We start from the raw sequence: 113,757 nt of genomic DNA on the forward strand, positions 1-113,757 counted from the left end.
AATGTTGAAAACAGATTCTATTGCTTAATGTTTTTGTGGAAAATTTGATAAAAAAAAAATCAGGATTCTTTGATGAATAGAAAGTTCAACAGAACAACATTTGTTTGAAATACAAATCTTTCATAATAAGACATTATAAAAATGTCTTTACTGTCAGTTTTTCCAATTTAAATTAAAGTATTTTTTTTATCTCGCTTACTCCAAAACTTTTGAATGGTAGTGTATCACGGTTTCCACAAAAATAGTAGGCAGCAAAAAACAAAACAAAAAAAAACATTGATAATATCAACATTGATAGTAAAAATAAATATTTCTTGCTGTGACACTGAAGACTGGAGTAATGGCCAAAAAATCCAAAAAATCAACTTTGCCATCACAGGAATAAAACACATTTTAAAATATATTCAAATAGAAAACAATTATTAATTATTTCACAATATTACTGCTTTTACTGTATTTTTAAACAATAAATGCACCATTGGTGAGCATAAGATACTTATTTTAAAAACATGGGGGGGGACCTAACAACTACAGTTTTCCATTCTTAGCACCTGTCTAGATTAGCAAAGTTAGTTTCAGAGGCTTCAAATAGAGATCACAAGAAAATAACATGTCACCTGACACTTTCATCTGTAAACATTATGCTTCCCTTCTGCAAATGAGTCTGTTGACTCATAAGGGTGGAGGAGTCAGATCATGACACATTTATGATAATGAAGGCATCTTCACAGAGGTTAAGAAAGTCTGAGGGATTCATTTTAGTATCATAGAGCAGCTGTCTCGTAATCCTCATTTAAGCTGATCCTCAATTTTCCTGAGAGGATCAATAAAGCATACGTGTCTAATTGTCTATATGGGAGTAGAGTGTGCTCCAGCCTAATCAAAAGGATTTGATAGCTAAAAATGTTTGTGTCAAACATCTCTGGTGGCCATACCCCTGTGCTGTCATTACAACCACATACATGCACAGACATCAGTGACAGCTGCATTTGGACCTCCTCACCTGTTCGATTAAGGGGGAAACGTTTATTTAAACAATGGTGCAACCCAACACGACCGCAATATGTTCCCAACACTCAATCAGCTGCTTTTATCAGTGAGACCACAGATGCGACACCAACAGCACCAAAATCCCATTTGTTATCTGCATTAGCCAATGAAGCAAAAGAGCCACTTATCAACAGCCCCAGCAACTGCCACATTCTTCCAGAGACTACACATATGTGCGAAAACCGCTTTGAAGTTTACAGATGCATGACTTTTGGAGCCTACAAGTTCTGAGGTAAACATTTGATTGATTGTGGAGTTTCGAATCAATCTCTTCAGCGACTCTATTAATAAATGAAACACGGGTCTGTTGCGAGACATCATATGAACTTTAGAGCTTTATACTTTTTGATTGCAATGAGTTGCTTCACAAAGCTTAAAGGGATAGTTGCTCCAAAAATGAAAATCCTGTCATTATTTACTCACTGTCATAATGTCTGCATGATTTTCTTTTTTCTGTAGATTCACACTGTTTTTCCTATTAAGAAAGCAATCTAGAGGCTGTCAAGCTTCAAAATGCCAAAACAGCACCATAAAAGTATCTTAACAATTTGAGCTCTGTCTTTTATGTTTTCTAACGTCAAATGATAGCTTTGTGTCAGGAATGACTTTTAGTTGTAAAAAGTCATCTCACCATTCACATTCACTGAACAGAAAAGAGTAGCGTGAACATTCTGCTAAACTTTTAATTTCATTCAAAGAAGATATGAGTGTATGTGATGTGAATATACAGTATGTGCATGTATGTACAGTATGTATATAGATAGATAGATAGATAGAACTTTTTTTCTTTTTTATTAATGATGAGCCTTTAACACAGGGAGTCCAATACTGGGCCCTCGTTTTGTGATGACTTGTGTCTCATCTTACTGTCATCACTGCATCTGTTGATTTCACAAGGGAACTCATCAGTTGAAGGTCTTCTCTATTTTAGTCTTATGAGAATTACGTAAAATATCTTATGTAGAACCAGGTCTTCTTAATGATAACACAGATATTATTGTATAGTATGTTTGACAAAGTATTATAAAAAAAACAAAAAAAACATAGTAAGCTACTGAAAAGGCAAGAGGTTGACCTGTAATTGTTCCAAGAGCATGCTTCACGCAGCCAAATGTAACTGGATAGTCTTGACTTACACAATGTACAAATCCAAACACAAGTTCAGCTTGAACAGATTTTAGATTAGTCAAAGAAATGTGTAACACATGGTATGGCGCTACAATGTAAGATCTGATTTATCACACACCGTATCACACATGAATCACTCATCATTCATTTAAAACAAACCCATTTCCCCTTGAACACTTTCCCAAATAATGGATGAAGGATGATAAACATAAGCTGTCTAAGCATTTCTATAATAACACACACTCAAAACAATTGTGCAGTGCAAAAAGAACAGGTACTAAATAATAATTGAAGCCATGCACAAGGAAAAAGGAAGGCAAATGGAAATGGATCACAACTAACACCAGAGATGAAATACTGACAAAATAATGCAGCTGATTGTAAACTGATGGTTTCAATTTGTGTTCCAAATATTCAGAACATAATGTGTGGAACTATTGTTTTTATTTCTTTAAATTCTTATATCATTTATGATTTGCCTGTTTATATCTTTGAATAGGATTTTATAATAAATAAATGTAACTGTGATGCAAACTGTTTACGTTTACAAAAATTTACCATGATAATCTTTTAAATTTTACAAATGATTTTTACAACAATAAAACTGTGGTAACTTGGCATCACTGTTATCAATCATGAATTAAACAATATGACAGACACTGCCTGAAAGGTCTTACATGTTGAAGAAGCTACCAGGGTCAATTTTGTCGCCCACGTTTCTTTTCTATTCTAAAGTTTCTTTAAAAACACTTACCTAGATAATTCGATTTAGTCCAGGATGGGAAGATTCAGCTAATGTCAAATGTTACAGGTCAGTGAAACGGTTTCCTTTCGTTTTGAGAAAAAAAAAATCGTTATGCGCAAAGTAACTATTTAAATCATCCTCACATCAAAGACGGCAATATCCAGTTCGCGTCATCTGAAGTATCCGCATTCAAAACGGTGTTACTCGTATGTTACAAACAAACGTTATGATTATATTTAATTCCAAATGACAAACTTGTCATTTTAAGTCGTAACCAAACTCGTCACACGTGAATACGGTATACTATTCAAGTCAAATGATGTAAAGCAGCTTTATGTGCTCAGTCACAGTCTGGGGGGTGTGTGCGATGCAGCGTGGATACTACAGGCTGCGCGAGTCAAATTTCTCATGCATTCTCCTGTCAATCAATTTAGGACTGACAGCTAGCCACGCCCCTAGATGAGTTAAAGGAACAGGCTCGCTTTTTCAGATGTACACAAGATCTTTTTGTTATTGTTAGCATTATTTAAAAAAAAGAAGCAGCTTCATAATTAACTTTTGAATATATTATTAACTGAATATGAACAAAATATGAAAGTCTCTTCAAGTTATCTCTGAGGAGGCAAGGGAGACAGTGCCTCCTCAAATAATTTAATCTGAAAATAATCCATATTACAAAAATATAAAAACACAAATATTACAAAATGTGACACTAAAAAGTGTAGGCTACACATTTTTCTAAAGTAACACGGTCCAACAGCCATACCAGCAAGTGGTTACAGCGGGAGTGCGTCTCTCATACCTACCCCAGAAAGCAATGTATTCGCAGTATTGGTTATGATTACTTCGTGCAATAAATCCCGCCTCTTGTTTCGCGAATCGACCAATGAACAAAATTATAGCGTTAATGGGAAGACTCGTTTAAAAGTAAGTAAACTATTTAGCCATTTAGATATCACTTCAAAATCAAACTTTAAATTGCATGAATTTTTTTGTGTTTTTTTGTGAGCAATCAGCTTGGTGAAATTAAAGGTAGCCTACGCTACATTTTCACGTCTGTGTTTAGAGATTGATGACATCTGAACATCAGTTCACAAATAAAATATATTGTTTAAATTATTACTGCCTTTAGATATTATTTTGAAATAAATGTACAAATAGCCTACTTAAAAAAATACTAACTTGAAATGTAGAAAATTAGACAATATATAAATGCAGTGTAGCCTATAAAATGAACAGAAAAAATGCTTGTTTAAATTGAATTACCTAAATTAAATGTTTAACAATTAGGCTACATTATTGTATGTAAATTGATTACTTTAGGTCACATTTTAGGTCACATTTTACTAGGGTGCTTGAAATGCCATGCAAAAACAAAATCTGTAACAAGATAAAATTATATTATATTTTAAATTATTATAACACAATATTACTCCAATTACTTACCGTTTATACAGTCCCTATAGGAGAGAAATCAAGATGAATTGATGTCATGACTGAACAGCTGAAAAAACAATGACTAACAGTACCAGCCATGAAGTGCATTATTTACTCTTATTAATAACATTACTTTTCTTCTCATTAGAATTCTTTGTGTCATTCATCTTGACACTAGACCTGTAAATTCAGGAAATAAACATTATGTGAAGCCCAAGGGTTGTGCCAAACCCTCTTACTCCTACGTTTACTTTTGCAAAGGAAATATTTAGCCATGTGTGTTTGGAGGAGTAAATCCAACCAAACCATGATGTGTGGTCCTTAATTTTCAACAGATGATCACATTCAATCAAAAGAGAAAACTACAACAAAAAAAGTCTTATTTGTTTGTTCATGATGAAAAGTCATAGCCTGACTTCGTCATACTCATATTCTAGTCAGAATGTGAGTCTGATACTGCTCCATAGGGCTTTGATTATGAGGCGTGTCTTAACCGAACCAGGAAGAAAAAAACCTCTGCACTCAATTGGATAGACCTACAACCAATCAGAGCAACACAGTAAGTGTTTTTTTTATGAGCTACGCAAAGTTTATTTTTATACGCAACAGAACTCAACTACACGCACGCTGGAAGAAGTAGTAAAATAATGAGTGTTGCTTCTTTTACTTGGTCCTCCATGAGTGCGACCAAAGGAGAAAACACAACGACCACAGGGTTTTCATCGCGTCCCATCTTCTTAGCGACCATCGGAGCCAGCTGATAAATTAAACTTTTGCCGAATCCCGTAGGAAGGACGGCAAACACATCTTTCCGATCGACAAATGCCTTGATTGCAGTTCTCTGTTCGTCTTTTAAAATGAATGCGCTGTCGATTTCTTTTACAACAGACGTGATAGCGAAATCTATACATCTCAATTCTCCAGCTGCAGTCAACTTTGAGGGAAACCAGTTCAACCCAAGCGCTCTTTGATAACGTGATGATTACGTAACTGCAGATCATCTGTCCATCATCGTAGAAAGACGATGGCAATTTAATTGTCCCGACTAATTCTGAACCGATCATAATTACTCCTCAATGGATCGAGTCCAGACCGAACTTCCCGACCAAAAAATGTTGTGGGCGGGGTTCGGGCTGCGGCATCCAGGCTAGAAAAATCAATGATGAACGTACTATATTTGACTATACTGAATTGACTATAAAGCAAATATGGATGCACAAATTGTGAGATATTTGTTAACAGCAGCATTATGACAATGTGTTCAATGGTTATTGAAATGTGAATATTATTAGGATCAATTGTGTCTGTCTTATCCTGAACATAAAGAATATAATGGATTCAAGACTTTCTCAGCCTTAAAGGTTGTATCAGTGATTTCAGGCCCAAAAATAAAGGATCACATTCATCTAATTTTTCCTAACCATCCGCTAGCTGCCCGCCCCATAAGCAGGCTGTCAAAATAACGCGTCTCTTTAGGCAGCCTAATCTGCACACAAAAACAAATGGGTACAACCACCACTCAAAACCAAAATAAACAGTGTTCCAACCAATCACCGACAGGGGCGGGTGTTGTGAGGTTTTGCGCTAGTGCGGTTGGGTTGGCACGGCTGGACGCGAAGTCGGAGCAAAACCCGCCCCTGTCGGTGATTGGTTGGAACACTGTTTATTTTGGTTTTGAGTGGTTGTACCCCAATGTTTTTGTGTGCAGATCTCAGAGCCTATAGGCTGCCTACAGAGACGCGTTTTTTTGACAGCCTGCTTATGGGGCGGGCAGCTAGCGGATTGTTAGGAAAAATTAGATGAATGTGATCATTTATTTTTGGGCCTGAAATCACTGATACAACCTTTAACAAAAGCAGCAAATTTGTTCTTGCAAATTCTCTTTATTTTCAAATGGAAAGTCTGCCAAACCCATACAGCTGACATATATCAACAGCCAGACCAAAGTTCAAACAGTATGTGCAGCTTTCAAGATAATAAACGTTTGCCTTCTCTGAATACATATGCTGAAAGTGTAAAAAAAAAACACATAATTATTTAAATGGGCTGAATTTCCCAGTTTTGGTTGATAAATTGAATCATTTTACAATGTCTTTTAAATCTTAATATTCATTTGACTTGTGCTTAAATTAAATTAAGTTTAGGCCAGTTTTCTCATTTTCAACCTAGCCTCTCACATTTTAAGGGAATCTGCTGGGTGTGAACTGGACATATGAAGCACATTAGCTCTCCTTATTTAAGATGGGATAGATAATGCTCTCTCACTGACACCTACTTTATATATATAGATGACCACACATTATCACATTAGGCAATGCTTCTTATTACGCAAACAGATAGTGTTTGATTAAGTTCATGCTGCCCATGTAGTTTTGACAGTTGTGGTGACAGCCCAAAAATATATTGAGTCTGATCTAGTGCTAAAAATATTAGTGGGTGCACACAAAATTTACAAATGGAGACTTACTTTGAGCTGTCGATTTCACAGATTTACTGAATCTTTGAGCCAAAGGAACAAAGGTATTGGTTTAACTAATATATTATAAAACCTGAATGGGTTTGCCTGTGACTTAGCAGAGATAAAACCAATTGATTTCACATCCTTTTGACCACTCAGAATGTATTTCGGCTGTCTGATACATATGATAACTATTAAATCTGTGTGCTTCAATACTGTCCTTAACAATGACCAGCAGTATTTTACAACACCTCAATGGACAGAGCATTTAGGGCGGAAGAGAGCTTTTGCGCCAGCGTTGTTTTCCCAGCACATTTTGATTTGTTACAGTCTTCCTTTGCCAGTGTTTTCATGATTGTGGCTTTTATAGCATTTCTGACCATCTGTTAACTGTTACATCAGGTTGGTGTGATAGCCAACACAGAAATACACTAGGTCCCATTGTTTTTTGTTATGCGTCTTCAGTCACAAATGCACAAAATGGGTCTGTGTCTGTGAAAGTGTCAGTTTCAGTCCACATGAACTGTTGATTGGCTTGTGGTTTGGATGGATAATTAAATGTTTGCTCGTCTGCATTTACATCCGAGAACTAGCTTGAGAGAAACAGTTTTATAATCATGATAGTCTTAAGATGCATGCTATAGGGACAAACTGGAACAGTTTTTCATGCATCTGACAAGATTTACTGTTATTCACTGTCTTAGAGGTGTATTTTGTTTTGTTTTTTTGGAAAGAGGACACTGGCATAATCCAAAATTGTATAATCTCAGCTACTATTATGCAACACCACAAGAAGTGAACTGGGCTTAACGTATGGGGAGGGGAGGGCATTTCGCACAGTATAGAGATGTAGAGAGAAATATTACCACATTAAAATGGTGGATGTCAAGCAGTTATGCAACACAGAATATTATGGCAATCGATATAATGCCAACAGGGAGTTCTGGAACCGGATAATAGGCCTCTTCTGTTCCTCTGGTTTGAGTCCAACCAGATGAAACTGTGAAGAGAGATTTCTTGGAGGCACATTTTGCTTTACCCATGGAAAATATGGGCTTTCATGGCTTGCTTAATGAAAATCATATCATTTGAACGCTGTTTTGTACAGTTCACTGTTTGTTAGATCAGCTAAATCGCAACTTCCAACTATTTTGCTTGTTGTTTTCCATGCAATTACAATGAGCAGGGACTGAAACTGTAAGGTTTAAAAAAGAAGCAAAAGCACCATAAAAGTATCAAGTAATGGTCCACATGAATATATGCGCTATATTCACCATGTGCTATGAACCCAGGGAGGTGTTTATGGTTAATGTTGAAGGTGACCATACGGAATCCATATAATAATAATAATAATAATAATAAACACTCAAAGCATATTTTACTTGTCTTGTTGTACTTTTATCGGTTCCATTGAATTTACAGGAGTGTCCTTGTGACACATGACATATCAAAACACAAGACAATCATGGGAACAATTAAAGGGTTAAGTAAAAGTTAGTAAAGACATAGTTAAAATAGTCCAAGTGACTACAGTGGCTCAACCTTGAGTTTATCAAGTGACGAGAATACTTTTTGAGGGCAAAACCCCCCCAAAATAACGACTTTATTCAACTATTAATTTTCTTCCGTGTGGGCCTCTAACGTGAGTTCATGAGAGCGCCACGACGCATGCGCGAGAACTGAGAAGATGACGCTCACGTTCATTTGATGGGAAAGTGTGAAAGGTAAGCCATTCATTTTGCGCCATTGGTAAGGCACGTTTTCTCATTGGTTTCTCACGATTCGGACATCCAGGAAATGCACACTTTAGAACCATTTTAAACACTACATTGAGACCCACCTGCGTCATCTGCTCAGTTCTCGCGCATGCGTCGTGGCGCTCTCGTGAACTCACGTTAGAGGCCCACACGGAAGAAAATGATTTTTTCGTTTAAAGTCGTTATTTTTTTTTTTTTTTTGCGAACAAAGTATTCTCGTCGCTTGATTAACTTAAGGTTGAGCCACTGTAGTCACTTGGACTATTTTAACGATGTCTTTAACTAACTTTTCTGGCCCGGCGGATGCAATTACCAAGCAGCCTATGAAGGAGTGAGCCAGCTCTCAGATTTCATCAAAAATATCTTAATTTGTGTTCCGAAGATAAACGAAAGTCTTACGGGGTTGGAACAACATGAGGGTGAGTAATTACTGACAGAATTTTCATTTTTGGGTGAACTAACCCTTTAAGTCTTCTCTCTTGCCCAGTAACATGCTGCCTATTGTGTTCAGCCTCTGTGGCACCTGTTAGCAAAAGTAATGATACTCGGTAACAGGCTTGTGCATGCAAGCTTCCAACACCTCCAAGATAGAGGAGGTCAACTTCAAAGTGTTGGCTTTGGAATTTTAAAGGAACTATATGGATTAGCCCAAGGGGATCATAAAAGGACAAGCATTTGATTAAACAACTGAAGGGGATTTCTTAATCATGCATTAGCTTATCCATTAAACTGTTTTATAACTTTTACAATCATCTCTTTTTATGCAACCACATTTTTCCATACCCATTATACTTTAGTTTTTGCTAGTATGAAAGCTGAAAGATTGCTCAATCTCATTTCAGTAATCTTGTTTCTGATCCATGGCAATTGTCACGAAAAAAGAAAAAAACAAAAAGACTGTGGAACAACCATTTGCACCTGACATCAGAGGAGGTGACAGCTATTTTCAATCTATTACCACGTTCTAGTCTCTTCCACAGGGTACGAACCATGTCAGTCCACACCGGTCTTGTCAGCACTGATGGAAGTAATCTGAGAGCGTGGCACAATTTTAAGGTTTTTATCATTGTGTAATTGGAGTCATCAGGCTAGAGTGATGATGGGACAGAGCAAACTAATACACATTAGTCATTACATTTTTTTATTTGTTTTTTGATGAAAATATGAGTGCACGTTTAGATTCTGAGTGTTAGATACATTTCTCATCATCAGTCTGTGCTAGACACCATATGTTTTTGAAATCAAGATTTGTGAAAGTTCACAGCTCATTGCTGAAATTCGGCATGTCGTGTAAGACTGCAAAGTGTGCCAAGACAAGCAAAACTCAAATTTTGGTTCACCTGGAAATACACTGTTACCAACAAACCTTCATCAAACAGGTCTGTATCATTGCATATAATTGCAAATACTGTATTTTGCTGCTTTATTTAATATTCAAACCCAATAAGCAAATAAACAAACATCTCTCACATAAATGCTTGGTATTGAGGCTGGGAAAATTTTTTTGGGATACTGTCCTAGCTTTCAAAACAACATTAAATTAGTAAAAGTTCTGGTCAAAGTGTGGATGGTTTTAAAACATGTCTGACATGGAATTATTTAAACCCAAACGTTGTGCTATTTAAAAACAGGCAAGCTACGACAGTGTCCAGGACTTTTCTATGTTTTTATTGTTTCTGCGGAAAGTCTGGAACTCTTCCATATCTCAAAACTCAAAGCAGTATTTAAAATGTTGTTGGTTACTCCATGTCTCTGGGTGTAGTTCATATTTGAAGTACATCTCTCCATTTGCTTGTTCAGTTCTGTTTGAATACCTGTAACTGCAGCACAGCATCTTTATATTGGAGTCTTGAGAGAAACCAAAACAAATATTTGGACCACTGTTTGCTTTACCTTGCCTTACCTGATTGGAAGCTTCACCTGTTAGTTCTATTAGAGAGATTGACTGCCAAGCGCCTTGTATTTCAACACTGCTTGTCCAGGAACTGGAAAGTATACATGAATCTAGACAGTTGACATTCCTCAACCATTTACAGTCTTTCCTGTCATTTAAGTGCATGTCAGCTTTACTTTCCAAAGCGCTTCGTGTGCAAATACTGAAACGAACAGGAATGATTGCGCGTCAGTAAGTCAAGGTGAGAAGGGAGTGGATGTCCGCCCGAAGCAGAGTATTCAATTGTTTCAGATGCCAGAAACTAAATGGTCAAATTGTCAGAAAGTTAAAAGACATATTCACATTGTTAGTAGGGCAACTGTTTGAACATTGTAAAGCATCTGTTTAAAAAAAGTTTTCCAAAGTTCAAAGACAGTGACATCAAAAAGCCACAGACATTACATCATTTTAGTACTATTGTGTAAATGTCCTGAAAACCAAAAATAAAAAGCCAGAATTTGACAACTATCTTACAGCAGTCTTTAGCATTTTACAAAACATGAATTTTTACTGATTTCTGTTAACATCACAGGACAGCAGCATTTGAAAAGAAAATGGCTTTGTGTCAGCCAGCACCTTTTCACTGAGGCAAACAGCCTTGTTTTGTCAACCTATAAACGAAGCTGAATGAAAGAGAGTGAGCTCTCCCTAGACAGACTTCTATCCCTGTATGGGTCTTAAGCCTCCAGTTGCAGCTCCCTGCCAAACATGCAGACCTAAATAGACTCCTAATATAATGCAATGCGGCCCACTCATAAAAGAAGAGCCCTCGCAGAGACAAACATAACAGGTGGGTCAGTTGGAGTTACTGATAAAGTGCAAAATTTGCGTCAAGAATAGACTATACGGGGGAGGGGGCTTTGCAAGTGGATTTTTGATGAATCAGTATCCAAGGGATTACAGGGGAAGCCTTGAGCTAAAACAGGGTCTGTGAATATTTGACCCCACTGACCAACAGTCATTAAGACTCAGTTTAGAGGGACGGCTGCAGTCAGATAAAATTCCTTCAGTAACATGATTGGATTTATGAGTTGTAATTCATTGAAACAGGCAGCTGGTGAAGCTGTTGCTGAAAACAAATACAAATCATGCATGGCAAGCATAAATGAAGTGAATTTGCATGACAAGCGGAGAAAAAAAGTCAACAGTCAAATGGAAAAAGTCAACTGGAACAGTCTTGAAAGTTGTCAATTCTTTTTAAGTATTTAAGAGTTCACTGCCAAACTACGTTTAGATAATAGTGCACACGTGTGCATTTTGCAAATACAGCAGCTGATGCATCATATTTTGTACTGATGTTCTTTGTTTTCTCAAAAATGATGACTATCCTCAGCAAATAATCCAATAAAAACAGCTGATCCTGGTTAAAATCAGGTACTGTTGATTGATCGAAGATGTGGCGTATTACTTCAATTGACAGAATTCTCCACGTGTGCTTTTTCCCCTAAAATACCACATCTAATGATCTGGCGCTTCCCACAATGAGCAATACAAAATGACACAGCAAATACCTCAACGTTATCTGGGAAGAGCACCAGGAATGCACATTTATCTTGCGTTTGTGAAGCTGTTCACCACACTAACTCCACCATGCTGTTGTTATTCCTTTTGACGTAGAGAGTATTTGACTGATAAATGTGTGCCCACAGGCACACGGTGTTGAAAAACATGGCCAAGCCAGCTGCCACCCTCTCTGAAGAGCACTCCCAGAGCGAGATGGTGAATGCTTTTGAGAGGAGACGGCAGCTGAGGCAAAAAACTGCCTCCAAATCCCCAGACGCAGGTTAATCCACCTGGCTGCCGATGTAGCCTACGGCCATAATGCACGCTGGGAGTTTGTGATCTGTTATTTCAATAAAGAAAGTTACAAGGAAGACCTCTCGAGCCACTGCAGTAAAGAGGGCTCTTCACAAGTGAGGCAAAACAACTCGTTGAAAGCAAGCAGGCAAATTTCAGATCTTCACAAACGTCCTTCTCAACCCCAACCCCCTCAACACGAAGGGGTAAATATAGCACCTGTGCTAATCTGTCCCTACCATATGCCATTTTCCTAGCACCGTCAGTCAATATTTTCAGCTTGTTAACAGTCTCGCTTACGGATACATTTCCAGCATAGCAGTGATGATTCAAGAGGGTGATTGGTGCTGATTTGGTTCACATGATTAGTCAATCGTGGCATCCTGCAGTCAAATATTTTGTGTAATGGCCTATAAAATTAGTTCCTTCACAGCTGTGCTATAGTTTCATGCAAGTTTCTATTGTTTCTCACATAACACAATAATTTCATCTCGATATTAAATGGCCATTTATTTGCTTATTTAATGAGCAGCCAGGTAATTAGCGTGTTATAATTAGTTAGTCGGTCATAATCACAAAATAAACCCCTTCAGGGTGATATAAGACTTATATTGGGTGACTCTCAGAAAGGTTTTAGTTTCACATTTAAGAAAATTTGCATTACTGATGCAAATAAATGATTCTGCTAAAAAAGTAACTTTTTAATCTACAATTTTTAAAGATACATAATGTAACATATTTGTTCAAAATTAACTTAATTTAAATAAGTCAGCACATCATCAATCCTTCTTCCAAAACGTGATTCACTGTGGTATTAAGTCTATTATAAGTGACCTGATGGGATGGTTTTCACTGGAAATTACGTACATACGTCACTCGCTTGTACATGTCTCCTCATATACACTCACCGGCCACTTTATTAGGTACCCCATGCTAGTAACGGGTTGGACCCCCTTTTGCCTTCAGAACTGCCTCAATTCTTCGTGGCATAGATTCAACAAGGTGCTGGAAGCATTCCTCAGGGAGTTTGGTCCATATTGACATGATGGCATCACACAGTTGCCGCAGATTTGTCGGCTGCACATCCATGATGCGAATCTCCCGTTCCACCACATCCCAAAGATGCTCTATTGGGTTGAGATCTGGTGACTGTGGAGGCCATTTTAGTACAGTGAACTCATTGTCATGTTCAAGAAACCAATTTGAAATGATTAGAGCTTTGTGACATGGTGGAAGTAGCCATCAGAGGATGGGTACATGGTGGCCATAAAGGGATGGACATGGTCAGAAACAATGCTCAGGTAGGCCGTGGCATTTAAACGATGCCCAATTGGCACTAAGGGGCCTAAAGTGTGCCAGGAAAACATCCCCCACACCATTACACCACCACCACCAGCCTGCACAGTGGTAACAAGGCATGATGGTTCCATGTTCTCATTCTGTTTACGCCAAATTCTGACTCTACCATCTGAATGTCTCAACAGAAATCGAGACTCATCAGACCAGGCAACATTTTTCCAGTCTTCAACTGTTCAATTTTGGTGAGCTCTTGCAAATTGTAGCCTCTTTTTCCTATTTGTAGTGGAGATGAGTGGTACCCGGTGGAGTCTTCTGCTGTTGTAGCCCATCCGCCTCAAGGTTGTGCGTGTTGTGGCTTCACAAATGCTTTGCTGCATACCTCGGTTGTAACGAGTGGTTATTTCAGTCACTGTTGCCCTTCTATCAGCTCGAACCAGTCTGGCCATTCTCCTCTGACCTCTGGCATCAACAAGGCATTTCCGCCCACAGAACTGCCGCTCACTGGATGTTTTTTCTTTTTCGGACCATTCTCTGTAAACCCTAGAGATGGTTGTGCGTGAAAATCCCAGTAGATTAGCAGTTTCTGAAATACTCAGACCAGCCCTTCTGGCACCAACAATCATGCCACGTTCAAAGTCACTCAAATCAACTTTCTTCCCCATACTGATGCTCGGTTTGAACTGCAGGAGATTGTCTTGACCATGTCTACATGCCTAAATGCACTGAGTTGCCGCCATGTGATTGGCTGCTTAGAAATTAAGTGTTAACGAGCAGTTGGACAGGTGTACCTAATAAAGTGGCCGGTGAGTGTATGTAAATAGGGAAAAGTTGCTCTGGGTACTTTGACGCATGTATGGTGTTGGATTGGCATAGGTTAGCTGTCACAACGAGCAAGAAAGGTTGACATGGAGCACACTAAATCTCGGACCTCCGGAGAATCACCTGTTTTAAAAAAAAAACAGAACAGATGAGAGTCTGCTATCAAAAGGAGAACGTGACAGAGCTCGTAATAAAACGAGAATCAACATTGGCTTGGCTTTTCAGAGATGGCGTGAACAGAGATTTGAAATGTTGTAAAGGTGAGTAAGGTATTTTATTAAACAGAGAAATTGTCTCATGTCTCTCTCTAACAGAGTTCATTGTAAAGCATTATCTATTGTGAAGGGTCATATTTATCCACAGTCACGCGGGGCCGAAGCACAACCAAAACAAACCAAAAAAATGCATGCAGTTTTGTTTTTTTAACCGCTAGAGGGCCAAAAGTTACATTGTGAACTTTTAACTATCAAATATTTTATTGGTTTTTTTTTTTTGCATTTAAAAACCCCACTGTTCCAAAGGTAATCTCCTTAGCCCATAACTTGATATCAGCAATCAAAGAATGCTATTTATATGTGTGTCATGAACTCTAGACATTGGCTTCATAAATCCACTTTCAGTCCCACTGCAGGGACCATTTACAGCTCATGTTACTGAGGGTGTTAAAGAGAGTGTCAAACCCCGCACTGCAAAGATTAGCTGTGACTCTTATAAACTCTGACGCTTAGAGTCTATTATAAAAACAATTCTGTACAAAACACAAACCACAGTTTTATCAACCATCAGATTTACAAAACAAGCCTTAAAACACTTGTCTTGACCCCACACCATTGGTTATATTTGTGGAGTATTTAAATTTTTGATGAGCTACATGAATTACAGTAGCTCATCAACCCACTGTTACTCAAAAGGTAAGGCCAGAAACATTCTTTACGCAAATATGCAGACATGAGTGGTTGATCAATGCACTGACAGAGCATGTTTTAGGCTAAAGATGTTCTCGTATGCGTGCCAGATTTAAATGGGTGGAGTGTCACCATGAATGTTGTTGCCATAAAAGCACAGATTTGATGTGCTTTTCACTATCATCTCATCACAGATGGGGGGAAAAAATACAGGTTAGGCATGAGCCATCCCTTTAATATTGCTCCGACAAAGAAGTATGAGGTTATTTATTTATTTATTTTTAGATATTTTAAATGGTCTCTAATTAAAATTTATTTTTGCCATGCAGAAACTTTACACAAAATGACAAAAAATGATTGCCATACTGACAAAAATTTTACATTGAGTTAAATTTGTCTATTAAAGCTCCAGTCCGTAACTTTTTTTGGTTAAAAATTATCCAAAATAATTTTTTGAGCAAGTACATTACCAGCCAGTGTTCAAAACTCTCTGCTTGCCTTAGCTCGATTCAAAACGGTAAGCTTGTAATAATGTTTTTAATTCCAGTGGTACTGGTGGATTTCCGCTGGAAATTCAATCATGTCTTTGGGTCATTACATCACATCTGTACACATAAAGAAGGAGTCTCGGCTAGTATAAGCTATATTGCGAGGATGCTGGAGGTGGAGATTTATAGCCTTTTCTCACAGCACTTGATATAATTAAACTTATTAATTTGATGGCGGATCCAGAAAGGTTCAAACGACAATCACCAGTGACAACTGGAGAGTCACCCGCTGTAAAATGCGAAAGACTTTGGACTGAAAGTTTTGAAAAAGAGACTGCAACCGGACCCATGCGAAAACAAGGATAAATATCTGAAGGGCTTTAAATGTAGTCACGCAATGCTGATGTTGTTAACAATTTGAGAACAAAGTATAATTTACACGGTTTGACGTGATATGATAAGCGATAGTTAGATTTAATCAGCGCGATTTACTGCAATGCTTTTTTTCAGTTAGTTGGTCAGAAGAGAACAAAAGTGGATGTTTCTTACTTGTTCAGATGACATTTTCCGGTGAAAATTCTTGTTGGTCATACTTCCAAAAAGTAGAATCTGTGATTCCGAATGACAGTATCCACACCGGCGCGGCGACTGACAGCCGCACATTCTGCTCAAAACATTGGATTCATCCTGTGCCGTGCCGAGGTACAACTCACGTAAAGTTGACCATTCCGCGAATGACTGCAATTCGCCTTTGGCTAGGCCCCGCCCCCCTTAGTTACTGTTGCTACGTCCGACAAACAAACTTCATCTGGGCTCTGGTATCAACATGGCTTATGCTGTGACAGCTCTTCCTGCTGAAATTTTATCAAACTTTTATAAAGCAGCAAATAAAGTGTCTGATAGAAGTAGTCAAAAGGGGCTGCGATATACGTTTGAAGGCATACGTTCATGACATACAGGTGAAACGCAAGGAACAACAAGGCATCCAAAATAGAGGCAAAGCATACCGGTCACAGTCAAAAAATGAACCACCGCATATCGTACTAATCGAGACGGAGGCTGGGACTAACAATATCAAGGAGCAACACTGTTCATGCAAAGCTGGGTAGGTCTCTATTCACTTCTATAATCGTTATTACAAAGCAAACGGACTACGCGAGTATAACGTTGTATTTATTAGCAGCGTGTGCTAGACGACACTTTTAGTTGTCAGGATTTGACTTCGGTTTTGGGAAGGGAAAAAAACGCACACCCCCCTCCAACCTCTCTGGGAAACGCGTATCTGTGTTACAAATGCCCCAGGCACAACGTTTAACCATATTTTTGATAAAACTACGACGGTAATAGCCTGCCGAGACCAAAAATATGAGACGGCTGTGTTAAAGTCAATGGAGCGCTGTGAAAAAGTGTCGGACCTCTGTGGGAGCTCGTTCTTGGCTGCGCTGTGATTGGTCAATCTACATTCTAGGGTGTGGCTTAGCCAAAGGCGAATTGCAGATTTCGAAACAGAGATCGCGACAAAGAGGAAAAACTGCGGACTGCAGCTTTAAAGTCCCTGTAAAGTCAAAATTAAGTATGTGTTCTGCATTTGTCACACCACAGAAAAATGTGTTATTAGTCACCCAGCCAAATTTGAATGATAAAAAAAGCCGGCAAGTAGGCCTACATAAAATAAGCTATCAAAATCTTGAAAAAATGAGCAGTATTCTCTGCTCTCAAACGCTGGGGGCGTGTCCGCTGGCTGCGCTGAAGCCACGCCCACTCGCGGGAAAGCTGCCGACGGTGATATTAGCTGATACTGCTTTCGGGACGGGGAGATGAAGGCCGAGGAGGGAGATAGTCGGTTCAGCCCCATTCACCAGTAACAGCGGATTATCAGTGAATCCCAGTTGTCTCCGACGAAAGTTTATTAAACTATCCCGTGTAAAATGATCGCTACAGAGGCGGGTGTTGGCAGTGATCCTCAGCTCTCCATCAAGGTTGGCTCTTCACAAAATTAATCCACCTCTTCTTGATGTGATCGTTTTTAGGAAATTTAAATAAAGACACCGATCTGTTTTGTACATGATCGGATCCAGGTAGTAGCCTACGCATTTCCGTGTCGAAGGCATAGCTAGCTAGAAAACTGTAGGCTGTAGTAACTAATAATACTGACAGTAACTCGCGATTGAGCAGTGAACTGATGCGAATGTGCTCTATTGTTAGGGGAGGGGCCAACCTCAGTGGCCTCAGTGCGTCATCAAGTAGGGGCGTGTCCAGGAGCTCAGGGGCTCCAGTGCGTCATCGAGCCCCGTTTTAGCCCCGCCCAAACAATCCGGAAAATAGCAATGGTGAGAAACTGTTTAACGGTCTAACTCCACAATTCAGTATTTCACAGTTCACAGTCTTTGTAATATGTTTTAGCAATACATTTCTAACATTTATAATGGGTTTAGAATTTTTTTTTAGAATTGCCTTTACAGGGACTTTAAGTTTTTATTATAAAAGTGTAAATCATAATTCAACAAAAATAATGAACACTTATTTGATGCTTAAACAAAATAAAATTATTTTTTATATGTTGTTCAAAAAGTGGTACAAAGTAGGAAAAAAAACCCTCAGAACTACTAACAGGATTTAAGGTTGAAAGGCAAGAATGATTAACTTAATACTCCTGTTTAAAAATTCTGAAATTAAACAAATATCTTTTGTTTAGTGATCATTAACAAGATTCAGATGAAAATAACTGGATAATGTCCAAATGTCAAGCTCTCCCAGCAGGTCCCCCACCATTAATTAAATCAACAAATGCTTCAAACATTTAAACAACAACATCAAAAACAATAAGAGAGTGCAGATGCCCCGAACAACTGCTGGCAGATACAGAGCCGTAACGGAGATAAATTAAGTCATGACATCAATTGGAAATTTGGAATAACTATCTCCTTCTTCATGAGTCAGAGATCTTGAAGAGCTTATGTTCAGGAGACGTTCAGGAGCAGGATGGAATGCAGTTTGCAACCCAACCACAATGACTCACTCATGATTGGTTCTCTAACCCAAACTCCTGCTTTTGGTGCAAAAATACATCTGGAGCTGGAGAGATGGAGAAAATTGTGGGAACAACAGGAAAATAAAACAACAGTTCTGTAGTGTAGCACAACAATAATGCCTTTAAAAGGCCGGATGAGAGAAAGACGATCATTTTAATTACTATGCAAAGAAATGAGGTTGTGGTTGGTGGCCGTCATCACTTTTGGGTTGTGACACTGATGTCCAACTGATGCTTTAGGCAACTGACATAGTTGTGGTGCAGCATGGGTAGGTTAAAGGAAAGAGCTGTTCTTGACACTCGTTCGTTGGGATGGAGTTTCGGGGGAGGAACTGGGCCCAGTCTACTTCCTGTGTAGACAGACTCTGCTGTGATGGGCCTTTAGAGCCAGAGAGACCCAATCATTGACTCTGCCGCCATAGAGCAAGTCTGGAAACACTGAACCAGCACTAAATTTGGCAAAGCCGAGATGGTTAGACTGAAAGCTCCAAGAAGGGGCAGAGGCATTCAATGCCTGCCGACACATGCCTGTCTTGTGTTTCCCAGTCATCTCTTAATAGTCATACAGTATTTGGGGCTGGGAAAGAGTAACTTGTCTATCCCAATCATGTCTTTGTTTAGAAATGCTAGAACATTAAGCATTGACAGCTTAAGCAGAGTTTCTGTGAACTCATGCAGATGTTGAACCTTTTTACGATTGCTCATCACTTTTTAATGGAGATCAAGTGCAAGGTGTCTGACAATAAATAGAATATATCTCCCATAAAGAAAATCAATAGAATATATATATGTAAATATACATGGTTTAATACATTGGAGATATTGGACTCCAATGACTGGATTAGTATATACATATAATAAATTATAAGTCACTCCAATATGTGCAATGTATTACGTATAAGGAATAATTGACGACGGGCAATTGATTTATTCAAAAATAATGCACACCCAAGGTAGTAATGCAGTAATTGCAGTAACGCAAACGGGTGTGCATTATTTTCTAATAGCTAACTCAACAGACCGGGTTCAGTTATTCTGCTTATGCTACGTTTATCACACCCAGTCAAGACATTGTTCAGATGTTGTATTTCAAGACATTCGCTATTAGAGCAGCATCTCTAATAGCGAAACTGTAAGTTTATCTGTTTCAAGAACAGTGCCGTTATTACCTCGCTAGTGTGTCAAGTAGCTTTTAAGTTGCTATTAAGTAACTATTTTACAGTAAAAAAAAGCACCGCTGACAACACGTTTATGTGCGTTAGAGTTGAAGAGAGAGAGTATATGGAAATAATCAACGCATTCTCATCCTTTGGCGTCATATAGGTGACGCCATATGACATTTCGTCGAAATCTTACGCACATGGCATCCTTTAGCGTCAATATAACACGCACTGTTATGGGTAGGTTTAGGTCTGGGGTAGGGTACGGTTATGACGCCTTGGGATCTGCGTCTCATATTCACGCTAAACGATGCCATGTGCGTTGGATTTAGACGCGCGTCACCTGTATGACGCCTTGGGTTCTGCGTCTCATATTCACGCTAAACGATGCCATGTGCGTAAGATTTCAACGAAATGTACAAAGCGTCACATGTATGACGCCAAAGGATGAGAACGGGCTGAAATAATTGTATCCTATTGTTTACTATATTTATTTGCTTGGTCAGTGTCATAGTGGGTTTTGGTTCTTTTGCGGTTTTAGTCTCTAAAATGACTGAAATCATTTGGTAAAGTGATATGGAACTGTAATGCAGTCAAGACCTGCTTGGAACTACTTTAGCCGTGCGTTCAAAATAATTGCACAACTTAGAACGTCCGTCAACCAATCAGATTCAAGCATTTAACAGCCATATAGTATAAAGCATGTTAATGATTACTGTATACTGCAGAATATCATAACATGCTCACATTACAAGCAAACTACAAGCCTTCATACGTGCAAAACATTTCAAGTTATTACACACAAAATCCAGAGCACTCAATGTTCTTCAAGCAGTAGTGCTATATGTAAAACAAAACTTTCATTTTCACCACCAGCTTGCAAATATAAACAACTGTACTTCTCCAACATAAATACAACTGAAAATACCCACAGCGCTACTCCTGTTCAGCTAGACACTTCACACAGAATATTGCAGAATTCGGAACAATTTAGTGTTCAGAGTTGGCTGAAACACACAAGTTGTTATACCACTGTTTTGAACTCTGGACAAGTTCTCCATGTGGATGTAAACATTCAAAGGGCCACCTTTTCCAGTCAAATATTGATGTTTCTTGAACACATTTTAATTGGCAGGCTATACCATTGGGATAAGTAAACCCAGATGCTTAACATTAATAACAAGTGGCTGCTCAACTCATCACAACGACTCTCAGCCATTAAAAAACAATTAGAAGAAAGACAAGACGCGGTTCAAGGATTTAAGTAATGATATAAAGCATAATTAATTATCATAAAATGATTACAGCAGATTATTAATTAGCTTGTATTATTAATTATCTAGTCAATAGTAATAATTAATAGGTGGGTACAGTGTGTTTTGTTCAGCATACGCTAGAATAATCTTGTATTACTCACTTGCACGCTACGCTGCACAATTTGTGTGTCAACAGGCGAATATTTATAGATACCTGTTTAAATTAATTACTTGGTCTCTAGAGAAACATGTTCTCAGAATCTCATCAACTGTGACTTCACATGGGCACAATATTTGCTCTGAGGTTGTACAGCTGCTCTGTATGGACTGGGTTTGTGCTTGTTGTCTGACTGACTTCTTGGCGATATATTTAAAGTTCACACTCAATAATTGTTAAGGAATATATGAGCACATGCTGTAAAGCTGCAGACATATTATTCGGTTTATTGTGGTTTACAGCTGACATAAAATTAAAATTCGAATTTGGTAAAATAAGCTTCGGCTGAGAAGCACAAAGTCTAACCACTTCAATCCAGGGACGCACAATATATATTATGATATATATACAACATATTACCTGTCCCTGTCCCATGATGTTCACTTAAAGTTAATTAAAGTAATAACACTGTTAAATGTCATCTTTACCAAATCTCAAAATGAATACCCATTTTTCATACTGTACATTACAATGTTGTGACATACATTTTAATAATGAATTAATAATTTAATATCTTCTAATTTATTTAGATAAAACAGTAGAGAATTTTAATATTGGCTATTTATCAATCAGCAGCCATAACATGAAAATACTTTTTGGCATATCGGTATCGGTTAGTATTATAATACCAGTACATATAATGTCACATGATGACTGTTATGAAACAGCAGGAAGCAGGATCCAAGTGCAGCAGTGTTTTTATGAAATAAAGACTAAAACTTTTACATAAACTCAGACTAAGACTCTGGAACAGAACTCGTAAACAGAACAATCGACATGCAACATAACAACATCAAGAACTCACAAAGACTATAGACACAGGGGTTAAACACATACAGGACTAACGACGAGACAAGGGACACCTGTGAACATTTAAACAATCAACCAATGACAACATGACACAACAGACAAGGGAACACAAGGCAAGATCACATGACTAGAACAGGCAGGGGATCACATGACACAAGAACAAGAAACAAAACCCAAACCGTGACAATGACTCAGTATTTTACCATATCATAAACATTACATTACCCTCTCTGTAATTGATATTAAGGTACAGTCAGCTGTTCACTATTGCAAAATTAATTGGGTGAACAGGAGGTGTCTTGTATCACTGTTTGCTGATCGCAATACAGATCAGCTAACTGAACAGTATTCCACTTAATTCAACTTTCCAAAACAATCTAAACCAACAGACATGACATATTGATTTAAGCTTGAGTGATATGAGAGAAATGAAACCAGTACAGTGAGTGATATGCGAGAAATTAAACTAGTACAGTGTAGGAGACTGGTTGCCACTGGTTTAGATTTCATTATACAAAATATTTTGCCCGCAGAAAGTCACAACTGACCAATCAGAATAATGTATTGTAGAAGAGCATGGTAATCATCTAAGATTGCAACAATCTACTATACGCTCTGCAAGTAATCAGTTATAAGTGCAGCTATCCACACACTGAAAACATAAAAAGACAATGAAACTTATTGTAAAAAAAAAATTCCTTTTGGATCATAGAGTACATCACTCTGATGGTAATACAACACCCCATGGGTTTACTATAAGAGAATGAAATGTAAAAGCAGTTTTACATGAGCTTCTAGAACTTAATGTTTTATGTGGAGATTCCATCTATTACATGTGTTGCATGCCAACTTTATGCAAGAAAAGTAATAAGCCAATAAACCACATATTAAGGGTACCAGTAACTTGAATGAAGAGGTAAATCACTCTTATAATAATCAGAATGATATGCTCATAAGCTATGCTCACACTTATATTAGGGTTAACTTTCACGGGCACATCTTCAGACAGATCAGTTATGTAACAGCAGAGATTAAACTACAAATTTTCTCCTTTCTCGCACACTCCCTCTCTGCTGTCACCGATAGCCAAAACCCAACTATGGAAACAAAGTCCAAGTAGCACATCTGGATTTTATTCCTGTTCACATTTGGTTACTTAACCAAAAATAATGGTTTTCCTCTCACTAGAACAGGCAAAAACTCAAAGATCTCATACGGTATTTATCAGATTATGTGCCATTATCGTCATGCTGCTGACAAAAGATAGATTACGTTAACATCGTTTGGCTGTTATTCAGACTATGTAGGCTCCATTCTGCTATTAGGTTTACATTCAGTACATACACTCTTACATAAAGCTACTGTACAGTAGCTTCATTATGTTTTACCACTGACAAAGTGCTCTTAAAAGTGTGAAACCGCATGGTTTATATTTTTAATCTGCTGCAAGAAGTTTAAATCGACCAGTCAAATGGCAGTTGGCTCAAAATATGTTTCTGGATCTGACTGTTAGTATGCATTGTGATTGGTTACGAGAGACATAAAAGTATAGTGCCAGTTTCAATTACACCAGCAGTCCCATATACAGTGATGCAATGGCGACAGCGAATATTAGGAAATATCAGAACGCTGTTGCAACTGACTAATCAGAATCAAGTATTCCATATTGAGTGTAGTGCTGCCGCGATTAGTCGACTTAGTCGACGTAATCGACCATGCAAATTAGTCGACGGCAATTTTTTTAGTCGACGTGTCGTTTTACTATTGACCGCTATTTATTTTTGGTCGTCACAAACGGCTCACTGTAATTCACCTCCACACACCAGTCTGTGCGCTTGCGCGCCCTGCTGGTTTATCTGCTATCATTTTCCTTCACGTTCCCGCCCGCCTTCACTGCTTTGATATGAAAAATTGCGGAGGCAGGTGACGGAGCTTTCACAGTGGGCTCGTTTGCTGCGGTGCGAGCGCGAGCGCGATTGTTCCCGGCGCCCCCCGCAGCGTTGGTCTGGATTCACACTCAATTCTATCGAACCCTGTTGAGTTTGCGTGCATCTTATGCCATCGCAAACGTGCACGGCGCATGATAGAAAACAGAACGCGGGTCAATATATTGTGCTTTTCAAACGGACTCTTTTGAGGAGACAGTGGATTTCCAAATGTGTTGCCCTGATTGCACGCGCAATGCGCGAATACACTGCAGACTCAACTCTCGCGTATCCAAGGTAAATCATCAACACTATCATCCCTTACATGTGTTTTATTTAACTAAATGCATCATAATCAGCTAAAACGCATGGGCAGGTTACTTAACTTCCTGAACAAGCGCTCCCGAGTCCGTGTTGCTTTCACATTCACGCGAACCGCGGCACGGGCCCGCCATGCACGCAAGTGTAAACGCGAGCTACATAACTGCGTGCCTGCCTGCCTACTTTCAGCGCAACTCATAGTGGGCTAGTCCAGACTCTTTCAATTCAATTCCAATTTATTTGTATAGCGCTTTTCACAGAAAATGCATTGCATCTACTTTACTATTCAGAGTGATGTTATGCTTTTCAGAAATGTACATAAATTAATCATTATTAGCTTACTGTACATTTTTTAAGGCAGAACAAAGAGCTAATTTAAGTAATACATACATGTTTGTTATTAGAGGATTAGATTAGGACTCTGACTAATATGGTATAGCCTAATGGAAATGCAGATACTTAATGCTTAGATTGTTAATACATAATGTTTTTGAAAAGGCGACATTTTGTGTTTTGGCCCTTCAGTTGAGTTCAAAATAAAATGGACACAACGAAATAAACACTTGATTTTTTTTTTAATTAGTCGTTTAGATTAGTCGACTAATCGAAAAATTAGTCGAAAGATTAGTCGTTAGAAAATTAGTCGTTAGTGGCAGCACTAATTGAGTGCCGTGCGATAATTCAAATTAATATCAGAATATCGTTTTGCTTGTTAAAGGTCCCCTGACATGGAGTTATTTTATTATTGTATAATGTTTCCTGGGTTGCCTTTATAATGTTAGTATGTTTTTTAGATCAAAAATAGTCTAAATTATTTCTAAAAAAATAGTATTTAGAAATAAAAGGCATTTTTCCTAGCCTGATTTTAGCCTCTGATTTGAACGCTCTGTTTGAAGGGGCGTGTCTGCTGTGGGATTCAGTGGAACCGCACACTGCTATGATTGGCTGACATGCTTGCATATGAAATAGCTACATATTACATGTGAAACTCTCTCGAATACTTTTACTACAGCTATTATACGTTTTTACTATTACAGCTATCGAGATTAACGAATCGTGAGAAGTTTTTAAAGTATTTAGATCTATTCCCATCACATAAAATGTTGCCGTGATGAGCATTGAGCAAGCAGATGACAGTCTGTTGATCGCGAGAATGAAGATCTTATCATTGCAACGCAGTTTCTGCACTCTCTCTAATGCTTTCACCAATGCAAACACGATGATGTACATACAATAAGAGCTTCGTTGTGCAGTGTAACGTGCGTCATTGACTACGTTTACATGCAGCCAAATTTCGGGTTATGGTCGGGTTAAGGTCACTATTCGGGTTTCTGAAACATTAGGGATAACCCGTTTACATGCGTGAGCAGAGAGAGTTACTCCTGTATACATGGAATTGCAATATCCCGATGTAAACGCGACGCGCAGTTAGCGTCTGGACGTACGGACGACCTTAAGACGCAATATGCGTCATTTCCGATTCTTCTTCCTGTATCCAAAGACAACAACAACAGCAGCACGCGGATAATGAATAGTTCTTGGCAGATAGCGATCGCCTTTGTTTGCGCTTTGGTGCTGGTAACGTTACTGACCTCGCTCCAAAAGTATGCTGTGCTGCGTCTCGCCATGTTTACTTCCGGTATACTGCACGCGGGGTTTTGTATGCGCCGAGAAGTTTCTCTACTCAAAAGACCAAGATTCCTTGCGAATAGAACATGCGCAGAACACACATCACTATGGGGATATGCCGATGCGCGTTTACATGACCAAAAATTCGGGTTAGAAAAGGGGTACCCCAGGCATAGGTGTCATTTACACTGGGGACGCTGGGGACATGTCCCCACCACTTTTTGAAATGGCTGATTTTGTCCCCACCACTTTTTGAAAGCATTTGGTTAAAATGTTCTGAAAAATCAAGCGAACCAAGAAATGTTAAAGGTTTATTTGCACAAAATAAAACATGCAATGCAGTTTAGATACAGAAAGAAACAATGTACATTGTCCAAAAAAATAACTTAAACAAAATAAACTATTACTGATTCTAAAATGACCCAAAAACATGCATGCGCCGATCAGTAAAGCCTGGTTCACACGGCAGGATAATTAGGCCGATTTTAGCCCCGATTTACCTCTTCCGACAATCTGCTCCGAGTATCGTAAAATAATCTGATCAGATATTCCTGCCGTGTGTGGTGTGTTAAGACTCCTCTCGTCTGCTCGGAAGGACGCCGGGACCGCTCAGATCTCTAATCGGGGAAATCCAACATGTTGGATTTTTTTGGCCCCATTTCTCCTCGTGTGTGGTGTCCCCCGGGGACAAACGAGCACGCAGCCTGTGGAGGCTACTTGTCCGATTGGGCAAGTAAAATTCTCTTTTACTTGTCCCTTCAAAAAATCCACTTGTCCCGGACAAGCGTTAATGTCGAGCCCTGTAGTATGGTGCTTTGGCACTGTTCGGTTGAGCTGGTGTTGCAGGGACTGTTACATGTGCAGTCAACATTGTTGAGGGTTTTATGCTGAGTATTTTCGTGTTGTTGACTGGCTTACGCTATGCCCATTTTTGATGCGCCGTTATTCAATATTTTTGTTTATGTTTTTTTCATCTGATCTTTTGTCCCCACCACTTTTCAACACAAACTGACGCCCCTGACCCCAGGTATAATATCCCGGTTTTTAAAATCCGGGATATGAGCATATTCGGGTTTTTGCCGGTGTTTACATGGCCGTTCGCGACCGGGTTATTGCTAATATCCCGGTTTTGAACGGGTTATTGGCTGCATGTAAACGTAGTGAGTTGTTACGGGTGTGGTGCAGGCAGAGGAAGAGGCAGCAGTCAACAGGTCCAATTCAAATATAATTTACTCAAACAAAACAAGGATCACGGGAAACAGCAACACACCATACACAAACGTTACATAAACGAGAACCGACAAGGAGTGAGGGAGAACACAGGGTTTACATAGACAGAGAACAGATTAGGGAAACAAGGCACAGCTGGGGCAAATGAACTAGACACAGGTGAATAAACTAAACACTATCGAGGAGCGGGAAACTGGAAACAGGACTGAACCAAATACACAAAGAACGGGGGAAACACAGGACACACATGTAACATAACGCCCCCTCCAAAAAGGCGCGTCCTCGCGCCGTATAACTTCAAAAGGGGTGGGGGGGCGGGCGCCCTGGAGGCTGACGAGGGCGTGGCCTACCCTGAGCAGGAAGCCTCCAGGGCGGAGCAGGACGTGCAGGAGGCCAGGGCGGAGCAGGATGTGCAGGAGGCCAGGGCGGAGCAGGATGTGCAGGAGGCCAGGGCGGAGACTTTCCCTCGGGCGGCCAGGGCGGAGACTTTCCCTCGGGCGGCCAGGGCGGAGACTTTCCCTCGGGCGGCCAGGGTGGAGACTTTCCCTCGGGCGGCCAGGGTGGAGACTTTCCCTCGGGCGGCCAGGGTGGAGACTTTCCCTCGGGCGGCCAGGGTGGAGACTTTCCCTCGGGCGGCCAGGGTGGAGAGGCCACATCAGGTGGCCAGGGTGGAGAGGCCACTTCAGGTGGCCAGGGTGGAGAGGCCACTTCAGGTGGCCAGGGTGGAGAGGCCACTTCAGGTGGCCAGGGTGGAGAGGCCACTTCAGGTGGCCAGGGTGGAGAGGCCACTTCAGGTGGCCAGGGTGGAGAGGCCACTTCAGGTGGCCAGGGTGGAGAGGCCACTTCAGGTGGCCAGGGTGGAGAGGCCACTTCAGGTGGCCAGGGTGGAGAGGCCACTTCAGGTGGCCAGGGTGGAGAGGCCACTTCAGGTGGCCATGGTGGAGACGCACCTTCAGGTGGCCTATATCCCCCCCCCAAAACTTTCTTGGGGGGAATCACAGGCTCTGGGACAGGCTCTGGGACGTGGACAGTCTCTGGGTGGGCAGACGGGACGTGGATCAGGTCAGGCTTGGGAGGGCTGGATGGGACCAGTAGAGAAGGCTCTGTAGGGCTGGCTTGAAGCTCAGGCTCTGGCGGGCAGGCGACGGGCTCAGGCTCTGGCGGGCAGGCGACGGGCTCAGGCTCTGGCGGGCAGGCGACGGGCTCAGGCTCTGGCGGGCAGGCGACGGGCTCAGGCTCTGGCGGGCAGGCGACGGGCTCAGGCTCTGGCGGGCAGGCGACGGGCTCAGGCTCTGGCGGGCAGGCGACGGGCTCAGGCTCTGCAGGGCTGCAGGGAAGCTCTGGGCTGGGTTCATGGGCTGTAGTTGATGTGTGTGCTGCCCACACACACAAAACAGCCACGGACACCACAATGAGCGCCGTGTCTTCCAGAGCAGACTCAAGTGCAGCATGAATGGGCTCCAGCGCAGGATCAGCGGGCTCCGGCGCAGGATCAGCGGGCTCTGGCTCGGATTGGCTGGACAGAACCAGCGGTGCAGGCTTGGCTGGGCTGGACGGAACCAGCTGCGAGGGATTGGCTGGGCTGGACGGAACCAGCGGCGAGGGCTTGGCTGGACTGGACGGAACCAGTGGCGAGGGTTTGGCTGGACTGGACGGAACCAGTGGTGAAAGGTCGGCTGGACTGGACGGAACCAGCGGTGTAGAGGGCCTGGTGCTGGATGGAACCAGCGGCGAAGGCTGCTCTGGGCTGGACGGGATCAGTGGTGGAAGCTCTGGATCTATGCTGGACGGGACCAGCGGTGAACAAGTCTCAGCAGGATGAGACTCACGATTATGCTTCAACACCCACTGCACATACTTCACAAAGTTCCCCCGAGGCCCATCTCCGGGCAGGCGTGCCTTGGTCTCAGCATTGAGACCTGCCCGGAAGAACACACTGAGGCTGGTGTCATCATAATGAACATATGGTACTAAGTTCAAATACCTCAGTGTGTGGGCCTCGAGGGACAGATCCTCCTGGGAGAGAAGCAGAATCTCTACTGCTGCAAAATCCATTCTCTTTTCTTTTTCTTGGTCGGTTCTTCTGTTACGGGTGTGGTGCAGGCAGAGGAAGAGGCAGCAGTCAACAGGTCCAATTCAAATATAATTTACTCAAACAAAACAAGGATCACGGGAAACAGCAACACACCATACACAAACGTTACATAAACGAGAACCGACAAGGAGTGAGGGAGAACACAGGGTTTACATAGACAGAGAACAGATTAGGGAAACAAGGCACAGCTGGGGCAAATGAACTAGACACAGGTGAATAAACTAAACACTAACGAGGAGCGGGAAACTGGAAACAGGACTGAACCAAATACACAAAGAACGGGGGAAACACAGGACACACATGTAACATGAGTGATTTCATAACGAATTATCCAGATAAACTCGCGCTGTGTGGAAAGATTGTTCTTTGATCGCTTTCTGTATAATTTGTTCACAATTTAAATAAGATTATTTTCATCCTACTAAAAGAAACGATGTGAAGTTGATATTTTAGTCACTGGCTTGACTTGTGCATAAACAGTATTGAACGATTTTGAGAGAAAGATTACCTGTCTGAACTTGAACAATTAGGCTACACATCAGAAATTGTTGCTTGGTAGCTCGATCGATTTATTTTCAGACGTTCATCAAGTTGGGGAAAGTCGGTGAAATGTCTGGACCATACAAAACTTTGGGAAGTTGTGTCGGCGCATTTCCAGAGAAAATAAAATTAACCCACTGTTTCTTCAGAGGCTCGGATGAAGGAACTAAAAAATACTTTTGTGTTCATTTGTACATCTGAACACTGATCAACTGCCATGCTTCGCTTGTTTGCAAGCCATGATATCTCTCGAGGAAAAACTAAAATCGCGTTCGCGCGTTCGTACTTCCTTGCTCATTTTCTCATGGGCAAGCCAAATTCTCTGGGCGGGCAAAGCAGAGAAAGGGGAGGTTACCTTTCCTCCGTATGACGTCATACAGAGGAGATTCAAGATCAGCCCGTCTGAGCTTTCATTTTCTCAAAGGCACTAAGGCAGAGAAAGATAGCCAAAGCTCGGTTTACACCGATTGAAATTTCTAGCCACTGGGGGACCATATACAGGCTAGAGGAACTCATTAATGTTAAAAAACCTCAGAAAGTGAAAATTTCATGTCAGGGGACCTTTAAAACAATTAATGTTTTTAAAGCCATAGGCCTAAACCTAATGCTAAAATCGGATTGTTGATAGAGGGACATGTTGATAGAGGGACATGCTACAAAAAATAAGTATACTTCAAGTTAAAAATCAATCAAAAGAGTAAAGACAACTACATGCCAAGTATACTTAGAAGAACACTTAATTATACTTTTAAGTATATCAATCAAAAGATTTAGTTCAAGTAGGCTATATGTTAGGGTTGGGTTAAGGATGAGGCAAGTACTCAAGATGCAGAACAATGGGCTTTTATTTGTTATAAAAAATACAAATAAACAGGACAGGTCAGCTTGACAAGACTTGGTATTAGGACACAAGGAATGTAAGACAACGAACTGGCACAGGACTGCAAACACAAGAATAAATAGGGAGCAAACAAGGCAGGTAACGAGGGAGAGCAGGTGGGAGAACTGAACCAATATAACAAGAAGGGCCAGGTTAAACAATACATGTGAGCTGAGCACATGCCACAAAGAAACAGACATGACAAGCCATGTGCTCCCACTAAACAAAACAAAAACAAGAGCACATGTCAGCTAACAGGATCAAACAAGCCATGTGCTCAAACTAAATGATGTTTTATTAACAAAGTTCGGGAGGAGCACGTTCAGATAATTCAGAGCACTCAACAATCAATGTTCAATGATAAGAGGTGTATATATAGACTCAGCAGTCTCACCTCAATCCATTGACAGTTTAGCAGCAGACATGAACACGCAGCTAATGAGAACACTCATTAGCCTTACATTAAAACACACGGCCAATGAAACACCCCACGCGGACAGAAGAGCATGCGGCCCGAGCAAACTCGAAACCACACGCTTACACAACAAGACAGCACAAAGAGAATGAGCGAATGCTCATCCCGTGCACTCAGTATTTAACACAAACACAGAGCATAAATGTCAGAATCACCAAACCAAGATTAAACAGACCGAAGTGACAGAACCCTGACAGTATAGGCCAAATATACATAAGACTCAGGCTTAGAAGTGTAATTTTAAGTATATTTCTGAGAAGTAGACTAAAAGTATACGTTATTATTTTTAGTTTAAAAGAAGTAAACTTTTTTTTGTAAGGGAAATCATAGGTCTTCTAAACTAGACCTACCCTTATGAAGCTCAAAGGCTGGTCAGGCAATATACAGGCACCTTTCTCCAATATGCATAATACTGTAGTACTTTCTGGTAGGCCTACATTTTTTTAGTCCTGGACCAAAAGCTAAAGTTTAAAGGCTAGAACTCAGCTTTTTCCACACTGTTGCTTTTGGCTTCACCAGGCCAAAGGTGCATGGAACAAGGCAGGGTTCAGAGCACAAGGTTTTTCTTCAAATTCCCCATTCCTCTGGTTAAAAAAAAACATGGCACGGCTCTTTAATTTCCCTACAGCAACAACTGCAAGACAGAAAGGCTTCCCATAGATTATATTGGCTAAATCTCTATTATGAGTAAAAACATTTCAGCTAAAATTTAATTAAAGTGCCCCTATTATGCTTTTTAGAATATTCCCTTTCATGCAGTGTGTAATATAGCTGTTTGTGAATGTAAACGTTCTGCAAAGTTGTAAAGTTGAAAGTGCACGATAAATAAAAGTTATTGTCTCCCAAAAGAAATAATCGACTCTGAACCGCCTTTACGAGTCGTTTTTCACTCGAATAGTACTACTTTACGGTTCTACGTCACTAGAAGATACATTTGCATAATGCCCGCCTATATGTTGTACATTGTTGTACGACTGCTTCTCAAATCTCAGAGTTCAATGCGGGACTCTTGAAATATGGGTCAGTATTTTATTTGGACCAACTTGCTCCTCAGAATCACAACCTGTAAGTATGAATAATCATTTATGTATATTGAAGACCTCCGATGCAAAAGCCTCTAAAAGCCACCTATGTCAAAAATTAGATAATAATATTGATTACTCTCCGCACATAGTCAACGTTCATCAAATACTTTCACAAGAAAAGACGATATAAACCATTTTTACCCGCGATTATCATGGGAAATGTCCGGTCGCTTGGGAATAAAATGGAGGAGCTCACGGCACTAACAAGGATGCAACGGGAGTATCGCGAATGCAGTTTTATGTGTCTAACTGAGACTTGGTTGAGCGAGAGAACGCCGGACTCGGTTGCAAAATTGGATTGTTTTCATCTTGTGCGAGCGGACAGGTGTGCTGCGGAGACGGGTAAGAGGAAAGGAGGTGGGCTGGCACTGTTTGTAAATGAACGCTGGTGCAATCCGGGTCATGTCACGATTAAAGAAAAACTATGCAATAAGGATATTGAACTACTTGCGGTGGGGCTGAGACCGTACTATTTGCCAAGAGAATTTTCTTATGTGATTGCGATAACGGTGTATATCCCTCCTTCGGCCAATGTGACAAATGCCTGTGAATATATTAATACTGCTACAGCTAGGATACAGTCAAAATATCCCCAATCACTGATTACTATCTCTGGTGATTTTAACCAAGCATCTTTACATCATACTCTCCCCACGTTTACTCAGTATGTGGACTGTGAAACGAGAGACAATAAAATCTTGGACTTGTTTTACGCAAATGTGAAAGAAGCCTACAGATCTTCACCACTTTCACCATTGGGACGATCGGATCACAACCTTGTTTATATTAGGCCCGTTTATGTTCCGGTTGTGAGGAAGCAACCGCCAGCAATAAGAACAGTTAAGATATGGTCTGATTCAGCCTATGAAGCATTAATGGATTGTTTCGAAACAACTGATTGGGACGTTCTGTGTAAATCACATGATGAGGACATTGATAGCTTAACAGAATGTATTACAGATTATATAAATTTTTGCGTTGATAACACAGTACCTACTAAAAAGATCAAATGTTATTCAAACAACAAACCTTGGGTCACCTCTGAGTTAAAATTATTATTAAATGAGAAAAAGAGGGCCTTTCTAGCGGGTGATAAGGATGAGCAAAAGAGAGTACAGAGGTTACTAAAAGTAAAAATTAGAGAGGGGAAAGAGAGTTATAAGTTAAAAACGGAAAGAAAATTACAAAATAAGAATGTGAGAGAGGTTTGGAAAGATTTAAATATGATGTCCGGACATGAGAATAAAGTAAGGAGATACATTGCCTCTAGTGGCCAGACATGGGCAGATGAATTAAATGTATTTTTTAACAGATTTGATGTTGGGTCAAATGATTTTGAACATTCCCCATTAAGTAGTTTACCACGTAGTTCTTCATCATATTCACCTCCAGCTCTAAGCTCATCCTTTTCTCCCATCTGTGAGTATGTTCCTGGTTTTTCGATATCAGTTGAACAAGTAAGGAGTGGGCTAAGGAGAGTTAAGATGAAGAAATCTCCGGGTCCAGATGGTATTAATCCTAGAGTTCTAAAAGCCTGTGCTGATCAGATCTGCAGGGTTGTTCATTATATTTTTAACTTGAGTTTGCGTCTAGAAAAATTACCTGTTTTATGGAAGACATCATGTATAGTCCCTGTACCTAAATTTACAAATCCCACTGAGTTCTCGCATTATAGGCCTATTGCATTAACAGCACAGTTAATGAAGGTTTTTGAGAGATTGGTATTAAACCATTTAAAGTCAGTATTGCGTGGTGCTGAGGATAAATTACAGTTCGCTTATAAAACTGGTGTTGGAGTGGATGATGCACTTATTTACCTTTTGCATAAATCCTTATGTCACTTAGAGACCCCGGACAGCACAGTTAGAATTACATTCTTTGATTTCTCTAGTGCATTTAATACTATTCAGCCTTCACTACTACGAAGTAAGATGGAAAATGTTGGAGTACATCAGGGTATGGTCAACTGGATAACTGATTATCTCTCTAATAGACCACAGTATGTGAGGATGCAGGACTGTGTGTCTCAAGTAGTGAAGTGCAGCACTGGAGTTCCTCAAGGAACGGTTTTAGCACCATTTTTGTTCACTTTTTATACATCAGACTTTCAGTATAATTCTAAATCTTGTCATCTTCAGAAATTTTCTGATGATTCTGTAATAGTTGGCTGTATAAAGCACCACGATGAGAGTGAATATAGGGAGCTAATAAAGAGCTTTGTGGACTGGTGTGATAAAAACGGTCTCAGGCTAAATGCTAGTAAGACAAAGGAAATAGTGGTTGATTTTAGTAGACTTCCTCAGAAAGCGGTACCAGTAAATTTAAGAGAGTCAGAAGTTGAGATTGTAACAACGTACAAGTATTTGGGTGTATATCTGAACAACAAGCTCAACTGGTCTGATAATACAATGCATGTTTATAAGAAGGGTCAGAGTCGTATTCATTTGTTAAGACGTCTGAGATCCTTTGGGGTACGTCAGGTACTACTTAAGACATTCTATGACTCTGTAGTCTCATCTGTGATTCTGTATTCTATCACTTGTTGGGGAGGGGGACTGATGGAAAAGGAGAAGAATAAGTTAAATAAACTCATAAAGAAGGCAGGCTCTGTTGTGGGGAGTGTATTACCCACTTTAGAGGAGATAGTGCAGGATAGAATGATTGGGAAACTTTCTCTTATGATTAATCATGACTGTCATCCTCTTAATGAAATATCTCGAGCTTTTGTGAGTACCTACAGCTCAAGATTAATTCATCCACGCTGCTACAAAGAGCGTTTTAGAAAGTCTTTTTTCCCAACCGCAATTAGATTTTATAATCAGTGTCATGTGAGATGATATATATATATTTATGTATTTATTCTGGTCGTATATAATCATGGTGCTTTGAAAAATTGATACTTGAGAACAAGACTTGTTGCTGTTGTGTATGTTGTTTGTTGTTGTTTATTTATTCATTGAATTTCTATGCTGTTGTGACACATAAATTTCCCCCTGGGGGATTAATAAAGTAAATCAAATCAAATCAAATCAAATCAAACTTCAAACTCACTAGATCCCAGCCTCAGCCCATTCAGAAATGTTGGTACTTAGGTAGAAACCTATAGGAGCCTGATAAAAATGTTAATATTAAAGAAAAAACGTTAGACGGACTTAAGAGGCATTTGCATCTATTTCTACCGGGTGTTCAAAATACGTAGTTTTGCGTTTTTTATTTTGTGAGTTTCCGGCAAACCGGCTAATTCACGTTATTACTGTCTTACTGAAAAACTTCAGCTAAGCAGCTGTGGGCCACTATTACCTAAAACTGTGTCTATTGATGCAGATTGTTTGTCGTTCTTACTACTTTGAGTATGTAGTAAGATGCACGGATAACGTATGCGCTGTTGTTGATACAGTTCCCGCATGTGCACCACAATAAATTTGAAATATACACATCGGTTTGTTGATGAACATACACTTGTTAATGCTGATGATGAGGAATGACCAACGCATTCTCATCCCAAAGCGTAATATATTGACTCTTTTGACAAAGCGTCTATATCCAGCGCACATGGCACCCTTTAGCGTCAATATAACACGCTTCGGTTTTGGGTAGGTTTAGGTCTGGGGTAGTGTTAGGGTTAGACCACTAGGAGGCGCCATATATCTGCGTCTCATATGACGCTAAAGGGTGCCATGTGCGTTGGATATAGACGCTTTGTCAAAAGAGTCAATATATTACGCTTTGGGATGAGAACGGGCTGACAGCTGGAACATCTCATAATGTACCTCAAAATGAGTAGTGTGCTCAAGTCGTCCTTGCGATGGAGGTTCGGGTTGAATAACTAGTTCTACCAATGTTTCATCTTCGGAGTCGCACTCACATTGATATGGTAAAATCGACGTCTTTGTTCCTATCTTTAATTTACAGCGTGTAACGTTACAATTGCTGAGCTGTAGGAAGCCTCCGGATGGACCTTAAATTCAGTTATGGTAATGGGAGTGTTGTGTAGCTTCTGAAACAGACTGGGCTGGGCCATCTGGCCAATCAGAGCAGAGTAACTTGCGGAAAGGAGTGATTTAGAGAGACTGATTCATCCATCGAGTCGCTTGAGAATCATTGAAAAAGGTGGTGATGTGCAATGTATATTATGAGAAAATTAAACTGTGTTTTGACCTTTGATGCATGTAAACCTGTTGTAGGAGACCCCCAAAACAAAATTAGGAGACTTTAAAATAGCAGAATAGGGGCACTTTAAAACTGACCTATCACCTCAGAATAAAATCTTTCCTGTTTTTTAAATATTTTGTTCATCTTTGCTCATCAGAACCAAAACTTAATGATCTCATTCCCTTTACAAATGGTGCCAGGACAAATTATTAGTTTGAATGGGTGCACTGTTCTGCTTTAGTCTCTGTTTCACCCGTATTTACTCTTCTGGCTATTTGTTGCCTTCCAAAGTTAAACAAATGGAGTGCTACCATTCTGTCTCCTGCACATCTCGTCTTACTTACATACACGTATCACAACAATTCACACTGGACAACCCCCTGCAAACACATGCACACAGCATACACAAACATGCAACATATTTGCCGGCTCTGATTTCAAATGCATTCACCTAATTTCCATTTTACTCTTGGCACCCGCTTACAGTGGGCAAGCGGAGAGAGGATGGTGGCTGTCCCAAAAATATGGAGCGCAAAGCTTCCAGCTTTCCAAAGCAGCTGGGCAGACAAGTGAAACCATTGTCAAATCATAAGGCTCTTTCCCATAAAACGTTGTTAAACCCTGTATGAAGGTTTGACACTGGGTTCGGTTAAGTAATGTTCCCCATTGCGTACATTACACCCATTTTCTCACTTTCCTTTCTTAATCCTATAACCTTTGAATTGAGCAGCTTCATATGACAAGCATATATATTTTGTCAATCCACGATGTAAACTATAAATATCATTGTCTTCTGGTCAACTGCAAAAGAACCTACAAAGGAAGTTTAAAGCAAAGAAAAATTCCCTTTTGGAAACATGGCATGGTTGCCAAAGTCAAGTTGATGAGAATCAATAAACCATATTACTTGCTTGTGAAAGGAACCTCATAGGCAGCAGAAAAGTCCCAACTGAACTCTCTGTCATAAATTATATTTGAAGCTGATCGTATCAATCATGCACAGACAATGCATACAATGGTTTGTATTAGCCTGCTGAGTCACAATCTTGCCTCGCATTCATGTGGATCTGGTGCATCTATATATTTTAGATGGTTTGGTATGGTAAGCAAATTTAGTTTTGTTTGTGGATGAAGAGTCCTATGAACAAAAATGTGTGTAAATATTTGCAGCAGTGACCCTCTGACGTCGAGAACTGATGGCTACATCACTTCATTTGAACAGACTGATCCAGTTTCAGACCTCCTCAGAGATGTCAGAATCATTCTGGATATGGGACAGGCTCACTCCTGGATTGAATAAAGCATAAACTGCAGAAAAACCCTTTTGCAAAACATTATACACACGTCAACTATTACTTTTACTGTATTCTGTGCCAGCTATATAATGTATTAGAGTATTTTTGAGGACTTGAGTAGGTTCATTTGACAATGTTAAATATATTTAACAAGGATGCATTAAATTGTTATACATTTTGTTTTTACTGTACTTTATTTTTTATTCTAAACTGTTTTAATTATTCTTATTTGTTTTGATTATTTAATTTCTTTATTCTAACCTGTTTTAATTATTGTTATTTCTTTTGATTTTTAAAAAAAAATCTTCTATGTAAAGCACTTTGAATTACCATTGTGTATGAAATGTGCTATATAAATAAACTTGCCTTGTCTTGCCTTGCCTTGCCTACATTTGTCTGAATCACAATCTTGTATTGCATTGATGTGGATCTGGTCTTAAATTGTGTGGTTATATGTTAGGATAATATATCCTATATTATCAATTTTAATTCAAAAACATAAATATCTCATAGTGATTTTATATATTTATATGTTTCTCATAAAGGAGCCTGCAAATAAAGCTGTAATAATTCTAACTCTAAACCCTGCCAGGGGCAAGAAGCCATCATGAATACAGGCAACACAATGTTGGGAAGGGATATGAGAACCAAGGACACTGCAGATGTTAAGTAGTAGATCTGGAATAGTTGGCATCTCATTTATAAACGAAGGTTTCTCTCATCGTGCTGAAGGCTATGCGGTTAGGTCATCATAGCAGTCCTTGAAAGAAATCTGACTCGTTGCTAAAGACCTTGTTGCCATGGTGGGTGTCCAGATGCAAGTTTATTTTAATAAGATGTGGCATGCCAGTGCAATGAGAAGGGAAGAACAGAAAAGTGCTCTGGGCTATGGAGAAGATAGAGATATAATATCCAGAAATATATAGACAAAGCCATCTGCTATTTCTCTATATCAAGCACACAATAATGATGTTCTGCACGCCTCAATGACAAATAGGCAAAGTTTCTTTTTTTCTATTTGTTTGTTGTAAATAAAATGTCAACCTTTTCATCTTATAATGTTTAATAAAGTTAGACTTTTCTGGCAGCTCAACATTTCCATGACAAAGAGCTTACAATAAGCTTTCTGTGATCCAGATCCATCATGCCTACAGCTTTGACCACAATAAACGTCACTCTGTAAAACCTCTGAATTATAGGTAAGATCATTTTGAAAAAGGATGCATTTATATTACACATTTGTTCCGAAAATTACAGAATTGTTTGGACCTGAGTAGCCTATGTCATTCAACCATCAGAAAAACAAGAAGAAGAAAAAAGAACCATAAAAGGCACAGAAGCTTAAAATGTGCGTGGCAGAGACCAGTGTGGTGACACCTGACCTGTGTGACTAAAAATCGTTTCACTAACTCAACGACTCATTGAACAGTAATTCGCTTCTGTCACATCATAAGAATTTTAAATAATTACCTGCCAGCCATTCACTACTAGGCTACTGTTGTCCTCTTCTCTCCCATGTTTAATGGGTCGAGCGCGGATACAAACGGTAGGCTTCCCACTATGGAGCCAGATCAGACTCATTAATAATTCACGCAAAACATATGATTCACACATGCGTAGACAATTTCACATGCGTGAAACCTAATTCACGTACACACAAAAACAATTCACGTGCGTGAAAAAAAAACATATTCACAAAAAGCAATTCACATGCGCAAAATAAAATTATATATTCATAAAATACATTTCACAAATGCAAAACACAATTCGTAGATATACAACTGTGCACAAAAACCTTTGAATCTTTAAAATGTACGAGTGTGTCCTTGAATTTGAATGTGCAAATCGTCATTCACGTACGAATCGCCTTGGATGTGTGTGTGTGTATTTTTGAGACTTTCCTGGCAGCGCTTACTCGTAAAACAGAGCAGTCATACTCTTCAGCCAATCAGATTTAAGCTCATCAATCGACCAATCAGTATCACGTGAGGGCGGGCCTATCCGCATGTTACGTCGTCAGCTTTCGACTAGTAACTAGTTCATGGCTGAGCAGAGGTAAGTGCAGTTACTCGTTCATTTCTGTGTTAACTGAAGTTAAAGAAGCTTGAGATCAGTTGATGCAATAGTTTATTAACTGCTGTTTAGTCCACATGTGAACATAAACATTTATTTTTAGTATTGATGGATTTTCATGTCCTGTCCACCACACATTCAACTGATGATAATGTATGTAATGACGTGCATATATAGGAGACATGTTTTGTTTTAAGCATCATATATTATGTAGTTTTATTGTTTCAGATTTCCGAGACAGATGATGTATGAAGTTGCAGACAACCAGTACTGTGATCTTACCATTCCTACTGTAAATCTTTGAAAACAGTCCTGTTGCAAGCCAACCATTTTGACAGTTGTTTCAACAAGAGGTTGAAAGTGATGCATTGTTACAAATGATTCATTTGTCTCCTGCAGACTATATGTACACGCTCTAGGAATACAGCCCTGCTATGCATGCATTATTAAATGTTCTTGTCAGAATTAAAAGATTCAAAGACATAGTTCAATTTGATGTACACGTTTTATTAATTTTAACGTTTTCCGAAATCCTTTGGGAATAAAATATATATAAAATGACTTGATCATGATTAATGTTCCTGTTACATATGAAGATCATGAACATTCAGTACAGAGAAATATACATCTCTTCCAGAGTTGTGAGATCCAGTCAGAGTCTACTTTGCTTTTAAAGTATATAAATATAAGTGCAATACATCAAGTGAAAAGTGAACAAATGAATTGTGTTCAATCCAGTCATCAGTAGACCTCTCTGTTAGGACATATCAGATTTTGTTCTGATATTTAAAGTAGTAAAAACCTATAGTACGAGAGGTGCAGACAGAGGACGTGGGAAATTAAGTGATGGTATTTGAATAGAGTTTACTGAGTAATCTTAGTCGCATAATCTTAATTGCCTCTCTCTGATAAGTACCTTTGTCTTATCAGCACAAAATCAGATTTGCCTATTTTACTAAGCAAAGTAAAATTAAAGCTTCACAATATTGTCCTGTGAGACCTTAAGATGACAATAAAAAACCTTATTTAAAAACCTTAAGATGACAATACAGCACAAAACATAAGGAAATGCATGTTGAATATTGGTAACACTACAATATGGTACAATAACATTACTTAATGTATATTAACTAACCATGAGCAATACATTTGTTGCGGTGTTTGATAATCTTTGTTAACGTTAGTTAAAAATATAGCTGTTTATTGTTACTTTACAGTGCATTAACTAATGTTAACAAGATTTTAATTAAGTATTAGTAAATGCTGAAATTAACATTAACAAAAAATAATTAAAGGCTGTTTACGTGCAGTTCATTATTAGTTCATGTTAACTAATGAAACGTTATAGTAAAGTGTTACCAATTAAGACATAAAAACAAAAGTATAAAAGAGAATAAAGAAACAACATGAATTAAGATGTTTGTGACTGCTATCCAGATGTCACACCAAAGGTGAGTAATCCTGAAAAAATGCAGGGAAACAAGTGTTAATAATAATTTAACAACATACACAAATAGCAAATAAACACTGGGTGCTCATTAAATAGGTCTATTCACCATTATCAGAACAATCTTGATGAGGCCAGTGCTGAGAGAGCTAGGTTGGGTATTGACCACAGATGATTGTTTTGCAATCATTAGCGTGATGATTGTAGCTGAGAGCTGTCTAAAATACAACAAAACAAGCATCATCCTTCTTTATTTTTGACACGATATGGGACATCTGATTACAACAACACTTGCTTACATCAGTTAATAGTTCATAAACTATTGCTTCACCTGATCTCTAACTTCAGTTAACACAGAAATGAACGATTAACTGCACTTACCTCTGCTCAGCCATGAACTGGTCGAAAGCTGATGACAAACATGCAGGTAGGCCCGCCCTCACGTGATACTGATTGGTCGATTGATGAGCTTAAATCTGATTGGCTGAAGAGTACGACTGCTCTGTTTTACGAGTAAGCGCTGCCAGGAAAGTCTCAAAAATACACACACACACATCCAAGGCGATTCGTACGTGAATGACGATTTGCACATTCAAATTCAAGGACACACTCGTACATTTTAAAGATTCAAAGGTTTTTGTGCACAGTTGTATATCTACGAATTGTGTTTTGCATTTGTGAAATGTATTTTATGAATATATAATTTTATTTTGCGCATGTGAATTGCTTTTTGTGAATATGTTTTTTTTTCACGCACGTGAATTGTTTTTGTGTGTACGTGAATTAGGTTTCACGCATGTGAAATTGTCTACGCATGTGTGAATCATATTTTTTGCGTGAATTATTAATGAGTCTGATCTGGCTCCATATCCCACCCAGTCATAAAATAATTATAGGCTATTATTTGAGAGAGCGTTCATGTTTACCTTCCAAATTGGTGGCATAATTCCGATTCCACATGACTGACCACTTGGAGTATGACGAGATGATGACTGTGATAGGTCAAAAGTTTGGCGGATTTTATGAGCTGACTTCATGCAACTATCATGGCTGCAACTAACTGAACTGGGACATGTGAAAGTAAAATAAACACCTTTACTATTAATAAAGCTCAGTAGACTGCTATGGTTTTATTAGAATGTTTACTAGAGCGTAATACGCCACGCCGCGCCGTTCCCATGATGATGACGTCAAAGATTCATGTAATCGGGTTTGAAGAATTTGAACCGGTTCATTGAAACGAGTTGTTCCGATTGAACCGATTCGTAAATGAGTCTGACTTCTGCTTGTTCGACTTGAACCGGCGCTGCACAGACCGATCGGTGAATGACATCGAAGTACCGTAAGAGCGAATAGAAAGTAGACGGCTCTTATGCTTTTGAATTGCTCTCGCGGTAGGCTGGCTACTTTGATGTCATAAACCATCGGTCTGTGCAGCGCCGCATTTTTTAAAGGGAAATTACATTATAACACTGGAAAATTTCTGCAAAGAGTCTGCACATGCGCATAACCAGTAAGTAGCAAATCTCGATGGGTAGCATGAATCGTCCGAACACCTGTTCAAGTGAACAAGCCTATTTACTCTGCCTCATTCCTTTGATGACAGCTTTTCTTTTGAGCTTTTTATTTATATATCATCACTATATTTCAATTTAGCTGTATATTATTATATAGGCCTAAATTAGCACTAATTATAGTTTTTTTGCTAGTTGTATGAATTGTAGGTTTATCTTTTCAAGTTTTATGCTGCCATGAGACTTCATGTGAGCTCATTCATTCTATAACCAATCTCTGATTAAATTAATACATCATTAGTAAATATATAGTTTTATATTTAAAAATACTTTGCCCCTTAAATAGCTTCAGTGTAGTGAGCTACGTTTTGTGTTGTAAAGTTTCAGAGTAGGCCTATGGCTTCCCCAACACAAGCATGTAATTTACTGCAATTTCTGTCAACTAGCCTATTTAACATCTGAGTGGATGTAGCCTACAGTATATGTGACAGATTATTCAACATTTGTACTATAGGGGATCATTTCATTTTTAAGTAGCCATTATCACTCATAAATTGAGAGCAGTTTAGAATGGAAAGCAAGGGAGTAGCCTACATGAGTAGCCTACATGAGTAGCCTACATCTGGGGGGAAACCATTCGATTGGACATATGGTTTTGTTCCTTTTTGTCATGCAATTTTCTTTCTTGTGTTTGCACTGGTGATGGCTTTCAGTGTCATAAGAAAGACGTAGGTTTATAAAGGCCAACAGAGACCTATATACAAGTCCAATATCCACAGCTGCAGAACGCAACTGAAAAAGATAGCCTAAAAAAATAAATAAATAAAAAAGATAGCCTATACCGAATTGTCCAAAATGTGAGATAAGTATCAACACCTTACCCATCGTCCACGCAGGACTAAATCATATTTTATATGACAGAGTGAATCTGGGACAGATTTAGATCAGCCATGGTAAGGAAATCTGAAATTTGCCACACCATGCAGAACTGAGGGAACATGGTTGGTTAGACAGCTGGTCAAATTTATTGGTTTAATGGTTTTATTTAGGCTACTTAAATTATTGGTTTAAATGGAAAAAACAACTAGAACAAAGGGGTAAGGGGTAAGGGGTGAGTAAGTTCAGCAACTGAAATTGTAGCAGGCCTCAGAGGTCATGCAGTGTGTTTCTGTGGTGAGGTGCAGTTTGGTAGGTGATCCTCACACAAACCCCCCACCCCACCCACTCACCCAACCACCCAACCTTTTAAAGCACTGTCCACAGTTCTCAAGTGTCTCTCGTATACGCACATGCACATATACTCACACAGAGATTTGTTAACCCTTGACCGATTTGCCCCATGAAAGCTCTGTCTCATTCCTTTGATGAGAGCCTTTCTTTTGAGCTTTTTATTTATATAGCGGAAACAATGATGTGACAGTAATTTTATTCTGGATATATTAAGATATATATATTTTTTTAATCTAATTAAAAATTAAAGGTTTGGTGCTGTAACAGTTTGGAGATTTTAATTAAAAAAAATAAATGTGTGTGTGTGTGTGTGTGTGTGTGTGTGTGTGTGTGTGTGTGTGTGTGTGTGTGTGTGTGTGTGTGTGTGTGTGAGAGAGAGAGAGATTTATGATCATAATATATGATTACATATTGATGATTACATAAAAGTAATAAAATATACATCTTAATTGTTGTTTTACAAAATATTTAAAACATGATTTTGAATCATTTAAAAACAATCAGTTGTGGGAAAGATTAGGAAAAATTTATCATAAATACTATTTGACCCATTTCATATAACTTGGCACTTAAATTTTTGGGGGGTTATTGACCCTTATATAAATGCTTCCAATAATCTACAGATGATATAGCTAACTGTTGTCCAAAAATACACTAATGTTTGTTTAATACTGCTGTTTAATATAAATAGTTTGCATGGCACAATGAGAGACAGCTCTGTTGTTCAGAAGAGACCGAGTGGTCATAGAATTGTTTGGTCTCAAATGAAGCAGATCGGTGGAATTGATCTTCACTGAGTCATGAGGAGTGGCTCCTCCAGGCCAGCCAGCAACAATAATAATCCAGTGCCAGTCAAGATGGTTTACTGCTGACCATGAATCTTTCTCTGGCCATAGCCTTTCATACACTCGAGGTGACGTGGCAAATGTTCTCAACTCAAGAAAATAAAATAAGTGACACAGCTGTTGTTCTCCTGCTGTGATAAAAAGACTCTCTAGCCAGCTAGCAAAACTGGATCCTCGATCCTGATTGCTCCTTAATGCTACTTAACACTGAATCCAGAGTTGAAGACACTGATGTATTTGAGGTATGGTGCATGTTCAAGACACGGATCCTTTGCATTCAAATCACATCACTGCATGCATGCAAATCATTCAGGATGTGAGAGCGGGGAAAACACATGGTGCAATCCCACTGAGACTACCTCATAACTCTTTCTTACTTTGATTAATAAGTTATGAACAATCATTATACCTAGAATATCAGTAGTTGTACTAGTTGTATGAAACAGTCTATTTAGTGTATTATATATATACCAAATCCAACCAAGAGAATGATTACCGAAGGATCATGTGACACTGAAGACTGGAGTGCTGTAATAGCTGCTGAAAATTCAGCTGTACCATCACAGGAATAAAAGACATTTTACAATATATTCAAATAAAAACAGTTATTTTAAATTGCAATAATGTTCCACAGTATTTTTACTGTATTTTTGATCAAATAGACTTGGTGAGGATAAGAGACTTCTTTCAAAAAAACATTTTCTCCACTTTCATGTCTGCTCTTTATTGTACTCTTTAATAAAAGGAAAAAGTCAATAAATAAAATGTATGAGTCATATGTCTTTCACTCATGAAAAGGCTCAATGACTTAAGAAAATAAGAATGGATTCCCAAAGGCAGAATAGATCTACTGTTGTTCCTAAGAGCAAGCCACACTGGTGTCGATCAAAGGCTCTTGATCACAAAGCCGACCAACGCCTGAATGCATGAAGAAAACAAGAGTACAGATTATCCAGCTGCTGCCCATTTACCTCCAGCTGCTCGGTTACCACAAATTTTGCCACCCCCAAGACTTTGACCTCCTACTATTGTGGCCCTTTCACCAAACACCTCAAAGATCATGTGATTTAGAGTGAGAACACCAGAAAGTCCGAAGTTGTAGTGAAAGACTCATCTCTCAATGGGAGAACTGCAAAACAGGCCTGTTTGGAAAGTACCCGAAACTCAAACGCCAATAACAATTTCCAATGGGCTTATTTTGAGCACCAGCCATTGTGCTCCTTCGCGTCAATATGCCATCGTACGATAACAGCTGTGGGAAGGGGACATGTTGCCTGGTAGATAAGACAGCTGAGAGTGAGTGTGAGAGCAATATGGCTTGGGACAGCAGTTTTTTTGAAGTCCTTTGATGGTGTAGAAACTCACAGTGTTGAGCAGTGGATGTTCACTCACCACAGAGCCTGACCGCTCGATAACCCTTATACTTCATGAAAAGTGGCAGTACAGATGGCACGTTTGCCTTTCAGCAACATTTATTAGATGTTTAAGGCTAGTTCAACTCATTTTCACAATAAACGGCTAAATACCAAATTCCAATGGTGGTTGTGTTTTCAGCGTCACCGTTTGTGTCCATCTGATTGATGTGGTGTAGATTTTTCTGTCAATCTTTATGCAGGTTACATTGTTACGTCAGTATGGTGACAAGTGACTATCTTTATGAGTGAGGGATTTTGAATTATTCTCTCAAGAGATTCGTTCAAAAACAATGATTCATTCCTGAGCAAAACCAATGAAGGTCAGTATGATTGAGTCATTGAATTGACAATGAATTGACAATGAACAATGATTCTTTCAGAAATGAAACAAGTGACTGGGTTCTTCCCGATTTGATGCCTTCCTTTCGGCCCTTCATTCATCTTATTTTGAAGGATGCATCAGGTGTATCCTTCGTGTATCCTTCAATCACCCACAATCCTTTGCACACATTCCGATTCACAAAAATTCGTATGTTAGTGGAAAATGAAATCGGCATTGGGCACGTCCAATTTCATTATATAATGCAAGATATGAATGCATGTCTTTTAAAATTAAATCATAATGCTAAACTGTATGTAATGTAAAACCACAGGGAGATCGAATACAGTTGTTATTCACCATATTTGCATTAATAGAAAGTCAGTTAATAAAAAGATCTTTAATATAAAGTATATTTTTCCACAATTCATTTTAGTTGTATTTTCATGGCGTGACTGCAGGGACGGATGCATTTAGTATGATGCCATGCACACTTACTAGACCGTCTCATTCTAGCATTCAATGCTGAGGAGAACTCTAGCTTATACAAGCCTCAGAAGGACTGGACTATGCAGCCTTCTAATGAGAAGCACCATCTGTTCATTCAAAAACACTGATTTATTTTAGAGCGACACAAGTTAGGGCATACTGTATGAGTGAGTGAGTGAGTGAGTGAGTGAGTGAGTGAGTGAGTGAGTGAGTGAGTGTGTGAGTGAGTGATTTGACTTAATCACTCAAGCGAATCATTCTAAAATTCAGAAACAAAACAATTGACTGACTGGATGCAGAAAAGCACGTTGCTCTTACAGTTTTTCCCCATTGACTTCCATATATGGAAGAAATGTACTATACTATCAGTGTGGCACATCAACTGTCTGGTTTACGACATTCTTTGTGTTCGGAAGAAGAAAGAAACTCATACAGGTTTGGGACAACTTGAGGGTGAGTAATGACAGAATTAAAAATTTTGGGTGAACTCCCTTTAAGTCTTAGCTATGGACACATCTCAGCTAAACTTAATAAAGTTGGATGGTTAACAAATAGCAAGTTAATGGCCTTCCTTGAAGGTAACACAAGAGAAAGCTTAAAGCTGCAGTGCGTAGGTTTTCCTCTTTGTCGCCATCTCTGTTCGAAATCTGCAATTGCAGTTATTCGCGGAATGATCAACTTTACGTGGGTTGTGCCTCGACACGGCACAGCGCGGATGAATCCAATGTTTTGAGGAGACTGTGAGGCTGTCAGTCGCCGCGCCGGTGTGGATACTGTCATTCGGAATCACAGATTCTACTTTTTGGAAGTATGACCAACATAAGAATTTTCACTGGTAAATATCATCTGAACAAGTAAGTAACATCCACTTTTGTTCTGACCAACTAATGGGGAAAAAAGCATCACAGTAAATCGCAATGATTAAATCTAACGGTCGCTTATCATATTACGTCAAAAACCGTGCAAAATATACTTTGTTCTCAAATTGTTAATGTTAACAACATCAGCATTGCGTGACTACATTTAATGCCCTTCCGATATTATCCTTGTTTTCGCATGGGTCCGGTTGCAGTCTCTTTTTTTCTGTAGCCACTCCGAAGTCTTTCGCATTTTACAACGGGTAAATCTCTAGTTGTCACTGGTGATTGTCGTTTGAACCTTTCTGGATCCGCCATCAAATTGATAAGTTTAATTATATCAAGTGCAGTGAGAAAAGGCTATAAATCTCCACCTCCTCCAACATCCTCACTCGCAATATAGCTTATACTAGCCGAGACTCCTTCTTTATGTGTACAGATGTGACGTAATGACCCAAAGACATGATCGAATCTCCCGCGGAAATCCACCAGTACCACTGGAATTAAAAACATTATTACAAGCTTACCGTTTTGAATCGAGCTAAGGCAAGCAGAGAGTTTTGAACACTGGCTGGTTATGTACTTGCTCAAAAAATTATTTTTGATCATTTTTAACCCCAAAAAGTTACGGAATGCAGCTTTTTACTCACCTGTTTAAAACAGCTTTCATCTGTGAAGTAAATATCATGGGTTAGATTGACTTATCGTCTCTGGGTGTTAGCAGAGGAACTCCAGAATGGCCCTGAAGAGATAACAGACTATAAACATGTCAAAATCTTTATGATGCATTTCCTCATCTCACACCCAAGCCATTCCAGGAGTGACATGACCTTACTATGAAAGAACCTCTGTCTTCTCATTTCCATTGCATTTATGCCAGTTATATCCTTCCACTGTTCCTCATCCTTTGTGAATTAATTCATCACCTTGGCTTTGCCTAAATGCTATAATAACTCACTAGCCACTGACAACGGCCTAAAAATAGCCTTTTATTTTCCCCTGCAGGACAACACAAGCGGTTCCCGCAATTGGAGCAGTCCCCACAGCAACAACACAATGTTGAAACAAACCCGCCATTTATGGGTCCATCTAAAGTTACAGGGAACGCTGGGCTGGAAAATATAGCCAGTCCCATTCTTCACATTCTTCTTTGAAACAGAGGCAGCGAAGAAAAGTAAATGTTGGCAACCAGTCTGAATGTCTTTGGGTGAAAGAAACCTGATCGGTGGGTCCATGCGCTTTGATTTGCTGCCCTCTGCTGAGTATGAATATGGCAGATGTCTCATAATAAACAATACTAAACCAAACCAAACTCCTACAAAGATCAGGGTTACACTGTTTACTGGAGTCTGTTTCTCAGCTTCCAGACACCCACCTATAATGAGAGTAAAGTAACGAACAGGACTGAGAGTTTGACCTTACAAATCAAAAAGTGCCAACAAGAACCTTTGCTTCACAATGCAAAATCTTCAGTTAAGTGAGTTCTGAGAGCAAGCTTTAGGAGGAGGGAGAAAGAGAGAGACATGAATCGTGATGGTTTTAGATGTCATGCTATACAGATGGCAAGAGTGCCGAAGCATGTGCACAAAGGTCACAGGGATGTGATCTTGGCCAGGAGTCTGGTACAGGCATTTAACTCATCGCTTGATGGCCTTCTGGAAAAGCATAAGTAGGGACAGCTGAGCCATCCTGGACCTGGTTAGATTTCCCAAAAGGATATGCATTACCTCTATATCCCAAATCATCATCGCAATATCACTCAGATTTAAGCTGCAAATAAAGCAATCTAACGTAGTAGGGTTTTTTTTTCCTTATAAAAAATAAAATAATCAAACAACAACAAAAAACTGTAAATTTGATCACTTTAAAATTGCATCGGACATTAGGACTTGTTTTCAGAGAATATATCTTGAATTATTTTTGTTTGTTTTAAGCATTAAAAAAAGTTTTTTCTTCGCAATAAAAGAAAAATGCCAATGCCATATAAAAATACACTTAATTCAAGATCCAATTTAAAAAATAAAATAAAAAAAGTACTATCGTACACAATTTTGCTTAAATACAATAGATATTAATATAATTGTATCTCCTTTTAAGTAGGGATGCACCAATATGAACATTTTGGCCGATACCAATAACAAATAATCCTTTATATTTGAAAGCCGATAACCGATATATTGGCCGATAAATCAAAATCCAAATTTTTATATATATTTTGAGAGCCTGATTACAAATACAAAAGTCTCACCATTAAAAGCCATGTCCCAAGCCCACAATTATAATGCTCTCATTATAATTTTATGTAGATTATATGACAGACTTGCACTACACGTTGTACTTAACTGTATTTTCTTTTTTGAAGCGATTCCAATCCTATTTCAAGCAATTCAAAAGTGCATCTGAAGTGTCTCAGCTAAAATAAATAACCCATTATTTATCTGCTTTAATATATCGGCCTAATTTTCTTACTGTGCAGATAACGATAACATTAAAAAATAACAGATATCTGCAGATACTGATATGGTGGCCTATATATCGGGCATCCCTACGTTTAAGGATGTTTAGTAAAAGCTAAAATACTAATTATGAAAATGTTTTTTGCCGCACAAATAAGAATAATTATGCTGAATGAAATTAAAGGGAAGTTTTCACAACATAAATTCCCTCTTTAATAGAGTAAACCAAATATTTATAGCACATAAAATAAAGGCATCAATGTTTCTCTTTTTTTTCAGGACAAAATACTTCAGAATCACCCTGTATTAATAAGGGCATATGTTATATACACTTAGTTTCAGCTCCTCAAGAGTGGGCCATGATTGGAAACACTACAAAAAATGATTATGCCAAGAGTTTGCGCTCTCACGGTATATAAGGTCCAGAGTGGCTATAAATTGCCATCATTTGGAGTTAAACAGGACGCCTTTGGGTATCGGCGATCTGTTCTGGTTTATAAATAGGCATAAACTTGAGACACAGGCATTTTATCAACAAGAAAACCAGGAATATTATGGTAAGACTCTAGTGACAACACAATTCTTCACAGTCATCTTTAGAGTTGGAGTTAAAACAAAAATGTAAAACAAAATTTGTCATTGCAGTTGCATGTGCATGCATGGTGAATCTTTTGAATATTACACATTTCTTATGCAAGTAGGTAACTCAGCAGTAAGCACTAATCTGGTGTAACTGGTGTTAAAAATATTTTACTATAAGACAAAATTAAAACATCTCTAACATTAAAAACTCTGAAACAGTGGAGTTCAGGCATGGCAGTCCCTTTCATTCTGTTTATTCACAGATCGTCTCCTCCCATGATCCAATTTACATTATTCACATACAATTGTACCCAGTTGTTACAATTCTTTTCAAGTTAAATAACTAAACATTACAAAATAAAACACCCAAAACACTTCTGCATTCAACCCATAACAGCATGAATAACGACAAGGATTAATAATGTTTGTCACAACCTTTAAAAAAGCAAAAACAAAACAAATTGTACTGTGGTGATCAGAAAGAGTGGGTGAGGTCAGGGTCTTGATGAACGGTGATTCTGGTGAATGTTAGCGTTTAGCTCAGCTTGATTGTTTTGTAGCTTCCTTGTAATTTCCACCATGAACCGTAAGAGAGGCTCTGATAGTGGGGTTGCTCTGTACAGTCTAAACAGAAGACAGTTTTTTGGGTTTGGCACAGGTCTCTTTCATGCTGTGCTTCTTTCCACCGGTCCCTCAGGCAGACGGTGTTGAGGGACTCGCAGATTTAAGGCTTCATCCAACAGTTTATGCCCTCAGAGGACCTCTAGAGGACACAGGAAGAACATGGAGATTAGACATGTAAGTGCTTAATGCATGACAAAATAAAATAAATAGCGTAATTCTTTTAGGGCTTTTTTACAAAGTAAATATATATATATAAAAATCTTAAAGATCATTTGAATTAGAACGAAATAACGATGAATCATTTAATTTGGTGTGAAATATTTTGAAGTTACACTACCATTTTTTTGTGTGAACGATTTTTGTTGAACGACATTTATAATGTTACAAAAAGAAAAAATGCTGTTCTTTTGAACTTTCTAGTCATCCAAGAATCCTGAAAAAAAACATATCACAGTTTCCACAAAAATCTTAAGCAGCACAACCATTAACAACATTGAAAATAATAAGAACAATTTCTTGAGCTCGATATTTCTTGAATCATGTGACACTGAAGACTAGAGTAATGACTGCTGAAATTCAACTAACATTTTTTTATTAATTATTTTAATATAATTGTTTTTACTGTATTTTTCATCAAATAAAACCTAGTGAGCATATAGAAAAAAACATTTAAAAATCATGAGAATTTTTCTTGATGATCATGAATGATTCTTCATGATCAATAATCGGAAACTCGTGCCCATCCCTACTTTTAGCTGGTTGAAGTAGGTCATTATTTCATCATAGCTGGTCCAAGTTAGTTAAAATGATCAGTTAGACCAATGGTTCCCAGCCTTTTTAAGGCACCTTCATCAACATTAATCCAAAGAATCAATGTTGTGGGTAAAAAAGACTGGACAAAATCCACATATTTTAAATCCAACATTTGATGGAAAACAAACACTTATTTAAAAATAAAAATAAAAGGCAGGAAATTACCACTATACAACCTAAGCTGAACAAACCAAGCAAAATCTAAATATTTTCGCCTACCCCCTGGAACCTGCTCAAGGAATTACTGATTTGGACTACCAGCCAGTAAACTTGGTTTGCTGGTACTGGCCAGTTTTAACTTAGATTAGCATATTTGAACCAACTTAGAATGGTACAACATGCTTTTCCCAGCAAAGTGCACAAAAAACCCCCACTGTATCTGTGTTGAGAACATTGACATATCTATCGGTGTAGTCACATGATACGTCAGTGATAATTCTAAACTTAACGCTACGAGAGTAGCGCTCCGGATATGGCAAAGCAAAGATCCTGGATAAAAGATCTTGGATTAAAAACGTTCATCTCAGTTTACGAGAGCTGGCATGGCATGAGGTGAACCCCCTTGTGTTTTCTTAGCAGATGATTTATGGCTGGAGGGCTGTTTGCAGGAGGACAGGTGGAGGTACGTGCTGAGGGGAGCGGGACCAAGTAATGCTGATCAGGCTGAGGGAACGGGGGTTGAAGAGCTAAGCCAAGGGGTCCTGTTTCCAGTCTTGGGTGCCAGCAAGGCCAGATCAGGTCATCCTGACACCATTTCAGGAATCCAGCTTTGTGCCAAGACCTTCCAGGCTCTTCACCCTGCCTGTCGCACCCGCAGGGCAATGACACCCGCACCTGAAACAACATTTCCCCTCCAGGCGCAGAAAAAAAAGCCAGAAAGACTAGGACAACAACTCTTCCCCCGACAAAAGAAATGTAAATAATTTATGTCATATCAGGTTTTAAAGGATTAGTTTACTCACCCTCAAGCCATCCTAGGTGTACATGACTTTCTTCTTTCAGACGAATACAATCGGAGGCATGTTAAAAAAATATCCTGGCTCTTCCAAGTTCTATAATGGCAGTGGATTGCAATGCAACCAACAGATTGAAGCTAAAAAAAAGTGCCGTCATAACCGAACTTCACGCGGCTCCAGGGGGTTAATAAAGGCATTCTGAAGCAAAACGATGAATTTGTGTAAGAAAAATATTCATATTTAACACGTTACAAAGTAAAATTCTAGCTTCCAGCCAAACGACCATATGCAGTCTACTTGTGCCTAAAGCGCAACTTGCGCAACTTATGACTTTGGAAGTAGTGTAGTGCGTCATGGCAAAGTGTAAATATCAGCAGTACATCACGTTACTCGCATGAGTTGTGCTTTAGACTTATGTGGAATCCGTATGTTTGTTTGGCCGGAAGCTAGTTATTTTACTTCATAAAGTTTTAAATATTAATATTTTTCTTACACAAACTCATCGTTTTGCTTCAGAATGCCTTTATTAACCCCCCGGAGCCGCGTGAAGTTTGTTTTTGACGGATGGATGCACGTTTTTGAGCTTCCATCTGCTGGTTGCACTCCACTGCCATTATAAAACTGGGAAAAGCCAGGATATTTTTTAATATAACTCTGATTGTATTCGTCTGAAAGAAGAAAGTAATATGCACCGAGGATGGCTTGAGGGTGAGTAAATCATGGGCTAATTTTCACTTGAAAGTGAACTACTCCTTTAAGGCAGGACCGTGAAATCAAAGGTAATAATGCTAAGATTTATTGTTGTTCTCACTGCTATCTGATGAGAGATTGACACTGAAACATGAGAGATTCTTTAGACGCTCACCTGCCACATGCTGAGGCTTAATGGGGCCTGTTTTTTTAAGGAATGATTCATCTCTCTCAAACGACATGATTGGCTCGTCGGGTCTTTCAGTCTCTGACTTCTCCCGTCCATTGTTGTGATTGGACAGCTGAAGGATCTCTTCGAAGTGAGACGCCTCCCCTTTTGCTGACAGGCCATTCTCTTGTTTGGTAGGCTGAACGCCGTTCACCACAAGAACGGACAGACTGCAATAGAAAACAGACGTTCAAAACTGTCACTTCTGGGGAAATTGACAGAAAACAAAAATTGAAGTTGTCCTGAACACAGGACTTACCTTTCGTTCACACCATCTTGTTTCAATGCGGTGCTTGGCTGGTAGTCAGCAGCTGCTAGGAAAAAGACATGTCATGCTAATAGTTTCTTAAAATGGCAATCTTGTTGGTTTTAGCGTTCCTTTGCCAAATCAATGTTCCATTCCCAGATGGTTGTACAACTGACAGAATAAACATTTCAGCAGTTCATCTGGAATTGTTTCCCTGATTCCCAGTGCTCATTGTGTTTACATCGGCTATTTGTTATATTTTAATACATAATAGGAGTTTGCTCTGAAAATGTGTGTCCTTTTGCAAATGCATTTACACTACCATTCAAAAGTTTGGGGTCAGAAAAAATAAATAATAATACTTTTGTTCCGCAAGAATGCGTTATATACTGACCAAAAGTGACAGTAAAAACATTTATCATGTTACAAAACATTTCTATTTCAAATAAATGCTGCTCTTCTGAACCTTTTTTATTTTCCATCAAAGAATCCTGGAAAAATGAATCCACAAAAAAATGTAGTGTTTTCAAAATTGATGATAATAAGAAATGTTTCTTGAGCACCAAATCAGCATATTATAATGATTTCTGAAGGATCAAAACTGGAGTAATGCCTGCTAAAAAAAAAAATCGGAATAAATTACATTTGACTATATATTAAAACATAAAACAGCTATTTTAAATTGCAATAATATTACTGTTTTACTGTATTTTTTGTTTATTTTCAAACAAATGCAGCCTTTGTGAGCAGGAGAGATTTCTTTTAAAAACAATAAGAAACATTGTACCAATTTTGAACAATACTGAATGTATTTCAAGGGGCTAATGGGAACAATACTGGCTGTTGAATAAAAGTAGACTCGATAAAGGCCTTCATCTAATTGGAAAAAACAGCTACTAAGCATCTAGCTAGCACTATGTAAATGGAGGAGTGTGATGGATTTACCATGCTGCCATGCCCATTTTCATACTCCGTTACAGAAAAGTAACAAGCAGTAGTGTGCGGTGTTCTCCGATTGACTACATGTAGCAACAAATCCATCTCCCAGCCTTGAGGAAATATTCCAAATACAAGCTTAATCTTAAAGGGGTTTTGGAGGGGTGGAGATGTGGGTACTTTTATTTACGCAATTCTTAATAAAGAAAAATTGACTCAATAAAATAAATTGGTACATGCACAATGCCATGTCCGTGTTGTGCGAGTCTGACGTAAATGGGCTGTTGCTGATTCAAACAGATCTACATAGAAGGTTCAAATAGAACTACATGTGTACTGAATGCCAAATCGAACTAAAAATGATCCAGTAGTGTAGTAAAGTAGTGATATGAATTTTATTTATACTAACATTCTTAAACATAGTTTATTACCTTTATTCATGTCTGAATCGGAGTCTTTTCCATTGGCTTGAGATGGCGATTTTGTGTCTTTCTGCATGAAAAGATAAAAAAAGAAAAGTAAAGGAAAGGAAACAATTCGATTCTGAGCTCTTGATCCGCAAGAGGAAATTGGAGCCGTGCTACTGCCACAGTAAGGCCGTTTTAAATGAGAATGGCGCTGTACCTTGTCTCCTGCATCTGTTTTGCGTGTTCTTTTCATAATCTCATCCAGACGCTAAAACACAATGCACAGAAGAGGCAAAAGAAAAACATGGAAAATGTTTTAAGAGTTTCACAAATTAAATTAAAACCTGAAAATAAACAGTTTTAGGAATATGACAAATGTAAAACAGAGGAAACATGATGTAAAAAATGAAGAAATATTTAAGATTATGCGCTATCTTGGGGTTACTAATCAAATAAGCCAACATTGTGACATTGATCATATATATCATTGATCATGAAGCACAAGATGCTTTTTTGGATCATTCCCAAATCATACTGGAAAACATGATCATCAGGTTTCACACAAACTTGAGGGGTTCATTTAAATAAAAAGGGAACCGTTTAAAGTTCATTTAACTTTTCACTCATATGTTTAGTGTGGAAGCTTGTTTCACTGAATAAAAAAACAAAAAAAGGTAATTGCTACTTTTTCTCTCACAATTCAGACTTTTTCTCGCAACTGTGTTTACATCTAGCAATTAAATTGTTCTCAGAATTGTGTGACTCCATAGTTTAGTTAAAAACATAAGTCGTGAAAAATTATGTATTAAATAACAAAAATGCAAAACAAGCAGTTTCACAAGTGGTCTCAGATTTATTTTATCATCTTATTATTTTATGTCATTTCATTTTATTTTACGATGATTCTTTATTATTCTCAATTACAAAAGATGATTTGTATTGTTTATCTTTCCATTCCTCTATTTATCAAAGTTTCAGAAGCATAAACTGCATCTTGCAGCTTTAAAGGGATAGTTCACCCAAAAATGAAAATGACCCCATGATTTACTCACCCTGAAGCCATCCTAGGGGTATATGACTTCTTTCAGACGAATACAATCGGAGTTATATTAAAAATGTCCTGGCTCTTCCAAACTTTATAATGGGAGTCAATGGCTGGTGAAAATTTGAAGCCCAAAAAAGTGCATCCATCCATTATAAAAGTAATCCATATTGCTCCAGGGGGTTAATAAAGGCCTTCTGAAGTGAAGCCATGCGTTTGTGTAAGGAAAACACCCATACTTTATAAACTATAATTACTGGCTTTATAAACTATAATCACAGAAGGCCGTACGCATCGATTTACAGTGGAAGACTAACTCCTGACCCAAAGCACAACGTACTGACGAAAGCGGAAGCTCAGAGGAGAGAGCAAAACAAAACACCGGTAGCGAATTAGACATTTTGAAGAGAAATGTCAGATTTTCTATATAATAGAAGAGGATATAATAGAAGAGGAGCTTCTGTTTGTTGCACAGCCCTATTTGTTTAAAGCACGACACGCGTTCTCTTGGGTTACTCTTGTGGCGCAAGTCGACTTGCGTAGTATGCGTACGGTCGTCTGGCGGAAGCTAGTTATTTTAGATTATAAAGTTATAAATATGAATATTTTTCTTACAAAAACCCATGGCTTCTCTTCAGAAGGGCCTTTATTAAAGTAAGCCGTGTGGAGTATTTTTATAATGGATGGAAGCTTTTTTGGGCTTCAAATTTTCACCAACCATTGACTCCCATTATAAAGCATGGATTAGCCAGGACATTTTTTTATAAAACTCTGATTGTATTCGTCTGAAAGAAGAAAGTAATATACACCGAGGATGGCTTGAGGGTGAGTAAATCTTGGGGTAATTTTCATTTTTGGGTGAGCTATCCCTTTAAGCATACTAAAAGTTAGTTGTAGGTGTTTAAGGCCAAAGCTATGTTCTGAATTTGAAAAAAACACTGCAGTGTGTCAAGCTCCACGGACACCGTGTCTTCCAAAAAACACACCAAGCGCTGAGGACAGTTGGGTCGGGGCTCTGTCTGATACACGGCCCTGCTAAACTGACTTGTAGAGGTACAACAGTGTCCTGCTGGGGTAATACCACTTGAACAGAGTGGCCATCCTCCGTTACACATAAGCATTCACAGAAAGGAATCAGGGGGTGAATGTCAAGGTGTTCTATGATTTATGGCACGTACCACTACCACATTCTGTGCCTGAAAGCTATTGTGGGGATGTGTGATTAGTTAGGAGAGGAAATGAAAGGGGTTCACTAGACTTCAACTAAAGTTTGCGTAGACACAGGTTTGCATACGATTGCCTGTAATGCAGGTTTTAAAGAAGCAGGATGATTTCAAAGTGACCTTATGAAGAAAAATATAAATGTGAGTTGGAAACCCTTCTTACCTTCTTTCTCTCCAGCCTCTCCTGCTCCTCCTTCTGGAAGTGTTTCTCTCTCTCCAGGCGCTGTTTCTCGGCCTCCTCTCGGGCCTTTGCTTCAGCCTCCTCTTTCTATAGACACAATCAAACGATCAGATTGACACTGAACATCCAGGGCAATAAAAATAACAGCTTCCTCTGCAGTCATTCATTCATCTGAAGCTGATGGGCGTTCATCAGAAATTTCCAGTGACAGGACAGATCACATCCCGTGTACAAAACAACAGCATATAATACCTTCACTTTTTAATTCCATGATTTTTCAAATGATTTTTTTTTCAATTTTTTTTCCAGTAACCAAGTATAACTAGAAAAATCTATGATCACCACAGAAATGTCCTTTTTTTAGAATGTCTTTTCCAGGAGTTGGATTCACAATTTTAAATTTCCCTTATATGTCTATGTATTGCATGACTGTGGAAACCCTGATACCTGCTTAATATCTACTTAAATACAGTTTTGAACACCAGGTGGTGGTAAAACCTCAAAAACGCTACTGCGCCAATTGGCACTCTTGATATCCATCCATTCACAGAAGAGGAAAGAACAGATTTGTAAGAACTTAACTTACTTGCCTAGAATTTGTCTCATTATAGCTCTTCAATTGCTTTAAAATTGAAGATAGAATTGCAAGCTTGTATTTTACAGCATTAAACAGAACATTTTGGGTAAAATAATAAGGACTGAATTGCGTTGGCATGCCTCTGTTAAAAACAAAGAAAGTAGAAAGCAGACAAAAAACTGGGAATTTGGAAAGAAGAAGATGGACCCTACGGACCAGGGTTGTTATTGTTAAATAAAACAAACTATTAAAAATAACTTTTGGCAATCAAAATAAAGCTGCAATAAAGTATAAATATTACAAGAAAAAATTAAACTAAAAAAAAAATAGGAATTTTGTTTTGGCAACTAACTGAAAAAAAAAAGGTTGACGTAGTAAAATTACTAATAAAAAATGAATGCTATATAGAAATATTACATAAAAACCTAATAAAAATTATAAAAGCACATAACAAAATTACAAAAGCTTAAACTGAGAAACATTTAAATATAAAAATAAAAGCAACTTCCAAATATTAATAAATAATACACTAGCAAATAATTCTAAAATTACACTATTCAGGACACAACCGATGCCAGATTTTAACCCATGTGTCCAGTAGGCTCAACATGTCTGGAGCATGTGCGGTAACTTCCAGGCCACGGCTCTGACACAACTGACCAATTCGTGAAAATTCAGTGCTGGAAAGTCTATAAATGTACTTGTCAGTACATGTATTTATACAGTGAAGTGTGTCACTAAGGATTCTGAGAAATGAAGTTGCATGTCTGACCTGTTTCTGAAGCCGTTCGTTCTCTTCTTGTTCGATTTTGGCCCTTTCCTGCGCCTCCTCCTCGTCCTGCAGGCGCTGGGCCTCCTCTCTTAACCTCTCCTGCTCCGCCATGAGGCGCGCCTCCTCCTCCCTACGCCTGCTCTCCTCTGCCTCCTGTGCTAATCTCTCCTCGTGCTGAAGCCTGTGTGAAAGAACAGTCAGTCATTGTACACAGTATACACATAAGATAAAAAAAACTCCTCCAGATAGGTACCATTAACCGCTGAAGTTTTTGAATTATATAAAAAAAAAAAAAAAAGGACGTGTGAATGCAAGTGGACTTCGGTGTCTCTTGCAAAATTGAAATTTGCTGCGGCTGGTAACATAACATGAAACTTTAAATTGCAGACATGGTCCATGCATCATAAAGTGACAAATGCAAAGTGGATGGAAAGTCAATCTTTTTAGTGGTGACCAAAATATCTGCACCCATAGTTACCAGCGGCACTGGAGCATAAACAGTGTGGAACTCTCATTACGTTGTTGCCAAAGTCCCTTTTGGCTCATAAACGTGTTAAACTCATAAACTGTCACAGAGAACTCCAGACGTCAACAGCTCCACACCGCCAAGGCTATTCCTGGAGCTCACACCGCACACGGCCTGGTGGAGCAGGACATGTTTAAAAGCATACCAAAAGTGTGTGTTAGCTGAGGTGGAGTTTGGCTTTGACGGCAGGGATACGAAGGGTGAAATTCAATAGATTAAATTGTTTTTCTGCCTCTTTATTAGAAAGATATAGTGGAGAATGACAGACAGTTATTGGTGAGAAAGGTGGAATGGAATCAGCTCATGTTGCAAGCTGGACTCAAACCTATGTCTCCCACATGAGCACATGTGCGCTAACTGCTGCATTACGGAGTTTGCTTTGAGGAACAGACAGTCCATTTAAATTCTGTGTAAAAATGAGGATGTCAGAACGGATGCGGAGGGGTGACTTAAAAAGGCCAGTGAAGTGTCAAAAAAATAAAATATATATATAATTTAATTTTTTTTATGAAATATATCTTTGCTTAGTTTTTTTTTTTACACTTCACTGGCCTTTTTAAGTCGCCACTCCGCATCCGTTCTGACATCCTCATTTTTACACAGAATTTAAATGGACTGACTGTTCTTCTTCATATATATATATATATATATATATATATATATATATATATATATATATATATTATACATTATACAATAAAACAAAAATATATATATTATGTATTATAAATATATAACTATAATAAAAAAAAAAAAAAAAAAAAAAAAAAAATACAATTAAATTCACCATGAAATTAAAATGAACAATTATTGTTTTTTATGGAATATTGCAATATTTATTATAAATAATTCATGCACATAATTTTTGGTTATGTACTTACTATAAAGTTACGGTTAGGATTAGGTTTCAGTTTAGTTACTTATTTTAATAAAGTAATTATGCATAATTCACTGTTAATACTATATAAGTACCGGTACATGTAGTAACATGTAACTACGTCACCTTAAAATAAAGTGTTTTTTTTATTATTATTTCATGTGTCCTCATAATCTTTATTCAAAATAACTTCCCCTCCCCCCTTGCAATGACATCTCTGCTCTTATGACGTGTTTTTCGGCACAAGGGTGAGACAACCTGTCATTCACATGAAATCACAGCAATAGCAAACCACAACGATCCAATCAATTCCTGATGGAAAAAATAAAGTCCCATCCTACATTGTTCCTTGTTCAAGAAGCCGTTTCACTTGGATATAGGTCACAATAGGGAAGAAAAGACTATTGCAACTTCTGTTTCAGGCCAAATTAAACTTAAATAACAGTAAAATAGGTAACCTCTCTCTCTCAAGCTGTTCTCTCCGTTCTTGCTCTTCCTTCTCTCTCTGTTCACGGGCCTGTCGTCTTTTCTCAGCCAGGATGCGGGTGGCTTCTTCTGGGTTATTGGTGCCAGCCATGGGCTTGCCTGGAGAGGGAGCTGGAGAAGCCACCTGTGGGAGGGCGGGGACAAGAGGGGACTCCTCGGGGACAGAGGGTGCGGAAACCGACATGACTGATGAACTTTCAACAGGGGACGTGTCCGAAACTGATGACACGAAAATGGAGGGGACGGGAGACGAGGCTAGAGAAAACACAGAGAAACGGAGCGGGGTAAAAATGAGGACTGGAGGACAAAAAGCGGAAAATTACAGAAACTTTGGGATACATAGTGTGTTTTTGGACACAATACTCCTTTGAATAAAAGCCTCTATGACAACACTCATCATCACCAGACTCACTCTTTGGTTCTTCAGGCGTAGCGGGCCTGCGGGTCTCTCGAACCCTCTCTATGGCAACAGGCGAGGCGGTGCGGTTCTCCACGCGGGCAGGGGTCCTGGCCCTTTTGGGTCGGGCTTTAGGAGTACTGGGGCTCGCTCGTGCTGATGGAGGTTTGGGAGATACTGCAGGACTGGGGGAGGACGTGCGGCCTTTGGGCGTCACAGGAGACGCAGATCTTGGTTTGGACAATGGACTCGGACTGGAAACATGAAGAGAAACTTAATTTAATGCCTGAGCTGATTTTTTTTTTATTATTATTATTTTATTTTAAATACAACATGTTCATAGTAGGGGCAAGAACTACAAATGTTTATGGGATGGACATGAACTGGACCTAAAATGCGTCCTGAATCTGATATTTCATAATGTCCTAGAAATAGACAAAATAATGATTAAACCAATTTTACAGATAAAAGTAACTTTTACAGCTAAACTACATATCTATTTAGCGTACCACGAACCTAAACTATGACATCTGACTACAACCAGAAGGAGACACATTTGGTCAGAGACAGCATTACATAAAGCATTAGTCTTATAGAATTAGATGACGCTCGGAGCAAAAAGATCCATTAAAAAGCTTCTATTGTATTTTCCTCTTGCACATGCAAGGCGGTGCTTCCAAAATATAAGCATCTTAAACAGTTTACGTGTTTCTAAGAATGTTTACTCCGATGAGACGATGATTTATGAGAATATCCATTTTAATGAAAATAAATCAATAAAAAATACATATATTCACCTATAAGACTAAAACTAATCCAATTTGATTGTTAAATCTTACCTGGACTCTATTCTGGTTTTCATTGACGGCATGGACTGTCTCTTTTTCAGCATTGTCTCTTTGGTGATGGTACTCTTCTCCTTTTCATTTTCCCTCTCCTTGTCCTTCTTATCCTTCCTCATCTTTTGAGAAATGATGTAACAAAAAATAAACACATCCTATTTCCTCGAAGACAGAGACTCAAAGCCAGGGTTCTTTACAACCTCTAATTTAAATTTTCTCATTACAATTTGTACTAATTACACATGAATGATATTTCACAGTACAGTATATGCTGTGTCTGTAGTTTAAACGTATTTTTTTGTAATAATGGCCACTTGAATAACATTAATATTAACATTAGCATGTTTCATGATGAATGGTTATTAAGTCTTATCGAAGGGGCTGTGGGGTAACAGGACCAAACAAGTTGGGAGTGATGCATGAATTTCTCACTTCCTCTCATATAAAAGCAAAATATGATATAACATGCATGGAGAGAAAGAGCATAAGAAAGACGGAAAGAGTGAAATGGAGCCTTAAATGACTCACAGGTGTGGAGTCTCGTCTGCGCTGGGCGATATTGGGCGTGCTGGTGGTGACCCTCCAGCGCTCAGAGCAGCGGTGATGTGGCCGATGTGAACACACTGTGAGAGGGCTGGCAGACGCGGAGCGCGGGCACAATGGAGACTCTGCATGAACAAAACGCATTTAACATATAGAGCAGAAAAAAAAATGTCCTGTTGTTATTTCTAACCTGCACAGGCCCTAAAAACAGAAGAATACAGCAAATTAGCATTTAAAAAGACTTTCCAAAAATGTTAAACTTCTTCCTAAGCTACTTTATCTGATGCTTAACACTGAGATAAAGATCCTATGATGGTATTCAGTCACTCACGGGCATCTCTGGTGTTGTTCAGCACACTGGCAGCACTGCGACTGCGAGCCAGGAAGGAGAGAGTGGGCGTCATCAGCCTGTCCACAATGCTGCTCTCCAATGGACTCAGCTGCATGCTACGAGCTGCAAGAAAACAATAACCATTAGTTTCCACATAATGTATGAGCAACAATCACTTACCTTCTCTCATTCTGAACTTCATTTGTTTGTTGAAATTCTGTTTGCTAGTATTTAAGGCTGAGAAGCAGACGCTATCTTTTACATACATACAATAGTTGTAATATTTGTTTTTATAATGATAAAATCATGGCAATTACAAACAACTGTGTTTGTCTCCCTTGCAGTCACCATGGATAATGGATTTCACAACCCAGTTACATACTAGAAAAGCGACCAGTAAACAAGTCCAAAAAATAACTTTTGTGAGAATTAACAAGTTTGAAACAATTAAAAAATAATTCCTTCAAAAATTATGAATTCAACTGCCCTTATTTGGTCAGCCTCGTGCGGCTCCAAATCTGAGACGCATGGACTACATTTATGTTCCTTTTCCCCCCAATATTTTTTGCAGTGGTGACTATGAACTGTGTGAAGATCGATCAATGTATCTAATTGTCTACCACAGAAAAAAGAAAGTCAATACAGGTTTGCTACAAGTAAAATGATGACAGAATTTTTTCAGGTGAACTTTAAACACAAAAGGACTAACAACGGATTTAAAATAAATAAATAAATAACAACGAACAAAAAAAAAATAACAATGATAAAATGTTTCAATAAAATTTTTAAAATAAAAACTTCAAACTCAACAAAAATAAATCATCATTGCTAATTCTGAGAATTCACAATCTAAACGTATGTGATCTTCAAGAAGAGATGAGAAAAGAAGTAGTGGGAAAAAGGAAGAACCACAGGTAAATGCATGGTAAGATGTGAAAAGCAAGATCACAAGAAAAATGAGGGGGTAGAGAGGCCTTTTAGAAACAGAAAGAAAGATAGATAGAGTTATTGCCTATAGCTGAACATTCATCAGCACTCTGCAGTAATGTCTCTGCTCATGGAAAACTTCCCAGATTCGATTAGCTGTCTGAGCACTGAGCATGACGTCTACTTTCTGCTCTACTCCATCTATTGTTGTAGGGAGCACTCAAAAATAGAGTGTGCCCGATTGAGTTTTTTATGACCACAGTACACCCAATAAAAGGAGCACCACAATCAACTAGCATAACTTCACCCCAATTCACTGATAAATGTGGAGACCTTCTTTGTGGAGCGTACATCCATCAACACATTTCTCATTTTAAATATGGCAGCAGATTAAGCACATTCCATGGCCACAAAAAGAGTTTGAACACTTATAAATGTATGCATGTCAACAAAACATCAAATCAAGTGACATTTACTTTAAAGAACTATGGCACAAGCACACTTTAAACATTGCAAAAAAAGATGTTTTTAAACATAAAACAGTAAACATATTACAATAAGCGTCAATTCATTAACATTAGTTAATGCATCAGGTAACGAATAATGAACATTTTTACTGCATTTCTTAATATCCTTGAAACAGCTAGTAATTAAATTAATAAAAATTTAATTAAATCTAGATTAATAAATGGACGTAAAAAATTAATTCATGATACCTAATGCTTTAACTAACTTTAATGAATTGAACCATATTGTATGGGGTCATCGATAAAACAATACATATATTGTTCAAATAGATAAGTATTTGGACACTTTGTGGGCTTAGAAAAAAGTTTGTTCCGAGAAAATCTCAAGCATCATTTGTTTGATTTTTCATTTCCTAATGAACATTTTAAGAGTGGCATAAGTGTCCATATACTTTCTGGGGCCACTGTATTATCATGCATCATATGCAGATCACGAAGGTATGGAGGAGAAGTATGCAAGAATTCTTGTGAAGAACACTTTTGAAGACGGTTACATCAAGAACAAGTAAAAGGAACAGAGAAAGCCACCACCAAAAATAAACAAACAAAAAAAGAGCCACTGAGGATGGTCGACGACGGTGATAGACGAAGATTTCAAAATTCATATTTGAACACATTAACTGAAGACACTGACGAGCAGGCGGATTGAAAGGAGGGAGTGATTGAGTGATCACGGTGGACGAGCAGGTGATTGGTCTCAAGGGAGAAATCAAAGGTGGGGGGGATAAAATGGAATCTCATAAATATGCGAAGGGAGGAGCCTGTGAAGACGAGGGGGAGGGGCTAGATCTGGAGGCATGTCCTTACTTCTGCTAGGGGAGTTCCAAAGAGTGGCAGAGGATTTGGAGAGCCTCTTGTTTATGACTGAGTCCACATGTTTGGGCAGGTTGACCGCTGATATTGAGCATCTGCCTGCAAAATTCACAGAACACTGAATATATACACAATGCTGTGGACCAAGACGACACGACAGGTGGCAGTGAAATAATTAAATATGAATCCCTCAAACAGACAAAACAGGCACTGATATTAAGGACGAGTAAATATATATTGGTCGAAATATATCTTAAAGCTATTGTTTGAACAGCCAAAGATGGTGATTTTTGCCCCGGATAACCATTGGTTTGTTTGCATTGCTGTGTCTGAATATTAACTCAACTGCTATTTTTTATGAGTTGTGCTGCTCAAAGTTCATTATTATAGAGTCTACAGGCTTTGTAATGGGGTCACTGCCTCCACTTCTCCTCTTAAGACACCATCAGGGACTACAATGACTGTGCACGACTTTTGGGAGAGGAAAAACTAAATTAAGTCGGTTAGAAAATAAGATCCTTGGAGAAACAGCATTGGTTAGCCTATAAATTGAGGTCTTGTGTCCTGGGGGAGGTGGCACAAAGCTGCGCTGAAGTTCATTACCATATTTCCCAGCATTCTCAGCAAGTCCTGCTATATATAGACCCTTCAAATACACAAAGGCAAGTAACTGTAGATTATGAAGATGTTTTTCTTCACCTTTTGAGTTTTTGTATATTTTCAGCCAGATAAAAGACCATTTTTGGTTTCCGGCCAAAAGGGAAACAGGCCTAAATTCTATTGCTTTAAAATCTGATAGCAGCAACATTGAAATGGAGAAAATGCAGAATTCATGTGAAATGATCTTGGTTTAACATGTATAATGTTACAAAAGATTACCATTTCAACTTTCTATTCATCACATATTCATATCACTGATTCCACAAAAAAAATCATTATTAAGCAGCACAACCAATTTCAACATCGGTGATAACAATAAAAAATGTTCTCTTACGAGAGGTTCTCTCGTATTGCGTAAGCTAGCTTACGCTGCGGGAAAGATTCATCTTTGCTGAGATATTGAAGCCAAAAATTATTTCATAATTTGTATCCATACACAACGCAGTTCCTCTGCGGCAGACCTAGAGCAGGCTAGCTAGCAGCTCATTGGTTCGCTCAGAGAGAACTGCTTAAGCCTATGGGAGAGCGGGGCTGAACCCGCTTCCAATGAGAGGCGCCCGCGCGCTCATTGCGTCATGGCCCGCCAGAATGGGCGTGGCTATGGTGTATATAACAGTCTATCCCAGGCTTATATGTTGATTCATTTCATCTTCAGCAAGCTGCACGCTTCTGCTGTCCTGAGAAAAGCCGTCGCCGTCGAAAAGGCATCACTCTAGCGAGCTCCCGGACCCTGAAGAAGCCGGCCGTCTTCGCCACCTTCAGCCGCCCTGCAAGCTAGCGCCATCCGACGACTGTATCCTTCTCTATTATATCTAAAAGAGCCGAGCGTCTTTTTAAAGATGTCTCGTTTTTCCTGCGGCTCTTGCCGCGCTCGTCTCGAGGACGGAGACCGCCATGTCATCTGCGCTCTCTGCCTGGGACTCGAGCACGCAGAACTCGCCCTCGCGGATGGAGGATGCGACTTCTGTGAGAGCCTGCCGTTGTCGTCCCTGCGGGCACGACTTCTGGTCGCGCGCCGCCTTCCTCTTCGCCGCGTAAGAAAAAACGCCGCTCCCAGAGGCCGCCGGAGCCCCCAGCGGAACAATGCGGGCCGCCGCCGCCGCCTCCCGCTTCCCGCTCTCCCTCCCCGCCCCTGCCGGACATACAGTTGCCGCCGAGTGGCCGCTCTGTCGCTTCCGATGACGCCGCGGAGGAGAAGGACTCCTGTTCACTGCTCGCTTCTGACAGTGAAGAATGGTCATCTCTCGGATCCACGAGAGAATCGGCGGGGATCCGCGCCGGGATAGAGGAGGAACTAATGCGCCTCCTCGCACAGGCCGTCGAACGCCTCGGTCTCGAGTGGTCTCCTCCACCCGAGCAGGCCCCGAACCGGATGGACGGCAGCTTTTTTCATCGGCGCTCGACCCCCGCGTGCAACCGGGCCGCTCCATTCCTGCCTGAACTTCACGCAGAGCTGACGAAGTCCTGGAATGCCCCGCTCTCGGCTAGAAACCGCTCTGATATATCCGCCTCGCTGCGCTCGGTGGACGGAGCCGCCGAGAAAGGCTACTCAGCCATGCCGCCCGTCGAGGACTTGGTCGCCGCACACCTCTGCCCGCCCTCTGCTAGATGGCGCTCTTCCCCCACGCTTCCTTCGAAAGCTTGCAGAGCGACCTCGAGCTTTCATGCTCGCACCTACGCCGCCGCCGGTCAGGCCGCCGCAGCGCTACATTCAATGTCTGTCCTCCAAGTTTTACAGAGCGATATTCTCCGTGAGTGGGCCGAAGGCGGTAGAAACCCCTCCCCCGCTGTCACGGATCTGAGAAGTGCTACGGACCTCGCCCTTCGCGCCACTAAAGCCGCCGCAGAAGCTCTGGGGAGATGCATGGCCAGCCTTTGTGTTGCCGAGAAACACTTATGGCTCACGCTCGCCGACATGGGAGATTCTGAGCGCGCCGCGTTTCTTAACGCGCCCCTCTCCCCGACGGGCCTTTTTGGATCTGCTGTCACGGGAATCGTCGATCGCTTTTCTGAGGTCCAGAAAGCTACTCAGGCGATGAATTTGTTTCTGCCCCGCCGCGCTAGCTCTTCCGCGGGCCGCTCTCGCGAGCCTCCTGCCAGAGCTCCACCACAGCGCCCCCCTCCGCAGACTCAAACAGCCCAGCGCAGACAGGGCGGCCGCCCTCGCTCTCGCTCTGACAGCCGCCGCAGACCGCCGCCCCCACGAGGCCCGCGACCTAAGATCACGCTGAAGCCTGATCATCAGAAGTCTGCCTAGCAAAGTCAAGAAAACGACGGTCGGACCGCCGTCAAAGCTTCGCCCTCTGCCAGTCCCCGTTATTTCGCCGACTGCTGTAGTGTTGACCGCCACAAACAAGCCGGTGTCCCAGCCCGCTTGCGAGCGACAAAAAGCTGTTTTTACGGCTACCCAGAGAAATCTCAAAAAGAGAAAATTTGCCAGTTGTGTAGAAAACGTGCCCACAATCATGTGCTCACCCATACACACAAGCATAACATACCCCGTGTCTCTATCAGAGCCCCATCACATGAAACGGGCACAGCCCGCTCTAATATCAGAGAACATAAACACGCCCACGAGCTCGTGCGCGTGTCCCCTCTCTGCTCGCTCTGTTTCACGGCCCATAGACTCCTCTCTGAGTGCAAATCCCGTTGCCACACACATTCAAAGCGCGCCCACACACTGTGTCCAGCCCGCTATGTGCAGCAATCAGGGCGATATAGCCATTCGGCCACTAGCCGCATGCTCCAAAGCGTGGGAAGCCATTCCAGGCATTTCCCCGTGGGTGCTAAGCATTATAAAGAACGGCTATCTGCTACAGTTTCGCCACCGCCCGCCTCGTGCGCGCGCGCGGCTCGAATCTACTGTCAGCCCGCTAGCCGCCGGCACGCTCCGCTCAGAAATTGCGACGCTGTTGCAAAAGGGCGCCATAGAGAGAGTCCCACCATCTATGACCGAGTCGGGGTTTTACGGCCGTTATTTTCTGGTTCCCAAGAAAGACGGCGGCCTCAGACCGATTTTAGATCTCAGGTCTTTGAACAAAGTGCTCATGAAGAGACCGTTCAAGATGCTCACTACCAGGAAACTCCTCGCGCAGGTGCGTCAGGGGGACTGGTTCATCTCTCTAGACCTGAAAGACGCCTATTTTCAGATCCAGATAAATCCCCGTCACAGGCCATTCTTACGTTTCGCCTTCGAGGGTCATGTTTATCAATACGCCGTTCTCCCGTTCGGCTTATCTCTGGCGCCCCGCACATTTACGAAGTGCATGGATACGGCGCTCGCCCCCCTGCGGAGCCAGGGGCTGCGCATATTGAATTATCTGGACGACTGGCTGATTTTGGCCCAATCACAGACGGAGCTTCTGTCGCACCGCGCAGTTCTCCTCGACCATCCGAAAACGCTGGGCCTCTCTGTCAACTGGACAAAGAGCTCCCTTCAACCCAGTCAATCGATTTCCTTTCTAGGAATAGATTTGAACTCGGTCACGATGACGGCTCGCCTGTCTACACAGCGCGCGCGCAGTGTACAGCGACTGGCCGCCTCGTTTCAGATGGGCACCCGCTCACCTCTGAAAACGTTTCAGAGGATGCTGGGTTACATGGCCTCAGCCTCCGCTGTGCTTCAGCTGGGCCTTCTGCACATGCGTCCGCTTCAGCTTTGGTTAAACAGCCGTGTACCCCACCGCGCGTGGAACACGGGCCGCCAGCTGATCAGAGTTACGCAGACATGTCTCACGGCGCTGCAGCCATGGACAGTAGCAGAATGGTTCCGACAAGGCGTCACGATGGGGACCTTTTCTCGCCGAAAAGTCATCTCGACAGATGCATCCAACACGGGTTGGGGTGCAGTCTGCGAGGGCTCACCGGCCTTCGGCCATTGGTCGACACAGGAAAGCCCCTTACACATAAACTGTCTGGAAATGCTTGCGGTCGAGAACGCGCTTTCGCGCTTCCTCCCGCTCATTCGGGGACACCACGTCCTGATCCGTTCGGACAACATGGCTGTGGTCTCCTATCTCAACCGTCAGGGCGGTGTCAGGTCCTGGAATCTCTTCCTACTGACACACCGCATTTTAGTTTGGTCTCAGAGCCGCCTGCTCTCGCTCAGAGCGACGCATGTGCCGGGCCATCTGAACGACGGCCCAGACATACTGTCCAGGAACCTCATCTCCTCAGGAGAATGGTCCCTGAACACACAAACGGTCCAAATACTGTGGCGGCTATTCGGCAGAGCAGAAGTGGACCTCTTCGCGTCAGAAGAGAACGCTCACTGCCCAATATTTTTCTCAAGGAGCGAGGACGCGCTAGCCCAGGAATGGCCTCGCCGCCCGCTCTATGCATTCCCTCCGATCGCTCTGCTACCACAGGTAATTCAGAGGATCAGGGACACACGCCACTCGGTGCTCCTCATAGCCCCGCGTTGGGAGAGTCAGAATTGGGTTCCGGAGCTCACTCAGCTGTCGCAGACAGCCCCGTGGACCATCCCAGTCAGAGCAGATCTCCTCTCTCAGGCTCGCGGCACGATCTGGCACCCCCATCCACGGCGCTGGGCGCTACATGCATGGGTGATCAACGACTATTCGTTGATTTGCCAGAAGGAGTAAGAAACACTATCATACAGGCTAGAGCACCTTCCACGAGAAGGCTCTATGCGTCTAAATGGTCTGTGTTCTCAAAATGGTGCACCGACAAACATCTGGACCCACGGTCATGCGAGGTGCCGTCTTTGCTTGTTTTCCTTCAAGAGATGCTGGACAAGGGCAGGTCCCCCTCCACTCTCAAGGTTTACGTGGCAGCCGTCGCGGCGTTCTCTGAACCCCGACGCGTTTAGTCCCTGGGCAAAGACGAGTTAGTCATCCGCTTCCTCAGGGGAGCTAAGAGGATGAACCCTCCGCGCCCCCCTTCGGTTCCTATCTGGGATCTTTCTATAGTTCTCGAAGCTATGAAAGCACCCCCGTTCGAACCGCTCGAGTCTGTGGACCTAAAATACCTCTCGCTCAAAACCGTTTTTCTGACGGCTCTGTCCTCAGTAAAACGCATGGGGGATCTTCACGCGCTCTCATCCAGCGCCGCGTGTCTCGAGTTTGGTCCGAATGATTCTGTTGTCATTCTCAAACCTAGACATGGCTATGTCCCGAAGGCGATTGGTACCCCGTTCAGGGCTCAGATTATTTCCCTATCGGCTCTGCCTTCATCCGATAGTGAGCGCGACGCCAATCTCCTCTGCCCGGTGCGGGCTCTGAGATTGTACACTACGCGCGCTGCCGCGTTCAGACGCGCTGAGCAGCTTTTCGTGTCGTTTGGGGGGCGCACCAAAGGTCTGGCCGCCTCTAAACAGACACTGTCTAGATGGATAGTGGACGCTATCGCCTCTGCTTACGCATCTAAATGCCTGCCCTGCCCTCTGGGCATCAGGGCGCACTCCACTAGAGGCATGGCCTCATCGTGGGCATGGTCCTGTGGAATTTCCATTCATGACATCTGTGTGGCCGCGGGATGGGCCTCCCCGTCCACTTTTGTCAGGTTTTACAACTTGGAAGTTCCCGCCTTGCAGGCAAAATTACTAGCTGTCTAAACGACCAGCTCCCTAAGAAGCTGCATTACTGGGAGTCCCTCACACAACCGGTTCGCCCCTTGTGCTCTCCTTAAATGCTTATACACTTCATGTGCCCGCTCTGCCGGCCTCTTACATGCTTATGTATACACTTCATGTGCCCGCTCTGCCGGCCTCATAATACATTCACTCCACGTTAAAAATCCCCCGGTATCACCCTGGGATTCATGAGTGGATTCATAGCGCGCACGGCGTTGACCAGGTGTTCCCGCAGCGTAAGCTAGCTTACGCAATACGAGAGAACCTCTCGTAAGAGAACGAATCGGTTACCTAACGTAACCTCGGTTCTCTCTAGAAGAGGGAACGAGTATTGCGTTCCCGGCCGTGCTTGCGCTACTAGCGTTTCGCTTCACGCTGAAATAAATCAACATATAAGCCTGGGAGAGACTGTTATATACACCATAGCCACGCCCATTCTGGCGGGCCATGACGCAATGAGCGCGCGGGCGCCTCTCATTGGAAGCGGGTTCAGCCCCGCTCTCCCATAGGCTTAAGCAGTTCTCTCTGAGCGAACCAATGAGCTGCTAGCTAGCCTGCTCTAGGTCTGCCGCAGAGGAACTGCGTTGTGTATGGATACAAATTATGAAATAATTTTTGGCTTCAATATCTCAGCAAAGATGAATCTTTCCCGCAGCGTAAGCTAGCTTACGCAATACTCGTTCCCTCTTCTAGAGAGAACCGAGGTTACGTTAGGTAACCGATTCGTTTTCTTGAGCATGAAATCATCAGCATAGTCAAATGATTTTTGAAGGATCATTTGACACTGAAGAAGACTGAAGAGTAATGCCTGCTGATAATTCAGCTTTGCCATCAAAGAAATAAAATACATTTTAAATATATTAAAACAGTTGTTTTCAATTGTACACAATATCACAATATTACTGAATGGTAGTGTATATATACGGTCATTGATAAGGGATGATATATTGATGGTAGCGAGGTTGTGATGAATATAGTTGGAACGTTCACCTTCTGTGTGTGTAGACTCTTATGAGGCGCGAAGCTCACCGAAACTTAAGCTATGGAACTATCCGAAATATAAGATCTCAGTCAGTTTTTGCGTTTCCTAGTAGCACATAAAATGCCCAGATAATCTCCAGAAGTGAAGCGATTGTTATCGCCTTAGTAAAGAGTGTTTAGTTGGGCTTAAGCAGAAGGTTGTGAGGCTCTTTTACGCTACACACAAGAAACCAGCTCACATGTGAAAAATCAAAGCAGCTAGAGAAACTGCTACTTTTCCTTTAGAAATGGAAAATATACATTTGTAATTTTTGTGGGAATTCTTAAGCACTTAATGATGACAAAAAGAGAGATAGAACAATATTAGAAGCATCAGTCTCAGTAAAATCTGCATGTTTTCCTATCTCACATCTAAGCCGATGGCATTCCAGATATTCCTTTCTTAACACAGATGACGAATGCAGTTAATATGAAAAAGGAACCAGATAGCTTTACCTACAGGCACAGTTTGTGTGTTTGTTTATGTATGTGCCGTTTGTGTAACTCACTCTGGCTTTGGCTGGAGTTGCCGCTCAAGCCTCCGGCCCAGGACCATCTCTGCTGCCGAATCTCAGCCCATGTCTTCTTACCAGACCTCTGGATGGCGGCCTCATATCGCTCCTGAAAAACCCCCCAAATCAATTCCAATATGAATATCACTTTAAAGTGTAAATTGCAGGTAAAATTTTTCACGAAGATAATGCAATGTGCTTACTAAACATAAAGATAAGAACCGCCCACAATTGTTTTTTATACCAAAATGCTGCATATAATATGAAAAGTTGGTACGTTTTACAGTGGTTTTAAAGCTGCAGTCCGCAGTTTTTCCTCTTTGTCGCCATCTCTGTTCGAAATCTGCAATTGCAGTTATTCGCGGAATTATTAACTCTACGTGAGTTGTACTTCAACACCCTTGACACGGGACAGCGCGGATGAACACAGTGTTTGAGGAGAGTGTGCGGCTGTCAGTCACCGCGCCGGTGTGGATGCATTCAGAATCACAGATAATTCTTTTTGGAAGTATGACCAACATAAGAATTTTCACCGGAAAATGTCATCTGAACTAGTAAGAAACATCCACCTTTGTTCTGGTTCTGACATTGCAGTAAATCGCACTGATTAAATCTAACAATTGCTTATAAGTTATCATATCACACAAAACCGTGCAAATTATACTTTGTTCTCAAATTGTTAATGTTAACAACGTAAGCAAGCATTGCGTGACTACATGTAATGTCCTTCCGATATTATCCTTGTTTTCGCATGGGTCCGGTTGCAGTCTCTTTTTTTCTCTTTTCTCTCTTTTTTGCAGCCACTCTGAAGTCCGAACGAAGTCTTTTGCATCTTATAACGGGTGAATCTCTAGTTGTCACTGGTGATTGTCATTTGAACCTTTCTGGATCCACCATCAAATTGATAAGTTTAATTATATCAAGTGCAGTGAGAAAAGGCTATAAATCTCCACCTACAACATCCTCACACACAATATAGCCTTCTAGCCGAGACTCCTCCTTTATGTGTACAGATGTGACGTAATGACGCAAAGACATGATCGAATCTCCCGCGGAAATCCACCAGTACCACTGGAATTAAAAACATTATTACAAGCTTACAGCTTTGAATCTAGCTAAGGCAAGCAGAGAGTTTTGAACACTGGCTGGTTATGTATTTTCTCAAATATGTATTTTGGATCATTTTTAACCCAAAAAAAGCTACGGACTGCAGCTTTAAGCACGCCCCCTCCCTTCCACTAGGCTGGGTGTGACGTCATAAAAGGGACTCCAAGCTTTTACTGTCTATGACTGGTCAATGCTCCAAGCCTAGAGTTACCGTTAGTCTAAACGGCAAGTAGGAGACCTAGCTAGCAAAAATGGTTAACTATTGTGTTTGTGCGGGATGTACGAATACATCAAAAACAGGGGAGAGGCTCCACAAATTCCCCAAGGACAAACGACTGATTCGTGCCTGTAAGTGTTAGCATACCCGAGCGAGCTAGATCTCGGGTATGCAAGCCCGACCCTACCCGAGCACGTTGTGTCCGAGCCCAGCCCGGCCCGACACATTAACTGTAATTATGAGCCCGATTTAAACCCGACCATTTTTTAATATGTGGGTCATTATTATAACTGACGTTCTCAACTACTTTCTATGTTACTTTCTCCCGCCCGCAACATTTATGTTTTGTCCCGCTCCCGCCCGCAAAAACACTTTTTTTCTGTACCTCCAAATACTTTCAAGTTTCAAACCACACTGTTATAACATAAAAACAAGCAGGCTAACTTACAGTCATGCATGGTTTGACTGTTTTAGTTGTTCTTGTTGCTTTTCTGCAACAGATGAATAAAAATGTATTACTTTTTAGGTTTTATTCATAGATATTTCTAGTTTGCGGGAGTCCCGTTTTATTCTCCCTCAACCCGAACACACAGAGTGAGTGCATTACCGCCCGCGCTCCCTCTTATGACGTCATCACCCAGTTACAGTAAAAAACATGCTACCTTTGAAGAAACCCCAATAAATGTTATTTTAACGCATTTTAAGACAGAAATTTTTAAATATATACATATTGAGCACTTTAATTGACACATTAATTGGTTGTGGTGGTTAACCTGCAATTTACACTTTAAAGGGTAACAGAAGTGCAGCAAACACTTTATATTGTACATTTATATATAATGGGCACTGGGAGGAACAGAGGAAACGGTATTGATCTTTCAAAGGGGAAATCTTAGAGCCCTGGTACAATGTGCTCCACTTTCACTAATAAATAACTCCTCTAGCATTACTCCCAGAAAACAATGCCTGTCGAGTTGGCAGAAACCTCACAAACTCTCTGAGTGTGTACAATAAGAGGATGTAATAGATTGTGTTATGTGGGTTTGCACTGACCACAACTGCTCTCTCACCTTGTTCTTCTCAAGTTTCTGTCTCTGTCTCTCCTCCAGCTCTGAGCGGCGTCTCTCTGCCTTCAGCCGCTGCTCTTCCAGCCTCCTCCTCCGCTCCTCCAGCTGCTGTTCCCGCACCTGCCGTGCCCGGTCCTCCTTCTCCAGCCACTGAGACTTTTTAGCAGCTACACAAGAGGGAGAGGAAGAATCTGTGAGCTACCAAAACCAAACCAGCATTCAAACACCCATCAATCACAATTTTCAACACATTCACAAATCCCAATGCAAGTTCATTTATTTAGACATTTGATCAAATGTAAAGGATTTGGCTATCAAAAAGAGTGCATAACCCTTAGGTCTATTTTACCATATTAAATTTAGAATGACAGAAGTGAGAAAAATGAAAAAATCTTTATTTTTGAGTGAACTCTCCCTTTAATATCATTCAAAAGTTTGGGGTCGGTAAGATTTTTGTAATGTTTTTGAAAGAAGATTTATGCTCAGCAAGGTTGCATTTTTTGATCAAATACAGTAAAAGCAGATAAAATTTAAAATAACTGCTTTCCATTTTAACAATTTTAAAATGCATTTCATTCCTGTGATGGCAAAGCTGAATTTTCAGCAGCCATAATTCAGTGTCACATGATCTTTCAGAAATAATTTTAATATGCTGATTTAGTGCTCAAGAAACATTTCATTATCAATGTTGAAAACAGTTGTGCTGCTTAATATTTTTGAGGAAACTGTGATAGTTTTTATTTTCGGGATTTTTTTTATGAATAGATTTTTTTGTAACTGCCTTTACTGTCACTTTTGATCAATTTAATGTATCCTTGTTTAATAAAACTATTCATTTCTTTAAAAAAAAATCTTACTGTCACCAAACTTTTGAATGGTAGTGTATTTAAATATCTTACTTCATATTTTGTGAAACTATTTCCACTGATCACTGTCCCAAATGATGTTTACAACATAAATTCTAACTAGTAAATCATTACAAAAACACCTTTATAACCTCTTTTTAAGCACATGTAGAAAACATTTTTTCATAGAAAGATTTTATTTCATATCATGCAATTACTTTTATAGAGATAAATCAAAATCTGCAGGTTGTGTGTCTTAAGGAAATAAAGTCAAAATATCCTATTGGGATTTGAATTAAAGAGGGTGGTTTGTGGCTTTAAAGCTTTTAACATTCATGAAATGCAACATCTTGTTCTTAAAGCTGCTGTAGGTAACTTTTGAAAAAATGTATTTGCTAAAACTGTCATTATGTCCTGACAGTAGAATATGAGACAGATAATCTGTGTAAAAATCAAGCTCCTCTGACTCCTCCTAGTGGTCCTATTGCCATTTGCAAGAAATACACGCTCCCGGTCAGAAACAACCAATCAGAGCCAGGATGAATGTCTTAGCAGTGTCAATCACGCTCGAGTACGCGCTGATCACACCCCTCTCTTGCACAGCGCGAGCGCCGGAGTGCGAGCCGTCGTTCAAACTCAAGATTGCCGGCGTGCTGCAGCTGTGCTTATGACGGAGAAACAACCTAAACTGCCAATTCTCGACTGACACCTGCTCATAAAACAAAGAGGTAAAAGGAAAAAGACTGATGACGATAAACAAGCGAAAAAGAAAGAATTACACAGAGCCCATTGACTCGGTGTCAAAACTCTAGCCGCAAAACATGTAGATAAAATGTCACGCACTCTGCTAAGCAACAATTGAAACCTGCTAATTCACTGGCTTGTCATGTTGCTGAAATAATGTACTAGCAAACCTTATCTAGCATTATATATCGCTAGAATAATTACTTACATACTGTAACGTTAGTTACCGTTATATTAACGTTATCTTACTAGCTATGTATAACTTATAGAAAGAGTGCAACGTTATAAAGTTACATGTAGGCTATTGCAAAATACATAATGATTTGAGGACCAAGTTTGTAGTCAAAGTATGGGCAGGCCATAGTCAATGTAAAGCATATTATTATAAAGCTGTTATCGGTGGCCCTGTTTACTAGCCTGCGCGTTCACGACAGGCTCCGCTGTGGAGGACGAGCTGTGGAGGGAGGGCTGTAGCGCAGCAGAGAGCAAGGGGGTGGGACCTGTAGGTTGTGCTTGTTCAAATTTTCAGGCAAGTCAACGTTTTCTCCAAACTCCCTACTGCAGCTTTAATTATGGTGTTTTGACAATGACGTCACTTCAAACAAACACGAGTGATGATGACGGGGTCATTAATATTTTACAAGCTCCACTCTGCTCCATTATGTAAAGAGATGTTAAATGCTAGCAAAATCAAGTTGTCTATTAACTGTCAGGTAAACTGTCAAATCAGAGTAAATACTAACCGCACAAGGCTTTTAGACTAAAGATGATAAAATAATTTACAGAATGAGGAATCATTACAGTCAGTGAAAAAAAAAAAAGTGTGAACGCAAGGCTTGACATGAAAAGACTCTCCGCTGAGAGCCTTCATCTCTAGTGAGGATGGAGGTTGAGCCTTTTTCTCTGAGCTCCACAGTTATAAAATAGTGATGGCCTGAGAGCGCCAGGTTGACACTCTTCATCAAACTTTCATAATCCTGCTGGCAGATAGAGGAGTTAGAAGACGACCCACAGTCTGAGAGAACACAGACACTATGTCCTACAATGAACATTTGACTCACTCAATGCAGCCCACACAAATATTACACACTTATGTGAAAGTCCATGGTGATAGCAGAAGAGCTGGATTGATGAGTCCGACTGACTACTGCCTAAAAAGTTAGGTTTAAATGACACGCATCGCACTCGTGCGGCTGGAATGTAGTAGGACGTGTGTTTATCATGATTACATTCATTACATTTATTCACAGTTCAGGCACAGCAGATGTGAAGACAGTAGCAGATGTTTTTCTGGGTCTGAATGGATCCTGCACTTTGTAATTATGGGAAACTTGTAAAACATGCTATGAAAACAAGATTCCAGAAAAACATATAAACTGAGAGGTGAGGTTTAGCGGTCAAAAAGCTCAAATTTGGTGCACCAATGAACTATAACTGACCCCAGTGCTAAACAACAAGAATGCTTGCTGTGTACATTAACCAAAATAGAGTGAGCTTATTGTCATACGTAAACAATAAAATATGACCTAAATGTCTCGAAAGATGCACTGAAAAATTGTGTCATGTTTATTTAGCATACATGTAAAGGATATGAACCCGAAAATAAACAAAAGATCCATGCATTTGAGATAACCTAAAAATCAAAGTGTTAATTAGTTCTTTTCCTTTAACTAATATACAGACAAGCCCCGTCACGTTCATCATTGTATGAAATTCACATTTGGACAATTGTAAAAGTAAAGTGTTAGGGTAAAATCAGGAAGATAGCTGACCCTGCTGGAAAAAAAACAAAAACAAAATGTATACTCCAATACTCCAAACTAAACATATGATGAAGCCACTGTGTGGTCCAATTCGAACCACCTAATGACCATAAATTTCCAATTTTGACCATCTATGTAGAAAGAGGTACTTAGAAGCTGGTTTAATTATCATTTTCCAGCAGGGGAGTGTGACAAACCTAGCCTGGCAGCTTTCACTCAGATTTAAGACACCCGACAACCTGTCACTAATTATGATTATGAGTGAGAGACGACGGAAATGGAAAGCAGCTCTACAAGAGAAGAAGTAACTGAAAGAGAAAGGGATGAAGAAGACCCAAAAGCACATCAGTCACCAACACCACCAGAGACGGGGGAGTGGCTTACCTTGAGTCTGGCTATGCTGTTCTGGGGAGGGAAAGTGAAAAAGAAGACAAAAACCTTCTGTCAATCATGCAAAGCAGAGCAGCACAGCAGTCTCAGCAGCCATGACAAGCACAGTGATATGACGGACAAACAAAACAGAGCATGCGAAATACTTATAATTCTCTGAAGAGGAGAAACTCTCACAGTGCTGGTTTAGTAAACGCACAGAAGCAGCAACACATTTAGAAGTTATTATTATCATAGTCCATAATTGCTAAAACTAGGAAAAAGGTTTATAATAATACTAGATAGGATCCTAGAAAATAGTCAGAAGAACTTGGTATAAGTAACCAAGCCAGAGCTGATTTAAAGAGAGTTCCTGACATGTATTTGAGTAAGTATGTAAATATAAAGTAATTTTATATTTAAATGAGCTATTACATATGTAGTTATATATACAAGCATACTATATAAAACATATATAACATATATATAAGTTAATATGAATTTCTATTAAGAAAAAAAAAATGAAAACAAAGGCATATAGAATGGAAAACAAGAAAAAAATGTGGGGGGAAATATAAATATGCACATGCTTGTTAGTCTCAAAAGCATGTGACATGTCAAATGTCACAGTGACAAATGTCAAACCTATAACTAATTAAAATCTATAAAAGCCATAGAACCTCTGCTAACATGTATTCTTTACAGTCATCCTTTGCTGTTGCACAAGCCTCAGGAGTTTGACCCATGAATGATATGAAGTGTTTTTTTGTGTGAACACATCTAGACCCCAGACAGCAGGGGGTGCTGTCTCCCTGTCTGCCTTGTGTTATCTTACCGAGATATTTGGCCCTCTCCTCCCTCCTCTCCTTCGCCTGTTTCAGTCTCTCATCCAACTTCATTCCATCTGAGAAAAGAGGCAGAATCAAATGTTCAGTTTTGGTGAAACATTCTGAAATTGCCACATTGTTGCTTGAAAAAAAATGTGAGGTTGTCATTCTACCCACTAAAGCTCTCCTGGACAGAGATAGAGAGAGATAGAGACAGTCAGACAGCAGGGTGCCGGGAATGAGAGAAGTTATTGTGTGCTAGAGGCCGTGTTCACATCTGCGGCGCTATAAAGCACTGGAAGCTGGCAGACACAGAGACTGGCAGCATTCACACGCTCCGACTGACAGCAGAAAGCTCTGAGGACTCGCAGTACAGATACAATCAACCCAACGCCACAAATTAACAATTTTTTTTACCTGGGCTAAAAAGACACCATGTCATGATGGCAAAAACACACACATACATACTGTATATACATATATATTATGTATGGGGTTGTCTTTGATCACAAACTGAGGTGGGATAAATGGACTGAAGCTGTGAACAAAAAAGGACAGCTAAGACTATACTTCTTTAGGAAGATGGTGTCATTCAGTGTCTCAGTTCTAAGAGTGTTTTACAATTCTTTTATTGAAAGTGTTTTTACATTTTGCATTACCTGTTGGTTTGGAAATGTCAGTGGAACAAAAGAGTTCGCTTAGGAAAGTATTAAATATGGCGAGTAAACTACTTGGTATCCCTCGAAAAGGTCTAGAACAAATTTATCAAACCAGATGCCTCAGTAAAGCTATGGAAATCAGGATCCTTCCTGTAAAATTCTTAAATGAAAGGTAAAGTTTTTTGTTGTTTTTTTAGTAGAGTTTACTGTGTGATGATGATTAAAAAAAATGTATTGGTGTTTTTCATGTTTTTATATTTTGTTGGTTCTTTTGTGTTAAAACAAGCAACAAAAATTAAGATGAGATAATATAGACAAGTAAGATAATAAAGTAATCAATCAATTATATATATACACACACTGTCAAATAGATTAATCGTGATTTGTCGATTTGAAAATAAAAGTTATTTATGTATGTATATATATATATATATATTTATTTATATGCGTGTGTGTGTGTGTGTGTGTGTGTGTGTGTGTTTGTGCACACACATAATGTATATATAAATATAATACATGTACATACTTATACATATATATACACTACCGTTCAAAAGTTTGGGGTCGGTACGATTTTAAATACTTTTAAAAGAATTCTCTTCTGCTAACCATGGCTGCGCTTATTTGATTAAAAATACAACAAAAATCAGTTATAGTATTAAATATTATTCCAGTGTAAATCAGCTGTTTTCTGTGTGAATATATAGTAAAGTGTAATTTATTCCTGTGATCAAAGCTGAATTTTCAGCATCACCAGTGTCAGTGTCTTCAGTGTCAAATGATCCTTCACAAATCAGTATAATATGAGGATTTGATGCTCAAGAAACATTTATTATTATTATCAATGTTGAAACAGTTGTTGGTCTGTCAGTTGTACAGTTTTTTTATTTATTTTTTAGGATTCTTTGATGAATAGGAAGTTCAAAAGAACAGCATTTGTTTGAAATAGAATCTTTTGTAACATTATAAATGTCTTTACTGTCCTTGATAAATAAAAGTATTGATTTCTTTCCTCCAAAAAATAAAAATAAAATTCTCACTGACCCCCAAACTTTTGAACGGTAGTGTATATATACACTCACCGGCCACTTTATTAGGTACCCCATGCTAGTAACGGGTTGGACCCCCTTTTGCCTTCAGAACTGCCTCAATTCTTCGTGGCATAGATTCAACAAGGTGCTGGAAGCATTCCTCAGGGAGTTTGGTCCATATTGACATGATGGCATCACACAGTTGCCGCAGATTTGTCGGCTGCACATCCATGATGCGAATCTCCCGTTCCACCACATCCCAAAGATGCTCTATTGGGTTGAGATCTGGTGACTGTGGAGGCCATTTTAGTACAGTGAACTCATTGTCATGTTCAAGAAACCAATTTGAAATGATTAGAGCTTTGTGACATGGTGGAAGTAGCCATCAGAGGATGGGTACATGGTGGCCATAAAGGGATGGACATGGTCAGAAACAATGCTCAGGTAGGCCGTGGCATTTAAACGATGCCCAATTGGCACTAAGGGGCCTAAAGTGTGCCAGGAAAACATCCCCCACACCATTACACCACCACCACCAGCCTGCACAGTGGTAACAAGGCATGATGGTTCCATGTTCTCATTCTGTTTACGCCAAATTCTGACTCTAACATCTGAATGTCTCAACAGAAATCGAGACTCATCAGACCAGGCAACATTTTTCCAGTCTTCAACTGTTCAATTTTGGTGAGCTCTTGCAAATTGTAGCCTCTTTTTCCTATTTGTAGTGGAGATGAGTGGTACCCGGTGGAGTCTTCTGCTGTTGTAGCCCATCCGCCTCAAGGTTGTGCGTGTTGTGGCTTCACAAATGCTTTGCTGCATACCTCGGTTGTAACGAGTGGTTATTTCAGTCACTGTTGCCCTTCTATCAGCTCGAACCAGTCTGGCCATTCTCCTCTGACCTCTGGCATCAACAAGGCATTTCCGCCCACAGAACTGCCGCTCACTGGATGTTTTTTCTTTTTCGGACCATTCTCTGTAAACCCTAGAGATGGTTGTGCGTGAAAATCCCAGTAGATTAGCAGTTTCTGAAATACTCAGACCAGCCCTTCTGGCACCAACAATCATGCCACGTTCAAAGTCACTCAAATCACCTTTCTTCCCCATACTGATGCTCGGTTTGAACTGCAGGAGATTGTCTTGACCATGTCTACATGCCTAAATGCACTGAGTTGCCACCATATGATTGGCTGCTTAGAAATTAAGTGTTAACGAGCAGTTGGACAGGTGAACCTAATAAAGTGGCCGGTGAGTGTATATATATACACATATTTTTATGTTACAATTGATTAAATCGTAATTAACCGATTTGACAGCACTATAAAGATAATTAGAGCTATATTTTGTATAATTACCCAACATTTAATATCATTATATTTATCACTTGCAAAATTATATCACAAATATTCCATACAATAATTGTCATTTAGCTTACATCTGCTTCATAGATTTTTTTCTACACGTTCTGATCATGTCCACCTGATTTATTACGCAACACATTAAGACTTAAGACTACTACACAGTCACAGTTTCCTATTGTTACGCCTTCCACAGCACCTGTAGTGCAGAACAAAACAAAGAAAACAGCTTTGTCCTAATTAAACATTCAAACTAGTTCACTCAGAGTTCATCATTCATCAGCACTCCAATTTAAAACCTCAGAACTGACCGCATGTAATCTTGTGTTGGCGTCTTATGACCCACAAAGTCTAGTAAAACTTTTATCTGATGAACCAAAAACTCATTAATAATGATCATAAGACACCAGCAGTGTTCCTCTTCATGACTTGTGCTCCACTTTGAGTATTTATAGAGCACAGAAAGCGCAGAGTCTTGTGGGCCCTTACGAGCAGCCCATGTTCCCATTGATGAGTCACCGGGCAGAGACAGAAAAAGCAGAAGACTGACCCAGAAAGGGACTCCAGAGGGTCTGAGGCAGCGGAGTGGTGCATAATCACTGACCTTACCATCTCCTGAAGCGCTAAAAAAAAAAACAATCTGGATAAGCCAAAATTATTTTTACCATGGTTGGAAAGCTGTATTGACCAATTCAAGACCCTTACTATCCATTTGAAATGGCATTAAATAAATATAAAAATCAAAGTACAAACAGCAATTACAAAGGCTTTTCATTCTCTCAATAAAACCGCTGAAAGCAACTGACAATATTCTCTCTGCTCCCTTCGAACGGTGGTGACGTCTAATGGTTATGGATCCTGGCACTAACAGCATCATATCCTACAGTAAGAAATAGATATGGATGTAAATATGCAAACAATAAATGAACGGCCAGCAGCGCTCATTACAAGTGGCTCTTAAGTATAATTAATTATTTGGCCTAGTTAATCTATTACTTGTTCCAGAGCAAATTGATTTGGCTAAGGGCAAAGTTAAGTTTCATAACTTTATATTTTTATTTAAATGAATCATGTACTTTAACTAGTGCTGCTTTTGTACTTTTGAATGAACTGTTTGTAACTATTTCCTATTGTACAAACTTCTTATTCTTTTATAATGGGTTAATATTCTTTATTTAAATATTTTTTAATAAATAATATTTTATATAAATAACATGCTGTATTTGGTATTGAGAAAGAGATTGGGATTTCAACTTCAGTGATTTTTGATTATTGATTGATTATTGCGCCATTAGATGGCAGCAAAGACAGTCTTTATGAGTAAGTAAGTAGCAAAGACTTTTATATTGAAAGGGACTGAAACAAGGTTGTTGTTTTTACTCTAAACAACACATTATAAGACGCAACTTACAAATGCATTGACTAGCGCTGTCATAGGGAAATCCCCTTAACTGTTAAAAGGACAAAGACGTGGACATTCAAACTGATTTTGTAATTATGAATATAAGATTCACCTAAAGAATATCAATCTCTCTCTCATAATACAATAAGCTTCAATGAAGCGCGACTCAACGTTCATTTAGTTACTAGTTCTAAAGTGACGCTTTAGAATTCGTCTCAGAGACTCAACTGTCAACTTGAGATTTGAATTTGTGGCGGAAGGACGTAGTTCTGCACAAAAGAGGGTTTTAAAGACATTTTGTTGTTGTTTCTTATTTATTTACACACTTGTGCCATCAAACTGTTGTATAAACACAATATCACACTCTTAGCATTGCGATATGGCTGCATATCATCATGGCCGTGATTGACAGTACTCGTGTGATTTTGCTCATATAAAATTGCAAAGTAAAATGAAAAAACAAGCCTGAGAAAAATAACTTACTATTTGCCGATTCATCACCTTAAGACAAAGGCGCAGTTATGCTTCTAATTTACTAGGGGTGTGTAAGCCTTCAAAACTATGAATCTAATGGTAATCATAAATGGGAGGGAGCAAAGCATAATACTTCCTATGGTATTTCTAAATTGAGTTATTTTTTTAATGCTGCCAGTGCCAGCTATACTTTAAAATCTTCCCCAAACTTTTACTATGTTAATTTAAGTTGCATTTACCAGACAACCAGAATTAAGGTGAACTGCAAATGGCTAGGTGAGAGAAAAAAAAAAGATATATGATTCAGCAAAGAGCATACAGTATGAGTCAATGTCTGATCTTCAGCTCTTCCCTTCCTTCAGGTCTCCTAATGTTCTTTCACATAACAAATGTATTATGAGTGAGGCAGCAGCAGCAGCCCAGGATCAATAGATGAACATATTCTGTGGAACAGAGTGTTCGGTTTTACAAGAAGTTCAGCTCGACCGCTGCTTGACAGCAGTAATATATTTTATGATGGGATAAGCTGAACTGTGCACAACCGGTGGTATGAAGAAGTCTAATAACATAAACCCGTCTGAGGCTAAATGATGACAAAACTTGACTTGTCAAGAAATCATCAGTCAATTAAAGGTAAAAATCTGAGTTAAAATTAAAAGCTAAAATTAACTTCATCAGTCAATTAAAGGTAAAAATCTGAGTTAAAATTAAAAGCTAAAATTAACTATCAGTTTATTGAATAATCATTAATACCGCAAAACACTATTAATGACAAATGAAGTAAACAAACTGAATAAATGCAGTGTTTCCCATACATTCATTAATTTGTGGCGGCCCGCCACAATAGCAACGCTGACCGCCACGGATTGATTTTCAAATTTTTAACTATTTAATATGGGTAAATAGTATTTTATTGTAGAGCTGCGCGCAGCTAGCTTGCTCCCTCCCTCTCTCTCACTCTCACACACACAAACTGACAACGGAGGCGCGCGCGCGAATATCCCCTCCTCCTCCTCGAGCACGATCTGCATCAAAACATGAGCATGCGTAGGAGGATGGTGCTTATTCCCCAGCGAAGAAGATTCCAGAAATCAATCCGGACCCGGAGTTGAAAGGTTAGTATACGCACAACATAACTCTGAGAAGTTAGTCTATGTTAAACGCTGTCGCGTTTCCATTACAGATTTTTTCTAAATATCGATAAAAAAACTATTGCGAAATGACGGCGCGACTAAAACGTCCTTTTTTTCCTCTCGCGATCAGTCATTCCAAAAATCATGGCAACGGACGTTGGTAGGTTTATTTCACAGCCACCGCACTAGACATTATTATCATTAGCCTATTAATGTAAAGAGACGTAGGCCGCGTGTTACCCAAGCATTAATGACAAGGAAAGACCCTTATACTGTGAGCGGCACATATGAGGTGTTTTCTCACTCATTTCTGCTCCGAGCTCTTGATTGTGGCATTTCTTTAAGGTTTAGAATCCAGTATTCCTGTAATTATTTTGTCTTTTATGAATTTAATAAAGAACTCTGTCTCGTATTCTGTCCAAACACACTGCGCTTTCTAAGTCAGGTGACTGTAAATGCGCAAAAACTGTTTCCATTGCAGTTTTGCAAAAAAAAAAAAAATCCGAATTGCCTGAAAAACCACCTCACGCGAGCGTAAAACCTTTTTTGTGATAAATGGGAGTTTTTGCGAAATTCAATCAAATTATACATTTTATTTATTTTAGTGCATTTTGTGGGAATTTTTGTTGTTGTTGCTTTGTCCTTAGGTGAAAACAGACCTCCGAAACCAGCTTCAAGGAGATCACCTGGCTGCCTGCTTGAGGATCTCCATCAATGGACCCTGTCCTGAGGCCTTCCCATATGATAGGGCATTGGAATATTTTTTCAGAAAGTCCCGTAAAATTAAATGTGCAAACAAAGGGTGCAAAATTTGCAACAAGAAGTCTGTGGAGCAGTCATAGAAAGATACGTGTCAATAAAAATATATGATATATTTAACCCTTTTGTTGTGCCTTAATTAACCCCCCCTACCACCCCCCACACCAACCCACCCCGACCCACCCGAAAAAAACCAACCCGCCCCACCCGACACCCCACCACCGCAAATAGAATCAAATTCTGTGGGAAACACTGAAATGCAACTGGTATTTTCCTTTTAATAATGTATTTTAATGCATTTATATTACTATGAATTGAATTGAACATAAATGTATTAAAGTTTATAGAAAAATACATAAAACAATAATAATAATAATAAATAAATATATATTAAACAATTTAAATGATTCAAAAACTAAAACCAGATTAAAACAAACAAATAAATAAAAACATTCACTTCGACTTGTCTAACTAATTAGTTTTTATTCACTCGAGACAAAGGCGTTCCAAGAAGTCCCGGCCTGTATAATATTCTAATGTCAACTCACCACACAGTTTTCCTCCCAAACATTTCCAGTTGAATGACTTACAAACAAATGCTGTTCAAATCAGTACAAGGAACCATATAAAAAATATTCTTTTGTGAATCAAACAACAATTGCAAAATTACAATTGCATTTACAGTATCAAATACAGTAAGAATATCAAACACAGCTGAACCAGCTTTTCCCACATAATTACCCACCAATCGCTCTACAACCACATCCTCAGTTATATAAAGAGGCAAGGCAACAATGAAGTAGGCAAAGAAAAGCTACTTACTTTCTCAAACCCAAACAACTCTCCCATTAACATGTGTCTACATGTTCTTGTACAAGTAAAGTCATTATACTATGAACGTGACTGAACCAAGGAGGAGGGTTAAATCCTTCCAGTTGGCACAGCTCTGTGAAATGTGATGCCCAGTCAGGTTTCATTGCTTCACCTCAGCTGATGGACCAGAGGCGATTAGGAACTGCCTGTCGCCAGCCTCCACGAATCAGTATTAGCATCAACATTTACCTCACTAAACGGATCTGATTCTACATTAATGTAATAAGTCTGGAAGCATTTACAGAGGCCTGACTATGGAAATTCTTTGTGGGACATTAAACAAATGCCTCTGTAAGCTTTCAAGACTTTGGGCAAAGGTAAACCCTCGATGACTGGCTCCTTTCTCAAGAGATTTCCTGAATGCTTCTCATGGAATGGAAATTGTTTTCAATAGGGATGTCCCGATACCACTTTTTCACTTCCGATACCGATACCGATGCCGCAGCTTTGGCTTTTGCCGATACCGATATTAATCCGATATTTTTATTTTATTCTTAAACTAATAAAAAATATAGCAATTTTCTCAATTAGCCAGCTAAAATATACCTCCTATATAGTCCACAACAACAGTTGATTATGAAAGATTGCCACCCTTTATTCAAACACTACAAAAAAAATAAAGAAATATATAAATGAAAGAAAATACAGGTACTTCAGTACTTAAAGCTAGCTAGCTACCAACAGGTTTAAAGTTAAAACAATTTAAACAGCAGCATTCTACATTGTAAATACCAGTACAGTTTTTGTTTTTTAAATCAAGTAGAATTTCTATAACTGTGTGTTAAACTGATTATCACTCTTGTGTGTGTTAAACACAATCTACTTAATACAGACAGCTTCATTATAAAGATAAACAACAAATCCCCAAAATATATGATCATAATCTATGACAAAAATGCTATTATAAACTAGATTAGTGGATAATACACATGGCTCTTTTTATTGTTGTAAAATACATTCATGAAAAACAAGATAACAAAAATGAAAAAGATAATTATTTTAGATATAGCTAAATCTGCTATAAAATTAAGACGTGTTTTAAGTGTATTGCACAGCTATTTAATGAGGCAGCAACATTAATAATTATTAATGTTAATAAGCTTTAATTGCGTCACTGCATTATGATATGAAAGGCTCCAATACAGTGCGGCACAAAGCGCGAATGCGCATCCCGAGCGGAGAATGATGCGCTTGAAGCCACGTGGAGTTACAGCACGCAACGCATCGAGTCCGCTTTAAAAAGTTCAAAGCACAACGGAGATACATATTGATGGACAGTGTATTATACAGTATCTATCTATGCAATCGTTTATTGAGCCTTTTCTTTTAACAGTTTTAAATTTCAGTTACTGTGCGCGTGAAGAACAATTATAGCGCTCTGACTCTAGTGTTGTGATCAAACCGACAGCGTCCGACACCCGGTAGAGAGTAACACGATTGAGTTACAGCAATAAAGTCCAGCAAGATAAAGTTGTTTTATGCGAAAACATAGACCTTTATCTTACAGATCAAGTATAATAGTATTAACATTGAATCATCTTGAAGATAGTTTCATCATTGACTGTATCATTGACTTCATCATTGACGCGCTGTTTGAATGCTGAATGGAGAATGACTGACAGCCGCGAGAGGGAAAAGTTTACGTGAACTTGAATTTAATGACTTAAATATTAATTTATATCTCACATAATGGCTTCAGAACACTTATAATAGAGTGCACGAAAACGTTATGGTACTTTAGAATGTTGTTGTGCCTTTTGTGGGGCTTAACAATAACACATAATAGTATACCCACAATATCGGATTTGGATCGGCCTCGTCTGATCGATGCTGATCGATACCCGATCCCGCAAAAATGGCAGTATCGGAGCCGATACCGATCCTGAGTATCGGATCGGGACATCCCTAGTTTTCAATTGTGTTAAGCGAATATAAAGTACTTAAAAGGTTTATTGCCGAATAAGAATCAAATTTGATTCTTTATTCACCAAGTGTCTGCGCAAACAGAAGGAATAAAGCTCATTCTGATTCTGAATTTGATCAATGTTATGTTGGAAAAATGGATATATCCATCCACAAAACTTATTGACTTGTTTGACCTCCATAATCTGGTATATATACCAGATTATGGAGGTCAAACAAGTCAACAAGTTTTGTGTTAGAACACCTCAAGCACCTCAAGAAGGTATCCAACCCAACCCGGCTTCACCAAAATGGCTGATCTGGGCACTATTAGCTGGTAGTGCAGCTGATCAACCTTATAAATCAACTAAAGACCAGCTTCAACCAACTAGAAACCATGTAAACCCAATGACCTGGCACTGATAATGCTTCTACTTACATTGTGATCTTTTGGGGTAAAAGGTAATAAAGAGGACTGTATATAATGAAAAGTATAAAAACCAAATATTGAACTTGTCTTAAGATAAATGGCAGATAGTCTTCAGGATACCCACCTTTCTTGTGTTGAGGGCTACAACTTGACCTCGGAGTATGTGTCGCAGGCGACTTTGGAATGACGTCTGGTCGTGTCGGGGTAACTGACTTCCTTGCGGTGTCCATCTTTGTAGGCCTGCTGGCTTCAAGTCCTGTTGCTTTATTTGAAGGGGTGTTGACTTCCTCGGAGCTGGGATCACTGGGATTGACCTCGGGAACAGTTGGGGGATCTGAGACAAAAGACCAAAAAGAGTGAGAAACTTCAACCAAGAGATGAAGACCAGTTGAACTTCATTCCAAAACTACAGCAAACACTCAAGTGTATTTGTCTACTTGATGTGTGATTACACAGAAGAGTCATTCAAAGTTACATTCAGTAGAGATTAAATCCAGATCGATTTATTTGATTTGCACACATGATCCATAAAAGAATATTTCAAAGACTAAATGAGTCACATCAGTGACATCCAGACGGCTCAATTTGAACCTTAACTGCACTCCAGTGAATTGATTATTGTTAGGTTGAAGGATGGTACAGTCTCTTCCCTCAAGAACATCAATTTAGTGAATAGGGTAAACACAATCTCTATTACTGATCAAAATCTTCAAGACAATCAAGGCTAAACCATATGATTTACTTCCTGCAAAAAGAAAACATTCCAACAACTGCCATGGATATAAGATGACCATTCAAAATGCCACAATCTAAGAGTTTCATTAACATTCACTGCAGTTAATGTCAGTATATATATATAAATCAGATTCTAGGTTATTTTTATTTTTTATTATTATTATTTTTTATTATAATTTTTTTTTTTATTAAAGAATTGTTTTTATAGTTTTACAATATCAGAAACATGGTACAGGTGTCTCATGTCAGCACATACAATCATCCATCAACTGGTAGTTAAAGGATCGAGTGAAGGGTAGTAGCAAAAAACAAACAAACAAAAAAACACCAAGAGTGAAGAAATAAAAACATTCAACAGTCATTCTCAAGAAAATTCCAAAGAGGGGACCAAATACGCCAGAAATCATTAGACCTCCGGCGTAAGTAACAAGTTAGCTTTTCTAAAGGAAGGAAAATAGCAATTTGATTCATCCACATATTAACAGAAGGGACATGAGGAGTGGACCACAACAGGAGTATACACTTCCTCGGTCAGTAGGTACAAAGATATAAAACACATTCTAGATCATGGTTGAGGTGTAATTCAGGTTATCTTATTTCTAATGGTGGTTAATTTATGCAGAATCTTCTAATAGAATCTTCTAAACAATGAGTGATGTACACGCGCGAGAGATCACTTCCGGCGCTTGCGCAGACAGTAGCGCCCGCGCCCTCAGATCACTTGAACGTGGCTGTGGTTACAAGAGGTAAAAACGATATAAATACTGTTCGTTTTCTCACACAAACCGCTCGTTTCGTGTCTTATGCCATCAATGTGTACTTACATTTACGAGTCATTAAATCATGTTTCATTTGGACTTCTCTGCGCATGCTCTTTGAGGTGGTGACCATAGACCTGCATTATATGACTGACAGACAAGACCGGTTTGACCTAAAAATATCAAAATTAAAACCACTGTGGAAACAAAGACACCTACATCTTGGATGCCCTTGAGGTAAGCTAAAACATACCAAAAATTAATTTCAAAGTGAACTATCCCTTTAAAACGCAATAGATCATTACTTCCTAAATCAAAATTCAATTGAAGCGAATTGTAAGGAGCTACAGATTCCAACCGCTATTGATACGCTTGTTGCTTACCTGGCTACTTGAACAGTCTAAAAGTCTAAATTGAAAATTTTCGTCCAAGAAAACGAGCAATAAAGCATGTGCTGGACTTCTGAGGCCTTAAAGCCATGATGTCAAGTCGAGACAGTAAACACAAAGGCAGGAGGTTCAACAGATCACATGTTTTTCACTGATAAGAGTGTGACCTGGGTTAGAGTCCAATGTGAAGTTGGCCAACATTAAAGACTCAGTAAAGCATCTATGTATATAAACAAACACACACACACACACACACAGTCAGTCAGTCAGTGTGAGGTTGAGCAATATACCTTAAAAAAAAACTCAATATGTTTCAGCTTTTTTTACGATATTCAATACATATTTTAATTATTTTGGTGCCAATTAGATGTAAAACACAAAAAATTAATAAGCCTAATTGTCCACACTGCTTTTCACACAAAAAAAGGAAAATTAAGAATTAATTTTTAATAATTCATTAACAAAACATAGCAAATATATACAGTACCGGTGTACTGACGAAACATGCTACCAGATTGTGCTACCAACAAGGGGTAGATTTATGGTAAGGGTAAAATGGGAGAACCTGAGCGTGTAGCGCAAATCGCCAGAACACCGGTCAAAATTTGGAAACATTACTATTTTTTATATTTTTAAGACTGTGTGTGTGTGACAATAAGACTCTTATGCTTGTCAAGTCTGCATTTATTTGATCAGGGTATCTGCACACTTTTTAAAGTCAAATTTAAGGCTTTTTAAGACATTTTTAACACCTGAAGAAATCAAAATTAATACCTTACATTAGGGGTGCGCAATATTGAAAAAAAAATGTCTCAATATTTTTTGTTGATGATAATTAGATGATATTTTACTGATTGTGTTTGTATACTGGTACCATGGCTGGTTTAGGCCTGTTGTTGACAGCTGACTCACGAAGATATTCATATTTTTCATATTCTATGCAGTGGTCAGTTCACAGCAGTGAAAGGAATTAACATTTTTTTATTAAAGGGCAAATTATTTGCAACCATAAATTGAGTTCCAGGGGCATTTTCACCCATATGGACTTTTTTTTTTTTTTTACTTAGAGGTATGCATCACCTTTTGTCAAATTCTAACATTCAAATTAAATTATATTAGAATAATAACACAATACCACTGTTACCAGTTATATTAAATCATTAAATCAAAATCCATCTTTGCAGTGCAGAGGAGACACAGAAGCAGCATCAGAACTGGCATTAATATATTTATACTCCATTTACAATTGCATAAATAAAGCTATGATATATTCAATTCTTTCAATTCTTAATTCAATATTTAAATATGAACTGATTTCTAATTGTAACATTTTAATTACAGGGTACTTTAAATGTGAAACTAAACCCGCCAGTAGGTGGCGGCAAGTCACTGTCTCAGGGAGTCATTCATTCAAACGATTTGTTCAGACGGCTGATTCATTCAGGAACTGCAAGTGATTGTTCATTGAATCGTTAAAATGATTCGTTCAAAACGCGGATTTCAGTCAAGAAATCATCGCTGTCTTTTGCATTGAGACTGCTACGGTTTCATTTTGAAATTCTCGTCAGCGAAATAAAGGGAAAACAAACAATATTGACAATATTGTTTATAAAATGTAACAATGTTAATTTAACTGTTATATAAAATAAATATCATATTTGCTATTGTGCACGGGAAAACAGCCCTCTTGCTGATGTAATATTGTATGATAACAACATATGATATATAAAATACAAAAACTTTATACGTCTATTAGGGAACATACCTATAACTGCACTGACACATCACGCAGTGAAAGCAAGCATGAGAGACAAATGCGATGTCAGCTCGCAGTGCGCCCTCGTACATAGTTAACGTTAAAGTAAAACAATGATTACAATATCATAATAGACAATACACATCGCACACCACTACGCACATAAAGAATGAACTTACAATTGAACTGAAATTAACCAGCTTTCTTCTCCTCTCCTGCTGTTTCGCGTGCAGGAGACAGACGTAATGCTGGCGCGAATGTGACGCGAAATGTCACGTGAACGAGCAAATCCACAAAGAACGAATAGTAAATAAAAAAGTACGCTAATTAGATAGTTTTAATTTGGAAAACATTTAGATATGTCTAACTCAAATTGCCATTGAAAATTTAAGACCTTTCATAAGTCAAAATAAGAATTTTTAAGACTTTTTAAGGCCATAAATTTTTTAAATCTAATTTAAGACTTTTTAAGACTTTTTAAGGACCCGCGTATAAAGAAAAAAAACAGTAATATTGTGAAATATTATTACAATTTAAAATAATATACTTTAAAATATCCTGTGATGGCAAAGCTACATTTAACTAAACGCTGTTCTTTTTAAAAACTTTTTATTCATCAAAGAATCCTGAAAAAAGTATCTTACTCAGGTTATAAAACAATATTACAGTAAGCAGCACAACTGTTTCCAACATTGATAATAAATCAGCATATTAGCATGATTTCTGAAGGATAATGTGACACTGGAGTAATGATGCTGAAAATTCAGCTTTGATCACAGGAGTAAATTATATTCATATAGAAACCCACTATTTTAAATTGTAATAACATTTCACAATATTACTGTTTTTTTTTCTGAATTTCACATAACAATTGCAGGCTTGATGAGCATTCAAAATTAGTAAATGTTTCCAAACTTTTGATTGTTAAATACTGTTGTTTATTAGAAAAACATTTATATTTTCTTCAAATTTTTATTTTCTTCACATCATAAATGAAGAAAATCCCATATCAACTTTCAGGATGTAAACACAAATCAAATCAATCAAAGCTCAGAATCAATTTACTGAAACCGTTTAATTCATTTACCAACTCTAACTTTTTATTACCTCAAGAGGGTCACCTAATGTCTATGTTGTGTAAAATTACATTGCCAGCAAAACAGATACAACACAAATATATTATGGATATTCAACACATCATCTAGCCCTATACTACAACCTAGAGTAAAAATCAGCTTGGTCGAGCAAATATGAAAACATCCTGCTTTTACTGTGTTGTCTCTATTCTCTATTCAGCTGCAGCGAGGCGGAAGAGTTATTCTAACAAAAAAAAAAAAAAACACATCAGTGGTGGCCTGTTTTATGCCTGGGAGAATGAGATTGGACGGTATGGCAATGAATGTACGGGGGTTTGAGAGTTTTACAGGGACCAATATTTGGAGATTTGAGCAGGCAACTTCAGCTAAAGTTCTTCTTTACCCTCAGGTGTGCTTGAGCCGAGATATGACTCTTTTTGATCCACCCTTGCATCCCTTTTCCTCTTGCCACTGGCACTGCACGCTGTCTAGGGACAAACCGAGCAAACGCTGCCATGCACTGCATTATTCATGTTGAGCTAAAAATACCATTACCACCAGACATGAAATGATAAAAAAAGACATTAGACACAAGAAAAGATCTGGGTTGTTGCATGCATAAAAGGTTGAGATTTAAACATAGGAGTCGGAGAGTAGCTGTACTTTGTCATGAAATCTCCCAGTTTAAATCTCAATCTGTAATGTGGATGCTGATTTCTGTTGCATTATGCATTTGCTTGGTACTCATTATCATGTCTGGAAAAATAGACTGATACTGTAGAAATGCACCATGCTGTCAATCACACAAGCAACTGACACATAGAAAGGAAGATTTCTCAAACAGCAATTTACTCCAAATTGAATGACTCCAATTTCTATATGTGGTAGCAATGCATCCTGTTAAAAAAGTTAATACTGTCTGACAAAAGTGTGGACTGAGGGGCCAAAAGGGGACACATCTTGTGCCAGAATTTTACTATCGGTGCATCCCTGGTTATTAGGGGTGTAACGATACACAAACCTGACGGTTCGGTTCGTCCCACGGTTTTGAGGTCTCGGTTCGGTTCGGTTCGGTTCTTTTATTTTTTATTAAACAGTGCTTTAATGAACAAATTGTGTCCTTGTCTTTAAATTAATTCAATTACAAGTAAACGTTTCTCAAGGATAACAAAATTATCTGCTAATGCTGTAAACTACAGCCCTTACTTGCACATTACTATAACATTAAAGCTTAACAACAGAGCCTACTTTTAGCCTAAATGATATAATAATAATCAACACTCAAATAACAAATTGTATGAAAACATGTAAACTACACATAAGGCAATTTTTGCATTAACATGTTTTTACTCTAATTTGTTATTGTCATATAATAATTTACACAGTTGCTGTTATTTTCATGACAACTATTTTAAACATACATTAAATAATCAAGATATCATAAACAGGTTAAGTAAAATATAATATATAGGCTAATATATAGCATTTATTTAGTGAAAGAGTTAGCAAACCAGCAAGCTGTGGACACTGAATGACTTGCCTGAGGTAAATATAAAGCTATGTGAAAAACTAAGCGTTTTATTGACGTATTTCCGCTGTTGAAACACTGATTGAGTGTTTACACGAGTTATGATGCCTTTCAGTAAGTATACTGTATCTTTCAACATACCTTCGGGTGTCCATTCATGTTTATGCTGTAACTGAGGAAGAGATGATCGCGCTCCGCGCTGCCGCATGCATTCAGTGATATCTGTCACGCCACATCTAAGAGCGCCAAAACGGCATTTATTGTTTACATTTCGTGATCACCTTGATTATTATCAAAAGTAACAAAACACTGAGCTTATTGCGATTATATGTGGTTAATGGTGGTTAGGCAACAGGCAGCCCTATTCGTTGTGTACACATAACACATGAGGTGCAATGAGCCGGGTCTGGGCGGGGCAGCAGGGGGCGGGGCGTGTTCGGTTCGCCATGAGAGTATCGCGATACGTATCGTGGGTGGTGTATCGCGGTTTTTCGGTTCGGTTCAAATATCGTTACACCCCTACTGGTTATAGTATCATAGTCATAAAAAAAAAACTACAGGCAAACATATTCTTAAGACAACATCTGCCATTTTTCAACAGCATAACTGACATGAAAATGCTTAAAACAAAAAAAATGCATAAAAACAAATATCTATGAATGAGCTAAATCTTATTAAAAATAAAAAGCTATGAATGAGCTATGTTCTATGACTCATCCTATTTCTAAAGGATGAGGACTATAAAACAGTATAAAATTGTGTTTAACTGTAAAACACATAATAAATACATTTGACTTCAAGCATATCTGTTGCTCTTTTTCAAGGACAATGTGTCATTACGTTGCCCAAAAACCACAGAAAGCCCATTAAATGAAGAGAGCAGATCAGTCTCGCCAAAAAGGGTGCATTGATCCTGAAGGGTAGAGATCTTGAGCAATGCTCTTTTTCAAATATGGAAATGAGACAAACAGGGAGCCGGAAGTGGAAGCAAGCAGCGACCGTTGAATCCAACATCGGAAGAGGTGAGTGGGGGGTTGGGGGGAGAACAGAAGAACCGAGAGGCCGACTGAGAATGGATCTGCATCTCATTTGAGGCCTAATGGATTACCTCATCCTCAACCCCCGGCCCCTCGCCCCTCACCCCGGATGGATGATGTAAGCAGGCAGGGCGCCTCTTCTGGGGGGAGTGTGAGGGAAAGGAGCAGACTCACTGGAAGCCCAGAGTAAACACCAGCTGCTGGGACAGAGCCAAAGATAGAGAGACTATGATCTGTAATGGTGCTCCAAAGTTCTGACTGTCTGGAGTTGTTCAAATAAAATAAATTTCCTTAAGCATCTCAGACTCCAGCTTGAGGTGCGACCCAGAGCACTGCACAAGTGAACGACTGGCTCACTGCATGCCTGACAAATGCACTTAGGATTTGAATGGCTCACATCGGAGCTCAAACTAGTTTCTGTGCGTGTTTGTGTGTGAGGGAGTGTCTTGAGAGAGGAAAGGAAAGATATGGGTGAGCTGTAGCAGTAGTTTAGGATTGCATTATGTTTTTCAGCTTCATGCATTTGTTAAGTTAAAGGGAAATAACATATACACTTTACTTAAGAAAAATACAATATTATAGCCTGGATGCCAGTCCGAACCCCGCCCACAACATTTTTTTTTTTATTTTTTTTTTATCCTTTATTTAACCAGGAAAAAAACCCATTGAGATTAAAAATCTCTTTTGCAAGGGAAGTTGCTTTTTGGTCGGGAAGTTCGGTCTGGACTCGATCCATTGAGGAGTAATTATGATCGGTTCAAAATTAGTCGGGCCAATCAAATTGCCAGGGCGGGCTTTATACGATGATGGACAGATGATCTGCAGTTACGTAATCCTCACGTTATCAAAGAGCGCTTGGGTTGAACTGGTTTACCGCAAAGTTGACTGCAGCTGGAGAACTGAGATGTATAGATTTCGCGATCACATCTGTTGTAAAAGAAATCGACAGCGCATTCACTTTAAAAGACGAACAGAGAACTGCAATCAAGGCATTTGTCGATCAGAAAGATGTGTTTGCCGTCCTTCCTACGGCCGGGATGAAAACCCTGTGGTCTTTGTGTTTTCTCCTTTGGGCGCACCCATGGAGGACCAAGTAAAAGAAGCAACACTCATTATTTTACTACTTCTTCCAGCGTGCGTGCAGTTGAGTTCTGTTGACAATTTGCGTAGCTCATAAAAACACTTACTGCGTTGCTCTGATTGGTTGTAGACAACTATGCGTAGCTCAGCATACGTCACTTACTGTGTTGCTCTGATTGGTTGTAGACAACTATGCGTAGCTCAGCATACGTCACTTACTGTGTTGCTCTGATTGGTTGTAGGTCTATCCAATTGAGTGCAGAGTTTTTTTTTCCTGGTTTGGTTAAGACACGCCTCATAATCAAAGCCCTATGGAGCAGTATCAGACTCACATTCTGACTAGAATATGAGTATGACGAAGTCAGGCTAACAATATTAAATATTTTAAAATGAAATTTTCATTTTAATTGCACGCACGCACGCACACACACACACACACAAACTATACTGTAAGTGCATGAAATAAACAATGATATGAAAAGTAGCCCATTTCTCATCTTATTTGATTATAGATTTCTTATAAAATATGAATATGATGGGATGTAAACCAAAAAAAGATTTAAAAGATACAACAAATGTTCATAAAATGAAAGAAGAATCTTTGAGTAAAAAACAAAATGCTTAATTCTATTTTAAATAATGCAACAAGTTGCAAAGTTGCGAGACGGCAACAATAAAAAAATGATCTCTGTTGTGCGATGACAATGATATTTACCATTCCAAAACCACATTCATTGCTAAATACCAGTGTCCCTCTACAAAACCACAGACAGTGAGGTAAGATGGCAGCATGCGGTTTGAACCCAGCAGACGTTCTCTTGGGTCTGTACCCAGAATGCCCCAGCATGTTTTTGTCTAAAGGACGATTCTCAGAGGAAGTGACAAGGACATAGTGTGGCAGGCCACAGCTGAATGCAATGATGGATGCCATGCCATTCATAACTTCCTGCTCGGTCATCATGAAAGCAGTCATGTTTAGTGACTAGTGCAGTGTGTAAATATTCAAAACTGAATAAATTGTAAAATGTAATTTATTCCTGTGATACATTTTCAGCATTATCACTCCAGTCTTCAGTGTCACATGATCCTGTATTTTTGTGGAAATAGGCATTTCAAAAGAACAGCACTGACATAAAATAATTCTTTCTTATATAATCAATTAAATTTTTTATATTATTTACAACTTTACCCAAACCGGCCCCTACAACCTGAGAGCAGTTCTAAGATCCTTCGGTTGAGCTCTGGCGTGAGAACCAGCATGATTTTGGTGGAAAAACATCATCAGAAACCTTCAACCGGTTAATTTTAAACCAGCGAAGTCCTAAACATCAATTCAAAACAGTCTGGAGATTCTGCTAAATTCAGTGTTTGGGTTTCCAACTCCACCCAACAATCTGACAGCCATTCCTGCAGCAGAAGCCTATTATGGGATCCACATGCAAACCAATCTCGTCCTCAGCGCTAAAGCATTTCATGTACTGTGAACTCACTCACACCAAAGCAGGAGGAAACCAGAGCCAAGAACAAGATCTGCAAACTGAGAGCTAAACTATCACATGGGAAAATAAAAACACAAGGCCTTATATAAACATTTACACATTTCATTAAATCAATATTCAACCTCAACATGGAGACTATTTTGGTTTGGCCAGACAAAATGGTCAGTCGTATGATTTGAATCAATTGCTAATTTTCTAAACTGTTAGCATCTGTATTGCTAATAAAAGTAGTGCAGTGGGCTGCTGGTTTGGCGGTCAAAGGAAAATATAACAACTATCAAATATCAAACTGAGGTCTAGTCAAGGTAATACTACAAGCTCCATCAGTGGTTTCTAATAATTACAACACATTGAAATTTGAGGGTGAATGCATCTTTTTTCTATAGATCTGAATCACATCATTAACTTTAAAACATATGGACATTGTTGCATTGTGCGGCGAGTTTTTTTCAAACCACAAAGGCATCATGTCCTGATCTATTTTTCTTCACAAATGTTAGGGAGGCACATTATATATTAGTAACGTTAATAGTGTTGCCACAAAACTTCGATAACTTAAAAAATATTGATATTCAATACCACGGGGAAAACTGCCATATATACATACCACCATACAGATAATTTGTTATTATCTCATAATGTTTTGATAATTTGGGTAATTTTGTTGAAATAGCTTACACACAGCACAGGGAGGCTCTATTTGAATCATTGAACTACATTTACAAAAAAAAAAAGACAGGTAAACAGTCAGTAATAAAATAAAAACAAAATTAATAAACAAATTGCAAATGATAGCACAAATAAATAAAACAGAATAAAGAGACAAATGAAATAAACATGGCTTTACATTTTTTAGGTGGGTGTAACAGTATCGAGGTAAGAAAAACCACAGAAAGGAAAGTTATCAAATGTAAAATAACACTGGATAGTTTTCATTGTAAAAATTAAATACAGATTAATGGTTACAATTGAAGTTACAAAACAAGACCAGCGAGTGATTTTCTTTGTCTTTTGTTCTTTGATTAACATGACAGAAATAAGCAGGTTTATTAGTCTGCTGTCACTTTTAAGAGCTTATGCACAGATCCATATACTATCACAACATGCGATTTCCCTTAATTATTTATGTTCCAAAACTGACCTTATTTACCTGAATACTCTGCAAGACAGGCTTTTTGACTTTTTTGGGGGGGGTGGGGGGGTTGTGCATTTGACCATTTACTGTAAGAGCAATAAACAAAATGAGCCGAGTTAGTGAGAGGAGGCGGGTGTGTGTCAATTTGGCGTTGGAGAGAAGAAAGCAAGAACTTGCAAATGGTATTAGTGTATTAATACTGCCGAAAAGGAGTATTGGAACCGTTTCAGATATTTCAGTATCGATACAATAGCCTACTGAAATATCGATATTTTTGACAACACTAACCGGTAACACATCGCATCGGTTATTTGTTAAATATTAATATATTAATTTATTGCTGTTGGTCAATCGATCTCGGCCGATACTGGATATTCTCATTTCCCCCATGCGGCCGTCTAACGTTTTTTAAAGTTAAAGTCTTTAAAAATGCTACTAATTTAATAACGATGTTAAATGTAATCTTTTAGTAAAGTTCAAAATTAATATCTATTTTTCATACTGAACATTATAATGTTGTGATGCATAAATTCACTTAAAGCATTTAAAATGATTGGTTTTATTTTATGGCAATTTATTTGGATAAAATAATAAAAAAAAACAAGAAAAAAAATTAAAAAAATTAAAAACTTTACTATTGGCCATAACATGAAAATTATTATCGGCATATCAGTTATTATCAGTATCCGATTCACTAAAGAAATGACAATAGAAAACCTGCATGTGAGAAAACAAAACAAGAAACATAATTGAAACTCAGACCACTGGCATTTAGTGGCGTCAGACCGACATTACAGCACAGATCAGCTGACTGTCACTACATTCCGACTTCTCCCTGATATGATCTTCCCACCTCCAGAAGAAACAGACTGTAAATCCAGCCTTTTACAACATACAGCAGGGCTCAAAGTAGAGTACAGCTGTTTTCCCAGTTGTTCAGCTGTTAAAATTAGGACACATCAAGACGTCAAGACGTTAAATCCCCACACAGGGAATGTAGAACAAGCAAAGGAGTGACAGACAGGAAAGTCTCTGAAGGCATTCCAAGGCTTCCTGTCTTTTGACCTTTACACCACCTATTAGGTAAGACAATGTGGCTGTAAAGATTCCTCAGAGTGACTTTAAAGTCAGCATGAAATGAAAATCAAACCCATCTATTTTTTTAAATGCATTTTATTGTGACCAATTCTTCAGTGCATTTGTATTTTTGTTTTAACCTCATAATTCTTAAAGGGACAGTTCACCCAAAAATGAAACGCAAAAGAAAGAAATTCATACAGGTTTGGAACAACTTGAGGGTGAGTAAATGATGACAAAATGTTGATGACAACATTTTTGGGTGAACTATCCCTTTAAATAAAATATTCAATCTTACAGTGCATACGACTTCTTCTCTCTGGTGATTTTGCCGGACTTCTCCAATCATAGGGTCTCATTCATGAAACACGAGCAGAATGAATTTGTGTGCAAATCGTGTGTCCTAATTTAGTTGGTACGAAAGAAATCTACACCTGCTCCCAGCCACGCATAAATAGTGAGTTTAACATCCGAACGTTTTGCTCATTAATAACTAAGGCTGCATTTTAATTCACCTTAATTGGGTACATATTTACCACAGCATTTTGAAAAAAATATTATATAGCCTATAGTAATTACATACGGTTTTTCTTTTTACTTCTGGGACTGTTTGATTAACAGATGAAACTCCATTAACTGCATCTGTAATATGCTGCCAAGCTTGCTTTTTTTTAGGACCGGATACGCCACTATGTAGCCTACGCTTGAAAATAAAATGTGGTGTTTTGAATGAACTTCTGATAATAAAACTTCGATTTCTGCATCTGAGAAATTTTTCTTTTTCATTAGTTATTGAGAAGACATGTTGAAATCCTTCGTTTGGTGTCATAATATGACGCCCATATATAGTTGTCAGTCGGATTTAATGGGCGGGATTTATGGTAATTCAGAATGAGCGTGCACGCGCATCCCATTTACGACCGATTGTAATTCATTAACACACACACACACATTTCACTATCACATCTGACGTTTACGAAGTATTTGTGAATCAGGAGATGAGTTTTCGGGAAGGTCTCTTTACGCGCAAATCACTCGCATATTTACAAATGTTTCATGAATGAGACCCAATGTCTGCAAATAAAACCCTGGCCTTTTTTTTTACAATAGACTGCAGCACATATTCAGATCTGCCTCCATCCAATCAACAAACGATACCAGAACAAAGTTCTCGCTTTATTTTTTTTTATTTTTCAATAATCTTTTTCACTTAGATGTACGTCATAATTCAGAGGAAAATATCTGTCGCTTCTTCCTTTTCATTGCAACTTTGAAAGATAACAGCTCTGTTTCAAAATCTAACGAGCAAACTACCTAGAAAACATTTTAAGGCATTACACGTATGTAATGCTTAGCAATATGTTAACATCAAACCAGGAAGATACAGCATAAGAGACTTCAGTCTTTCCCCAAGTAGATAGTGTCAGGTGTGGTGGAGGTGAAAGGAGCGAGGACTCAGGTGCAGAGATAATGGGTTCTTTAATGATAATAACAAAACAAAAATACAAACAAAACTACCCCGTAGGGGAAAACAAATGACTTGACTGACTTGACTTGAAGCAAGGGGTAGAGGTCTGCACGGGCTTTAAACTGAAGCCCGAACCCGGCCCGTACCCGCGATCATTTAACCCGACCCGACCCGACAATTACATTTACATATTAAGCCCGAACCCGAGGTCCATTCTGTTTCTCACAGCAAATACCATTTTTCACGTCTGCTGTCTGTCTGTTTTGTTACTGAAATAGCGCGCGAGAGCGGTACATGCGCTCATGCGCAAATCATATGATAAAATAAAACAAAAATTATATATATATATATCATTATCATTATATTTGAGAGAGAGAGCCTGTGTGTCTGTGTGTATGCACATATTGCACATCTGCGCACGTATGTACTTTCTCTCTCTCGCGTGCCGGTCACCACAACACAGCAAGCAGGCAAAGCACACGGCACGCAAACTATATATAGCCTATTTAGTTTTTCTTAGTTAAACCCGAACCCGACGCTGTTCATTAAACATTAACCCGAACCCGACCCGAAACCCGCAAATTTTTCGGGACCCGTCGGGCTCGGGTCGGGTAGCAGACCTCGAGCAAGGGGTAACACACCAGGTACATGCAACAACGAAACAGCACAGGACTGCAAACACAGGGAGAATAAATAGGGAGACCAAACAAAGGAGGTAACGAGGGAGGACAGGTGGGGCAAATGAATCAATAATCAGGTAACAAGATGGGAGGGGCTAGACAATCAACAGGAGAGCACATGGCACAAGGAAACACATGACAAGCCATGTGCTCACACCAAACCTGACTTGAACACAAGCACATGGCCAGTAAAACCAATCACCAGCCATGTGCTCACACAAAACGAGACATGAACACGCAGCTAATGAAAACACTCATAAGCCACGTGTTCACACAAAACATGACAACATGAAAGCACACAGCTAGTGTAAAACACAAGCTGTGTGCTACACAGCACAAGACATGAAAGCACATGAAACAAGGCACAGACAAGATAAAACAGGTGTGTCAGGGCTCTGTCACAAAACCAAGAAATAGACTAGACAGAAGTGACAGAACCCTGACAGATAGGATCTATACTTGTACGCCTAAACCCACATAGGAAAAAGGTCCCTATAGCTACCAAAATGGCAGCAGAGTGAACTAACATGTCTTAAACTTCAGTCAAAATCTATCACAATCAATTGAGGGTCAAGTTTCCAGTGCACTTTGCTAATGTATGCCGCAGAGAGTTGCTGCCTGTGCGTGAAGGGCATTTCAGAGGGTCCATTTTAGATAGGATGCTGTCTTAGAAGGTGGATACCTATGTAGGCAGCAGAGAGCGAAACAGCTCACTAATCTAGTTTTGGTTGATGTAACTAATATGCTCACGTTTAACCAAAACATTTATATCTTTTCAGGGACTTAAAAACAGTGAAGACTTTAAAGACCCAACACGTGATCTGCTCTATCATATGTATCTTAAAAGCTGAGACTAATGAAGTGTGTAGTGAATCACCAAATAATATGCACAAGTGCTTTACAGCACTCACAAGAGCTCATTAAAATCAGGAACATGAAAAGAGTTTATGTTCAATTCATTATTAAAAATTTTAGGCCACAGCATTAAAAGGCCTGGGAAAAAAAAACAATCTTATATTAGTTTAAGCTGTATTCTGGTCTTCTCTAGTCTGTTGGCTGGTTTTAAAAGGGGTTTCGGGCACTTTTCAGGCAGTCAGGCTTGGAGGCCAGCTAAAACCATCAACAAGACCAGCAAACCCCATAGTTTTAGATAGAATTTTTCAGCAGGGACAGATTATGATTTTTAAAATCACAGTTTAAAACTAGACTAAAGACGCATCTATTTAGCCAGGCATTCATATCAAATTTTTATCTTACTGTAAATTCGGCCTCTACTTCATAAACGCCAGAGGAGAACTGCCCGACTGAGCCTGGGTTCTCCCAAGGTTTTTTTTTCTCCTTTGGATAATCTGATGGAGTTTTAGGGCACCATCGGGTCACTTGATGGAGTTTTTCGGTTCCTTGCCACTGTTGCCTTTGGCTTGCTCAGTTGGGGATATTCAAATTAAATGACCCATCATACCACTGATCAGCTCTACCAAACTTGGATGTCTTTTCCAGTAATTTAAACAAACACTGTTAAGGTGTTTTGATTGATACTGTGAAGCAGCTTTAATACAATCTGTATTGTGAAAAGCGCTATATAAATATATTTGACTTGACAGTAATTTCTTACAATTCTAGAATGGTTCCCAGTTTCTCACATTCTCCATTTTCCAAGATTCCTTGCATAACAAACATTTTTCCCACCTTAAATCCACTCTAAGCAATTTCAGCAATGTTAGCCTTTTTGACAAGTAGTCCCTCCCCAAACTCACGTAACTGGTAGAGAGCCGCCTCCAAGTTTTCTGATTGGATAATACAAGTGCCACAGAAACCAATTTGATTTCACACGACACCCATTCCAGTGTATTCTGTTAGAAAGTATTGACTTTTTATATGTGGTCTTCCAAATAAAGCGGGTTTTAACCGATCACCCATTTTCCTTAAAAAAAATACATCACAGCATTTAGTGCAATGGAGATGATGATTATGGCAGTGCATTTGATGAATTCTGGTGCGGATGGATGCCTTTATCCCATCAGATTGGGAAAGGGGAAGATGGAAAGGCGCTGTCCCGCAAGCACCTCATGTCTGAGGACTGTGATTTACACCATCTGGGTGCTACACGGGAAAGGAGACCTGACGTGATTCCATCTGTATGCAGGCATGAGCTCTGGAATCTGGTCACACCGTTCCTTCCTCGTCCGCTCTCACTTCCCTCATTTCTCTCTCTCGCTCCTCAGCTGAACAGAAGACACACATTCAGCGAGGAATGTTTAGCATTCCTAGCACTCAGTGGCCACACCAGAACTATACTGAGGTAGCTCCATGTTTGTCCCTATCACAACTAAATCACATATCTGCAGTCTTAAAGGGTTTGTTCACCCAAAAAATGAAAATTCTGTCATCAATTTCTCACCCTCATGTCGTTCCCTTCGGAACACAAATGAAGATCTTTTTGATGAAATCCGAGAGCTTTCTGTCCATCCATAGACAGCCTACGCAATTGCAACTTTGACAGTTCAAAAAGTTCATAAAGTGATGAGGAAAAACGTATCCATATGAATTGAGTGGTTTAGTCCAAATTTTCTGTAGACATTCGATCGCTTTTTCTGATGAACAGATTTAATTTAGGCTCACTCACATATACACATTGATCAGCGAACATAAGCAGAAGCTCAACCAAACCTGAATGACGCGCGAGAACAAACCTCTTCCAGAAGCTCAAATGTGCTGCGTAACCAATGAGGTTCGTTCTCGTGTGTTAAACAGCTGCCAGTTTTTTTTTTTGTCATAAATTTCACGGAAATGTTTTACAGTGTTGGTAATACTTTTGTGATGGAAATCATATGAGGTAAGGGGAAACGCAAAGTTTCTAGTGAACTCGCGAAAGTATTACGTTCCGCCTAATGGTGCTAAGTTTCTCCGGGGCATGCAATACTGTTAAGAAGGAAAGCAAAAGTTTTGTGAGAGAACGCAAAAATATTTAAATATAAGTTTTCCTCCCATCTCATATTTTTTCCATGATCATGTCCCCTCCATAGGTTTGAAATGACATGAAAGTGAGTAAATGATTACAGAATGCTCATTTTTGGATAAACTAACCCTTTTTCTAACAATTGTAAACTGGAGGCTACAGCATATTTGTTACGTAGAGGCAAAAGATTACACAACACGGGAATTACCAGATCCTTTATTCAATGCAAACTCTTGTATGCACTGTGGGAAGCAAAACAGATGAAGAATACATTCAGTAAACTTATTTGACATGCAATATTTTTGAGGTCGCGCAAATTGGATTATCAAGAGTCAAGCCTTCCTATAATGAATACAAACTAAGAAAGAAAGAAAACAATAGGACCAATATTAGCCAGTAATAGAATCTGGAGAATATGACTTTGAAAATTCCTTGCCATTTTCCGTGTCTGACAATATTCAAATCTTAAGAGAGGATTAATTACGCCCGAGACACACTTTCTAGGCCAGATTTGATGCAGCGGAGAACCAAAACTATTCCTCAGGCTAAATGTGCTTCATTTATCACTGGTGCATAACTGCATATGTGCATGCAAGTGTCAGTATTAAAGTTGGTGGTCAGGATAAATTGGATCATTTGATTGTTACATGCCAATTAAACATTTCCCCAGTAGGCTGTCAGCACTCATTTAAAGGCATCCAAGGTCAAAAATTTCCCAGCCTTCTAATACAGGAACAACATAATGTGCCAACTGCCAAATGGAACAGCATTTTATCTTAATTGCACAATAAATGTTGCAAAGTCATAGTTTCTTCCTTCTGTTACAAGTCATTAATGGTGCATCATTCAAAAAAAGGGGTCATTTTCTGCTCATTACATAAGAGCCCCTTGGTTCAAGGTTATGAAACTGAATATTGTTTCTCCGGCGTGACAGAGAGGGTTGTGTGAATACAAATGTGTTTTGGGGGTTGTTACATGTTACACAACAGAAACTCGCCCCTGTCAGTCTGACAATCTCTTTAGCCTTCCTCCACAGAGCTGACAATTGATTAAAACAGTTTTGTAGTGACACCAAATATCAAACTCCAAATAATAATCAAGCAAAAAACATTTCATGGATCGTGCTCCCAAAAGCACCCTTTTTTGAGAAAAAAAAACCCAACCATATTATAATAACTTATAATATCATATAGCCTCACAGCAAAAGAATTCTAGATTATTAAACGAATACAGAACGCTGCAGGACTTGTTTTGACAAATATACTATTTCAAATGGATATCCACTTACTAGCAGCAGCTATCATTTATTGATCACAATAAACTGCCACGTTTTCCACAACTAAAACACACAGACCTTGACAAATGCGTTTAATGTTTTGTTGAAACCTGAACATCATGATGCTTTGGGATTATCATGAATAAAAAAAAAAGTCAACAGTGCTTTCACAAGTAATAAAATATGGCTGGAGTGGAAACATCCCTGTTCTTTGCACCTTTAACTATATTGAAAATAGTGTTGTTCTGAAAAATACCGATATACTGACTGCTCATTTATCGGACAATATTTTCATTATGTTTCAATTTCTTTTCGTGAAATTTGATCATTTTGTTAACATTGGCTATTTTTTTTTAAACAAATCTCAAGTAAAATATGCAATATATAAGTATTTATTTAAATTCCCCAAATGTGAATACATCTCATTTGCTGTCAGTAAATGATTAGATATCAGTCAATCACTACTCTCAATTCTCATTAGTTTGCTATTAGATTTCATTGAACCTGCAGAAAACAAACTAACTTATTTTGGGATATTACATAAAAAAAACGCTGGATGGAAATGCCAAGATGGGCATAAATTCAAAAAATGTGCATTAAAAAACATATGTTCTCAAATGAGCCAGATACATTTTTTTTATCAGATAAGTAGACAAACGCATGAACTATGACGGAAACACATTTACCGAATAAATGCCTCGATGCACAACAAAAAAAAACTGACGTGACTTTGCCACAACAGTGGATGTGATTGGATAACTGGCAGAACAGATGAGATGAAAACGTGGCTTTATTCACAAACAGTTTATGCGATATTCCAGTTTTGCTCATAAATTAAATTCACAGCTTGGGATGGAAACATAGCTATTGCAATCTATGAATCTTAATGTTTCAAGCACATAAAAGACAGATTCTCAGGTGAGCAAAGGGAGACTATAAAGAAAGAGGACCAAACAGTGCAGACAGTTGGGGATGTAAAACGGAAGGCCGGGGGAACTGAGCGACACTAAAGAAAAGAGAGATTAGAAGATGCTCTTCAAAAGTCCTGACAGGGCAAAACTCAACAGAGCAGACCTCGTCAGACTGAAAACGCCTCAGCTCCCATTCAGGGCATGCCTTTAACATTGACAACTTAAATTTACTTTGTATTTTCTCTCAAACAATAGAATAATGGGCTCCTAAGTGTGCACTAGCATGCAATGTGTCTTTGGTATAAAATGAAAGGTGATTAATCAATCTAAAGACACAAACAGAGCTCTCTTATAAAAGGTCAAATAGAAAGTTAATGACTAACAGTCAACAGTGAATGAAGTCCTAAATGCAAAGGACTTAAACACAAAAGATGCTTTTTGTTCAGGTTCTAAAGAGAAAGAAACTCAAGCTCACTTTATGACAAAAAGTACTGTGCAAAATGTACATTTTAGCAAGTGACTATCAGGTCATTGAGTGTTTTAACCTAGTCTCAAGAGGCATGATCCTCATGGTCACTAATGGCGCTTTTCCATTACCAGTACCAGCTCGACTCGACTCGACTCGCCTTGGCTCGCCTCGACTCGGCTCGCTTTTCGCTCCGTTTTCCATTGCAGAAAGTACCGCCACAAATAGTACCCGGTCGTCATAGCGACGTATTTCGTTCCCCCATCAAGCTCTCGCCGGATCCTCTCTTCGGCAACCAAACAAAGGAATGTCTGCACCTCCTCGTTTGACCACGGCGTATTCTTCCGAGTTGCCATAATAATAGTAGTAAGTTTAGTAACTATCTCTGGCCAAACTATTTAGAAATGGCGGGGTTATTCTGGATACTCCATCTGGCGCGTGCAATGATGACGCAGATTCTCTGTGACCAATCAGCAGTCGGCATTGTTTTCACGTCACATTTTAGTATCGGCTTAGCTCGCCTCAGCTCGCTTAGAACCTCGCCGGAGGTGGTACGAAAAAAAGTACCCGAAAGCAGGTACAGGTACAACTTTTACACAGTGGAAAACCAAACAAAGGCGAGTCGAGTCGAGTCGAGCCGAGCCGAGGCGAGCTGGTACTGTGTAGTGGAAAAGCGCCATAAGTAATGACTCATCAGCAATAAAAGGATGACCAAGTCCAAATTACTTCTGCATGACTTTTAGAAAACATATTCATCACTAACCATACAACTGCAGAGGATCACCAATGCAAAAAAGGCAAAAAGATGGATTAAAATCCAGAATATCTGCAAGGAGTTACATACTAACTGAATATTCAGCAAAGACAGAAAAGAAAGTCAGATCTGGGCTATAGTTTAACCCAAACCAATGCTCAATTATAAGCCTGAAGCCAGAAAAAAATATAACAAACTATCCTAATTAAAAGCAGCAGTCAAACGTCAACACCTAAAGATGTCCATCTTCTCAGGAGCTCCATTAAATGACTGTATTTTAATTGACAAATAGATTAACTGCCATGTTACAGTATATTTATGCTTATCCAGACATGCATAATTGCAGGGTGTATCTTAATGGCTGAGCTGTTACCAGGGAGAGTAGGCTATCATCCAAATCACTATGAAGATCATATGGTTCTAACTTCTATTTATTTGGTAACTATGGCGTCAGTGCCTGGATGACTTAGTCAACAGATTCATTAGAAATCACTTGCAAATGATCTGCAGCTTTTGAAGTGTTTGATGACGAATCGAGCATTGTGATCAACTGGAAATTCGTTTTTAATCATTTTATATTCTCGCGATAAAGAAATCATGAGTGACGTCACAGAAAGAAGCCGGTGCTCAATAATCAATCGTCACAATAATCCATGACACCCGCAGGTAATGACAGCAAAACACCATGCTAGTGCGCAGACCATTCCAGCATAACTTCTAACTCATAACTAGTATTGTGTGAAAAACTTTGAGAATATGTCAGATATCCAATTCGTTGTCCATTCAGCCTAAATGGATTGTGAATTTCCTGCGTGAATATCTCATGATTGAGCTTGAGTCACTGTAACACGTCACATACCACCATAAAAACGTCATGCATTGGATAAAAAAAAAGATGCTATAGTAACCTAAATAGTATGACATAAAAGACAATCTTTTTATATAAATACATGTTTATCTGTCTATTCTTAAATAGACACACATAATACATAAGTTATATAGTAAATGTAAAAAAAACAAAAAATTAATAATATGCTACCACTATAGAACAACTCTGCAATAATGCGTTTTTAAGACATTTCCTGTCCGGTGTTAAACATTTAGAAAACGTTTTTAAGATGTATACGTTATGATTTAGAATGTAGCCTTTGTAAAACTGATTTTTTTTTTTTGTAACACAGCAGATGCTTTCCAGATGAACCGCTCTTTAAAATACATATTTGAGACGTACGTGTGCTATCTGTGGGAAGTCCTACCATTATTTATTGTTATTATTATTTCATTTTAATAAACTTACTTTGGAATTTGTAATTGCATCTGAGGTCAACGCTTACCTAGCAGTTTTCGCATTGTTCCGCTACTATTACAGCCAGGCTATCTTTGAACGGATATTGTCGGTGGAAGGTAAAAGCAAGGCTGCATTCACATGCATCACGAGGAGAAATACAGATTTAACATAAACGCCGACTTACGTGTTCCTGGTGGTGTCAACTGATTTATCCCCGGTTGTGTGTCAAGATGGTTGAATTCCATGTTTTTCGATAAATCATGTGGATTTTTCTCTCTAAAATGTATTCATTCCTTCCGTGAGACAGGGAGAAACTTTCTTCAATCGCCGGATTTCCACAGGCACACGAAACCGATCCCTGTTTCTGCTCAGCGCACAAAAAAATCCCCAAAACAATAAACTGAAGTGTCTTTGTATAATATTATGGATACGTTGGACGCACGTAGAGCCCGTGATTAAAGTCCAGTCATAAAACCGTAGATTTGTCACGGCCTCACGGAGCGGTGAGATTCAATAAACTTTCTGACACACATCGGACGCCTGTGTGCTCCCTCTGCCGCTCTGAAGGTGATGGCATGCGGCTCATTGTGAGCTGAAGACCGTCCCAACTCGGCCTCCAATGTGGAATGTACCACATTATACTTAGGGGTGGATGTAGAATTAAAGTAATCCCTAATTACCCGCGATGATTTGTTAATACGATTTGGAGATTTCAAATCTAATTAGAAAAAGCAGGATATAAATATTTTTGGGTTTTTTTACGTTTACAAGCTCGCACCTTTTAAATACTGTTACCTATTTTACCTGTCAAACCTGTTTTACATCAGAAGGTTTCGTCTGCCTGCGTCTCCAAAATGTTCAAACTGCCTAGTGTGACTCAATGGACTGAACCAATAATTTCATCATAGAATGATGCCATAATGACTAGTATTTAGATAGGTGTTTTCTCTCTATGAGCCCATATCACATATCAGTGTCTGTCTGAGACTACCCCTCCCCCCAAAAATGTGTTTAAAAAGTAGAATCTTCATGT

General features: G+C 39.3%; 1 protein-coding gene across 5 annotated transcripts; it reads right to left on the reverse strand.

The window, feature by feature from the left end:
* Window positions 1–51,368: 51,368 nt before the first annotated feature.
* Window positions 51,369–113,311, reverse strand: map7d1a (MAP7 domain containing 1a). 5 transcript variants are annotated; one of them, XM_056270828.1, is made up of 19 exons: window positions 112,909–113,311; window positions 90,977–91,186; window positions 80,843–80,911; window positions 80,023–80,043; window positions 76,290–76,453; window positions 73,893–74,004; window positions 66,105–66,209; window positions 63,844–63,966; window positions 63,498–63,637; window positions 62,967–63,088; window positions 62,143–62,381; window positions 61,703–61,985; window positions 59,842–60,022; window positions 58,475–58,579; window positions 56,264–56,314; window positions 56,071–56,131; window positions 54,716–54,767; window positions 54,403–54,626; window positions 51,369–51,907 (listed from the first exon to the last, which is right to left on the reverse strand). In XM_056270828.1, exons 1-19 carry the CDS (start codon window positions 112,967–112,969, stop codon window positions 51,897–51,899), a joined length of 2,334 nt encoding a protein of 777 aa, XP_056126803.1. In that variant the 5' UTR covers window positions 112,970–113,311; the 3' UTR covers window positions 51,369–51,896. The 5 variants fall into 5 exon arrangements, with proteins under 5 accessions (XP_056126803.1, XP_056126801.1, XP_056126804.1 ...); XM_056270826.1 differs by having other exon boundaries at window positions 54,716–54,770; XM_056270829.1 differs by lacking the exon at window positions 80,023–80,043 and having other exon boundaries at window positions 54,716–54,770; window positions 112,909–113,310.
* Between the last annotated feature and the right edge of the window lie 446 nt (window positions 113,312–113,757).

Source organism: Rhinichthys klamathensis, unplaced genomic scaffold (genome assembly GCF_029890125.1).
Source record: "Rhinichthys klamathensis goyatoka isolate OS25496 unplaced genomic scaffold, OSU_Roscu_1.1 h1tg000309l_1, whole genome shotgun sequence".
In the NCBI taxonomy this organism is placed as follows: Eukaryota; Metazoa; Chordata; class Actinopteri; order Cypriniformes; family Leuciscidae; genus Rhinichthys; species Rhinichthys klamathensis.

What these genes read in the sequence shown, in the direction of transcription:
- map7d1a (XM_056270826.1), bottom strand. Translation starts at nt 112,969, where the DNA reads ATGGAATTCAACCATCTTGACACACAACCGGGGATAAATCAGTTGACA. An exon ending in TACGCCTGAAGAACCAAAGA is followed by an intron (nt 61,986 to 62,142) that starts GTGAGTCTGGTG and finishes TGTTTTCTCTAG; the next exon opens with CCTCGTCTCCCGTCCCCTCC. An exon ending in CGATTCAGACATGAATAAAG is followed by an intron (nt 54,771 to 56,070) that starts GTAATAAACTAT and finishes TCTTTTTCCTAG; the next exon opens with CAGCTGCTGACTACCAGCCA.